The 142818-nt window shown below is 43.5% G+C and overlaps 9 protein-coding genes and 5 long non-coding RNA genes across 24 annotated transcripts; 5 read left to right on the top strand and 9 right to left on the bottom strand.

The window, feature by feature from the left end:
- Positions 1–57312: 57312 nt before the first annotated feature.
- hoxa1a (homeobox A1a) lies at positions 57313–58842 on the bottom strand. Its single transcript, XM_072509416.1, has 2 exons — positions 58221–58842; positions 57313–57782 (listed from the first exon to the last, which is right to left on the bottom strand). Exons 1-2 carry the CDS (start codon positions 58840–58842, stop codon positions 57436–57438), a joined length of 969 nt encoding a protein of 322 aa, XP_072365517.1. The 3' UTR covers positions 57313–57435.
- A 266-nt stretch (positions 58843–59108) lies between these two features.
- LOC140425289 (uncharacterized) lies at positions 59109–68300 on the top strand. 2 transcript variants are annotated; one of them, XR_011947807.1, is made up of 4 exons: positions 59109–59267; positions 62412–65600; positions 66618–66736; positions 68139–68300. It is a non-coding gene; the product is annotated as an uncharacterized lncRNA (long non-coding RNA). The 2 variants fall into 2 exon arrangements; XR_011947808.1 differs by lacking the exon at positions 66618–66736.
- hoxa2b (homeobox A2b) lies at positions 62769–64799 on the bottom strand. The gene is made up of 2 exons (XM_072509414.1): positions 64431–64799; positions 62769–63918 (listed from the first exon to the last, which is right to left on the bottom strand). The coding sequence occupies exons 1-2, from the start codon at positions 64780–64782 to the stop codon at positions 63179–63181; spliced, it is 1092 nt and encodes a 363-aa protein (XP_072365515.1). The 5' UTR covers positions 64783–64799; the 3' UTR covers positions 62769–63178.
- Positions 67869–112760, bottom strand: LOC140425276 (homeobox protein Hox-A3). Of its 8 annotated transcripts, XM_072509405.1 has the most exons (4): positions 101228–101555; positions 77907–77968; positions 72145–72729; positions 68294–70239 (listed from the first exon to the last, which is right to left on the bottom strand). In XM_072509405.1, the coding sequence occupies exons 3-4, from the start codon at positions 72611–72613 to the stop codon at positions 69467–69469; spliced, it is 1242 nt and encodes a 413-aa protein (XP_072365506.1). In that variant the 5' UTR covers positions 72614–72729; positions 77907–77968; positions 101228–101555; the 3' UTR covers positions 68294–69466. The 8 variants fall into 8 exon arrangements, with proteins under 8 accessions (XP_072365509.1, XP_072365506.1, XP_072365510.1 ...); XM_072509408.1 differs by lacking the exons at positions 77907–77968; positions 101228–101555 and adding an exon at positions 79948–80678 and having other exon boundaries at positions 67869–70239; XM_072509409.1 differs by lacking the exons at positions 77907–77968; positions 101228–101555 and adding an exon at positions 112374–112760.
- Positions 76608–78461, top strand: LOC140425291 (uncharacterized). Of its 2 annotated transcripts, none has more exons than XR_011947810.1 (2): positions 76608–77070; positions 77180–78461. It is a non-coding gene; the product is annotated as an uncharacterized lncRNA (long non-coding RNA). The 2 variants fall into 2 exon arrangements; XR_011947811.1 differs by having other exon boundaries at positions 76638–77070; positions 77187–78461.
- On the bottom strand, positions 89390–91728 carry LOC140425283 (homeobox protein Hox-A4). Its single transcript, XM_072509420.1, has 2 exons — positions 90869–91728; positions 89390–90520 (listed from the first exon to the last, which is right to left on the bottom strand). The coding sequence occupies exons 1-2, from the start codon at positions 91284–91286 to the stop codon at positions 90195–90197; spliced, it is 744 nt and encodes a 247-aa protein (XP_072365521.1). The 5' UTR covers positions 91287–91728; the 3' UTR covers positions 89390–90194.
- LOC140425293 (uncharacterized) lies at positions 91085–96339 on the top strand. The gene is made up of 3 exons (XR_011947814.1): positions 91085–91198; positions 95332–95416; positions 95525–96339. It is a non-coding gene; the product is annotated as an uncharacterized lncRNA (long non-coding RNA).
- Positions 101542–109269, top strand: LOC140425294 (uncharacterized). The gene is made up of 2 exons (XR_011947815.1): positions 101542–101685; positions 109017–109269. It is a non-coding gene; the product is annotated as an uncharacterized lncRNA (long non-coding RNA).
- On the bottom strand, positions 102339–105492 carry LOC140425282 (homeobox protein Hox-A5). The gene is made up of 2 exons (XM_072509419.1): positions 103787–105492; positions 102339–103312 (listed from the first exon to the last, which is right to left on the bottom strand). Exons 1-2 carry the CDS (start codon positions 104358–104360, stop codon positions 103062–103064), a joined length of 825 nt encoding a protein of 274 aa, XP_072365520.1. The 5' UTR covers positions 104361–105492; the 3' UTR covers positions 102339–103061.
- Positions 105700–107546, bottom strand: LOC140425287 (homeobox protein Hox-A6). The gene is made up of 2 exons (XM_072509423.1): positions 106867–107546; positions 105700–106668 (listed from the first exon to the last, which is right to left on the bottom strand). The coding sequence occupies exons 1-2, from the start codon at positions 107294–107296 to the stop codon at positions 106409–106411; spliced, it is 690 nt and encodes a 229-aa protein (XP_072365524.1). The 5' UTR covers positions 107297–107546; the 3' UTR covers positions 105700–106408.
- Positions 112761–113984: 1224 nt separating the features above from the next.
- LOC140425288 (homeobox protein Hox-A7) lies at positions 113985–117267 on the bottom strand. Its single transcript, XM_072509424.1, has 2 exons — positions 116730–117267; positions 113985–115719 (listed from the first exon to the last, which is right to left on the bottom strand). The coding sequence occupies exons 1-2, from the start codon at positions 117121–117123 to the stop codon at positions 115487–115489; spliced, it is 627 nt and encodes a 208-aa protein (XP_072365525.1). The 5' UTR covers positions 117124–117267; the 3' UTR covers positions 113985–115486.
- A 46-nt stretch (positions 117268–117313) lies between these two features.
- Positions 117314–119271, top strand: LOC140425290 (uncharacterized). Its single transcript, XR_011947809.1, has 2 exons — positions 117314–117480; positions 118860–119271. It is a non-coding gene; the product is annotated as an uncharacterized lncRNA (long non-coding RNA).
- A 4131-nt stretch (positions 119272–123402) lies between these two features.
- Positions 123403–132163, bottom strand: LOC140425286 (homeobox protein Hox-A9). 2 transcript variants are annotated; one of them, XM_072509422.1, is made up of 3 exons: positions 126280–131020; positions 125482–126048; positions 123403–124814 (listed from the first exon to the last, which is right to left on the bottom strand). In XM_072509422.1, the coding sequence occupies exons 2-3, from the start codon at positions 126020–126022 to the stop codon at positions 124573–124575; spliced, it is 783 nt and encodes a 260-aa protein (XP_072365523.1). In that variant the 5' UTR covers positions 126023–126048; positions 126280–131020; the 3' UTR covers positions 123403–124572. The 2 variants fall into 2 exon arrangements, with proteins under 2 accessions (XP_072365523.1, XP_072365522.1); XM_072509421.1 differs by having other exon boundaries at positions 125482–132163.
- A 534-nt stretch (positions 132164–132697) lies between these two features.
- Positions 132698–136038, bottom strand: hoxa10b (homeobox A10b). The gene is made up of 2 exons (XM_072509415.1): positions 135279–136038; positions 132698–133712 (listed from the first exon to the last, which is right to left on the bottom strand). Exons 1-2 carry the CDS (start codon positions 136036–136038, stop codon positions 133438–133440), a joined length of 1035 nt encoding a protein of 344 aa, XP_072365516.1. The 3' UTR covers positions 132698–133437.
- Between the last annotated feature and the right edge of the window lie 6780 nt (positions 136039–142818).

The following is a 142818-nucleotide window of genomic DNA, read 5'->3' as shown; positions in this document are numbered from 1 at the left end:
ATTAAATCTTGCAGCTTTCGCTGCAGATACAGGTACCCGCACTTCAGCAGCCACGCTGTGCTCCATGGCGGACTTGGACCGTGGAGCCACACCGAGAAGTGAGATCCCCCGATCGGCTGTGAACCCGAGCATCTAACCCCCGGCCGCCTATAAGGGCCAACCCTCCCCCCCCCCCCCCCCGGTCTCTAATCGCCCCCCCCCCCCCGCCGGACCAGGGCAGCCATGGACTGAGTCCGCAGCAGCCACGCCATCGGGAACTCAGCCGGTCGGGAGCGGAGGATGCTGGGCGGGCATCTGGCAATGGACCCACAGCCACGCGGTGTACTCTGTGGTCACGCCGATTTTGGGGCCCAGGAGAATCGCCGAACCGGCGCTGGGCCCGATTACGGCGTGAAAGTGGTTTGGGCGCCCCCGCGCCGAATGCGAATTCAGCACAGGGCTGCAGAGAATCCAGTCCCAGATGTTTTTATTTTGAACTCACTTTTCAAATTTCTAGGAAATAACCAACTCAATTAATCACCATCAATTAGTTCCCCGAAAAAACAGGTAAGTTAAAGACAGAAAACAGAAAATTCTGGATAAACTCAGTAGGTCTGGCAGCGTCTGTGGAGGGAGAAACAGTTAACGGGAGCTATTCAGCCGACTGAAGTTAAAGCCCGCTGAATCTAGTGTTTGGTGGCATGTTTCTCAGCAACTGTAGTGCCAAGAAACATCCCGCTGTCCAACGGCACTTTGCTGTTTTCATTGGCCATGGGGAGTTTTTCTCCACCAAGACTGCACTTAGAGCTGATCTCACCAGCAGGAAAGGCTGTCTGCAGATCAAGGCGCCATTTTGTCCAGCAGGCTCGATTACCCCCACCACCTCCCTCCCTCCACCCCAGCCTTTCAGGCCACCTCTCTGGCTCTTTGGACCCACCCCTCACCCCCTCCCCTCAACCGTGGGGAGGCCCCCGGGAACCCACCTACTCCCCCAAGCTTTCCATTTGGGAATAGCTCGTGTGAGATTTCACACCCAGCGTGGAGACCGATTTGTGGCTATCGAGTGATTCACCCGTTGAGCTCGGATCCACGCCCGCCGCGACGAGGTTGCTGAATCAAGGCCAATGTTTCGAGTTCGTACGACCTTTCTTCAGACCTGAAGTAGGGTAGACATGACCTTGGCAAGATGTTCATCTTCATCGATGACATGTTGAAGGCTGCAAAGAAGATGTTGCAGTTTCTCCACTCCGGGGAAGAACTGGACCATGAAGGGTATTCTGTCGGTTGTGTCCCGTGTTTGTCTTCTGAGGAGGTCGGTGCGGTTTTTTGCCATGGCGCATTGGAACTGTCAATCGATGAGTCGAGCGCCATATCCCGTTCGTACAAGAGCATCTTTCGACGTCTGTAGAAGTCTATTGCACTCCTCCTCATCTGAGCCTCATTCTTGGACCCACTCGTCTCCATCAAGGACGGTCACCTCAGCACTTCGCTTTACCGCAAGCCCACGGATAACCTCACGATGCTCCACTTCTCCAGCTTCCACCCAAAACACATTAAAGAAGCCATCCCTTATGGACAAGACTTCCGCATTCACAGTATCTGCTCAGATGAGGAGGAGTGTAACTGACATCTACAGACGCTGAAAGATGCGCTTGTACGAATGGGATACAGGACACAATCGACAGAGTACCCTTCGTCGTCCAGTACTTCCCCAGAGTGGAGAAACTACATCTTCTTCGCAGCCTTCAACACGTCATCGATGAAGACGAACATCTTGCCAAGGTCATCCCCACCCCCCTACTACTTGCCTTCAAACAACCGCGCAACCTCAAACTAACCATTGTTTGCAGCAAACTACCCAGCCTTCAGAACAGTGACCATGACACCACACAACCCTGCCATGGCAATCTCTGCAAGACATTCCAGATCATCGACATGGGTACCACCATTACACGTGAGAACACCACCCACCAGGTACGTGGTACATACTCGTGCGACTCTGCCAACGTTATCTACCTCATACGCTGCAGGAAAGATGTCCCGAAGTGTGGTACATTGGCGAGACCAAGCAGACGCTGCGACAATAGATGGACGGACATCGTGCGACAATCGCCAGGCAGGAATGTCCCTTCCAGTTGGGGAACACTTCAGCAGTCAAAGGCATTCAGCCTCTGATCTCCGGGTAAGCGTTCTCCAAGGCAGCCTTCAGGACGCACGACAACGCAGAATCGCCGAGCAGAAACCTATAGCCAAGTTCCGCACACATGAGTACGGCCTCAACTGGGACCCTGGATTCATGTCGCATTACATTCACCCCCCACCATCTGGCCTGGGCTTCCGAAATCCTACCAACTGTCCTGGCTTGAGACAATTCACACCTCTTTAACCTATGATTATCCCTCTCTCCAGTTGCTCCGTTTGGATCTGTAAAGACTTAATTACCTGCAAAGACTTGCATTCAAAGTATCGTCTTGCATCTTTGACTTTGTCCAAATATATGTTTCTGGAACCTACCTCTTCATTCACCTGAGGAATGAGCAGTGCTCCGAAAGCTAGTGATTCGAAACAGACCTGCTGGACTTTAACCTGGTGTTGTAAGACTTCTTACTGTGCCCACCCCAGTCCAATGCCGGCATCTCCACATCATAGATAGAATGTGATAATAGGAGAACAAAGGTCAGTGCTCAGTGAAAGCAAACCTAAAGAACAAGTGTTGGGGAAGTTCACATCTAAAGTTGTTGAACTCAAAGTTGAGTTCATAAGGCTGGAACATGTCTAATCAGAAAGCGAGGTGTTGTTCCTCCAATTTGTACTGGGGTTCACTGGAGCATCGCGGCAAGCCAAGGACGGGCATGTGGGCATGAAAGCAAGATGCTGAGTTGAAATGGCAAGCGATAGGAAGGTTGGGGTCATGCTTGTGCCCGGGGCAAAGGTGTTCCGCAGAGCGGCCACGCAGTCTGGGTAGTCAGTCCGCTGCCAAGCATTGTTGAAATTTAAACCAGGTAGCTTGACTCTAATTGATTAAGACATTGCCCTGAGGAATGAGTCAGCCAATGGCTTTCACTTATTTTGTTTTGTTGAAACAGCCGCAATACTTGTACATGATCTTTCTGCCTGCACAGAACAGGACCTAGTGTAATAAATGTGTAGCTTCCAGCATACACAAATGTGCCACAATGCGAGCCCAACTAACAATCTTAAATTGGTTGTCAGTGCAATTCCGAGCACCCTCTCGATTATTTAGCAAATGTTGTCCAATCACAGAATCTAATGTTGGACACTGTGCTTTGAGATTTGCAAGCACAGGCTGGGTGGGTATGGTCTGTACCTGGCCTGTCGCAAACAGTTGTTATGGGCCAGGGTTCAGAGAACCCCAAAGTGTACCATGGAGTTCACCTGACCCACAACTTTTAATAGATTGTGGTATGGGGAGCACACGGCCCACTCTACAAGTGTGGTACAGTAGAAATGGAAAAGGATTTTTTAAGCAAAACAATGTTTATTCTATGAATTCAAGTTGAACTTTTTAAAACAAACAGTGAACATCTTAGCAACCGTTAATTCAAATACAACCCCCAAAGAATACAACACTGAGTAATCCGTAAACTGTCCTTTTAGAAGACTTTTTAAAAAACTTTAAATAGAAGCTCATCAGGTTAAAGTCACTACTGCGAGCAGTTATTAGTTTTAAATCACCAAAGGATCGATTTACATTCTTTAGATTACAGAGAGGGACTCTAATACACCTTCTGGCTGTGACTGCAGCTATCCAGCTCTGAAAACGAAACTAAAACACACCCTGCAGCAAACAGCCTAAAACGAAAGTAAAAAGCTGACAGACAGCCCAGCTCCACCCACTCTCTGACATCACTGCAGTAATAAACACCCATTTCTTAAAGGTATTCTCACTACAGATATTTATATACACACCCACTTCTTAAAGGTACCCTCACATGACACAGTGGTTGGCACATGTTGTTTGATACGATCCACCAATCTTTGGAACATATGGCCTGTACACTTAGCATCACACAGGCACTGAAATTCATATGCCACATTACTCATTTGTGTGATAGGCAGCACATCCTTTTGACTTGCCAGTAGCATTCCATTAGTGGCAAATAAAGCTCGTGTTGCTACTACTACAGAGTAGCAGCATGAAACAGCCAGCCTTACCACTTTCTCAAATTGTGTAACAGTTAACTGTCAGTCACCATCAACTGGTGCATTGTCCGTGGCAATGCCTCTACCAACCAGAGTCCACTTGCAAACCAATCAACACTTTCTTCTCATCCAATATAAATTGTTGTTTTCCTATTATACTGGTATTCTTGTGAAAAGTCCTGATGAGTGCATGTCAAAAAGCTTTGGCATGATTCTTTTTTGGCAATACTCAAGTTCTGTATTCCAAACAACTATTATGGTGCAGGAGGCAATTTATTTACCAGATTCTGCTGAATTCTGCAGAACAATACAATAAATCTACAGGGCCGGGTTTGAGTCTCTGCAGCTATTGCTCTTGTCACCTACAGCACAAATTGCAATTCAAACACACACATGCAAACACACATATCCCACAGAATAGATTTTTTCTTGACTGCAAGGGACTGAACTTTCCTGTATTGGCAGTTTGAATGGATCTTCCGCAGCTAGCCAAAAACAAAACCTGCATTCATGACTTTCAGACATCTCTGAATGCTCAAAGATTGATTCTGTGCAATTGTTTATCTATTGCTGATGGAACTGCTGAATCTTTTCACCACGTACACATGGCAGATTTTACAGTGGTGGCAGCCAAGGCAAAATAGAATCATAGAATTTGGCAGCACGGTAGCATAGTGGTTAGCACAATTGCTTCACAGCTCCAGGGTCCCAGGTTCGACTCCCGGCTGGGTCACTGTCTGTGCGGAGTCTGCACGTTCTCCCCGTGTCTGCTTGGGTTTCCTCCGGGTGTTCCAGTTTCCTCCCACAGTCCAAAGATGTGCAGGTTAGGTGGATGGCCCATGATAAATTGGCCTTAGGTTAGGCGGGATTACTGGGTTATGGGGATAGGGTGGAGGTGTGGGCTTGAATGGGGTGCTCTTTCCAAGAGTCGGTGCAGACTCGATGGGCCGACTGACCTCCTTCTGCACTGTAAATTCTATACTTACCTGACAAAAAGGCAGAAGAAAATTGCAAATGGTGATGATGACACATATTCCAACCAGAGCTTCTGAAATGCCTCCTTCCACCTCAGCTCAGGATGCCCCGTAACCAAGGTGGCAGAGCATTCAGATTGATCGCCCCCCTCCATTCTACCACGCCCACCCTTCCATTCAACCACTCCCCTCCCCTCCATTCTACTAGCCCACTCCCCTCCATTCTACCCCACTCACCTCCCCTCCATTCTACTACCCCCTCCCCTCCATTCCACTAGCCCCCTCACCTCCCATCCATTCTACCACAACCACCCCTCCCCTCCCCTCCATTCTATTACCCCCGTCCCCTCCATTCTACTACCCCCTCCCCTCCATTCAACCACTCCCCTCCCCTCCCCTCCATTCGACTAGGCCCCTCCTCTCAATTCTACCCTCCTCCCCTCCCCTCCATTCTACTACCTCCTCCCCTCCCCTCCATTCTACTACCCCCTCACCTCCCCTCCATTCTACCACCCTCTCCCCTCTATTTTACTACCCCCTCCCCTCCATTCTAGTATCCCCATCCCCTCCACTCCATTCTACCTCCTCCCCTCCCTCCTTTCTCCTACCCCCTCCCCTCCCCTCCATTCTACTACCCCGTCCCCTCCATTCTACAACCCCCTCCCCTCCATTCTACTACCCCCTCCCCTCCCCTCCATTCTACTACCCCCTCACCTCCCCTCCATTCTACCACCCTCCTCCCCTCCCCTCCCCTCCATTCTACCACACCCTCCCCTCCATTCTACCACCCACCTCCCCTCCATTCTACCACCCACCTCCCCTCCATTCTACCGCCCCCTCCCCTCCATTCTACTGCCCCCTCCCTTCCCTCCATTCTACCACCCCCTCCCCTGCATTCTACCACCCACCTCCCCTCCATTCTACCGCCCCCTCCCCTCCATTCTACTACCCCACTCCCCTCCATTCAACCACTCTCCCCCTCCCCTCCATTCTACTACCCCCTCCCCTCCCCTCCATTCTACTACTCCCGCCCCTCCTCTCGATTCTACTCACCCCGCCCCTCTCCTCCATTCCAGTACCCCCTCCCCTCCCCTCCATTCTACCACCGCCCCTCCTCCACTCCCCGCCATTCTACTAACCCTCTCCCCTCCCATCCATTCTACAACCCCTCCCCTCTCCTCCATTCTACTACCCTCCCCTCCATTCTACTACCCCCCTCCCCATCCTTCTTCTACCCCCTCCTCTCCATTCTACCACACACCCTCCCCCCCCTCCATTCTACTAGTCGCCTCCCCTCCATTCTACCCCCTCCCCTTCCCTCAATTCTACTACCCCCTCCCCTCCACTCTACTATCCCTCTTCCCTCCCCTCCATTGTCCTATCCCTCTTCCCTCCCCTCCATTCTACCACCCCGTTCCCCTCCATTCTACCACCCCTCCCCTCCATTCTGACACCCACCTCCCCTCCAGGCTATTACCCCGTTCCCTCCATTCTACTGCCCCCACCCCTCCATTCTACCACCCCTCTCCCCTCCATTCTACCAACCCCCTCCCCTGCATTCTACCACCCACCTCCCCTCCATTCTACCACCCACCTCCCCTCCATTCTACCAACCCCCTCCCCTCCATTCTACCACCCACATCCCCTCCATTCTATTACCCCTATTCCCTCCATTCTACCCACCTCCCCTCCCCTCCATTCTACCGCACCCCCTCCTCTCCATTCTGCTACCCCTCCCCTCCCCGCCAATCTACTACCCCCCTCTCCTCCATTCTACTACCCCCTCCATTCCATTCTACCAAGCCCTCCCCTCCATTCTACCACCCCTCTTCCCCTCCCCTCCATTCTACCAACCCCCTTCCCTCACCTCCATTCTACTAACCCCCTCCCATCCATTCTACTACACCCTCCCCTCCATTCTACTACCCCCCTCCCGTCCCCTCCATTCTACCACCCACCCTCCCCTCCATTCTACCACCCTACCTCCCCTCCATTCTACCACCCCCTCCCCTCCCCTCCATTCTACTACCCCCCTCCATTCTATTACCCCCCTCCCCTCCATTCTACCACCCCCTCCCCTCCATTCTACTACCCACCCCCTCCCCTCCTCTCCATTCTACTACCCCCCTCCATTCTATTACCCCCCTCCCCTCCATTCTACTACCCCCTCCCCTCCATTCTACTACCCCCCTCCCCTCCTCTCCATTCAACTACCCTCCATTCTACTACCCCTCCCCTCCATTCTACTAACCCCCTCCCCTCCATTCTACTACCCCTCCTCACCTCAATTCTACTACCCACTCCCCTCCATTCTACTACTCCCTCCTCTCCATTCTACTACCCCCTTCCCTACCCCCCATTCTACCATCCCCCCTCCCCCCTACATTCTACTACCCCCTCCCCTCTCCCCCATTCTACCATCCCCGCTCCCCTACCCTCCATTCTACGGCCCCCCTCCCCATCCCTCCATTCTACTACCCCCTTCCCCTCCCCTCCCCTCCATTCTACTACCCCCTTCCCCTCCCCTCCATTCTACTACCCCCCTCCCCTCCCCTCCATTCTACTACCCCCCTCCATTCTATTACCCCCCTCCCCTCCATTCTACCACCCCCTCCCCTCCATTCTACTACCCCCCTCCCCTCCTCTCCATTCTACTACCCCCCTCCATTCTATTACCCCCCTCCCCTCCATTCTACTACCCCCTCCCCTCCATTCTACTACCCCCCCTCCCCTCCTCTCCATTCAACTACCCCCCTACCCTCCATTCTACTACCCCTCCCCTCCATTCTACTAACCCCCTCCCCTCCATTCTACTACCCCTCCTCACCTCAATTCTACTACCCACTCCCCTCCATTCTACTACTCCCTCCTCTCCATTCTACTACCCCCTTCCCTACCCCCCATTCTACCATCCCCCCTCCCCCCTACATTCTACTACCCCCTCCCCTCTCCCCCATTCTACCATCCCCCCTCCCCTACCCTCCATTCTACGGCCCCCCTCCCCATCCCTCCATTCTACTACCCCCTTCCCCTCCCCTCCCCTCCATTCTACTACCCCCTTCCCCTCCCCTCCATTCTACTACCCCCTTCCCCTCCCCTCCATTCTACTACACCCCTCCCCTCCATTCTACTACCCTCTTCCCTCCCCTCCATTCTACTACCCCTCCCTTCTACTACCCCCCTCCCCTCCATTCTACCACCGCCTCCCCTGCATTCTACCACCCTCCTCCCCTCCATTCTACCACCCCGCTCTCCTCCATTCTACCACCCCCACTCCTCCATTCTACTACCCCCCTCCCCTTTCCTCCCCTCCATTCTACTACGCCCCTCCCATCCACTCTCCTACCCTCCCCTACCGCCATTTCAGTAGCCCCTCCCCACCCCTACATTCCACTACGCCCCTACCCTAGAACATAGACATAGAACATACAGTGCAGAAGGAGGCCATTCGGCCCATTGAGTGTGCACTGACACATTTAAGTCCTCACTTCCACCCTATCCCCGTAACCCAATAACCCCTCCCAACCTTTTTGGTCACTAAGGGCAATTTATCTTGGCCAATCCACCTACTACTCCGCTCTGCTCTACTATCCCCCCTCCCCTCCATTCTACTACCTCCCCACTTCCATTCTACTACGCCCCTCCCATCCCCTCCATTCTACTACCCGCCACCCATCCAATCTACTACCCCACTCCCCACCCCTCCATTCTACTATCCCCCTCCCCTCCTTTCCATTCTACTACCTCCTCCCCTCCTCTCCCCTCCATTTTACCACCCCTCCCCTCCATTCTACCACCCCCTCCCCTCCATTCTATCACGCCCTCCCCTCCATTCTAGCACCCCTCCCCTCCATTCTACCACCTCCTCCCCTCCATTCTACCACCCCCTCCCTCCATTCTACCACCCCCCTCCACTCCATTCTATTACACCCCTTACCTCCATTCTACTACCCCCCTCCCCTCTGATCTATTCTACCCCTTCTCCCCTCTCCTCCCCTCCCCTCCATTCTACTACCCCCCTCCCCTCCATTCTGCTATCCCCCTCCCCTCTCCTCTATTCTACCCCTCCTCCCCTCCCCAACATCCTGCTACCCCCTCCCATTCCCTCCATTCTACTACCCCCCTCCCCTCCATTCTGCTATCCCCCTCCCCTCTCCTCTATTCTACCCCTCCTCCCCTCCCCAACATCCTGCTACCCCCTCCCATTCCCTCCATTCTACTACCCCCTCCCCTCCATTCTCCCAACCCCCCTCCCCTCCATTCTTCCACCCCTCTGCTCCCCTCCATTCTGCTACCCCCTCCGTTTCCCTCCCCTCCATTCTACCGCCCCCCCCTCCATTCTACCGCCCCATCCCCTCCATTCTACCGGCCCCCCACTCCATTCTACTGCCCCCTCCCCTCCATTCTACCAGCCCCTCCCCTCCATTCTACCATCCCCTCCCCTCCATTCTATCGCCCCCTCCCCTCCCCTCCATTCTACTCCCCCTCCCCTCCATTCTACTCCCCTCCATTCTACTCCCGTCTACTCCATTCAACTCCCCTCCCCTCCATTCTACTCCACTCCCCTCCATTCTACTCCCCCCTCCACTCCATTCTACTCCCCTCCCCTCCATTCTACGCCCTCCCCTCCATTCTACGCCCCCTCCCCTCCATTCTACGCCCCTCCCCTCCATTCTACTCCCCTCCCCTCCATTCTACTCCTTTCCCCTCCATTCTACTCCTCTCCACTCCCTTCATTTCCCATCCCCTCCCCTTGTTTCCCCTCCCCTCCCCTCGTTTCCCCTCCCCTCCCCTCGTTTCCCCTCCCCTCCTCTCGTTTCCCCTCCCCTCCCCTCGTTTCCCCTCCCCTCCCCTCGTTTCCCCTCCCCTCCCCTCGTTTCCCCTCCCCTCCCCTCGTTTCCCCTCCCCTCCTCTCGTTTCCCCTCCCCTCCCCTCGTTTCCCCTCCCCTCCCTTCGTTTCCCCTCCCCTCCTCTTGTTTCCCCTCCCCTCCCCTCGTTTCCCCTCCCCTCCCCTCGTTTCCCCTCCCCTCGTTTCCCCTCCTCTCCCCTTGTTTCCCCTCCCCTCCCCTCGTTTCCCCTCCCCTCCCCTCGTTTCCCCTCCCCTCCCCTCGTTTCCCCTCCCCTCCCCTCGTCTCCCCTCCCCTCATTTCCCCTCCTCTCCCCTCATTTCCCCTCCCCTCGTTTCCCCTCCTCTCCCCTCGTTTCCCCTCCCCTCCTCTCGTTTCCCCTCCCCTCCCCTCGTTTCCCCTCGCCTCCCCTCGTTTCCCCCCCTCCCCTCGTTTCCCCTCCTCTCCCCTCGTTTCCCCTCCTCTCCCCTCGTTTCCCCTCCCCTCGTTTCCCCTCCTCTCCCCTCGTTTCCCCTCCCCTCCCCTCGTTTCCCCTCCCCTCCCCTCGTTTCCCCTCCCCTCCCCTCGTTTCCCCTCCCCTCCCCTCGTTTCCTCTCCTCTCCCCTCGTTTCCCCTCCCCTCGTTTCCCCTCCTCTCCCCTCGTTTCCCCTCCTCTCCCCTCGTTTCCCCTCCCCTCCCCTCGTTTCCCCTCCCCTTCGCCCGTTTCCCTTGATTCTTTTTCACCCTCTGCTGCTCCTCTGTATTGAAGACATAGTTCAACGGGCTGACAATCAGCCGAGGAAACCTTCCATCATTCTCAACTATTCCCCAAATGGCAAGAAAGTGTACTTGAAGATATGCTGCAAAAAAAAACCCCTGCTCCTTTCACAAACATAATAGGTCCCCGTTGTACTGTTTATCTTTAATTGTTTCCAATTCTGGTGAAGGATTACACGTGGAACATTAACTTGCATATTCTCTCCACAGATACTGGTCCATGTTTTGCTTCCACTTACTTGAAATTGCTCTCTAGAATTTAAGGGCACACTTGCTGCCAAACTGAACCGTTTTTTGTGCTGCAAATCCATCAACACTAATTGAGACAGGGTGAAATCCAGATTATTATCATGTTAATAGGAATTCCTCCCACTAAATAAGCATGTTGCATATTATTATCACAACCACAGTTCCATGTTTTGCACTGCAATGTTACAGGTACATCAACGTCAATAACTACCTGATAATTTCACAGCAGCTGTCATGTGCAGATATGCATGTTATTGTAATCAAATGCTCCAAGAATCAATTAAGCTCTTACAGTTCACACCCTGAAGATTGTTTCTAATTCTAGAGTCATTTTCAAACACTGAGGACGATACAGAGAAGGTGAAAGCAACTGATCTCTGACATAACAAGATTGAGGTATGAGAAAGGATTACAAAGTCTTGGATTGTTCATCCTTCAGATGAAGGGGTTGTAATTGACAATTCAGAGATACAAATTGATCCACTCCAATTGCAGTCTCAATGTTACTGCAAAGCAGTTTCCCATTCTCACCTGCAATAAACTGGCAATACAAGTCCCCTGATTGGGTCCAGCATAATTCTGGAAAGAAACCAGAGGAGACTCCCTGGAAAGGGTATCGATCTTCACATTTAGGCTTGACACTGCATGCAGTGTAAGCCCAATGTTTTGTCAACCCAGTTTCAAGAAGTGCTCAGAATGGTCCATTGGGCCACCTTGATACTTTTGCACTTATGCAAAATTGAGTCTGTGTGATTGCACCACTGCACTCTCAAGTCATTTACCTTTTAACTGCAGGAAGAGGAACTCCTCACATCTGCCTGTCCATGTGCGCAAAGCATATCTTCTGACCATAAGGATCAAAATTTAATAAACAGTTCATGTATGATGTAAATGACACAATTTTCTTTTTTTAATAAACATTTTATTGAGGTATATTTTGGTTAGGTATTATAACAACAACACAATAAACAATGTACATGAAACTATAAACATATTGCAAAAGCTGTCTCCCTCCCTTACAGGTCCCACCTTTATTAACCCACTACTCTAAGCTAAACTAACCCCCACCCCTTCTGCTGACGATTAATTTTCCGCAAAGAAGTCAACGAACGGTTGCCACCTCCGGGCGAATCCTAACATTGACCCTCTCAAGGCAAACTTGATTTTCTCCAAACAGAGAAAGCTAGCCATGTCGGATAGCCAGATCTCCGACTTCGGGGGCTTTGAGTCCCTCCAAGCTAATAGTATCCATCTCCGGGCTACCAGGGAAGCAAAGGCTAGAACGTCTGCCTCTTTCTCCTCCTCGATTCCCGGGTCTACCGACACCTCGAAAATCGTCACCTCTGGACTCAATGCCACCCTTGTTTTTAACACCGTGGACATGACGTCCGCAAACCCCTGCCAAAATTCCCTAAGCTTCGGACATGCCCAGAACATGTGGACATGGTTCACTGGTCCTCCCGCACATTTTGCACACCTGTCTTCCACCCCAAAGAATCTGCTCATCCGGGCCACTGTCATGTGAGCCTGGTGAACAACCTTAAATTGTATCAGGCTGAGCCTGGCACATGTTGCGGACGCGTTGACTCTACTCAACGAGTCTGCCCATAGACCACCCTATATCCCTCCTCCCAGCTCCTCCTCCCACTTGCGCTTCAACTCCTCTGTCTGCGTCTCCTCCGACCCCATAAGCTCCTTATAGATGTCCGAGACACTCCCTGCTCGTACCCACCCTCTGGAAACTACCCTGTCCTGAATCCCCCTTAGCAGTAGGAGCGGGAAGGTTAACACCTGTATACGCAGGAAGTCCCGCACCTGCAGATACCTGAACTTGTTTCCCCTCGCCAACCCAAACTTCTCCCCCAGCGCCCTCGTACTTGCAAAGCTCCCCTCGATAAACATATCACCCATCCTCTCAATCCCTGCTCTCCACCATATCCGGAACCCCCCCCATCCATACTTCTCAGGGCAAACCGGTGATTATTACAGATTGGGGACCAGACTGATGCTCCCTCTGCTCCCACATGTCTCCTCCATTGCCCCCAGACTCTCAGGGCCGCCACCATCACGGGGCTGGTGGAGTACCGTGCCGGCGGGAATGGCAGAGGCGCAGTTACTAATGCCCCCAATCTGGTGCCATTGCATGAAGCCGCCTCCATACGCTCCCAAGCCGACCCCTCCCCCACCACCCATCATGGCTATATTCGCCGCCCAGTAATAGTTACTAAAATTTGGCAGCGCCAGCCCGCCCTCTCCCCGACTCGGGTCAAGCATTACCTTCCTTACCCGTGGGGTCTTGCCCGCCCAAACAAAGCTAGAGATCACTTTGTTGACCCATTTGAAAAAGGACCGCGGAATAAAGATGGGGAGACATTGAAATACGAACAGGGATCTCGGGAGGACCGTCATCTTCACCGTCTGCACCCTCCCAGCTAATGACCATCTCCGAAAATCGTCCTTCATTTGATCTACTAGCCGGGCCAGATTTGAATGCCTAGGTACCTAAAGCTTCCCCTTACTAGTCTAAACGGCAGCTCCCCCAATCGCCTCTCCTGTCCCCTCGCCTGGACTGCAAACATCTCGCTTTTCCCCATATTTAGCTAATAGCCCGAAAACCGGCCAAATTCCCCTCGAATCCTCATGATTTCTCCCATCCCCTCTAATAGGTCCATACAGAAGCAGGTCCTCTACATAGAGCGAGACTCTGTGTTCAAACCCCCTCCCCGGACCAGCCCCTTGAGGCTCTCAATTGCCAACGGCTCTATAGCTGGCGCGAACAACAGTGGGGAGAAGGGGCATCCCTGTCTCGTCCCCCGGTGCAGTCTAAAATAGGCCTATTCGCCATACACTTGCCACAGGAGCCTGATACAGCAACCTGACCCAGTCAATAAAGCCCCGCCCGAATCCGAACCGCCCCAGTATCTCCCACAGATAATCCCATTCTACCCGATCAAAAGCCTTTTCTGCATCTATTGCGATCACTACCTCCACCTCCCTACCTTCCGGGGGCATCATGATCACATTTAACAACCTTCTTATATTGGCCACCAACTGCCTACCCTTAACAAGCCCCGTCTGGTCCTCCCCAATAACGTCCGGAACACAATCCTCAATCCTGGAGGACAAAATTTTGGCCAGCAGTTTGCCATCCACATTCAACAGGGATATCGGCCTGTAGGACCCACACAGCTCTGGGTTTTTGGCTCACTTCAGAATCAGCGCAATCGTGGTCTGTGACATCGTCGGGGGCAGCACCCCTCTTTCCCTTGCCTCATTGAGCATCCTCATCAACAATGGCCCCAATATCCCAGAGAACGTTTTATAAAACTCCTCTGGGTACCCGTCCGGCCCCGGGGCTTTACCCGCCTGCATGGCCTTCAGACCCTCCACTAGCGCTTCCATCCCGGCCCTTCTACCAGCTCCCCGTCCACCTTTGGGAAATTCAGCCACCCCCCAAGAAGTGCCTCATCCCCTCCGGCCCCTTAGGGGGTTCCGACCGATACAGCCTATTGTAGAAATCCCCAAATGCCTTATTCACCCCTGCTGAATCTCCAACCAGGTTCCCACCTCTGTAATTTACTTTCCCTGTCTCCCTGGCTGCCTCACTCTTTCTAAGCTGCTGTGCAAGCATTCTGCTGGCCTTCCCTCCATACTCATAGATCGCCCCCCCCCTCACCTTTCTCAGCTGCTCCACTGCCCTCCCTGTGGTTAACAAGCCAAACTCCGCCTGTAGCCTCCACCGTTCCCTTAAAAGCCCTGCCTCTGTGGTCTCCGCATACCTCCTATCAATCTGTAGTATCTCCTTTACCAGTCTCTGCCCTGTCCACCTTCTCCCTATGGGCCCGTATCAAGATCAGCTCCGCTCTGACCACCGCCTTCAATGCTTCCCAGACCAACACTGCTGAAATTTCCCCTGTGTCGTTAACCTGCAGGTAGTTCTGAGTATATTTCCTCAGCCGCTCGCATGCCCCTTTGTCAGCCAAAAGTCCCACATCTAACCTCCAGTGCGGGCGCTGGTTACTGTCTTTACTATCCTGCAGGTCAACCGAGTGCGGAGCATGGTCTGAGATTGTGCTCGCCAAGCAACCCGTGTCCACCACCCCTGTCAGTAAGGCCCTGCTCAAATTAAGAAATCGATCCGGGAGTACACTTTATGCACGTGTGAGTAGAAGGAGAACTCCTTCACCCTCAGCTGCCCAAATCTCCATGGATCCACCTCCCCCATCTACTCCATGAACCCTTTTAGTTCCTTTGCCATTGCTGACACCCTGCCCATTTTCAAGCTTGACCGGTCCAAGCCAGGGTCAATAATTGTGTTGAAGTCCCCTCGCATGACCAACCTGTGCGAGTCCAGGTCCGGTATCTTCCCCAGCATCCTCTTCATAAACTCCACATCATTCCAATTTGGTGCATACACATTTACTAATACCACCTGCACCCCCTCCAGTTTCCCACTGACCATAATGTATCGACCTCCCACATCCGAAACTATTCTACCCGCCTCAAACACCACCCGCTTATTGATCAGGATCGCGACCCCTCTAGTCTTTGAATCAAGTCCCGAGTGAAAGACCTGACTGACCCAGCCTTTCCTCAATCTAATCTGGTCAGTTACTCTAAGGTGCGTCTCCTGCAACATTACCACATCCGCCGTGAGTCCCCTAAGATGCGCGAACACACGTGCCCTCTTGACCAACCCATTTAACCCTCGAACATTCCAGGTGATCAGCCTAGTTGGGGGACTCATTGCCCCCCCCTTCGCTGATCACCCATCCCTTTCTTGGGCCTGCCTCCAGACCATGCTCCGCGCCTCCACCGGCCCGCCCCCAGGCAGCCTCCGCCCACAACCTCCTCTCTGTCCCTTGGCCCAAGTCCCTCCCTCATCCGCAGAACATTTCCCCCCCTCCCCCCCCAGTAACAACACTCTGTAACCCAACCCCTTTGATAAACTGAACATATGCACCCCCCCCCCCCCACTGCACTTCTGTGAACTAGCCCGCCCAGCTAGTTTGGTGGCCCCCATCCCTGGCGCCAGATAGTCTCCCACCTATTGTCCCCCACCCCCAGCTCATACAAACAAGCTCCAACATCAAACAGTCCCCACACAATTGCCTGACAGTAAAACACCAAAATCTAAACAAGCACACCTCCATCCCCCAACAGTGCAAATGAAAACCTTAACTCACTCAACTCTGTCACTGGTCCCAAGTCAATACAAAAGGCATTAAAAACAGCTTCCACAAAACAAAAAACGAGAAACTTTTTTTTTCAGGAACAGAGAAACAAAAATTTTTTTAAAACTTGAACGTTGCAGCAAAGTTCAAAAGTTCTCAGTCCACCACCAGTCCGTTCCTTTTCAAGAGGTCCAGCGCGTCCTCAGGCGACTCAAAATAAAAGTGCTGTTCCTCACACGTGACCCAGAGACGGGCCGGATACACAGTCCGAACTTTACCTTTTTCTTAAAAATGATCGTCCTAATCTGGTTAAAGCCTACTCTTCTCCTGGCCACCTCCACACTCAGGTCTTGGTCGACCCGCAGGATACTATTGTCTCACTTACAACTCCGTGTCTGTTTGGCCCACTGTAGAATGCGCTCCTTATCCAAGTGCCTGTGGAATCTCACCACCTTTGCCCTCGGGGGGTCTCCCATTCGCGACTTCCTCGCGAGTGCTCTGTGAGCCCTGTCCACCTCCAAGGGTCGGGAGAATGCCCCAAGCAGTTTCTCGAACATATCTGCGATGTATGCCCCAGCATCCGCTCCTTAGGACCCCTCCAGGGGCCCAACGATTCTCAAGTTCTGCCGGCGGGACCTATTCTCTAGGTCCTCCACCTTCTCCAGGAGCTTCTTCTGCTGGTCCCTCAGCATCCCCACCTCCAACTCCACCGCAGTTTGATGTTCCTCCTGCTCAGCCAGCGCCTTCTCCACCTTCTGGATCGCCCGATCTTGGGCGTTCAATCTAAGCTCCAGCCGCTTAATCGACTCTTTTATCGGGTCCAAGCAGTCCCGTTTCTGATTAGCGAAGCCTTCCTGAATAACTTGCATCGGTTGCTCCGTTGACCGCTGGGACAAACCAGAGGTCTGGTCCTCCGCCACGCTGTCTCCCGCTGTAGCTTCAGCCCAAGCCGCCTCTGTCTTTCTGTTTCTGCCTTTACGAGCACTTCTAGTCCTTCTCTCCATGCACCGATGTGGGAATTCAGTACACAATTGCTTCTGTCTTCAGCTTTACAGTTCAAGAAAGGTCCAAAATTCCAACCTGAGCGGGAGCCACCAAATGTGCAACTTACTCCTTCATAGCCATCACTGGAAGTCAAAATGACTCAATTTTAATGACCAGTCTGGCAGTAAGCAATAAGTTCAAAACATTACTTTCAATCAAGCTGTGACAATAGGACAAGGACGCACAAGGTGCACAGTAAATTTAGAACTGTTGTCTGAAAGTTCTTTGTCATACAATGTGTGACCAACATCTTGAATGGTAGATTGTTGCTGTATGAATGAGCTAATGTAAGTGGATTGGGCTTCCGCATCGCATGAATATGTCCCCTCAGACTTTGCAGTGTGCACTGAGCACTCTTAGCGTCAAAAAGCAAGAGAACAGACTCTCCCAAAGACAACACAGCACCTTCACCGTCCCAATGTATTTACTAAATGTATATTGTGTGAAATTGTAAACTTGTTACAACATAGGAAATAGATGCAGGAATAGACTATTTGGCACCTTCGACTCTTCTGCCATTCAGTAAGTTCACAATTAGCCTTCGACCTCAATAACACCTTCCCACACTGTCCCCTATCTCTAGACTCACTCAAAATCTGGCAATCTACGACTCGAATATACTGAATACCCACAGTTCTCTATATTTTTGTTCATTCATTCAAGGGGTGTGGGTTTCGCTGGCTAAGCCAGCATTTATTTCCCATCCCTCGTTGCCCTTGAGAAGGTGCTGGTGAACTGCCTTCTTGACCCACTGCAATCCATGTGGTGCAAATACACCCACATTGCTGTTAGGGAAGGAAGTTCAGCATTTTGACCCAGTGACAGTGAAGGACCGGTGGTACCTTTCCAAGTCAGGATGATGCGTGCCTTGGGGGGGAATTCTAGGTGGTACTATTCCCAAGTGCCTTGTGCCCTTGTCCTTCTAGGTGGCAGTGATTGGGGGTTTGGTGGCTATGGAGCCTTGGTCAGTTCCTGCTGTGCATCTTGTAGATGGTACACACTGCTGCTCTGTGTGTCGGTGGTGGAGGAAGTGAATGTTTGTGAATGGGGTACAAATGAAGCGTGTTGCTTTGTCCTGGATGGCGTCAAGCTTCTTGAATGTTGTCAGAGCTGCATTGATCCAGGCAAGATTTGTGCCTTTTAGATGGTGGACAGACCTTGGGTGTCAGGAGATGAGTTACCCGCCGCAGGACTCCTTGCCTCTGACCTGCTCTAGTCCAGTTCAGTTTCTGATCAATGGTAACCCCCAGGATGTTGGTGGTGGGGGATTCAGTGATGGTAATGCCATTGAATGTCAAGGGGTGATGGTTAGATTCTCTCTTGTTGGAGGAAGTGGCCATTGCCTGGAATGGTGCTGAACATTGTGCAGGCATCAACGAACATTCCCACTTCTGACCTTGTGATGGAATGTCATTGATGAAGCAGCTGAATGTGGTTGGACCTAGAACACTACCCTGAGGAACTCCTGAAGTGATATGCTGGATCTAGAAAAATTGACCTCCGACAACCACAACCGTTTTCCTTTGTGCTCGGTGTGACTCCGACCAGCAGAGAGCTTTCCCCTGATTCCAATTGACACCAGTTTTGCTCGGGCTCCTTGATTCCAGACTCAATCAAATGCTGCCTTGATGTCAAGGGCAGTCATTCTCACCTCACCTCTGGAATTTGGCTCTTTTTTCCATGTTTGAACCAAGGCTGTGATGGGGTCAGGAGTTGAGTGACCCTGGTGGAACCCAAACTGGGCGTCACTTTGCTGAGGATTGAGAATAGACTGATGGCATAGTAATTGGCTGGGTTGGGTTCATCCTGCTTTTGTGTACAGGACATGCCTGGGCAATTTCCAAATTGTCAGGTCTATGCCAGTGTTGTAGCTATATTGGAACATCTAGGTTAGGGGCGTGGCAAGTTCTGGAGCACAAACCTTCAGCACTATTACCAGAATATTATCAGGGCCCATAGTTTTTGCAGTATCCAGTGCCCTCAGCCGTTTCTTGATATCACATCGGGTGAATCAAATTGGCTGAAGAATTGGGTAGACAATTCTACGGATTCACAACGCTTGAGTGAAGAAATTTCTTATCTCAGTCCTAAGTGGCCAGCCTATTATTCTGAGACAATGACCCATACTTCTAGATTCGCCAACCAGGGAAAGCATCCCCCAGCACCTAACCTGTCAAACGTCTGAAGAATTGTATTTGTCTCAATGAGTTCACCTGTCATTCTTCTAAAATCTAGGGAATGTAAATCTAGTCTACAGAATCTCTTCTCATAGAACAGTTCCTTCATGCCAGAAATCAGTCTGGTCAGATTATTGTCCACTCATGCTCAGGTGAGTGCATACGCCTTACAACAAGGGGACCAAAATGCTCTCAGTGCTCCAGCTGTGGACTCATCAAGGCCCTTTCTTTAATTTAATAATCCAATCCCTCTATAATAAAGATTAACATACCAGTTACTTTTCTAATTGTTTGCTGTTCCATCGTGTTAACTTTCTGTGATTTATGTACAAGGACATCGAGGTCACTCGAATATATTAATATATTTCCCAGTCTTTCACCATTTAAAACTGTTCTACTTTTCTATTTTCCCTATGAAGTGAGTATTTTCACATTTCTGCACATTACATCCCATCTGCCAAATTTTCCCCCATTGACTTAACCTGCCTAATTTATTTTGCAATGAAAATAGAAAATACTGGAAATGTACAGCATGTCGGGCAGCATCTACAGAGAGAGAAGCAGAGTTCACATTTCTGTGACCTTTCATTAGAACTGGGAAAAACTAGAAATGTCATAGCTGCTGGGGAGTTGGAACTGGGGCGGGGGTGAGGAGGGGTGGGTGGGTGGGGGTGAGGAGGGGTGGGTGGGTGGGGGTCGGGAGGGAGGGCGCTGAGGCAGGGAATAGAACAGAGATAAGAAGAAACCAGGGGCAGGATTCTCTGATAATGGGGCTATGCCCTCCACACCCGTGAGAAAACGGGCACAAAAGTCCAGAGCGATTCTCCGGTTTGAAGGGGGCTTGCAGGGCGCCGAGTAGTCCTCACAGCTCCGGCTGCTGATATGGGGCGCTGCACTTCCAGTCCCGTATCGGCTCATGGGCGGGATTCTCCGAGCCTCCGTGCCGCAATCGCACTCGGCACGAGAGCGGAGAATGGGGCGTCAGACCCGCGATCGGGTCCGATGCCTTCCCGCGATTCTCCAGGGACCGGAGAATCGCCGCCAATCTCTCGCGGTCGACACGGGGGCCAATGAAAGAGGCCCCCGCAGTGATTCTCCGCCGACAACTGGCCGAGTTCCCGCCAGTGGGTTCACTCATGGTTCCACCCAGCGGGCACTCGGAGTGGCAGCTGTGGACTCAGTCCGCGGCCGCACTGGTGGGGGTTGGGGGGATCCGTCACCGGGGGGGGGGGGCCTCCAGGATGGCCAGGCTCACAATCGGGGGCCACCGATCAGCAGGCGTGCACAATCTGGGGGGGCCCATATTGTCGGGGCCGGCCCACTGTGTGGGTCTGCCATGTTGCGCGGGGCCACCGCCGCAGGCGCAGACCCGCAGCTGGAAGTGCAGGTCCCCGTATCGGCAGCCGGAGCTGAGAGGAGCACTCCGGGACCCTGCAGGCCCCCTTCAAAACGGAGAATTACCCTGGACTTTCTCCAGGGAAGTCCAGAGTGATTCGTGCCCATTTTCCCGTGGGCGTGGGGACGTAGCCCCATTATCAGAGAATTCTGCCCCAAATCTATGGGGCAGAAGCACTTGATATCACTGCAATTATTTATTCAGTTTTAATGACTAGGAAGCCAGTGGTAGGAAGCACATAGGATTTATTTAAAGTAACCTAAAGTCTGCCCACAGCAGTAATTATTTATACATCGCAGTCCCGTTGGGGCAACTAAATGCCGGTCCCTATTGGGCCGACAATTATGGTTTCCCCATGTGCGTTGTGGGGGTTATTACTTCAGTGATATACCTAAACTTGAAACTGTGATTATTTTTTTTAAATGGAAGGGCAGGTGACGTGTTGCAACTGTGGTATTTGTACAGTCAGACACCAGTGTGATCCACAGTAACCGCATCTGCAGTAAGTGTCCTGCAGCCTGAGGAACATGAGGGCATAATTGATGAACTGGACTCCAGGCTTTGGACACAGTGATGCATCAGGGAAGGTAAGGTTACCAGGAAACTTTGTTTCAAGAGGTAGTCGTACCTTGTAGGTTAAGTGCTTTAGGTTTGGTTCCAGCCAGGGACAAGTGGATGGGACGATAAGTGAGGCAGATGACGACTTCCGATGGCGGACATGGAGTGAATGGTCGCACATTTGGTGGCTTCCGCTCAAGTGGATTTTGTTCGTCCTTCCCCACTGGATGGGAGGCTTTTTGAGTACAATCTTTATTATTGTCACAAGTAGGTTTACATTAACACTGCAATGAAGTTACTGTGAAATTCCCCTCGCCGCCACATTCCGGCGCCTGTTCGTGTACACAGAGGGAGAATTCAGAATGTCCAATTTATCTAACTGCACGTCTTTCAGGACTGTGGGAGAAAACCGGAGCACCCGGAGGAAGCCCACGCAGACGCGGGGAGAACGTGCAGACCCTGCACAGACAGTGACCTAAGCCGAGAATCGAACCTGGGATCCTGGCGCTGTGAAGCTAACCACTGTGCTACAATGCCGCCCTGTGTGGGTGTGTGAGTGTCCAGGGAAGGGAAGACTTCTCTGGTGAGATCAGTGTATGGCTCAGAGGACAAGGAGTGCCATGAGAAAGAGAGAGCAGCTGGAGCAGGTCCGTCTTCGTGGTGCACCACGGGTTAAAATGGCGGAGACAAGGGGGCAGCGCTGCTCGCCCAGTGGTCGACGGAGTAGCTGGTGGAGTGTTTAAATAATGAGTTCCAGCGGCAAAGGATGGAGGCCTCACAAGACCTAGATTAGGTGGTGGAGCCGCTCAGAGCAGCAATTGAGAAAGTGGGGCAGAGGCTGGAGGCTCAGGGCCTGGTGATTGAGAAGGTTGAGGAGACAGTCGAGGATTTTGATGCACAGATGGCCTCGCTGGCGGCGGAGTTGGGGATGGTGGTGGACAGCCAGAAGAGGCTGAGAGAGAAGTTGGAGGACCTGGGGAATCATTCCGGGCGTCAGAATTTAAGGATCGTCGGGATGCCCGAGGGTATCGGGAGAACGGACGCCGCCAAGTATGTGGCAAGAATTCTGGAGCAGTTGATGGGAGAAGGGAGCCTTTGATTGGCCCCTCAAGATGGATTGGATGTACAGAGTGCTGAGAAGGAGGCCGCGGGTGGGGGAGCCGCCGAGGTCGATGGTGGTGCGGTTGCATCGTTTCTTGGACAAAGAAAAGATTTAGAAATGGACGAGGCAGACCATGAGGTGCACCTGGGAAGGGAGTGAACTGTGGGTTGTAGGGAGTGAGCTGTGAGGCTGCCCTCTTCAAGAAGGGAGTGAAGTTTGGGGTTTTGTACCCTGCCCGCTTGTGGGTGACAAATCAAAAGCAGGAATTTTATTTTGACTCTGCAGGAGGAGATGGACTTTATGAGAGACCGTGGACTGGGAGGAGTATGTGGACACTGAATTTTGGAGAGGAGCTTTGTGTTTATGGTAGAATGTTTGGGGTGGGAAGTTTGGGGTGGGTTTCGACAGGGGAATGGTGATGGTGAGTATGCCTTTTGTTCTTTTTATTGGTGGTTGGGAGGAGGAGGTGGGAGGGGTGGACTGGAGAGGTTAGAGGCCTTGGGCAGGGGCCAGCATGCTAGCTGAGCGGGCTAGTTAACGGAAGTGAAGTGGGGGGTCGTCAGGAAGCGGATGTGTGGGGGATGGGGTTGGTTCTTTGTTTGGGGGAGGAGGGGAAGATTGCTGACATGGGTGCGGTTGGTGGGTCTCAGTTGGAGAGGGAGGAATGGCGGGGACATCCGAGGGAGGGTCTGGAGGGACGCGTGCCACGGGACAGGGGCTGGCCCAAGGAGGGTATGGGTGGTCGGCAGGGGAAGGGGGTGGGGTAATTCCCCCCCCCAGCCAGCCAACCAGACTGGTCATGTGGAATGTGTGAGGGCTGAATGGGCCAGTTAAACAGTTGCGTGTGCTCATGCACCTGAGAAGTCAGAAGGCGGATGTGGTGTTTTTACAGGAGACACACCTGAAGTTGGGGGATCAGACTGATCAGGCTGAGGAAGGGATGGGTGGGGCAGGTGTTCCACTCGGGGCTGGATATGAAGACGAGCGGGGTGGCGGTGTTGATCAATAGGAGGGTGGCTTTTGAGGTGGGGAGAATTGTGGCCAATCCGAGGGGGTGCTTATGTGGTGGTCTGTGGGATGCTGGAGGGGTGCCGGCAGTCATGGTTAATGTTCATGCCCCGGATTGGGAAGATGTGGATTTTATGAAAAGGGTGTACGGGAGGATTCCGGATCTAGATATGCACTGATTGATTATGGGTGGGTGGTGGTGGTGGTGGGGGGATAATGGGTGTGGGGTGGTGGTGGTGCAGGGGAGGGGGGGGGGGTGGTGATTTCAATACAGTTCTGGATCTGAGCCTGGATCGGTCGGGCCCAAAGTCATTGGGGAGATCAGCAGTGGCTAGGGAGCTGTGGGGGTTCATGGGGCGCATTGTGGGGGGGGGGGGGGGGGGGGGGGGGGCGCAGATCAGTGGAGATTTGGGAGGCCGAGGGTGAAGTTTTCATACATCTCCCATTTGCACCGGGTGTATTCCCGGATCGCTGCTGGCGGGAGTGGCCGACTCGGGTATTCAGCAATCATGGTCTTTAACCACTTGCCGCCCCCACAGTGGAGGTTAGATGTGGGGCTGTTGGCGGATGAAGGGGTGTGTGAGCGGGTGCAGGCTGCCACATGGGGCGATGTGGAGGTGAATGATATGGAGATCACAGCTGCCACGTTGCGGGAGGCACTTAAAGCTGTAGTTAGAGGGGAGTTATTTTGATTTGGGCGCATAGGGAGAAGGTGGAGCAGAGGGAGAGGGTGGAGCGGGAGCAGAGGGCAAGGCTGGTCGATGAGAGTTTGGGGGTGGATAAGAGATACTCGGTGGCATCGCAGTAAAGATTGTTGATGGAAAGACAGAGGCTCCAGGTAGAGTTTGGTTTAGTGTCTACAGGGAAGGCAGTGGGCTATTTGCAGAGGGCCAGGTGGCAGTTTACGAGTACGGGGAGAAGGCGAGTAGATTGTTGGCCCATCAGCTGAGGATGCAGGCGGCGGCGAGGGAGATTGGTAGAGTGAGGATGAGAGAGGTAAGATGGTGCTGGGTCTGGAGGGGTGAAGGAACATTTGAGGCCTTTTATAGGAGGCCCTATGAGTCGGAGCCCCTGAGGGGGAAGAGGGGATGAGGCAGTTCCTGGATGGGTTGGAATTTCCGGGTGGAAGAGGGGCGGGTTCAGGGCCTGGAGGCCCCAATTGGGTTGAGAGAAATGATGGATGGCATAGATGCGATGCAGGCGGGGAATACCCCAGGCCCGGATGGGTTCCCAGTCAGGTTTTCGAAAACGTTTAGGGCAGAGCTGGGACCACTGCTAGTGAGGGTGAATAATGAGGCGAGCGACAGGGGGAACTTTATTATTTATTTCTTTTACATAAATTTAGAGTACCCAATTATTTTTCTCCAATTAAAGGGCAATTTAGCATGGCCAATTCAACTACCCTGCACATCTTTTTGGGTTGTGGGGGTGAAGCCCACATCGACACGGGGATAATGTGCAAACTCCACACGGACAGTGACCCGGAGCCAGGAGGCAGCAGTGTTAACCACTGCGCCACCATGCTGCCCTGGGAGGGGTGGGGAGGGGGGGGGGGGGGGGGGTGGTGGCGGGGGGTGGGGGGGGGGTGGCGGGGGGAGACTGCCCCCTACTATATCGCAGGACTCCATTTTCCTGATTCTCAAATGGACAAGGACCCGGAGCAGTCTGGGTCGTATCGCCCAATATCATTATTGAATGTTGACGGCGTGAAGCTGGGTAAAGCTGCTTGCATCGTGGATTGAGGACTGTGTGCCAAGATTGATTGGGGAGGATCAGACGGGGTTTTGTGAAAGGAAGGCAGCTGTTACCAAATGTGCGGAGGTTACTTTACGTGATTATGATGTCCTCGGGGGGGCAGGATGTAGAGGTAGTGATGGTGATGGACGCGGAGAAGGCTTTTGATCAGATGGAGTGGGCATATTTTTTCGAGTTGCTGGGGCGGTTCGGGTTCGAACAGGGGTTTGTGGATTGGGTCCAGTTACTGTATAAAGTGCCAGTGGCGAATGTGTGGATGAACTGAGTGAGTTTGGGGTATTTTTGGGCTACACCGTGGGATGAGACAGGGGTGCCCACTCTCCCTGCTGCTTTTCACCTTGGCGATAGAGCCACTGGCAATGGCACTCAGGGCATCGAGAGATTGGAGAGGGATTGAGTGGGGGGGGGGGGTTGGTGTCGAGCCTAGGGTTTTGTTGTATGTGGATGATCTGTTATTATATATTTCTGACCTGTTGGGCTGCATTGGGGGGAGAGTGGGGATTCTAGGGGAATTTGGCCAGTTTATAGGATGTAAATTGCACATGGAAAAGGGTGAGGTGTTCTCGATCAATGCTAGGGGGCAGGAAAGGAGGTTGGGGAGTTGCCGTTCAGGGTTGTGGGAACGAGCTTTAGATACCTCTGTGTCCAGGTGGCATGGAGCTATGCCCAGCTGCATAGGTTGAACTTTGCTCGATTAGTGGAAGGGAGGAAGGTCGAATTTAAAAAATATATATTTTTATTCTCCTCCTTTTTCACATTTTCTCCCAAATTTGCACCAACCAACAATAGACAATAAGGAGTAACGAATATAGATCATAGAATTTACAGTGCAGAAAGAGGCTATTCGGCCCATCGAGTCTGCACCGGCCCTTGGAAAGAGCACCCTACCCAAGCCCACACCTCCACCCTATCCCCACATCTCCACCCTTTCCCTGTAACCCCACCTACTCTTCTGCACACCAGGGGCAATTTAGCATAGCCAATCCACCTAACCTGCACATCTTTGGAAACTGGAGCACTCGGAGGAAACCCACGAAGACACAGGGAATACGTGCAGACTCCGCACAGACAGTGACCCAAGTTGGGAATCGAAACTGGGACCCTGGAGCTGTGAAGCAACTGTGCTAACCACTGTGCTACCGTGCTGCCCATGTCAATGTATAATGTCAATCCCCATATCAATAACAACAATCCCATCCTTCCACCAACCCCCAAACTGTCCGCATGTTAACATAAACAAATAACAAAAAGGAATCACCCATAGTCACCATTAACATAGTCCCCTTTCCCCCAACCCTCCCAACCCCCACCCAGTAATGTTCGATGTTATCCAATTCTTGAACGTGCATAATGAATAATGACCATGTATTGTAGACCCCTTCCATCCTTCCCCTCAGTTCAAAGTTAACCTTCTCACGAGTCAAGAATTCGAACAGGTCCCCACGCCACGCCAGGGCACAGGGTGGAGAGGTTGCTCTCCATCCCAACAGGTTCCGCCTTCGGGCGATCAACGAGGCGAAGGCTACAACATCTGCCGCCGCACCCATTTCCAACCCAGGCTGGTCCGACACCCGAATATGGCCTCCCGAGGGCCCGGGTCCAGTTTCACGTGCACCACTTTAGAGATTACCCTAAACACCTCCTTCCAGTAATCCTCCAGCTTTGGACAGTCCCCCCCCCCCCGCAACGTTCACAGACATCTTCTACCCCCTCAAAGAGCCGGCTCATCCTCACCCTTGTGAGGTGTGCTCTATGCACCACCTTCAGCTGTATCAGCCCCAACCTCGCACACGAGGTGGAGGCGTTCACTCTCCGGAGTACCTCACACCAGAACCCCCCCTCCATACCCTCCTCCAACTCTTCATCCCACTTTGCTTTGATCCCTTCCAATGGTGCATTCTCCTCTTCCAAAATAGCCCCGTATCCCGCCTGCACTACCCCCTTCTTCAGTCCCCCTGTCGTCAGCACCTCCTCCAGCAATGTGGAGGCCGGCTCCACCAGGAAGCTCTGTATCTCCTTCCTGGCAAAATCTCGAACCTGCATGTATCTAACCATTTGCCCCTGCTCCAGCCCATACTTCACTCCCAGCTCCTTCAATCTTGCAAACTCCCCCAAGTTTCAATCCTCAATTCTCCCCCAAGAAACAAATCTTTTAGTGTCTTAATCCCCTTCTCCTCCCATTTCCCCCGAATCGACATTTCCCTTGACCCTGCCCCCAACCCGAAGTGTTGGCGAAACTGCCTCCAAATTCTCAATGAAGCTATTATTAGCTAAATACCCTGAGTATTTCCCTGGGGCCATCGGGAGTGGCGCTGTTGCTAGTGCTTTCAATCCCGACCCCCTACACAAACTCTCCTCCATTCTGACCCACTGGGTATCAACCCCTCTGACCCAGCTCTGCACCCTCTCCACATTCGCCCAGTAATAATACATCAGGTTCGGAAGACCCAAACCCCCTGCCTGCCTTCCCCTCTGTAGCAGCACCTTTCTAACTCTGTCCACCTTCCCTCCACATATGAACGAGGTAATCATTCCTTCAATCTCTCTAGAAAATGCCTTTGGCAGGAAAATCGGCAGGCATTGGAAAATAAACAGAAATCACAGCAACACGTTCATTTTAACTGCCTGTACCTGACCCGCCAGTGACAGAGGGAGACCATCCCACCTTGCCAAATCAGCTTTCACTCTCCCCGCCAAACTAGAAATGTTGTACCTATGGAGCCCCCCCCACTCCCGAGTAACCTGCACCCCCAGGTATCTAAGGTGAGTCCCTGCCCTGCGGAATGATGAAGTTAGATATTAAGAGGTGGGACGTGTTGCCACTGTCATTGGCTGGGTGGATGCAGACAGTAAAGATGACGGTGCCACCTAGGTTTCTGTTCTGTTTCAGAACCTCCCTATCTTTGTCCCCAAGTCGTTTTTCAGGAAAGTAAATGGGTTGATCTCAGAGTTTGTGTGGGTGGGGAAGGCCCTGCGGATGTTCTTTTAACATTTTGTATATTTATATATTTGTTGAAAAGTCTTGAATAAAAATATTTTTGAAAAATGAGTGAGGCAAATATGGAGAAATAAGAGTTTTCCTCCCCACGAGAATCGCGCCGCACTCGTGCCGTGCTCCCGTTGATTCGCTCGCCCTGGGAAAACGTAATCAAACACTGGGGAACTCCTTAAAAACGTTTCCTCAGAACTGCCCAGCACTTCCAGATCCATGAGAGGGAATGGCAGCTTAAAAGCCAGCATCGCATTTCACGGAGGGAGCCCTGGCCAGATTGTTGGATTATTGGCTGCAGAGGGGGAAGTCCTTAACCCGCAATCCGGGAGGAGGCCCAACAGCAGGGTTCCTCCCCGCAACTGGGAAGTAATAGCTGCCTTGGTGAGTGCCAGCTCTCTCCAGAAGTGGGCGGGGCAGCAGTGCAGGAAGAAGATGAATGACCTTCTTCACACAGCCAGGTTAGGTCTGCCATCTCCGGTCTCTCACTGCACCTCCTCACCCACGGATCTCTCAGCCAGCCACCTTGCGGGTTGCCCATACCCTCTTCACCCCCCATGATGCCCCCCAGTCTTAATGCTGATCCTCACATTCCTGCTCTCATTCCACTCCCACGTATGCCACTCCTCAACGACCTGAACTGGCAGGACTCCCGCCTACACTCTCCTCATCTGTGCCTTTGGAGGACAAACTCGAGCACAACAAGCGTGGGAGGGCACAGTCACCCGGTGTCATGCGGAGCCTGACCCCGCATAACGAAAGAGCCCTTGGGGAGGAGCCTGACCATGCCTGTGCTGTTGGCAAAGTGGGGACAGCGAGCAAAAGTGAGAATCCCAAGGATACACAGTCATTCATCAAGCCTCAAGTGAAAAAACATGTTGCATCATTTATCCACTATGATGTACTAATGGCGTCCCACTTCCCTCAAAGGGTCGTCAGACGAGCATCCTCACATCCGCCTGGATTCAGTAGCCCCGAGCCATTCTGAGGGTGACTTCTCAGATATAACTATTGAAGGGCAGCACGGTAGCATAGTGGTTAGCACAATTGCTTCACAGCTCCAGGGTCCCAGGTTCGATTCCCGGCTTGGTTCACTGTCTGTGCGGAGTCTGCACGTTCTCCCCGTGTGTGCATGGGTTTCCTCCGGGTGCTCCGGTTTCCTCCCACAGTCCAAAGATGTGCAGGTTAGGTGGGTTGGTCATGCTAAAATTGCCCTTAGTGTCCAAAATTGCCCTTAGTGTTGGGTCGGGTTACTGGGTTATGGGGATAGGGTGGAAGTGTGGGATTGGGTAGGGTGCTCTTTCAAAGAGCCAATGCAGACTCGATGGGCCGACTGGCCTCCTTCTGCACTGTAAATTCTATGAAGAGGCGTCACATCTGTCACCTGCACACTCTACCAGTGCAGGTACTCACAACTCGGTGGGATTAAGTAGTAGGCAGGCTTCTGGGTCACTCACTAGTGAGCCCCTCACAGTGATGATCCACAGCAGATGGAGACCAGGGCATCCCAGATGAGCACTCAGAGGGAAGCTGGGGCCCTGGACTCTGCTGAGCACCTGGCCGATTACATGTTCCTGGGTCCAGTCATCCCAGAGGTAATGCAAACCCCACCGCCCACCCCACCGGCCCTGTGAGCAACACACCAAGGAAGGCAGCACTGCAACACCCTTGCTGCTCAAAAGTACCCAGACCCTCAAGGTCCAGGCCCCCAAGGGCAACAGGGTGTGGAAGACAACAGACCACCTCAAGCTCAACTATGAACATAAAACATACTGAGCAGAAGGAGGAATTCGGCCCATCAAGTCTGCACCGACCCATTTAAGCCCTCACTTCCACCCTATCCCCGTAACCCAATAACCCCTCCTAACCTCTTTGGTCACTAAGGGCAATTTATCATGGCCAATCCACCTAACCTGCACGTCTTTGGACTGTGGGAGGAAACCGGAGCGCCCGGAGGAAACCCACGCAGACACGGGGAGAACGTGCAGACTCCGCACAGACAGTTACCCAGCGGGGAATCGAACCTGGGACCCTGGCGCTGTGGAGCCACAGTGTTATGGATCCTGGGCATACATCTGGATGTAGAGTGAAGGTGAGAAAGACTAGGAAACTGTAGCCAACTAGTGGGCAGGGGTGAACATAAGCACTAGTTAAGATAGCTCACCACAGTAAATAGGCATTTGTAAATAAACATCACTTTGTTCACAACCGCATTCTCCACCCTGTCATTTCATGGCGTCTTGCTCCACTATCCCCATTCACACTCGGCGCTTCATCACTGTGTAGTGTGAGAGTCGCAGAGCTGTGTCTCTCCCAACTCCCACACAGATGACTCTGTGAAGCCGTGCTGCTGCAGCACCCCCCTTCCCGCCCCAAAGCTGGCATTAATGCTCATTGCAGCCAGTCTTCTCTAGTGATGAGAATGTCATGGGTTGACAAAGTGTAGAGAGGCTGAACCAGCCTGGAGGTGAGTTTGAGGAACACATCAGGGCCCCTGACCTCAAAGGGGGCTGCAGCAAGTGAGAGCTCATCCCGTGTCTCTAAACCCCATGATCAACCCTCTCCTTAGCAGGCCACGTTCAGCTCTCTGTCAGGCAGGAGTCAGACATATTGCTGAGAACAAGAGGGGCATCGCTCTGTCCTCAATGCAAGTCATCATCATTCTCCTGCAGACTCTGGGCAATGGCTTTAGTGCCCTGCCCATGGTATCGGGCACCATCACGGAAACCTACCACTGGCACCACACTAATGCTGAGATAGCAGTCCCCACGATTGGAGATCTCCTCACCCCTAATCCTGCTCGTCCCCAAACCTAAAGGCTATGAGGACATCCCTAGCTTGGCAGCCCAAATGAGCTCTGGCCAAGGCCCGAGGTCCTTCCTCCTCTTCTGCAGGTTGCTTCTCGACACCCTCCTCGGCCTCCTCCTTATCTGAGGACATGTGGCACTCCTCCATCGCCTCCAGATTCAGGTGGTCTCCCTTCTGCAGCGTCAAGTTGTGGAAAGTGCAGCAGGCCACAATAATACACCCACAGGGGCAATATTGGAGAGCTCCCCCTGACCAGACCGGGCACCGGAACCACATCTTAAGCTGTCCGATTGCCTGCTCCACCAGCACGCGGGTTGCTGCATGTTGTACCAACCCTCCTCCTCCGTTTGTAACCATTGCACTGGCGTCATCAGTCACCTCCTTATTGGCTACCTCTTGTCCCCGAGGCGCCATCCCTCCAGATGCTGCTCTCCTTCAAAGACTTCTGGGATCTGCAAGTGCCCCAAGATGTAACTGTTATGGACGCTCCCCGGGAAAGGGACACACACCTGCATGATATGGTCACAGACGATCTGGTGCCATGGTGACAGCAGGGCCATGTGGTTGCAGTCTATCAAACCCTGCACTTGAGGCATGCCTGCTAAACGGATGAAGCCCGTGGTCCTTGAGTTTTGGCTCTCCTGGTCCCGGTCCAAGTTAATATACATGTGGACCGTCGCATAGCAGGCACCTGTCACCTTCCTCATCATTTGCGTGCACCTGGCAGGGAGATGCAACACCGGTCACTGGTGTTGCCCTGAAATGAGCCGCTTGCATAGAGGTTCATAGCAGCATTGAATTTAAGGGCCATGGGAAGAGGGTGCTCTCCTATCCCATGTGATACCAGCTCTTGCAGGACATGGCAACGGTGGCTCACTGCTGCTCAATACAGGCTCAGTCTTCTCCGGCACTGTGGCTCCGACATCACTAAATAATGTCGGAAGACCCTTGGCCGGTAAAGTCTCAAACAGGGCTGTTCCTCCTGTGGTGTTGCTTAATGTTCCTGTGGAAGGAAGGATAAAACTTATAGTTAGAACCATGCTGTACAAAGGTGTTTAAGGTGATTAAGTGGATCTATTCTCTTTATAGAGGGCTGCAACGTTAGAAGTAAATAAAAGCCGAGAGAAGGATAAGTCATTGCTTATCAAAGGGGGCCACTTCCGAGAGTGAAGGTATTTCCTTTGTTCTTAGTTTTAGCTGAATTAATTAGTGCTGGAGATAGGCAGTGAGAGAGAAGGCAGGTCTCACAGCTCTACTAGAAGCAGTTGGTTTTAGAAGGCTAAAGAGGGAACATTTCTCTCAGCCTTGCTGACGTAAATACTATGGAGTAATGTTTTGAAGAAAACAGGGGCTGGATACCTAAAGTCCAGCTAATTAAAGAAACCAGAGAAGTATCCAAGAAGTCTGGAGTTAACAGAACAGAATGAACTGGGAACCAGAACAGATTAGTGTTCAGCAAAGTCACAGAGAGTTGAAAAGGTATTGGATTGCGAGAGGCCAGAAAGGTATTTGCAATAGTGCTAAGGTTTGTGAGAAATTACTACAGTTTGGGAGACATTATTAAAGTAATTGTGGAAAACAGTGGCTGGACCTCGAAGTTTGTGTAAAAGCCTTTAAGACAAAGCAAACCTGAAGGAAGAGGTGTAAAACCTGAAAGTGAAACCTTGGTGGAAGCAGAGGAGGGAAAGCATAATTTAAAAGACGATTTGAAAGTGTGACTTTTGAAAGCAGAATTTGAAATCATTCACGTGGAAACCAGAGTTCAGTGAGCACTGACATTCACTTGGGTTCAGAGAGGAATGTGTCGAACCACAATCATCTTTTGTGCTTATAAGGGACTTTGTGTGTCAATGAGATCATTGTATTTTAAGATGTACTTTGTAATCCATGTTAATCCTAAAACAGGTGTGTAATTGTTCAGGTAAAGTGGGGGGGGGGGTAAATGAGTACTGTACAATAATCCATTTTTTCCATTCTTAATAATGTTTTACTCCTTGGTGTTCAAACGAATTAATGGTCCTGAGACTCTGTTTCTCTACATTTTATAAAAAAAGTAAAAGTTTCAGGGCAGGATTCTCCATTTCTGAGACTAAGCATTGACGCCATCACAGAATTTATGGCCTTTCACGACAGAAAAACTGGTGCCACACCTGGACCGGTTCCGCTACTATTAAGGGCCAACACCAGTGCCACGTGGAACACAATCAATTCCAATGAAAAACAGTGCAGGATTCACCCGGTCCGTGATTGACACTTGGGAGGCTGATAAGCTGTAGCAGCACATACCCTTACACGCACCACACACACTTACCCCAGCCAAAAAGATGGAACTGGTTGTTCTGGAGTGCATCCATACAGCTGATGGGTCAGCTGGGGCCAGAGGGCACTTAGGGGGGTGTCCTGCAGGACACCGATAATACACGTGGCACTAAGTTCAAAGTGGGCTGTTAGCGGTGTGCGGAGTTCCATGACTATCTTGCCAGCTGCGGCAATGGTGTTCCGTGCCCGTCCATCCCGACCTCACAGCCCACCTCCAGGCCACCCCCACTACTCTCCCTGGCCCTGGCAGAAGCCCCACCCCCCCGGCCAACAGCACAACTGTCAGCAAACTATGAAGCACAAGTGAACCGTGCCATTGGGAACTTGGGCCATCGGAGGCGGAGAATCGCAGAGGCCCGGAGAATACCGGATCGGACCCGCTAATTATATGCAAACGGTGTCTACCGTACATGTGTTCTGGAGAACGCATTGACGCCACTGTCGAGGTGCTGGAGCATTGCGATTTGGCATCAAATTGACGCCTGCTGTGATTTTGGTGTCGGAACCGATTATCCGTCCAATTGCCCTTCCCGATTTCGGCATCGGTCTTTTGAGCCACAGTTATATTCTTTTTTTAAAATAAATTTAGAGTGCCCAATTCATTTTTTCCAATTAAGGGGTAATTGAGCGTGACCAATCCACCTGCCCTGCACATCTTTGGGTTGTGGGAGCGAACCCCACTCAAACACAGGGAGAATGTGCAAACTCTACACGGACAGTGACCCAGAGCTGGGATCGAACCTGGGACCTTGGCGCTGTGAGGCAGCAATGCTAACCACTGAGCCACCGTGCTGCCCTAGCCACAGTTATATTCTGCGATCTTCCCATGCACTTGGAACACCAACTGGGATTGTAACACAGGGTAGAAGTTAAGAGGATATTCATCCTCATTCGGCAATCTGAAACGTTGCAAAATAAGGAGTAGCCCAGTTAAGAGAGAAGCTTATTTGCTCAGAGAACCATTAATCTTTGGTATTCTCTACTCCAGACAGCAGTGTCGGCTCAGTCGTTCGGAGCTAGACAGCATTTTGGTCTGCAAGGGAGTCAAGAGTTATGGTGGGGGAAGGGGCAGCACGGTGGCGCAGTGGGTTAGCCCTGCAGCCTCACGGTGCTGAGGTCCCAGGTTCAATCCCGGCTCTGGGTCACTGTCCGTGTAAAGTTTGCACATTCTCCCTGTGTCTGCATGAGTTTCGCCCCCAGAACCCAAAGATTTGCAGGCTAGGTGGATTGGCCATGCTAAATTGCCCCTTAATTGGAAAAAATTAATTGAGTGCACAAAATTTTTTTTTTTAAAGTTATGTTGGTGGGGGAACAGGCAGAAAAGTGGAGCTAGGGCAACAGTTAGATCAACCATGACCTGATTGAACAAAGGTTCAAGAGGCCAAATGGTGTACTCCATTTGTTATTTTTTATTTCTTATGTTCTCATATTATGTGCCAGATTGAAACAGAGGTCTACCAGGGCAGTCCTGTTTGTAGACCTTGGATTAGGTCAAAGCAGAATTTCTCTGGAGACGAAGAGGTCAGTGGCAGTCTGCAAACAATGGCTTGATGTTCAGGGATAGGATCTTGGTCCAGGAGGAAGTAAGCAAAAATGTTAGAGAGTTGGCATTCAGCCTCTGCCAGTTAGAGGTCAATACATCGGACAACAATAGCACCACCTTCGTCAGCAGATTTGATGGCAATGTTATGTTTGGACCTAAGAGAGCTGATTTCTGCAAGCTGAGAGAGATAGTTTACAGTGAGTGAGGACAACAGAGAAACTGAGACAGTTGGTGTCATGTCAGTTGTTCATGAAATGATCAAGAGAGGGCAAGAGGCTAGAAGGAAAGGTCCAGGTAGAGAGAGGATACTCGATTTGGACAGAAGTGACCGCTGTGTGGGGAAAGTCACCTGGCAAAGGAGTGGATGTGGAGGCAATGGAGACAGCACAATAGCTCAATATCATGTCCAGATCAGTGTTCATTCAGGTGGGGGTGAGCAGCTGAGGCATTTGCTAAGGACACACCATTCAGGAGTGGACATGGGGATGGTCAGAGGCTACTATGAATACAAAGGTGAGATTGGAAGAATGATAGAGTCAGAAGGAAATGAAGGGAAAGGGTGAGCCAGCTGGGTTCCGGTACTCATGAGTCGGTAAAGTTTTAGACCTTCACTCTGGAAAAAACCCCAAAATGTTTCATTGCAGCGTTGGATGAGTCGAAGGATGAAATGAACCTGTGGACCAGGACAACCTTGTGATAGAGTGAGACAGTGCTGCTGAAAAAAGAGGTCCCGGCTGCGCATGTGGCGGTGCGTGACATTGAATGCGATCTTTAAATGTGGCGAGAACAGCGGTTTGAGGAATGTCCAGCAGATATCTATAATCATGGGTGGGTCAGAGAAATGAAAGGAGGAATTTCACTTGGAATTCAATGGAATTGTTTTGAGCTGGAGACATTTGCCCAGGAAAGAAATGTGGCACTGAAAGCGGGTATCAGTAATACCTGATCAAACACACAAAGGGAAATAGAAAACAATGAAGGTGAAAAGGTAGATGACACAAAGCTTGAGAGAGAACAGAATGTCTTCACAGTAGGCATTCCTAGAAAAGAAGTGGCAGTGAGTTAAACATGTATACAGAAGCAAAAGACTGCGGATTCTGGAAATCTGCAATATACGTGGGAAATCATGGGAATACTCAGGAGGTCTCACTTTCCTCTGGCACCTTTCTGTACAGGAGCGGGAGATACAACACTTTTCCTTTACCTCCTCCCTCCCCTTGCCATCTAAGGTCCCCAAATACACCTTCCAGTTTAAGCTGCAATTTACTTGTACTTTCAATTTCGTATGCAGTATTTGCTGCTCACGTGATCTTGGTCCCCTCTACAACTGGGATACAATAAGTAGATTGGGTGGCCACTTTGTGGAGTACATCCATTCAGTCCACCAGTGTAACCCCTGAACTGGTTGCCTGACATTTTAATTGTCCACTTTGCTCTCAGTCTGACCATTCTGTCCTTGGCCTCCAAACTGTTCCACTGACATTCAACACAAGCTCGAGGTACAAGCTCCTTGCCTTTCGACTGGGCCAACTAGACCTCCTCTAGATACAGATTTTGTTTCTTGTCCCACTACCATTCCCTTTGACCTTACACCATGAAACCTTTTGACAATTAACCTCTCCTGCCATCCACCCTATCACATACCACGCCTTTTGTTCTCCTTACCACACAAGTGGAGTTACTGGGTTACGGGGATAGGATGGAGGCGTGGGCTTAAGTAGGGTGCTCTTTCCAAGGGCTGGTGCAGACTCAATGGGCTTAATGGCGTCCTTCTGCACTGTAAATTCTATGATTTGACATCCCCTTCAAGGCTTACAGACCTAAAACGTTAGCTCTGTTTTTCTCTCCACAAAGGGTGCCACACCTGCTGAATATTGCCAGCATTTCCTGCTTTTATTATGGATTTCCAGCATTCACAGTATTTAGCTTTTAAATCCTTTTGCATCCTCCTCATGGCTGACATTCCCACCTACCTTTGTATTGTCAGCAAACTTAGATACATTTACACTTATCTAAATAATTGATATAGATTGTAATAGATGAGGGCCTGATCATTGTGCTGCCCCACTGGATACAGCCTGCCAACCTAAAAATAACCTGTTTAGTCCAAATCATTGTTTTCTGTCTATTAACCAAATCTCAATCAATGCCAATACCACAATATAATGGGCCTTCATTTTACATAATGCCCTCTCTTGTGGCACCTTTTTGATTGCTCTTTTGAAAGCCAAATGCACTACAACTATTTTATCTGTCAACTAGTTACAACTTTATCTGTCCGACTAGTTACAACTTCAAAAATTTCTAATTTCTAAGATTTTCCATGTGCTTATTGTCATGGTTCTAATAATAGACTGGGGGCTGGTTCGCCACACTTGGCTCGACAGCTGGTTCATGATGCAGAGCAAGGCCAGCAGCGCTGGTTCAGTTCCCATATGGGCTGAGGTTATTCATGAAGGCCCTGCCTTCTCAACCTGTCCTGAGGTGTGATGATCCTCAGGTTAAATCACCACCAGTTAGCTCTCCTTCTCTAAGGGCACAGCAGCCTGTGGTCATCTGGGACTATGGCAACTTTATCTTTAATAATAGACTCTAGCATTTTCCCACCAGATTGTCAGACTAACTGGTCTATAATTCCCTCTTTTATTTCCCTATCCTTTCTTGAATAGTGGGATTATGTTTTCTACGTTTCAACCCATGAGGACCTTTCTACAACCTAGGGAATCGTGAACGATCCAAACCAATGCATCCTCTATTTCTGTAGCCATTTATTTTAATGTCTTAGGTTGTAGGCCATCAGGTCTGGGGATCAGTAATAAATTTCAGTGTTAATTCTTTACTAATGCTAATATCCTTAGGTTGCTGATTTTTACTCAGCCCTTGGTTCCCCATTACTTCCAGAATATTTTTGCTCGCTTATACTGCGAAGACAAATACAAAGTATTTGTTTGGTGTCACTACTGTTTCCATTTTAAAAAAATATTTTTACTCAAACAAAATGTTTCAAAGTTACAAAAATAACCGCAACCCAATGCAACCCATCCCAACCAAATATAATACCAATACTCCCTCCCCACAACCCCTGCTGGTCCCATTCACCCGCACAAACAAGACCCTAATGAACTAACCAACCTCACTTCCCCCCCCCAATAGCTGACGGTAACCAGCTCCCTAAAAAAGGAAATGAACGGCTGCCACCTTGAGTAAAACCCACAAGACCATAAGACATAGGAGCGGAAGTAAGGCCATTCGGCCCATCGAGTCCACTCCACTATTCAATCACGGCTGATTTCAACTCCATTTGTCCGCTCTCTCTCCATAGCCCTTAATTCCTCGAGAAATCAAGAATTTATCAACTTCTGTCTTAAAGACACTCAACGTTCCGGCCTCCACTGCCCTCTGTGGCAATGAATTCCACAGACCCACCACTCTCTGGCTGAAGAAATTTCTCCTCATCTCTGTTAGAATCATAGAATCATAGAAGTTTACAGCATGGAAACAGGCCCTTCGGCCCAACCAGTCCATGCCGCCCAGTTTTTACCAGTAAGCTAGTCCCAGTTGCCCGCACTTGGCCCATAACCCTCTGTACCCATCTTACCCATGTAACTATCTAAATGCTTTTTAAAAGACACAATTGTACCCGCCTCTACTACTACCTCTGTCAGCCCATTCCAGACACTCACTACCCTCTGAGTGAAGAAATTGCCCCTCTGGGCCCTTCTGAATCTCTCCCCTCTCACCTTAAACCTATGCCCTCTAGTTTTAGACTCCCCTACCTTTGGGAAAAGATGTTGACTATCTACCTTATCTATGCCCCTCATTATTTTATAGACCTCTATAAGATCACCCCTAAGCCTCCTACGCTCCAGGGAAAAAAGTCCCAGTCTATCCAGCCTCTCCTTATAACTCAAACCATCAAGTCCCGGCAACATCCTAGTAAATCTTTTCTGCACTCTTTCTAGTTTAATAATATCCTTTCTATAATAGGGTGACCAGAACTGCACACAGTATTCCAAGTGTGGCCGTACCAATGTCTTGTACAACTTCAACAAGACGTCCCAACTCCTGTATTCAATGTTCTGACTAATGAAACCAAGCATGCCGAATGCCTTCTTCACCACCCTGTCCACCTGCGACTCCACCTTCAAGGAGCTATGAACCTGTACTCCTAGGTCTCTTTGTTCTATAACTCTCCCCAACACCATACCATTAACTGTTCTAAAGTGACTCCCTTTTATTCTAAGGCTGTGCCCCCGGGTCCTAGTCTCCCCTGCTAATAGAAACAACTTCCCTACGTCCACCCTATCTAAGCCATTCATTATCTTGTAAGTATCTATTAGATCTCCCCTCAACCTCATAAATTCCAATGAATATAATCCCAGGATCCTCAGACGTTCATCATATGTTAGGCCTACCATTCCTGGGATCATCCGTGTGAATCTCTGCTGGACCCGCTCCAGTGCCAGTATGTCCTTCCTGAGGTGTGGGGCCCAAAATTGCTCACAGTATTCTAAATGGGGCCTAACTAGTGCTTTATAAAGCTTCAGAAGTACATCCCTGCTTTTATATTCCAAGCCTCTTGAGATAAATGACAACATTGCATTTGCTTTCTTAATTATCCACTCAACCTGCAAGTTTACCTTTAGAGAATCCTGGACTAGGACTCCCAAGTCACTTTGCACTTCAGCATTATGAATTTTGTCACCGTTTAGAAAATAGTCCATGCCTCTATTCTTTTTTCCAAAGTGCAAGACCTTGCACTTGCCCACGTTGAATTTCATCAGCCATTTCTTGGACCACTCTCCTAAGCTGTCTAAATCTTTCTGCAGCCTCCCCACCTCCTCAATACAACCTGCCCCTCCACCTATCTTTGTATCATCGGCAAACTTAGCCAGAATGCCCCCAGTCCCGTCATCTAGATCGTTAATATATAAAGAGAACAGCTGTGGCCCCAACACTGAACCCTGCGAGACACCACTCGTCACCGGTTGCCGTTCCAAAAAAGAACCTTTTATCCCAACTCTCTGCCTTCTGCCTGACAGCCATCTAACGACCCACTCATCGCATACTTGATCTTCTCCAGGTACAGGAATTCCATCAGATCCCCAAACCAGGCGGAGGCCTAAGGTGTCACTGGAGACCTCCACCCAAGTAGGACTCACCTCCAAGTCAGGTGAAGGCCAAGACATCTGCTTCCGCCCCCGTTTGCAGCAATGGCAAATCTGACACTCCGAAAATAGCCACCAAAAGGCATAGCTCCAGCTTCACATCCAGAATTCCTGGTATTGTTTCAAAGAAGGGGACCCAAACATTAACAAGCTTGGGGCAAGACCTGAACATGTGTGTGTGGTTCGCCGGCCCCGTGTAGCACCACCCACACCCCCGGCCCCGTGTAGCACCAACAACACCCCCGGCCCCGTGTAGCACCACCCACACCCCCGGCCCCGTGTAGCACCACTCACACCCCCGGCCCCCTGGGGCACCACTCACACCCCCGGCCCCCTGGAGCACCACTCACACCCCCGGCCCCCTGGGGCACCACTCACACCCCCGGCCCCCTGGAGCTCCACTCACACCCCCGGCCCCCTGGGGTACCACTCACACCCCCGGCCCCTGGGGCACCACTCACACCCCTGGCCCCCTGGAGCACCACCCACACCCCCGGCCCCCTGGGGCACCACTCACACCCCTGGCCCCGTGCAGCACCACCCACACCCCCGGCCCCCTGGAGCACCAGTCACACCCCCAGCCCCCTGGAGCACCACTCACACCCCCAGCCCCCTGGGGCACCACTCTCACCCCTGGCCCCCTGGAGCACCACTCACACCCCCGGCCCCCTGGGGCACCACTCACACCCCCGGCCCCCTGGGGCACCACTCACACCCCCAGCCCCCTGGAGCACCACTCACACCCCCAGCCCCCTGGGGCACCACTCTCACCCCTGGCCCCCTGGAGCACCACTCACACACCCGGCCCCCTGGGGCACCACTCACACCCCCGCCACCCTGGAGCACCACTCACACCCCCGGCCCCCTGGAGCACCACTCACACCCCCGCCACCCTGGAGCACCAGTCTATCGCGAGAAGAACCCGCTCATAAGTGCCCTGGTCAGGTGCACTACATTTAACTATCAGACTTAACCTTGCACTCTAGGAAGTGTAGTTAACGCTATGAAGAGCCTCACTCCACACCACCTCTCACAGACTAAACCCAGCTCGTCCTTTCACTTCCTCTTTTCTTCTTCCAGTGATGCCTGCTACGTCACTGACATCTGTCCATAAATGTCTGAGACCTTCCCTCCCCTAGCTCACCGAAGGACAGAACCCTATTCATAAACCAGGGCGCCGGCACCAGAGGAAACTAAGGTGGTTCCTTACACATCAAATCCCGTATCTGAAAGTATCTGAATACATTCCCTCACAGGAACTGGATCTTCTCCCAAATCTCATCGAGGCCGACAAACCTGCCCTCCAGGAACTAATGCCTAAACCTCTCCATCCCCTCATCCTCCTATGCCCTGAATGTTAAGTCTTGCCCAGGTGGCACAAACCCATGGTTCCTACTAATCGGCGCTAACAACAACATACAGCATAATTTAAAAAGCTGCCAAAATTGATTCCAAATCCTCAAAGAGGCTGTTGCCACTGAGCTCAATGAAAATTTCACGAGAGAGAATGGGAGTGGAGAAGTAACAAGGAAGCTCAAACTTGTTCCAATGCATCAAACCTCCTTCAACCGTTCTCATATAGAATCTGAGTCCTTAAACCATCCCCGCACCTTTTCAATGTTTGCCACCAAGTTATAACACAGCAGATTTGGTAGTGCCAAACCCCCAATTGTCTATCCCTTTGCAGAAATGCCCTGGGAATCCAAGGGGCCTTATCCACACAAACAAGATTATTGACCCTACCAGGACGGCACCTTGGCACAGTGGTTAACACTGCTGCCTCACGGCATCGAGGACCCGGATTCACTGTCTGTGTGGAGTTTGCACATTCTCCTCATGTATGTGTGGGTCTCACCTCCACAACCCAAAGATGTGTAGGGTAGGTGGATTGGCCATGCTACATTGCCCCTTAATTGGGAAAAATAAATGTTTTTAAACGTATTGATCGTGCCGAAGAAAGCCTTAGAAAGAAATGCCAGGAGACACTGGAACAGAAACAGGAACCTAGGGAGAATATTCATCTTCACCATCTGTACTGTTCCCGCCAAAGTCAGAGGAAGGACATCCCACCTCTTCAAATCAGCCTTCACCCATCCACCAGACTGCGCAAGTTCAGTTTATGGAGCGAGGCTCAATCATGGGCCACCGAATTCCCAGATATCAGAATCTAGTCAGGACTAATGGTAGCTTTCCCAGATCCGTCCCCCACCCCGGGGGTTCACCGGAAAAACTTCACTCTTCCCCAGGTTTAGCTTACACCTGAAAAGGAGCCAAACTTCCTGAGCCCCTCCGTTATCACCCCCACATTGGAGAGTGGGTCCGTGATGTATAACACAAATCATCCACATATAGGGAAACCCTTGTTCCCTCCCGCCACTCTCTACTCCCTCCAACTGGTGGACGGCCTCAACATAATGTCTAGCAAATCCATCGCTGAGGCAAACAACAATGGAGATGATGGATACCCTTGTCTTGTACCGCTTTACAGTTGAAAGTACCCCAAGCTCAGGCATTAGTACAGATTATCGTAATGGGGGCCTTGTACGAAAGCCGAATCCAAGATATAAACTTTGTCCCAAAGGCAAAACGCCCCAAAATCTCGAAAAGGTACCTCCAACAGCCCTGTCAAATGCTTTCTCCGTGTCAATCGAAATAATGACCTCTGACTGAGGAAGGGGACAACACCACATTCAACAGCCTTCTAATATTTGCCGACAACTGCCGGCTCTTAACAGATCCTGTCTGCTCCTCCGAAATTATCCCTGGCAGGCACGACTCCATATGAGTTGCCAGCAACATAGCATCAGAAACTTAGCAAACAAATCAGTCAATATGACCCACTCTCTGTGGTGTCTTTATCCTTTTTCAGAATCAAAGAAATTGATGCCTGTGCCAGCATGGCTTGCAACACCGTCCGGAATAGAGAATCATTGAATATATATGGGCCGAATGGCCTCCTTCTCCACTGTAAATTCTATGATATCCCACAGAGGTGGAGCCAATATACCAGTAAACTGTTTCTAAGATTCGATAGGGAATCTGTCCAGACCCAGTGCCTTACCCATTTGCATTAAACAAATACAATTCATGATCTCCTCCTGTACAATCGGCACCTCCAGCTCCTGCCTTCTCTCCTGTTCCACCTCCGGAAAGGTCAACCCATCTAAAAATTGTAGCATTATCGAATCCTCCTCCAGAGGCCCAGATATATATAGCTCACGGTAAAAGGCCTCAAACACCTCATTAACCTTCTGTGGGGCAGAAACCAAACTGCCACCCGAGTCTCTAACCTGAAATGTCTCCTGCGAGGCAGCCTGCCTCCTCAACGCAGCTGTCCACTAAGGGGGCAGTGACGCCACAGAGACCTCCGTATTTTCTCCACTTCAGAGGCTTGAGGGCCTTCTGAACCCAACAACCTAAGCTCATTACCTTGACAACAATCAAAATCCATCTGCAATTTCTTTCTCTCTGCCAAAAGCTCCGGTGTTGGGGCAATCGGGTACTGGTGGTCCACCTCAATGATGGAATCCACCAGTCTCTGCCTCTCCATCTTCCCAGATCTATGCCTATACGCCTTGTACAAAATTATCTCACCGCCTTCAGTGCTTCCCAGAGCGTGGAATGTGAAACCGCCTCGTTCTCGTTACACTACACATACTCCCCAATAGCAGAGGATACCCACTCGCAAAATCCCTTATCAGCGAGCAACGCCGTGTCCAACCTCCACGGGGGTCGGTGAGGGCAGCCCAGCTCCAACAACAGGTCCACATAATGTGGAGCATGATCCAATATCACAATCGCCGTGCACCACCCCTAAACACAGACAAACAACCTACCAAGAACCGCAGTCCCACTTCCCTCTTCCCCTGCCCCAAATGAAAACAAAAACAAAAACCTAAGCTCATTACCTTGAAGAACAAAAGAACCCCCCCCCCCCCTCCTAGGTAACCAGCTGCAACCATCTCCCCCTCTCCACTCCCATTAGCTGGCTATACTGCTAGCAGGGTGACTCCCACTCAGGGTAAACATCCAAGTCCTTCACACATTGAATCACAATCAACTCCCCTACCCGTAACCAACTTTAAAACAACACATTATTGGAAGAACAGAAAAAAAGAACGACACTCAAATCCCCTCCCCAACCATTTCCAAAAATACTATAAACAATCCCCAACTTGGCTCAGATGCAACCCCCACCAACAAGCCCCATAACAACACAGTGTCCACCCCCACTTCACAAACATCCCACATAAAAAAATACAAATGCTGAAGAACTTAACAATAAACAACAAAGCTCATAGTCCTCAGACACTTCAGTCCGTCCCCCCCAGATAACAAAGTAATTTGCCTCCTCCGACGTATCAAAATAATAGTCTATATCCCTGTAGGTGACCCGAAGACATGCCGGGTACACCATCACAAATTGCACATTGTTCTTATAGTGCGCAGCTTTGGTCTTATTAAATGCCACATGCCTTCTTGCCAGCTCTGCTCCAATGTCCTGGCATATTATGGTGGCATGGCCCTCCCGACTACCATCTCGATGGCCCTTCTCCAATCTCAGGACCAACTCTTTGTCCAGGTACCTTTAGAACCTGACAATGAATGCCCGTGGTGGCTCACCTGATCTGGGCTTCTGCATCAATGATCAGAAGGCAATGATCAACTCAGGAGGCGATGGAAAGATTCCCTCCCCCACCAACCTTCTAAACCTCATGGAGATGTAATCCATGGTGTTTGTACCTTCCAGGCCCTCCGGCAGTCCAACAATTCTTAAATCCTGCCATCTGAAGCGATTCTCCAAATCATCAACCTTGGCCTTTAATGCCTTCCGCTCCTCTGCCAACTACGCCATCTCTGCCTCCAAAGAGACAATCCGATCGCTATGATCATTAAGCACCAACTCCCCCTTCTTGATCGTTGCCCACTGTACCTCTATCCATTGCTTCAACCTGCCCAAGGATGCCTGACCAGATGCAACAGCTCCTCAAACACCTTGGCCATATCCTCAGTTACCAACTGTCGCTACTTCCTAAATTCACCAGTTAAAAAGTCCACCAACTTCTCAGTGTCCACTGAGGGAGCAGTGACGCCACAGAGACCTCCATATTTTCTCCACTTCAGAGGCTTGAGGGTCTTCTGAACCCCACAAGGAATCCTTAACCCAAGAGAAAATGCTGGAAAACCTCAGCAGGTCTGGCAGCAACTGTAGGGAGAGAAAAGAGCTAGCGTTTTGAGACCAGATGACCCTTTGTCAAAGCAAGGAATCCTTGCCTGACTTCTGCCTTGTGTTGTACCCTCCAGGCATCATTCGCAAGACGGGAACTTATTCTAACATACTGCATCAATTTCTTCCCAAAAATCACCCATTAACCGGCAGAAAGGGCCAAAAAAACAAATAGCAGGCCGGATCCACCATGTGTGTGACTGTTCACCTCATAGCCGCCACTAGAGGTTGTCAGTGCTGTATCCTTAATACCCCTTATAATTACACCTATTTTTGCTTCTGAGGGACCCATGCTTACTTTTGCTAATCTCTTCTTTTTTGCATACGTATAGAAGTCTGATTTTATTTTCCAATTCAGGGGCAATTTAGCATGGCCAATCCATCTAGCCTGCACATCTTTGGATTGTGGGGGTGAGACCCATGCAGACACGGGGAGAATGTGCAAACTCCACACACACAGTGACCCGGGGCCAGGATTGAAACTGGGTGAGGCAGCAGTGCTAACCACTGTGGCACTGTGTTTGTGATGGGAACCAAAGATTTTAGTTTCAGTCGATCCATTGTCAGCCTTCTTGACCTATCTGTAGTCTTTGGCATGTCTGACTGCATCATCCTCTTCAAAAACCTTTGCACCGTCATCCAGCTGGGTGGAGCTGCACACATCTGGTTCCATTCTTATTTATATAATTGTAGCCAGACAATGAGTTGGACTGCCATCTCTTCCCATTCTTGTATCTTCACCTCTGTTATCACTCTTCAACCATATCTGGATAATGGTTTTAAAATCAACCCCATTCATTTCTGGCTGAGTTATTGATTCAAGTATATTGCGATACATGCTTTCTGCATTCAACCATAGTGTGTTCAGCTTTAATCTTTTTCAGTTTTTCTTTTAAGGCACCCTCGTCACTAAGATCCCACTACCACTGGCTAGCTCTCTATCTCTTCCTGACATACTCGGTTGATTTTTACACAAGTAGCTACTTCACTCATCTTTTATACATCCTCAACAAATCTGAAAAAGTCTTATGGGCTTTAAACAGTTAACACTGTTTCTCTTTTGGCAGATGCTGCTGAGCAGAGCAACATTTTTCTCTTTGTTTCAGATATTCAGCATCTGCAGTATTTTGCTTTTACTCAACAATTCTCTCATTGCTTTTGAATTACCCTTTCCTGGATCCTCCAACACCCCCCCCCCCCCCCCCCCCCCCCCCCACTGAAAGTAAAATATACATCAGAATGAATAATCTGTCCACCATAATAACTTCATTTATTTTCAAAGGGCATGTGTAGATCGGATGATAAATTTTATGAACTCACTCAGATCTCATTTATAACGCTTGCTTTTATTCCTACCCACTTATCATCAGTGGACGTTTGCATAAATCTTACATATTTGCACAATATGATTTTAAAATCAACTATGTACACGGTAAATACTAACATGTATATACAAAATATGATATGTTATATGCAAATTGCTTTAAATTACTTCAAAGTAGTTCTGGGTGGTTAGCAATGATGTTTGTGGAAACTTAGATCTAGGACAAACAGAGTTATTATCTCTGGGTTGTTACCCGTGCCAAGTGATAGCGAGATGAGGAATAGGGAGAGAGAGGAGTTGAACACGTGGCTACAGGGATGGTGCAGGAGGGAGGGTTTCAGATTTCTGGATAATTGGGGCTCATTCTGGGGTAGGTGGGCCCTCTACAAACGGGATGGTCTACACCTGGACCAGAGGGGAACCAATATCCTGGGGGGGGGGGAATTTGCTAATGGTCTTCGGGAGGGTTTAAACTAGTTCAGCAGGGGCTTGGGAACCTAAATTGTAGCTCCAGTATACAGGAGGTTGAGAGTAGTGAGGTCATGAGTAAGGTTTCAAAGTTGCAGGAGTGTACCGGCAGGCAGGAAGGTGGTTTAAAGTGTGTCTTCTTCAATGCCAGGAGCATCCGGAATAAGGTGGGTGAACTTGCGGTGTGGGTTGGTACCTGGGACTTCGATGTTGTGGCCATATCGGACACATGGATAGAGCAGGGACAGGAATGGTTGTTGCAGGTGCGGGGTTTAGATATTTCAGTAAGCTCAGGGAAGGTGGTAAAAGAGGGGGAGGGGTGGCATTGTTAGTCAAGGACAGTATTACGGTGGCAGAAAGGACGTTTGATGAGGACTCGTCTACTGAGGTGGTATGGGCTGAGGTTAGAAACAGGAAAAGAGAGGTCACCCTGTTAGGGGTTTTCTATAGGCGTCCGAAAAGTTCCAGAGATGTAGAGGAAAGATGATTCTGGATAGTAGCGAAAGCAACAGGGTAGTTGTTTTGGGGGACTTTAACTTTCCAAATATTGACTGGAAATGCTATACTTCGAGTACTTTAGATGGGTCCATTTTTGTCCAATGTGTGCAGGAGGGTTTCCTGACACAGTATGTAGATAGGCCAACAAGAGGCGAGGTCATATTGGATTTGGTACTGGGTAATGAACCAGGACAGGTGTTAGATTTGGAGGTAGGTGAGCACTTTGGTGACAGTGACCACAATTAGATTACGTTTACTTTAGTGATGGAAAGGGATAGCTATGTACCGCAGGGCAAGAGTTATATCTGGGGGAAAGGCAATTATGATGCGATGAGGCATGACTTAGGATGCATCGGATGGAGAGGAAAACTGCAGGGGATGGGCACAATGGAAAGGTGGAGCTTGTTCAAGGAACAGCTACTGCGTGTCCTTGATAAGTATGTACCTGTCAGGCAGGAAGGAAATGGTCGAGCAAGGGAACCGTGGTTTACTAAAGCAGTCGAAACACTTGTCAAGAGGAAGAAGGAGGCTTATGTAAAGATGAGACATGAAGGTTCAGTTAGGGCGCTCGAGAGTTACAAGTTAGCTAGGAAGGACCTAAAGAGAGAGTTAAGAAGAGCCAGGAGGGGACATGAGAAGTCTTTGGCAGGTAGGATCAAGGATAACCCTAAAGCTTTCTATAGATATGTCAGGAATAAAGGAATGACTAGGGTCAGAGTAGGGCCAGTCAAGGACAGTAGTGGGAAGTTGTGCTTGGAGTCCGAGGAGATAGGAGAGGTGCTAAATGAATATTTTTCATCAGTATTCACACAGGAAAAAGACAATGTTGTCGAGGAGAATACTGAGATTCAGGCCACTAGACTAGAAGGGCTTGAGGTTCATAAGGAGGAGGTGTTAGCAATTCTGGAAAGTGTGAAAACAGATAAGTCCCCTGGGCCGGATGGGATTTATCCAAGGATTCTCTAGGAAGCTAGGGTGGAGATTGCTGAGCCTTTGGCTTTGATCTTTAAGTCATCTTTGTCTACAGGAATAGTGCCAGAAGACTGGAGGATAGCAAATGTTGTCCCCTTGTTCAAGAAGGGGAGTAGAGACAACCCCGGTAACTATAGACCAGTGAGCCTTATTTCTGTTGTGGGCAAAATCTTGGAAAGGTTTATAAGAGATAGGATGTATAATCATCTGGAAAGGAATAAATTGATTAGGGATAGTCAACACGGTTTTGTGAAGGGTAGGTCGTACCTCCACAAACCTTATTGAGTTCTTTGAGAAGGTGACTAAACAGGTGGATGAGGGTAAAGCAGTTGATGTGGTGTATATGGATTTCAGTAAAGCGCTTGATGAGGTTCCCCATGGTAGGCTACTGCAGAAAATACAGAGGCATGCGATTCAGGATAATTTAGCAGTTTGGATCAGAAATTGGCTAGCTGTAAGAAGACAGAGGGTGGTGGTTGATGGGAAATGTTCTGACTGGAGTCCAGTTACTAGTGGTGTACCACAAGGATTTGTTTTGGGGCTACTGCTGTATGTAATTTTTATAAATGACCTGGAGGAGGGCGTAGAAGGATGGATGAGTAAATTTGCAGGTGACACTAAAGTCGGTGGAGTTGTGAACAGTGCAGAAGGATGTTACAAGTTACAGAGGGACATAGATAACAGCACGGTAGCATTGTGGATAGCACAAATGCTTCACAGCTCCAGGGTCTCATGTTCAATTCCGGCTTGGGTCACTGTCTGTGCGGAGTCTGCACATCCTCCCCGTGTGTGCGTGGGTTTCCTCCGGGTGCTCCGGTTTCCTCCCACAGTCCAAAGATGTGCGGGTTAGGTGGATTGGCCATGCTAAATTGCCCATAGTGTCCAAAATTGCCCTTAGTGTTGGGTGGGATTACTGGGTTATGGGGATAGGGTGGAGGTGCAGACCTTGGGTAGGGTGCTCTTTCCAAGAGCCGGTGCAGACTCGATGGGCCGAATGGCCTCCTTCTGCACTGTAAATTCTATGATTCTATGATTCTATGAGATAAGCTGCAGAGCTGGGCTGAGAGGTGGCAAATGGTGTTTAATGCAGAAAAATGTGAGGTGATTCATTTTGGAAAGAATAACAGGAAGACAGAGTACTGGGCTAATGGTAAGATTCTTGGCAGTGTGAATGAGCAGAGAGATCTCAGTGTCCATGTACATAGATACCTGAAAGTTGCCACCCAGGTTGAGAGGGTTGTTAAGAAGGTGTATGGTGTGTTAGCTTTAAATGGTAGAGGGATTGAGTTTCGGAGCCATGAGGTCATGTTGCATCTGTACAAAATTCTGGTGTGGCCGCATTTGGAGTATTGCATGCAATTCTGGTCGCCACATTATAGGAAGGAAGCATTGGAAAGGGTGCAGAGGAGATTTGCCAGTATGTTGCCTGGTATGGAGGGAAGATCTTATGAGGAAAGGCTGAGGGACTTGAGGCTGTTTTCATTAAAGAGAAGAAGGTTAAGAGGTGATTTAATTGAGGCATGCAAGATGATCAGAGGATTGGATAGGGTGGACAGTGAGAGCCTTTTTCCTCGGATGGTGATGTCTAGCACGAGGGGACATAGCTTTAAATTGAGGGGAGATAGATATAAGACAGATGTCAGAGGTAGGTTCTTTACTCAGAGAGTAGTAAGGGCGTGGAATGCCCTGCCTGCAACAGTAGTGGACTCGCCAACACTAAGGGCATTCAAATGGTCATTGGATAGACATATGGATGATAAGGGAATAGTGTAGATGGGCTTTAGAGTGGTTTCACAGGTCGGCGCAACATCGAGGGCTGAAGGGCCTGTACTGCGCTGCAATGTTCTATCTATGTTCTATGTTTTCTTCAATGTGCAAAACTAACTTTGAAGTTGAAGGTCTGGGTGGAAGATTATTATAAACGTTTGGATTTTACCCCCAAAAGAATAGGTCTGAAACGTTTATAGGTAAATAATTTGCAGACAAACTGCAAATAAATTCAACATACCATTTCAGTTGATCACCAGTTAATATCTCTAAACGGTGTATATTAAACCGAATACTCCATCTATATAAATGCCATCGATTTCCCTAAGAGCTCAATGCAGCATCAGTACCTGTTGTTTAATATTTCTCTCCTGGTCTTGTCGATGACCACAATTTTGAAACAGTCGAAATAGGAGGAAAATATATATTTTTAAAAGCTATTTGCTGTTGCAAAAGCGGTACAACAAGATGTTTTTGATGTGTTGTGTTCTAAACGAGTCAGAGTCCCAGTGAGAGCAATCCAGGCGCTGCGCTCAAGCGAGAACAGCAGTTAGATTTTGGAAAACCCCAGATTAAAGAGTAGCATCTTCTCTATTCCTCCTGCGATCTACCGCAACTCAAAGCGAAACTTTTATGTCTTCTTTATAACTGACAAGACAGGGAGCCGAACACGGCGGCCAAATCCAGCACTCGCAGGATAACTATATAAGAGTGACCAGACTATTAGTCGCTTCTCATAAATTTCAACCGGAGACATTTGACATTAAACCTGCATTCATTGCATGGTGTTTGGGTGCTGATCGGGGGCTCTCGTTGACCATATGGTTTCCCGAATCACAGTGCTGGGACGGGCTGAACGCGGGCCTGAGAACAGTCATTCACATTTAGTGCATTTGAAACAATGGCTATTATAAAAGACTTGCACTTGCTGTGTATTTGTGAGCGGTTAATTGGGGGATTATGCAAGTTTCAAGAACGAAGTCAAGGGAAAGCTTGATTTTCGGAAGTGATTGGAATCCTCATCTTTTGAAATAAATATTTAATTTGCCCGAAGGATTGATTTGCTTATTCAATTATTACATTTTTGTTTACACTTTTAGCTGAAGGGGCAGCACATATAGCAATGGACAGAAGTTGCAACCGACAGGCAGATTGTAGCCTTTGGAAATTGGTGTGCGCCCAATATGGGAAATGTACAGCACAAGGGCCGAATGGCATTCGATGATAACGTGTTCTGAATGGCAGAGGTTGTTACCAAAGCTTAATCCCGCCACCACATGACAAGGCATCTCCAGCCTGTATTTCTAGCAAATCGGGTCATCCGCTTTTATTATTTAATCTTGTGCATTGATTTAGCGCCAGCTAGGAATACGATTCTTGCTAAATGGGTGCTAAGAATGAGCTTCTGCAATGGATATATGTATAATACCCGTAGTAAACATTCACTTAGTTCTTAATTCTGCTGTATCTGTCTCAATATTTGTAAACTTACCGTCAAAAGCTTTAAATGTAGTTTTACGTTGGTAGAAAAGTTTTGCTCATGACATGTTGCTCCTGTATAGCTTCCATCATGACGCTGGTATGATAAATACAGATCTCGGGCTAATTGATAACGGGACTATCGAAACTGATCGCAGATGCACAGCAATGCCGCAAGAAGTGTTTTCTCCATTCATTTCACAATGGGCGAAGACTTGCTTCTTTCTTCGAACATCAACGGAACGAAAAAATAATTTAATTAGTATTCTGTTTTACTTCGAAGCAATTTCTCTTCATTTTGCAGCGAATGTTTTTGAAGATGTGATTTTATGTCAGTAAATGGCAGGGCGTGCGTGTGAACTGTGTGGTTGTGTGAAATATCGCTGAATACTGTGCATATGATTTGCCATTCTGGCTGATATTGATTTCCCTTCCCCTTACTTCCTGGTATTAACTGCGAAAATTATGTTTAAACTAACGGTCAATAATATTGGATTTGGAAATTTTACATTAATGTTACAGGACAAGAGAAAGTTCGAGCCGGTGGCCGTATGTAAGTATCTATAAAACCATGCTCACCGACATTAAAGAAATCATAGAATAAATTGCACATCTTCAATGAGTAAATGGGAAAAGTTCAGCCGCACTGCAAACATGTCATCTTCGTCAATGTGAATATTTGGCAAGGTGTTGGATACAAGTGATCGTAGAGTTTGTTTGAATATTTCTACTTTTGATAAGTAATGTGTGCCGACAAGAGAGACTGAATATGAATGGGTGATAATTTGTAATGTGCTTCGGCTTCTCAAAATTTCTGTATCTGGATACTCATGATTATTTTCAATGCACATGTTAAACTCGACTGGTGTTTCCCAATGCAAAATATTAGATATCACGCTAGAGAGAGCAACTCTGACATTGCTATCTTCATGGCCTCTTAAAATGATGAATTGGCCCTTACAAACCTGAAGTACGTTTGTTTAACCTTATGGGCAAAACTATCAAAAGGTCAAAACTGGGATTGTCCTGTGAATAGACTCAGTTAATTATTTCGAAACAAATTGCTGTCTTTTGGTGTAGAATAATACTGTACTTACTGCATAGTTCATGCGTGTCATTACAGTGAACGTGTAAAAGCAAGGCGCGCTCATTGTTTTTACAACAGGTTCTGGGCAAAGGCAGCGACTGCCTAAGTGAATCAAACAATGTCAACCTGAAGTTGATAATGATTGAAACCGTTTGAAACGAGGCCCACCACAAAAATTTCCGTATTCCTTTTGCCTTATTCCAGACAATCCGCGGAGACAGTTGGGAGTCTCTTCCTGAGAAGTGTATCAGAACTTTGTTAATGTCCTGGTCCCAAGAACATGTGAGAGCTCACTTTTGAAACTGTTTAAATATAAACTTAAATTAGTTTGTGAACTTTGTGTTATTGGAAAAAAGAAAAACAACTGTTTTCTGTAAACAATGTAACAGTGCTTTAATAACCCAAATCTTGATTGGTCTGTGCCCCGTGTTCAGTTTCAATCTATATTGACTGTTTCCAGATGAGGCTCTTTTGACATATATATTTTGTCCACAACCATATGTATTATTAGTAAGTGAAATGTATCCCCCCCCCATTCAATTTCATAAATGCCTCCTCCGTTGTATTTTGTATGCAATTCACTTTAAACTTTTCTTCATCCCGTCAAAATGCCTCAGCTAGTGTAATTGCAGCGGCGATTGATGATTTGATTATTTTAGATAGAGGTCGTTCACTGGCCTTTGCAGCATGATTGTATCGCCTTCAGGAAACATTGACTAGTTCACTGTAGTTTACTTTTACTTGAGATCGATTCAATATGAGCTGATATTCAGATTGCAAAGCTCATCAGGTCTTGCCTTCATAGCGGCTTTGAATATTGTTCACCCCATTACAGAAACGAATACAGTAATATGTATACCTCATGCTGAGTCTCATCGCTGCTCCGCGCGTTGCAAGTACGGAAAATTCTGGCAAATATTTCAGAATTTTAGTAACCGCGAAAAATGGACCGACACTAAACATTCGGAAACCTATAGGCTGGGGAAATTGGTCCCAGTAAGATATGTAAACGTTTCTGACAATTTTACTTTTAGCAATCTATTAGGGTTTCATTGTAGGTTGTTGCGGGAAGCTTTATGAATACTAAATAGCCCTGGATTGCAACGCGATTTGCCATCTTTCAACGAAGTAAATCGTTATATTAAAACAATATCAACGGACACAAGTCTCGTTTAGTGCTGCAATAGTGGCTGACCATTTCTGACTCCGTTCTGTCATAAAACTAAACCCAGTATCGATTAGGACGTCAATGTTTATAGAGAAGATTACTCGGAACGTGACCTGTCATTACAATGGGACAATAAAGTATAATTAAATATTCATTTATTCAGTGATAGAATGAACTTTGACCTCAAACAAGGATAACAATTTGCTTAATACCCTGCATTTTGGTGTAGATTTTGAGAGGGTTTTTTTGTAATTATGCGTCCTTTGCTTACACGATGTGGCTGGTGTAAGGAAATTGTCTGGAGTTTGCAATTGGGCTCACCTCGAGCGAAAGCGGGAGGACTCATTTGGAAATGACCCCAACACTGAATTAATTTCGGCTTGAACTTTGGGTGAACTGGAAATTAAAGAAGGCTGGGCAGGCAGAGTGGGACTGTTTCTTAGCTGTGGAGTTTCCAGTCAGCCTTTCACGCTGAGTAAATATTGATCAGCTTTAGTCTGATTGCCCTGGAGGAAAATGCAGAGTTTCCACATTGGAAGAGGTAAATCCAAGAGGGTGATCGCTCGAATGGAATGAACGTTGCGAGCGATCTCTCACTTTATGGTGAGCAATTCCTGCTAAATCGCTGGGTTTTTAAAAAATCAGCTCCGAAAAAGACAACCGTGCTCATGATAGATCAAATAAAGAACATGTTTCCCAGAGGTAATGGATTGTCAACTGGCTCGTACAGGGGGTGGGCGGTGGGGTCAGAAGAAGCCCAAACAAAATCAAACACATCAAATTCAGTGTTAAGTATTAGATAATTGAACCAGTTTTACACAGGATATTACGGCGAGTTTCGATTGTCACTACGATTCTTCCTGAGAATAAATTCCATCTCAATTTGAAAGTGTAGTTAAGATCTGGTCTTGTGTTGCCAGTAAATCATAATTGAGCTTATGGCCACATTTCTCCTTTGATACATTTTAAAAAAACCTTTCACCTTCCAAGATATGATGTTGTTTTGTTGTATAAAACGCGAGGGCGATCATTTATAACGCGTTGTATCTGCAATTAAATTCAATAAATGTGAACTGAGCGGTACATGAATTGATGAAATCCGAAAAGGGGAGCGAGAAACTGTTTTCCTTTTTCTACAGAGTGGCGTTGAATGTTTATAGTAGCGAGGACTGTGATGTGCAGAGTGAGAAAGCAAATGGATTCCAGGGCGATTGGAGTTTACACCGAAACGCCAGCAACAAATGGTGAGGCATTATATCCTATGTAATAGCGGAGACCTCGAGATTCAATAATATCTGACACAAACGCTCTGTAACAGTTTGTTTCGAGGCCCCTGACAACTCCAATTGAACTTCTAGGAATTAACTCCTGCAGAAAATCTAAAATGTTCTACTTCGAGATTTCTATTTCCAGAGATTTAGATCCATTTCAGTTTCTAAGTTACACCTAAAAAATACTTCAGTGGGGCCTCCGTGGTGAAAGGCACGGTATAAATGCTAATGTTTCTTGTTGCCTTTTATCTGAAGTTGTCTTACCATTTCTTTTCATATTTTAAACTCTAGGTGTCCTTAATGTATTGCAATTAAGAGAGTGGATGGCGAACTGAACATCCACTCCAATAGTTAGGAAAGAATCAGACGCGTGTGTAGAAAATATATTGCTCAGCTGTTTCCGAGTTTTGACTTTGCCCAGTTTCCTTTGGTAAACAGAAAGTGATACTGGAAACGCTGAGTATCAAATAAGACAGAAGTTAGAGGTTTCTTTGAAGTTCTTTTGCATCGACTACCATCTTCCAAAGGCAGACAGCTCTATAGCAGACGTCTCCCTTGATATGGCCGCCGTGCCCTAAAACACCATCGACTTTTGCTATTGACACCAAACTGCATCTAATCATGTTGATTCTGAAGTAAATGCCAGTGACATTCTGGTCACGCGGCGTCAGCGGTTTGCTAACTCAATGCGATATGAGGAGATTAGCTTAGTTCAGAATGTTGATTTGATAATCCTGCACATTTTTTTCGTTATTTTATATTCCGCTTAACCCGACTATATTTATGTAGAATCAGTAAATGATTTGTTGCTAAATCTGAAGCAACGCTCGTTGATGACAATGACTCTCGTTGGGAGAGCCGCTTTGTTTACGTATATGCAAATAAGCCATTCAAGGTGAAAAGGTCAGTGTTTAGATCTACTATGTGCAGCATTTAACATTTCTTTAAAGACTTCTTTAAAGACCCGCGGGCCTTTGCTATGAGCAGGAAACTTGCCCCATTTGCCTTTTTATTCAACTTGCTTGAAGCAGCCAGCATTAACCTCACTGAAGCCGGGTGATCTTCGCTCTATCTTCCTGCCTTATCGATAAAACTCTGAAATTAGTTTTAGTGTGTATGATGTAAAAGGTTCTGAAGGGAAAACAAGTGTAAAACACTGTGAGTCTGCAAGATAATAGCGAGGGAAGAGAGAGGGCCACACACTTGATGATCATAGAGAAGCGCAGCATTTTAATAGAATTTATTATTTAGACCCGTAAATTCTGTTCTGGATTTCCGCCACAGAAAATCTCAGAACTGATTCAAATCACGTGCTGATTGTACATTACATCTAGTCACACAGTAGAACTGATAAAACTCAGTAATGGGTAGGTACACACTGACAGCATTGCACCATGCAACATTTCAGACAAAAACCACAAGGAAAACAATCGTTTGGCTATAAATTACATTAACAGGTAGCTCATGACATCAAGTCCAACAGATATCGGAGTAAACGTGATCATTTTGAGGTATTTTAACAAGGTACTACTGCTGGTCTTAAGACAAACCACGTACTTTTGGGAGGGGGGATACACATTTCATATCGTTCGAATTTGACATAGCCCAGTGCAAAGAGGTATCCGATAATTCCTGTACATACAACCTTCCACAGTTTAAGGAGAGCTCCCCTGTCTGCTCAGCTTACCTTTCTGCAAGTACAAGAGACTCTCACTTACACTTCCATTCATTGATCATATTTTGCTTATAAAAATTCTACATCTATATCATATAATGGTCGCTTGACCCTGACTTTCAGTATTATTATTTATTAGAAAATACTCGTTAAAAAGATAAAACTCTTGACCAAATATATACAACCAGCGCAGCTTACAATATATATGCAACACATTAAATTAATATAGGACAATAATATTCTACAATAGTTGGTTCTTAGTGTAAACACTTCTATAATAGTGCATCTCTGCTTCGCTTAGAGATTGCCAGATCTTTTTTCTCCGACTACCCCTACCCCACCCCACCCCACCGCCCCCCCCCCCCAAACAAAATACGTTTCTTTTGGTTTGTTTCCCGGGTTTTTTAAATCGCATTACACTTTTCCCTTCTAACTTCAAACGACTCGCAAATGAAATCCTTCCCACTCTGGGATTGTTTTGGAAATGTCTCATCCTGAACTGTGTGTAGTTTCTGAGGTAGGTGACGATGGGGAGGGAGTCGATGAGGTAGATTTATCTGAGGTGTCTTCCATGGCCGCTTCACTCCCAGGTGTGGCCGGGGAAATTGAAGTAAGACCCTCCTTTTCCCGCTTCTTCTGCTTCATCCGCCGGTTCTGGAACCAGATTTTTACCTGCGTTTCGTTGAGCTGAAGAGCAGCAGAAATCTCCACTCGCCTGGCCCGGGTCAAGTACTTGTTGAAGTGGAACTCCTTCTCCAGCTCCGTCAGTTGTTTGGTGGTGAAGTTGGTTCTCACCGTATTTGGCTGGCCGGCAAAACCAAACTCCCCAGCCTTTCCTAAATCGGGGGGAAACAAAAAACGCAGGTAAGTGGAAGAGGATCTAAAGGATAGAATGCGACAACTGCTTGTGACTGCTGGGCTAGTTTCACTGCATTGATAATCAATCATTACCGTTTCAGTAGTTTAGAAATGGCGTGTCAGAAAAGCCTAAAAGGATTACTCTACAACTGTTACATGCCACCAGCGAGCTGATGTTTAAATTATGCTTCACATCGTGCTGATAAGACTGGAAGGAAAGGATAGATCAAAGGACAATATAGACGAAAGGTGAGGCCATCAAATCATCTTGAACAACAGGCAACAGATTAAGATTTATTTTACCTGGACTCTGCCATGCTTTATAACCACTTTTCCCAACGCACTTGCTACTACCGGTTTTAGACCTTACAGTTAGTTACCTGTAGAAAGGAATTTACCTGGAAAACAGAATTTACCTGTCTTTGGAGGATTCCTCTTCACTTTCATCCAGTCAAAGGTCTGTGCTGGGGAAGGGGTCTCAGCAGACGGGGAGCAGCAGGCTTCCTGGTGACTGCCATGGACGGGTGACAGAGGGTGACAACCCGCAGCGAGGGCTAAACTCTGCTGATCTTGCCCGTAAGGGTGGTGGGCATAATGGCCTGGTCCCACCATTCCGCCATAGCTGTGGTTATGAGGGCTGATAGCTGAGGCAATGTTTCCAGGGTAGACGGCAGGAGCACACTGTGGGTAGCCTCCGCTGCCATCCGTCTCTTGATTCAATGAGTAATGACTGTAGCCTGTGTTAAAGCTCTGGGCTGGGTATCCTGCCCCACAATTGGGGTGGGCACTGTAGGAGATGCCCAGGTTGTTGTGATGTGTATAGCTAGCATGGTGATGAGGAGGAGGAGGAGGAGCGCCTATTTGGACACTTCTGCTCACGATATAGCGGTCATCAGCGCTGCAGTTATTATTATTAACGGCACAAGACTGATAAGTTGTAATTCCTGGATCTACATGGTAACTTCTGGAAGAGCAGGTCCCACTTTCTCCGTTAATGATGGAATAGTCTAGAAAGGAGTTCATCCTTGCATTGTCCATCTGTCACTGGGGTAACCAGCATATAAAGTGACAGTCCACCAACCTGGATGGACCGTGCCAACTTGCCCACTTCCTCAATGGGGCTGAAAGAAAATGATATCAATATACAGTGAAGTGTCGCCACGTGACCAGACCCGTCCAATCGCGGGCTTGCCTGCGAAGTTTGCATGCTTTTGCTGGTGATCGATGACTGTTTTAGTGGCATTTAAATTACAAACGCTCTTCCATCAAGGTTACGCGCATTATTCGCCCACAAGTGCATTATACTTCAAAGCATGCCCGGCAGAATGCCGCAGGAATGTGTCCTAGATGCACGCACTGCTCCTCTTTCGGATCTGCAAAGGCGCGAGAGTAACCGCGGCTCGCGCGGCCACAATTGGGAGAATATCCCGTCTGCTTCCGCACAGCAGCAGCTTCTCGCTCAGGTAAGAGCAGCCGCTGCATGAAATGCCTAACAGCCGGAACCTTGAAAAGAGTTCTAGGAATGGCCTTACTCCACCGTGAAAAGGGAATCCATGTTCCTCTGTAGTGTCTCTGCTGTAGCACTGTGTGCGTGTGTATGTGTCGTCTCTCTCTCTCTCTCTACCCCCCCCCCCCCCCTCCCACCCCCTCCCATGCTTAGATGATACTTAGGCCGGGAGAAGCTATGCGAATTTGTTGTGTATGAGGCCACTGTGCACTTTACTGAAAGACAATGCAGGTAACTGGTGCACAGTAGATTTTGTTCAGGACGGAGATAGCTTGTGCGTGTTATAAACTGATTATACTCCAATCAGTGCAACCTCGCTCGAAAGACGACCCTCAAAACAAAAGGGCGAGATGATTGATTGAACTAAGGGGTTTCTGATGCGAAGATTTGTATTTAAGCAGAATGTGATGTGGTGCGCGCTTATAAAAGGAGGCGCCATGCCTTCACTGTGCAAGACTGTCACAAGGAAGCACGCAACAGCCTATCAAGGCCTGGCCTTTGCCTGTCCTCAGGTTTCTCGCTATTGGCATGGAAATGAGCCGCCTCTTCAATCGAACACAGGCTGGCGGGAGCATCCCCTCACTATAGGGCTACAGGCAGCCAAAGAGTCTTCTATATTATATTGGCTGTCTGCCTATTTATTCTGCTTGCAGCGGGAATCAGAGGTTTTTTTTCCACACAGATATGAATAATAACTCCCCTTGGCTGGGACATAATGTAACCAAACGTGGTCGATTGGAAGGCGCTGCCGCCCATCTGTCAGCTTCCTGTAGAGCCCTCTTAGAGCAGTCCAGGGCTGCTGGTGATTTGAGATCAATCTTTTGCACATTAGAGAGTGACGTGGATCAGGGTTGGATACAGTAATTTACTCGGATTAGTTAATTATGACAAACGGTGGATTCTAGCCCTCCTGTAAGAAAGCATTGTGGACTGGCCGTCTCGCGTGGAACATGGAGTTTATTTCGGCGTAGATTTAGTCTTTTGTGAGATTTGACAATTTCTAATGAAAGCAAATGTCCGATTAAGATCTGTGAAATATTCCTGAGCGATTCCTCACCAATCACCACACTGTAGTAATGAAATTAGCAACAAAACATTGCCTCATAGAAAATGTCTCAGGAAGAATTTTCCAGTGTATATTTCAGACCGATGGGAATTCTATCGGTGTGAAAAATATGAAGATTCTACTGAGCAATGCACTGAAGTTCAGTAAAGCTACAGTTTTAATTCCAAGTGAGCAATGATCGACTTATCTATTGTCCTTAAGAAGGCAAAATGAAGACAGAATTGAACTGCATGATCTAAGGAAAAAAACAGGAAACATTTTTGCGGATTATAATTTTAAAAATCCTCCTTTCTGTTCACAATGGTAATTTTAGCGATATAACCATGAAAATTGATTCTTCGACATATATAAGGCTGCAAATAGAAATCATACTTTGCTGTTTTCTCTGCTGTTTGCTGGTGAGTTGGAACAAATGGGCAGCTTTACTGTAACAATCAGTTCGGCCATCTTTATTTACTCCCTCTGAACATTCACTCGAGGTGGAACTGCCTACTGAAGAATTCAATCGTTTCAAACACAAAACATAATCACGTCTTCTATCGTTTTCAGTTTGCAGCCTGTAAAAAAAATACCCCCCCCCCCCCCACCCTTTCCCTGAGCAGGAAGGTTTTTTTTATTGAGGCAGCTGTCCCAAATATTTGGTCCGTCCCCACCCCCACTCCCCGCACCCTGAATGGCTATTAGTGTTTTAGGGTGATCGCCCTCGCCATCGACTGGGGCCTGCAAGCTTGTGGCTCTGAGGAGCAGCTTCTCTCATTATGCTTTGGGGCTAAGGACACCTTTTTCTCGTAAGCTGCCTATTATGTCGTGTAAAGACTTGTTTAATAGCGACAAGTTATCGACAATGTGTCACTATCTGCCCGTGCGGTTTGTTTTTAATAAGGAAATATCGCCTTCCCCATACACAGAATACAGTAGCAGGCTGATAAACAAAGTGATAAAAACGCCATCACACAAAGCCAGTAACACAGTGTGCAGTAAAAGTCTTTTCCATTATTTCCCTGCTTAATGATGAAACAATTGGAACTCCAGGCCAGCAGTAACATCGTTGTAAATCCTTATATAGTGGGTGTAAATTCGGAGTGAGTGCCAGCAGCAGGCAGTAGAAAGAGCCGTGCCCTTCCATAAGAAACAGTGAAAATGAATTACGACTCAACGCCTACATGTTAGAAACTGACAGGGGTTCCCCGGTCCAGGCAAATACGTAAGATGTTTTTTTTTGTTATGTACTGCTGCGATTGATCCATTTGATGACATTCTCATTCATAAAAGAGCTTTGATTTATGAGTTTGGGAAGAATTACCTCCAGAGCCGTTCCTGTCACTGCTTACGCAAAAGGGCAACGTGCTTTCGAATGGCAACACAAACACACACAGTGCACCGCGGCTAATACTGAAAGTTTCTGTCGAATGGAAACACAACAAGTTCTTCAGGGAGGGGACAGGGAGGATGTTACAGGAGGATTAAAACAAAAAAAGATCCTGGTGCACAATAAAAATGCATTCCTACAGCTGCTCTTTCATTTACCCAAAATGCAAATGCTAAAATAAACAGAACATGCCTTGCCTTTTATAAAACGTGCACAGAGATTTAAGATCATGTTTTTTTAAGACTTTTTCAAAGAAGAAGATTGTAAAAGATGAAACAGTTGTTCTGAATGGATGTTTTCTTTAAAGCGCCGCGTCAGGCGCTCTCTCAGAACTTCTTTTTTAAAAAGTTGCTGACTTGACTTGAATCAAATCGGTTTTCGATATTAAATCTCTAATGTACGATTTATGAGTAAAATAATAAACTTCTTGGCAATGCCGGAGGTCTTTACAACCAGTTGATTTTTTTAAGGCCGGTTTTAATCGTGCTTGATGCAGTAAAACACATGGCAATCTAAATTGCAGATGATGGCTGGCAACAAAACAGATAAGCAGTGGAGGAATCCGCGTTATATATTAGAAACTGGCATCAATAGATAGACAGGTTTATTTAATAACAAATACACATGGACGTGAATACCCCTAAACGTGTCCCCTTCTTTCCTAGATTCTCTGAGAGGTGGCAGATGTATCCGTGGGGTGTGAACTTAAGAAGATTTTTCGACGAAATATTATTAGTGCCTACATATAACAATTCTTATTTGCCTTCGTTCGGTTTGTTATACGAAAATGTTAATATTAAAACGTAGCGCCACATATTTTGTGCAATTTAATTTAATAAAGGCAATATTAATACATTTCCCTACTGCCTGGCTCTCTGCCATCAACAGTTTTGGTCAAAGTTTGAAGCCCCAGTTTTATTGTTGTTTCTCTGGAGTCAGACAATAAAGATCCCAGATTGTTTAATTCTTCTTCGTCGTCTTCAATAAATACTGTTATGAAAAAAGTAAAGAATGACACTGACCAGATTGCTCAATTTTATTAATGCATTTATGTCAGAAAATGAAAGGTATTTATTCAGTGAAAATAGTCCTGAGAGAGAAAATGCTTCAGGATGGCGACCTGTAGCGTATAATATTTTGCTCTATCAAATTAGTTCTGACAATGTACCTTAAAATAATACAAAAGTAAAAGTAGAGATCGGACGATTCCTATAGTTTTAATGGGGGGAGCCCACATACTGCTGGATGGCGGGGTCGTGAAACACGGGGCATTAGTCCAAAAACAATAACTGACTTTTGCAATGAGAGATGGCCCTCGAACACATTCAAGTGAATCAAAAGAGAAACAAAAATACTGACCATTTTGAAATGAACTGAAGGGAAAGAAAACGAATTTAAATGAAGGCATATTCAGCTCACACCGACTTTTCAGTTAGTAGTTCAAATGCTGCAAATCGATTGTGGTTAAAGTATCCGTAAAAAAGTCAAAACTGTCAGCAGAAAGATCCACAGGGCTGTCGAGGGACCCTGGCAAACTGGGCGATACTCCATCTGAAAGCTGCAAGCAGGATTCTGTGGAAAATACGTTAAAATCCTGTAAAGAAGGGACATCAAGGGCCTCTGGACTGTTATTGTTCAAGCCAGCTGCACAGTTCTGGGCCATTGTTGACAGGCAGTTTTGAACAGTGGGTGACTGCTGATGAAAATGTTTTAGATTTTTCTCATTGCTGGGCAAAGGCGAAACTGGGAAACTTTGGGATTCTCCATTGTGTAAATTCTGCGCCTGCTGTTGAGTCAGTGCGTTGGTTTGATAACTATAGCCTTCCCTGTCCAACAGAGCGCTTGTAACATTATTGATGCCTTGCTCAAAGAGTGACTTCTCTTCATCATCCTCAGGCTGCCCACTATCCTCCAAATTCTTAAGTTTGCCATCGCCGTTTTGGTTTTCTTTGCACTGAGTCTGTCTTTTGTGTTTCATTCGTCTGTTTTGAAACCATACTTTCACTTGTCTTTCAGTCAAATCAAGCAAAGCTGCAATCTCCACCCGCCTGGGTCGACACAGATACTTGTTGAAGTGAAATTCTTTCTCCAGCTCCAAAAGCTGTGTGTTTGTATAAGCTGTCCTTAACCTCCGCGATCCCCCACCTGTATTATCCGGAATTTCGTGAGTTTCTACAAATAAATAGGAGTGGAAAGCAACAATAAAAGAGTTTGCAGTCACTTGAACCAATATATAAAAATATAGACTACCCACTGCAACAAAATGGCCGCCTGAATGCAGTAAACCTATTGTTTCAATGTCTGCGGCTGTGGCGTCTACTCTTGGTAAAATATTAAAGATATTGTGGCATACACGTGCACCAAAGCCCGGTCTTGCAGTAAAGTTTACAACAGCCTTTCCACATTTGGTGATCTCTGCATCAGCTGCTTTACCATGAACGTGCACTCATCTATCACTCTTCATTACTGTCAAATATCAAAACTCTAGGATGGGGAGAGCACAGAAGGTCATTTACTGACTAGCTCGGCAAATAAATCATCCTCCATGAAATAAGTTGGCCAAAAGTGCTGCGTTCTCTTAATTATTAACTAGCAAACCAAAATAAAGCTGATTAAACAATTCATGCAAATAAGCGAGACTTAAGTTAAGACAATCATTAGAAGCGAAACGTCTTTGAGCTGACCTTTCTGGGACAGGCAGGATGCTGCGGGTCCAGAAGAAGCAGGCAGGTGATTCTTCTTGGAGTTTTTTTTCTCTTTCATCCAGGGGTATTCCGGAGGTAGAGTCGCGGCTGGTAAAGGGCTTGAGCCATTTGGGCTCTGTTTTGGCCGGCTTTGGCGAGGGTGACTGCTGGGATTCAGGCTGGGGATGGTATGCTCAAAAGGAGGAGGAATCACTGTCGAGTGTGAAAGCGTCGAGTTCTTGATTGATGAACTTTGAAATGTATCACCGACAGGGGGAAAAGATGTCAGGCACTCAGCAAGCGACGGCTGACTATTGATAAAACCAATTTCTCGTTCAAATTCGTAATTCATTGCCGTCTCCACAGAACGTAGGGGAGAAAGTTTAGATGTTAGTTATTTTTTTGGCCCGTAAAAAAAAAATATCGCTGCTGGTTTTTTTTTTCTAATTCACTGATTACAGCCGTATGGGGACCGTGCTACTATTAAACTATTGAATTCATGGAGACAAGGTTGAAATTGGACCGAATTCGCTGTCACATGATTGCGTCTGCCCAATGACAATTTGGGGTTTAATCAAAAGAAGGCACTGTCTATGTGATTGATCCAAAAAGTCGGAGAGAAACGCCTCATTCAAGGCCAGCAGTGTTTTGATTTCCACTTTTTGATCCACCTTCCCATAATAAATGTGAAAAAGATTTGTTTTATTTTGAAGCTAGTGGGATTCAGTTCATTCAGCCTTGCCTCTTTCTTTCTTTCTCCTTCTCTTGTCTCCTGCACACTTGCTGGCTCCTCTTTCTCTGTGTGTTACCGACTGTCACCAAGACGACTTTCACCTCACAAATCATCTTGCACCTAAATCTGACGCCTAGAGTCATTAACAAAGTAATCCATTAATCTTCAAAGTTTTGACACTGGACCCCAGCACCCAGCCACATAAGAAGTTACACAGACGAAGCTACAGCCATTTCCTTCATGTATTCGTTGGGAGTTCGGTTCCCCCCTATTATTATATTTGTACAGTACCGGACATTCTTTGATTATGGTGCTGTATGAAGGCAATAATTCAAGCAGGAGGTCGAATATGGCGGTGATTTTGGATGCTACATTTTATTATTTTTATAGTCGTTTGTTTATTATCAACGAAAAACGTAAAAGGCGTGTGACTGAAGGTATTGTATTCTCTTGTGTTTTGTGAAATTTGCAACATCTGAAGACTGCGGGTGATAATAGATTACTGCGTTTAAAACACATGTACGCACACGCACAAACACACGCAAACATGTAAATATATACACATTTACATATGCAGTGAGCATAAAACGAAACAGTTTTAACAAAACGAGGATTTACGTGGCATGGTTGAAGATGTGCGTTTGCTTTCACAAACGTTAATTTCAAATTCATTACAAATAAATAATAGTACTTCTATCTAAATGGTGAATTGGCAGGGTTGGGGGGGGGGGAGAGTTGGTTACATCAAACCTAAGATGCACTTACATTCGTTATGACCCCGCAGTATTTACTAAATATATTCGTACTTAGGAAGGGATTCTTCATCATCAAGGGATTGTAAAGTGCTGGGATTGTGTTGAACTGGGTAAGATGGAAATAGTAGTGGTTTTGTAGGCCTCCGTTTTGCTTATACCGCAAACAAAGCTGTAAGGAAGTATGTGTCCTATCAATCTTGTTCGGCAAAAGGTCTGACAGCTTCTGGCCCCCAAGAACACATTTAAAGCTTCTCTCTGCAATGTCGAATACCATCAGCAAGAGTTTGAGAATTCTGCTTGGTACTTTAAATAGTTACCGAAAATATTTTAGTTTTTCGCCATAGCATATTCTACTGAGCTAGAACGCCGCATGGGGTGAGTGCATAGACGATATTAGACCAACATTTAATCATTTAGACTATCTGTCTCCCAGTTAAGTTTGAATTGTAGGTTTCCACATTAAGCTACAAATGGGGCGACCTTTTGCAATCAAATGGAGCTTTTGTATGTGAAATGTGTGTAGGTGTTCGCTTGCGGAGGCTTTCACAGCCTTTCTGCTGCATGGGCATGTGGGCGAAAACATGTCACACTGGGTTCAGTCTGTTAGCAACACAAAACGGGATGAAACAGAAAAGAATGTATTTTAAGCTATAAACGATGTGGACTTTTATTAATACCTTTGCTGCTTGGAATATTTAGGAAAAAGAGTCACCCATCTGGCTGTGAACATTTCAATTCTGCAACCTATACGGCTCGGAGACAACATGTTCTGGGGTGTATTTGTGCATCAGAAACCGTAGTTAGATTGTTATCATTTTGTGAGTAAATCCTTCTTGTGTTCTGAGCGGAATTCCGTGGATTTATGTTGCTTTTGAGGGCAAAGATTTTAAGCTGATTCGAAATTAGAAACGGCATTTCGATATCTCAGTTAAGGATAGTCATAAATATTGAGTAAATATCACACTTTTGTGAGATCTTTCGTTGCAAGTTAATCTTTGAAAATATGGTAAACTTGGAATATATCAGTGTGTAACATTTCGGATCACGGCTAAACCAGACTTCTTAAAGCGTTCTCTCGTTAAAGGGGCTTTATTTGCGTGCACTGTACAGAAAGAAAGTTGACCGGACTATATCACCTTACAAAATAATTTCGTTCAATCTGCCATGTGTAAAAACCTTTATGGTATTTGATTAGTGTGATGTAGTCTATGTTCTGCTTAGGTAGCATCCTTCAGTTCGTCAATATGCACTTTAATTGTATCACTTTTAAAACATTGCTAGCTGCATAAAGAAAGTCTCTTATGTATTTTGGATAGGAAGATAAATTAGACAGCATGTCCTCAGGGAAACACTGACAGCGAGTATGCCGACAACATGGCGTCTCCTTCCTCGGCGCGCAGGCTCTGCCACATGGAAATTAATTTAATTTTTAAAATTGAGCACTAAGTGTAAGTTTTCTTCTTCCTGTTGGTTCACAATTTCAGAAGACTATAGATCCCACTTGCAATGCAGAAATGGATTATCCAAAACTGTAGATATATATATTTGATTTTTAAAGGATGCATTAATTACCGCCTATGCCATCTTGTCTCAAAATATTATTTTTGAAATCAATAATCAAGATAAGGGGAATTTTTGAGCAACGATTTTACGAATTAAATGATACACCATCACACTCAGTTCACTTCTGGGTTTTATTCGTTGATGCGGGAAATAGGCACCGGAACTTCAGATTGAAAGGGATCTGCTCATTTGAACCAAAAAGGATTATTTATAAATGCTAAATTGGTGAATATGTTACACATCGTATTTTATACTTCAAACAGGACTGTTAATTTGTGAAAGCAAATGTGGCGGCGTTCACTTTATATGAATAGACTGGGACATTTTAGAATAAATAAAGGACATACTGACAACAATTTTAAAAATAAGGTTCTTTCGTGCTTTATTTTAAATAGTTAAACGTTAAGCGGTAAGTATTAAATAAAACACCGGCATCGAAACAAGCTTGCTCAATGATTGATGTTGCATTTTAGAAAATTCAGCCGAAATTGCCTTTATTTTTTTTAAGAGTCGTGGTATATCTAGACACTGTATCTTCAACAGTTAGAATATTAAATTGTCCAATCTTATTTCTTAATCAGATATTAACTTGAAATGAGTAACATCAAACATTTCTAAATCCTGACGCATTTTCCTCTTCCCTCTCTGCCTGTACAGGATTTTGTTTGGAAAACGGATGGAGAAATGGCGGCAAACAGTAATATTTCCTGACTGGAGAAATCTTGTTTATCCATTGCAATGTCTGTATCTTTTATGTGTACATTATATGCATCTTGATCAAACAAAACATTATTAATGATTAAAAATTGAAGCTAGTAACGTCTTCTTGTAAATCCTTTCATTTCTTGCGTGGGGGAGAATCTGAGCCCTTTTCTTCTCGGCCTCAGCAAATGCAGCATTGGAGACAGATGCAAGCCACATGATAATGGATGATGTTACAGTGTGGGGGTTGAAACACTTGGTTGTAGTCACACAACACAAAGGAAATCTGACTACTGAGCTGAATGTTTTACTGTGCATTACTGAACGAGTTCACATTTTCGCAAATATTTTAGAAGCAAAACAATCTATATGATTCATCGAAAGTAACATTACAAGCAACACAGTATTGCTGACAAAAAAATTTATTGGTCTGAACTCGCTGTCCAGCGCATATCTCATTTGCAGCATGGAATGCATATCTAAAACAAAACGGTGGCAATTTTGTGTTCCATTTTAAGAATACTACAGTTACAGACTAAGTCCCTTTTCTTGGCGTTATTCCCACAATTGACCAAATTGCGTTTTTCATGAATACATTACTAACAGAAAACTACTTTTCTGTGTATTTTACAGGAATTTAAAAAAAACATATATTTACCATGACTTAAAACACAAGGCTGAACAGAACCAAGTAAATAGTCAATGTACAGTTCTCTTTATAAATATGCGACAATGGGGATAAATAATATTTAAAACACTTAGAATATTCTCCTTTGCAAGAGCAAATAAATAAATTTGAATGTTCACCAGCATACACACATACTGAAAGATGGACAAGAACCCTTATTTGCCCAGGGAGGCCCTGTACAAGCACTTTGATCTTGTTTAACCATTCAATGTAAAGAAGTGCAATATAAACCATTTTACTGTTCCTCGCAAGGAAAGTTAAAGCACAAACAAATTCACGTTTAAGTATATTTTTTTAGAAAATTTGTTCATATACCCTGTTCCATAGAGTAGAAGATTATATATGCAAAGTTCTGTAAGCCTTAGTACTTCACTTCTACTATTGAATGTTAAGGCTGGAGTCCATGAAAAGAACAATCACTAATCAGAGACAGAGCAATGCAAGCAATGATTGGTTGTCAATAGGTACATTACATGTAAACTATAAGGGTTGATAATAAACAAAAAAAAGGCAAGGGGGAAAGAGGGAGTGTAATCATAGATAGCATGACTTGAAGCATGAGAAAGTGATAGTCCATCAAGAGCTAACTGGCCCATTACAGATGGGTCAGCTTGGGTGCTTCCTGAATTCTTCCCTGAGACGGATGGTGCGAAGAAAGGTCTGTATACGTGGGATGTGGGTCACAAGGTCCATGGTGATGGTTGCTTGTCATTGGCCCTGCGCTGTTGTAGTCAATGTTTCCAGAGGGAGGATGACCGAGGTGGGTTAGACTGAAAAGGGAAGGCCCAGAGCTCGGCATGGAGTCCACAAAGTTTCCTCCAACATAGACTGGGCTACCCTGTAAATGAGGAGTCCCATAGCCGCCATTGCCTTGAAGCGGGTGTGTGTCATACTCAGGCGTCACAGCTGCCGTCCCAGCATACCTCTTCGGTGGAGGTGGGCAACTGTTGAGGGGACCGGGGTAAGACGTAGGAATAGCATAGGCGTTTTGATGAGGTTTGCTGAAGGACGTGGGCGAGTGGGGGTCGTATGGAGCACTGGTTGTCAAGGGATGCATCGAGTTTACATATCCTCCTGCAGCTGATGGTGGAATGGGGCTTCTGCAGGGCGACTGTCCACCAGAGGAAGTTAGCATGCCTTTTGCTTTCTGATCCTTTTTGTATTTCATTCTACGATTTTGGAACCAGATTTTAATCTGTCTTTCAGTGAGGTTTAAGAGGTTGGCCATTTCGACCCTCCGGGGCCTGCAAAGGTAGCGGTTAAAGTGAAATTCCTTCTCCAATTCCACCAGCTGAGCACTGGTGTATGCTGTGCGTGCCCTCTTGGAGGCTGGGCCCGGAGGACTTTTCTCACCAGCAGAACTTTCTACTGTAAAGAAGAACAAAATCAATGATCACATCGAGTAATCCATACATGTTGGAAATACGGCATATGTGATATATTTACATATCATAAACTTTATGACACCTTCTAATATATTTTCAATTAATTACATCAACGTATAATCCCATTATTAAAATTTTAATGGCTCAGTCTCCACATTCAAAACCCGCAAGATCTTTACTTATTTTCCAAATTATCACCCTTAGTGTTAATGATATAATCATGCATCAGCCATCACCAATTCCAATCAAGGTGTTAGGTTTTGAATTGGTAATGCAAAAGCAACGCATTAATTTGACCCATGCTTAAAACAAAAGACAATGCACAGCAACGGCATTGAATTACCAATTTCTAGACATATCTAATCATAATCTTTGGTAGTACTTCGAAATAAATACCGACTTCAGGTTATCTGACTCACTTCACGTACAAATATCAACAACTAGATAGAATCCTTCCGCCACTCCCCCTTCCCCATTCATTTATTTATGCCACAATAGCATCAAACACAATAAGAACGATCATTTTAAAGCAAAGGGATGACAGCTAAGAAAGCATTGACTAGAGACACTTTAATCCATGTTAAATACCAGTAAGGATTAATTAGGACCCCTCATCATAAGTCTGGAATAAAGACTGAAAAATGATGGAAACGCTCAGCAAGCATCTGGAGAGAAAAATACAATTAACACCATCCTCCATCAGAACTGGAAAAAGTTAGGGATGTAAATGGTTTTAAGCAAGTGGAGGGGAGGGGGGGGGGGGGGGGGGGGGGGAACTTCCTTAAAACCTAGCCATCTCCAATTTTTCCTCCTTCCGATGAAAGGGCACCGATCTGAAACATTGGGCTGTAGTTCTCTCTCCATAGATGCTGTCAGGCCTGCTGAATATTTCGAGCACTTTCGGTTTCATTTCAAATTTTCACCACTGCAACATTTTGCTTTTGTTTCATGATTTGAAATCACGTTACCATTTCCCATTTGATCTCCATAAAATGTATTATTTATATAAAATTGATGGAAACTCCTTACATATATGTCTGTCTCAATACACGTATGCTTGTGTACTTACAGTTGTAGCCCATAGATTCAAATCTGATATCTAAATATCATTAAATCATTAGGACTAGCACAAACAGTTCATTTGTCTGTAAATTTGGTAACCACTTGTTGTAATTTGTTTATATCAGTTGCAGTTGAGTGTGTGCATGTGATTACATATTTGCAGATGAGCAATGGATATTGCAAGTCCAATCATGTATGCAAAGATTATTCAAACTTAAAATGTGGTACAGCATATTAGTTTGGTCGAAAAGCTGGGCCTTTTATATTTAATTGTCCATACGTAGAATATAGGCACATTGCTGAATATTTTTTTAAATCGTGTTATGTTAAAATCATCTCTTAATTTAAGTGTAATTATACACGTATACAATAACATCATTAATATATAACTGGTATAATTAACGCAGATGCGAATTTTCGACTAGAGGATGTGTGCGTTTGTGTGCAAGAGTGATGGCAGAGGGAGAGAGAGAGAAGAGGAGAGTTCGAGGCAGAGAGAGGGGGAGGGGAGAAATGGGGGAGAGAGGGGGAGAGGAATAGAAAGGCTGACGTGCACTTTCTCAAACTGTTTCCCGGTAATGTGCTTCAAATTGCCTAAATTAAATTTAGTTAATATTAGTTAATAAACTAATTGCCTCATTACGGTCTAATAATGACCCATGTATTATTTTTTGGTCCAGGTTCCAGAACTATTGAAATTGTTGTTGCTTAGATATTATGGGGATGAGGGCGCTGCCTATAGAGTTCCAGTAGCTCCATTAGAAATACTACCCGCTGTATAAACATGTCGACTGATAATCAAAAGGTAAAACAGGGCACTTTATACCTGAACTGGAACTGCTGGTTTTTTGCTTGGCGTTTTGGCGCGACTCTTTCATCCAGGGGAATATGTGTTTACTAATGGTGGTTTGTGAGGTAAGTGTAGGATTTTTGTTTGTGCTGGACTGGGTCGAGTTGCTGCTGGTATTTTGGGGTGGTGAGACAGATGGTGGTGGTGGAGGTGGTGGTGGAGGAGGTGGTGGCTGCTTCTGTTGCGGTTGCTCTGCAATAACTGGGTGGTGGCTCGGTTGGCTGGCACTGGTTCGCATGCAACTTTCATTGATTTCGTTGGGTTTGTGATGGGAAACAGTGCTGGCCGGTGACTGCAGAGAGCAGGCGGGCCGATGATAGTCGTTTTCCACGTGGGACGAAGGCGGGTATTGCTGCTGACTGGCATTGTAGTTAAAACCATTTGCTCCTTGGTATGTGTAACCACCGAAAATTGCAGAGCTGTCGTAGTATGTCGCCTTTTGCATCTCGTTGTTTCCCAATATTTATTTCGCAAACTGACAGGGTCTTGACACCCTTATAGAATAACATTGGCACCCTGTGTCACGTGACTCTCTTCCTCCAATGGCCTCCTCGGGTAGACCTGGGGTTACAAGAAACAAAACCATAATGGCGAAATGGTACAAATCCATCTTACTCTCAATAGCAACTGACATGAAAAGCCATAAAAAGTGTGCAGCAATATTTGGTCACACAGCTTAGCCCTGGGCAACCTGCATATAACAACGGTTTAAAACTGATTCTCAGCGGTAAATGCTCAGTGTGGTTGCACCGCGAACGATCGGTAGCTGCAGTTTGCAGCATTTTTAAATTTAACTCTGTCTCATCGGGGAAATACAGTGCTACATGTGGGTTCACGTTGAAAGAAGGATTTCGGTAGGTTAAACTAGGAGCAGCCTTCTTCTTCGGTAGTTGAAAAGAAGAAGCACTTTCCGTGTAGATAGACATTTTTTCAAGCCTCTGGAAACGGCTTTGCGTTATGTACATCTGTGTAAACTGGATTCAGTGATAAATAAATGATTCGTTACATCTCAATTAGATCGAATGAGATGAAATTTAAGTGTTGTAATTATTGTCATGAGTTCATGTTTTTTTTTAAAGTGAGACCGAAAGAAATTAACTTGAGCAGTTCTAACTTCCTGCAAAGGAACACAAATATATATGTCAACTCCAAATTATGTAGGGGCTAATTTTAATTTTGATAGCTGGCAGGTTAATTGCGGCGCTGTGTTACTTAAAAATATATATTTGAAGTTTTTGCCCGCTGCCTGAATCGTGGTGTTAGTTTGCATTTGTACATTCCTTTCTTGTAAATAGACACCACTGGTATTGCAGCAAAGCTGTCTCTGCAGAAAAGGAACTCGGTTTAAAATACATTTCTCGTCGCTCTCCAACCCGGGACGTGGAACAAGCACTACATTAAATGCACTGTGGCTAATATCATTGCACTAAAAGTAGTATTTGTTTTGACTACTCAGATTTAGCCACACTAGCCGGCAGATCAGTCTTCGTTTTTTTTTCCTGTTGATTCCACTTTTAACAGGTCACCATTTGCTGTGGTGGAAATTTCCAAGGGTTCATTTTACTGTTTGAATTCTACCTGCTAAAAGCATGATGGATCGGAAAGGACCAGGAACCTGAAAAACTGGCGTTCTTCTGCATGACCACGGTGTGAACTTTTCTTCCAACCAAACGATAATAGGCTCTGTCTCTGAAACTGCTCTTAATTTGATGTATGGGGGTCACTGGGCCGGGGGAAGAGTTGGGAGCCCAGCCCACAGAAAGCGTCTGCATCACGAGAAACAGGCAGGGAACGGAGCTCTATTCTATCCATTCAAGTGGTTCAGCCTATTATCATCGTTTTTTTTTAATGTGCAATCCTTAAATCTCGTTTTAAGAGTAGTTTTAATGTGCTTCTTCCGTGGGATAAAAATCGACGAAAAGGACAAAATAAAATTATTTTCAGCATCGCATGTATACAAAGCTCACCTTGGGCCTACAGATCTTTGTTTAATGTACCAAAATAAAATCCGGGTATTTTGTCACGGGTGTGAACTTTCAATAGGCTAAGGTATCTATAGGTCGGTTGTCATGACGAGATTTTTCTTTATTTTGAGAAAGAAATATGGCCTAAGCGAGCAAGCCATTGTTTGCTGGGCCTCTCTTTGCTACAGCTACACTGATACAAAGGAAAATACACCAGTAAAGCAAGCCCATCCATTTTGTTATGCTGCCAGTGACACAGTTCCAACTCCTGGTAAACAGGGCTCCCTTGCACATTTTAAACCTGCTCGTTTAAAACGCTTTCCTCATGTTTTTGTACACTTTTGTTGACCAACCAAATTTCCTATTCTAATCTTGTTCATTCCTATACTTCTGTAAACATTTTTCGCAACATCCCATTGACTATGACCTGAACTTGGAGCTATCTCTACTATAGTTTTTTAGAGCTCTCGGCAAAGGCGAAGCGTTTGAGATCAGTGGGGGGGGGGGGGGGGGGGGGGGGGAGAGGCATAGCTGTGCTAAGTATAGATTTTGAATAGCATTTGTGTCTCTTTTTGAAACTGAACGCTTGGAGCAATAAAATGCATTTGAAAAATGATTGTAACGTCCTGTGTTAAGAATGAATCATCTGCTGTGTTGTTATTCGCAGCACTTCATGTTCCCGAAGCATTTTGTAAAGTTGAAACAATTAAATAATGAATGGTGGGTCACTGACTGTCCAGTGCCTGAAACCACAGGCCCCTGGGTAGGTTTAACGAGTCGGTTACCACCATAGGGGACAATAGCTTACATGTTATTGAATTATTGGGTTTTACTGTTAAGGAGTTGTCAATAATTCGCTTTGTTTCGAGATATTCTGACTATATTATCAGAACTCGTTCTCAAGCATGTAGGTATAAACAATTGGTAAAAAGCTGTGGTTTATTCCCTCTATTGTGAAAAGCAATTGGATATCCTTAATAATAGGAGCTGACACTTCAGCATTTCCCCTTGGTTTCTCAGACTTGCGTGCTGTCCGCCATTTTCCTTCCAACAGTAACCACAAGCGAACTCACCTGTGTAAGCGCTATACATCTGATTCTACGCGATTGCACCTCAATGTGTTGTAAATCGATTTCCTCATTGTCCTAACATTTTTGTAAAACAAGACCACCCTGGAGTACTATTCCTTCTCATTCTCCTTATATGTTTCAATACAGAAATGGTATGTGACTGCACACTGACACCTTCAATTGAACACACATAAACTGTTTCACTCTTACAGAAATACATTTCCCGCTGCCTATCAGACATGAAGTTCCCTAATAGAGTGAAAGACGGGAGTCATAAACAAACAAACTTTCCACAATATTAGATATTTCTTAAAGTAATCTAAACCCTTTTCCAAATCTTTGTGCAGCTAAGCCCAAACGGAAATGTGTGTTTATGAACAAAGTTGCTCCCCAAACAGATTTCCGCATTCTCTGCAACATCGGCAAGGATAAGCAAGGCAAAAGAAAAGGTTGAAAATGAATCAATGGAACACAGAATCTACCAAGAGCAATAATACATGTTTCTGACATCATGTGTCTAGATGTGCCCCAGGCGGAAGTGTAGGCAGAAATAAACTCGCAAAACTTGGAAAATATAGAGGAAAATATCAACGGTGCGGGAGAAACAGAAAATAGAAATAAAATACTTGAATTCGAAGCCTACGGGTATCAGTCACGATGTGAAAGGAAGCTGTAGCATGTGAACTCTTCTTGAACCGAGATTTAAGTCATATGGTCATAAATCACTGGGACATAAACTCCGCCATTCACGAGTGATAGCCTATTTGTGCCAGCTTACCTTAGCCTCTGACGATAGACGCAGACCACGGCACAATATTTTCAGATTCACCGGGGAAATCGATAAGCAGGAGTTTCAAAACTTCCAAATTAAGTAGAATGAAGGCCAAACAGTTGCTCTTACACGCTGAAAGTCACTCGTTGGCGACAGCGGCAAATGGGGAAAGGAAAATGGTAGAGCGGCAAAGAAGTGGCGAGAAGGCTCTAGCTTTTGGATGGACAGCCCTGTGATTATGGCAGCGCACCCTGGTCAGGGAGATAAGACTACTATCAGCTTTCCTGGCTGCTCTTATCTAATACCAAAGAAATGGGGTATGTTTCTTATGAATATTGAATGGTAAAAGCGCGGATTTTAAGATTGCTGTGTGAGAGTATTGAACGGAGAGGCTGGGTAAACTCCCCCGAAACATAGCGTCACAAATGAACATTATGCAAATTAACCAACGCAGAGGACACAAGCTCCCTGGTTTGGCAATCATGAAATCTTTCCAATCATATCTTGAATCCAACTCGCCCCATTTCAACTAACTCACGTGCTAATAATTATATTGGGAATGAATAACTATAATCAAATGTGCCTTTGAACTTACGCATTGAAAAGTGCTGCATTAACTTTTCTTAACACCTTGTTGCAAAGAAAGGTCTTTGTTTGAAGTACAGCATGAGAATAGTGCAGAGGAAATATGACACAAGGGTGAAAATACAGCCGGTTTCAAACAGGTTCAATTGGTTCTAAAGCAGGGCCAAAGTGTTTTTACCCCGTATTGAGAGAACTATAGGCGTTAACGATGCTGAAGTAAAAGTGTTTCAGACACAGGAGCGAAAAGTTACACTTCAGAAGCAAAACCGAGACAGAGGAGGCGAGAACTGAAGGAGTAGACGAGCTATAGTCACCACTAATGCATACCAATGCTTCTGTCGTTTATGGCTACGTAAGATTTATGACTTCATGCACTAAGGCTGTAAACAGCGCACTAAAGTGAAAACACTTGCTCCTATCGCTTTATTGCGATGCAACTGCTTGAAAGGGGAAGCCAACCAGCGTAGGAGGGAAGATAGGGACAAAAATTCACTCGTTTGCAACTTTTCAAGTAAGCCGCTCAATGTTCTATCTGTAGTGAAGTACTTTATTGTCAATGATCAGTCCTTCCACTTTCCTTAAAAGTGCTGACTCCAACTTTTTTTTCTCTTTCTCTTGAGATTGTAGGAAGATGGCAAAAAAAAGTAACAACACGGATGCTGGATTTAAAAAAAAACTTTCTATAACTTAGTTTGACTCAAGTGTGCTTCAGTTAAAAGGCAACTGGATAGAAATTGGAAGCGTCTGCTTTATGTGAACGTGTCTTCTGAAACCATCACGCGAGCTTGGTGGGTGCAGTGAACTAAAATACTGGCTAAGAAATGTTTTACGCATTTATGATTGACGACTCTCCATGCAGCTAGTTGCTAAGTTCCGCAAAGAGAAACGAAGAGAGGAGTAAACGTTTGGCTTGATCTAAACGATAGATGACATTCCTTTTTTTTAACAAGGTGCCTATAAATATTACAGCAATTGTAACTTCCATTTCTAAAATACCTTGCTCGAAATTCGAAGACCATACCCGATAGCTTACATTTCTGCCAGCCATTTTTAAATAATTACAAATGCAGTCTGCTATGAATTAGAATCCATTTTATGGCCTAGAATTTATGCTTGATGTAATTTCTTCTGCAGTTGATACATTTATTGTTTATTTATTCGACTAACCAAAAAAAAAACATGTGTAATTTCACATTGTTATCGCATACTGTGGTCCTTTTAGCAGATATTCAGCATTAGCGGCCGCCGGCACTGGGGCTAATAAATATGACATCTTGCAATGTTTGCATTTGGGGCTTTTAACGACCATATGTATTTTGTTAAATCAGAATAGTGCACAAAACTCACCGAAAGTTTGCTCAGCCTCACTGAAAAGTCTCTGATTGTAGAATTGTTATTTAGTATAAAGTCTGGAACGGAAACGAGAAACCATTAATTTTCACGGAATTAAAGAAAAGGCGCCGGAGAGCTGCCCCCCCCCCCCCCCCCCATTGGTTTAAGTAAATCGACTAATTCTGCGTGGATTGTTAACGGGCAGAAGGACAAACAATGCAGCCCCTTGAATAAATTGTATACATATGATAATATTGGAAAATAATCTCTGAACTATGTTAAGGTTTCTGTGCAATATTAAACGAAATATTTCAAGCCCAGGATGTATGTTACAAAACTCTTGTAGATTCTCTGTCCGTCGCCCCTAATAAGGCACTTTATGTATGTATCGTTTTCAAATATGTCTGTACGAATCCAGCTCTCATTTGCTCTCAAACACTGTAAACAAAAAACTATTATTTGTGTGTCGTTTAGCCTTGTCAAATTTGCACCAATACTGGATAATAAATCAGGAAGAAACAGTGACGTGTAACCCCAACTGCAATTAAAATTTCAATGTGTTATGAAAAACATATTTGCCCAGTGTTTGCATTTAACTTTACGTCGGCAAATGAAGTGAAGGGAAAGAAAGGCCCCAGATATATTGCAAGAATTAAATAGAGAAGCCAAATCGAGAGTTCAAAGTCCAATGGAAAAGTATCAACCACACCAATGCTTATTGCGTGGGCATGTCACCATTGAGCCATAATTGTTCGCAAAGTAATGATATCTTCCAATAAAAACATTGCATTCACACCATGCCGTGTAGAACCGAAAATATGGCAGAAAATAACTTTGCTTATTCACAATGATTTTATTTATCTCACCATCCCCCCCTCCCACCCCAGCCGATTTGTTTTTGGTTTTACGCGATTGGTAGAATTACGGCAGGGTACTGATCTGGCTATCAATAATTGCCAATGTGATTTGTCATATATAAAAAGAAGTAAAGCATTCGTTAAAGCAGATTGCATTGGCACGGCTGTCCCAGTACACCGAAAACATAAATCAAATCGCAACACCCTGACCTTTCATGAGCAGGACTCACTGGTGGGTGCAATTTTATAGAACATTTACACCCCCAGCATATCATAACGAGTGTTTTTCCAGCCTTTTATTCATCGCGCATCCATTCTTTATTTTAAAACACGGCTGTATTGGTTTGGGCTGTATCGTCTTTTTATTTATTTCGTTAAATCCTCCAGACAATCAGTATTCCAACGCAATGACGGCCTGCTAGTAAAATCCCCCCCCCCCCCCCCCCACAACCACCACCATCACCACCCAATTCAGCCTGCTTTATGCCTTACATTAATCAAACACCACCACTGTGAAGATGAACAAATAGGGACAATTTTTAAGCAACAGTGATTTAAAATTTCAACCTTTGACGAGCAGTCTCACCCCCGCCCCCCCCCCCCCCCCACACACACACATACAAAATCGCTACACGTCACATATAGAAGCACAAAATGTAATGCTCCTCCATTAAGCGATGTGATTCATTGAGATTTCAACAACACACGCTTAAGTAACGCAAAACATAAATAACCTCATCCTGGAGTACTACAATTCACAAACTAACTGGGTGGATTTCTAAAATGGACGAAGAACCATTCATTGGCGCACATTACATAATGAATCAAATGCCAGGATCAGTACATGCATACAGCCAGATACAATACACATTCCTATTAACAGCTACAAGAGCCAGAAATATTGGCGTTAAATCTTATGTGATAAAAATACGCTGTTTTGTTTGTACATATTCGGACAGAGAGCGGCCATTGACAGGATTCCAATATTCAATTGTTCGTGTTTAATGAGAACGCACGCATGTGATCCGGACAGTATTCAAAAAAAAACTTCTTTTGCATTTACCATATGGAGAGAAAATATTATTGGAAATGGATTATGTGCCGAAGTAAACAGAAAAGGGGAATCTAAGCGTGTTCTGGCACAGTCTGACACCCGTAAGCCTTTCCACTGACCTTTGCCTCGAACAGCAATAACTCACCATATTAATGAACAATCAACGGAAGCATTTGGAATACCTCAAAATAAAATCCATTCCGCTAAATGCAGCATCTCGCCCTGCTCGCATATATTCCTTCATGTGAAATCCAGTGCCCAGAGTGCAATCTCTTTAGAAGAAAATAGCTGGCTCTTAACAGAAAGTGGAAAAGCGTAATCACAGCCGAAGCCAGCATAGGTCTCCGTTCCAAATGCCACAATAATGCGCTGTATTATGTGCTCACGTGGTCATACGTCAACTTAAATCCTTTTATTTGAATTTGGGAGATAATTAAAGGAGCCCCCTTTTTCAGGCAAAACCTAACTTTTCACCTAACAAAACCTAAGAAGTTTCTTAAGCAGAGTTTTGTTGGTGTTGCAGAAGGTTGCTCCGCGATAATTCTTTGCAGGAAATCCACGATATGGTAAGTTGTGCCGTCTGTATCTGATAGTGCATAAGACTCCTATCCGGAGCCTGCAGACTCAACTACTTGGAACCGAAGAATAGCTGTTGGCAGCGCATTAAAACCCGGAAACGTGAGTTTAAATGGACCTATGAAGAAGGGAGCTCTTCACATTTTCGAGCAAAACAGCCAAATAAGCAGGGAAGTCCCACAATGGTTAAGCTTCCACGCAGAAGCTCCCTTTTCAGAGCGTGCTATTGTACTGGACTTGCTTAACACCCACACGTAACACCATGCTAGTTATTGAAACTAGAAAAGGTTTATAATTACCTGACAAAGACAAAGCAGTGTCCCAGAAAGCCTAGGTGATTTTAGTGAATGCAGCACGGGGTGAGGAGTGAACTTGACAGCGATGTAATGATTCTGCTTTCTTTTCCAGTAGAATCGTGAGTCGTGTCTGTAGGGACCTTCATGCAAAATGTGTGCTTACACGTTTTCTGCCAGTTGAGTGATGCATTGAATTACTTGCGGAAGAAAGTACAAAATAGACTCAAATGTAATATATGTTAATAGTGATGCGGAACCATTGATGGAAATATGGCCATTGTGTACCTTTATGGAATAGAACTGAATCTTTGGGTACTTTTATCAGATTTATCTTACTTTAGAGCAACACGTATTGAAAGTTTGGGGGCAGGCACAAAGAATTAAGGAGAAAATATCAAGACCCCTGCAATATCAATTTGACTGAAGTTGTTAAAAAGTACAGTTCACGTAAGAGATTCATAATTAATATGCCTCTATTCTAAGCACGTATGTTCTGCCATTTAAATTTAATTAGAAAACGCGCCTGCCTCACATAAGTTCTGTCTTCAGCAGTGTCCATTCATTGTGTTGCTTTTACTTTATTTTGCCCCGATTCCACTTCCATCTTTGCTTCCTTCTGTTTCTTTCCATTTTGAACATCTCTGAAAGTTATTCCATGAATTTCATTGCAAGCTGTTTTACACAACATGGGCAAGTTTCCTTCCAGCACTATTCTTCATTGTAAACATTGTTTAGTGTCACAAATGATGGAAAGTTGCTTTAAACGTCCAATTCTACAGCCTTAGGAAAGCCTGTATATGCTAAAAGTTTGAGCGGGACAGTCAAGCAAAGCTCAAAATGAACTGAGTTAAATTATAATCAGTACAGTAAATCCAAGTGTCAGGCTACAAAAGGAAGGCGAGGTTATTGGTCTCCCAAACTCAGCAAGTTTGAGAAAGGTTAGACATTCTTCATTTTCGCTCTGAACAAAATCCGTTCACTGGTCTTACAAAGGCCGAGTTAAACTTTTAACAGCCAAAGTAAAACATTAATGAATAATTGATGAACATCACCAAGTGAAGTTCGGCATTTTAACGCTGAAACTATTTAATGTACGCATATATATGCGTAAATTTATGCACATGTGTCTAAGTATGTACATATCTATACATAGATTAATAGATAGACAAATACATAGATAGATAGAGAGATAGATAGATAGATAGATAGACAGACAACACTTACACCAGGTGTATATGAAATGCGCAAGAAACCTTCTGATATTGAGATCGACGAGATCGACTGTACAGAGGTGCAGTTAGAAGATATCTTTAGGACACTTGTGATGGGAAAGTAGAACCCATCAGAGCAAGAAAACAGCTCTCACAGCTCATAGTTATATCATGAGGCTAAAATTTCCAAAGTTAAACATTCTTTCTGTCCTTGCAACTAATGGCCATTTTTGATTTAGAGATGCTTTCACAATCCCAGCACAAACTTTCAAAAGTGCAAAGCTGAACTTTAACATGATGCAGGGCATAACCATAACTAATGTGTGCATTATACAGATAGGAGAATTGGGGGGGGGGGGGGGGGGGAGGTGAGGGAGAGAAGATAACCGGTCTTGGCGATAAGCAATAACTTCTCTTCGGTCAAGTTCTGTGCCATTAATTACGAACTGGGCCGTGATTTATCCTGTATGCCAAAAGATAGAGCCGCAAAAAAGTCTTGGAGCTTACCTGAGAATACAGCCAAATCCAAACCAGCCTCAAAGGGCAGATAAAGCCTGCTGCGAAATTGGTAATGTGCTTTACAGAGGGAAAGTTCCAACGCACGCCGAAGATTTTACATTTTCCAGGTTACCCGGCTGTTTTAAATATAATGCTCACTGCTGACTGGGGAGAGGTTCTCTTTCTGCAAAATCTTTTCAAACCGGAAAGGCACAAGAAGGAAAATGCAACCCTTAATACTGATCCGGCGCCCCGCAAATACTGAACTGTTCGCCTTATAGGTTTCTGCAGACGTCTGGGGCACTGGTTTTCTGTGAGATCTGTGCATTAAACAGAGAGAGAGGCAGGGAAGCAGCTCGGCAAACAAGCAGGGCCAAATCGAGGGGGGAAAAAACCTTATGGAATCCGCTCACGTGACTGAAAAAATAATTGTTAGCAGAATCTGGATCAAATCTGGTTATTCGGCACATACAATAAAGTTTCTGTGGTTCATTGTTGGGCGAGTTTGCTTGGAAACTCGCATTGCATTTAAACGGCCTTGATTTAGGAAACAGCTGCTCCAGTCTTGAGGAGGGCTAAATCCCATTGCATTGCGAAAGTATAGGGTAAAGCCGTGGAGCATGGCAGACAAAATGGGTTCGCAGATTAAGCACTGACCACTGCTACACTTTTAATTTTACTCTTCATTTCTTTTCGAACGTCCATTGAGACATTAGTTGGTAACACACGTATAACTATAATTAAGCGAATAATATTGATGCGGGGAAGGGGGCGGGGGTTCTCGCCTTTTAAGCACAGTTGCATATTTGTCTTTGTTCCCCAGACCCAATGCACTCAATGGAAATGTTAGACTTTCAGGCTGGGGGATAAAGTTAGAAAACAGGATCGGTGCAAGATTTAGGCTGATCTGAATAAAATTAGACGGAATACTCGGAACATGAGAAAACGTTCCCAAACAAACGAATGGCCGCAATGAAACTTTACACACAAACTATCTGACAAATAAACCAGCCAAGTATCAGTAAAACTCTGATTGTTTTTATTTTAAGAGTGGCCCTGTAAGAAACTCATTTTCATATGCGGGTGCAATTGACAAACCCATCACAACAAAGCATTAAGTCTGAGTAATTTATTGCACTCCCCATTCCATGCAATAAAACTGCTCTACTTACCAAACGGCACTTTCAACTAACCAGAAAATTTGAGCATTCCTACCAAACCGGAACTTCACATAATCTAACAACGCTATTTACTTGTATTGTCTGCGGGCAAAGTGTTACCTTTAAACAACATATTGCTCAACATACGGTTTATGGGGTGGTGGGGAGATTAAAGATTTGTATGCCGTTTAACACTGCATGCTTATCTTTAGTTTACTCTTACTTGTGGGTTTCATTTTTCTTTATTGAAAGGTTATTTTTTGGAAAGAATATTTTGCTGTGATTTCCATTTTTACGTCAGTTTTTACGTAGTTAGCCATATCGCACCCAGAACTTGTATATGGGCTGGACCTCTAATTTCGAGTAGGTTGAAAATAAGTATTTATTTTTAAGCATTGCTTTTTTGCCTTTTAATAAATTGCAAATCCTATCGGAAAGACCGTCAATTTAGATATTTACACTAAGCATAAGAATGGGGGAATGGAACTGGCGAGAAGTTCTTAGATATCGTTGTTCGTCTGGTAATAATAAAACAAATACATCGGATCTATTTTATGTTCACTTGCAATCAAGAGGTTTCAAACTTCTTCAATGTATGTTATTGATTGCAGCTGTAGATACGGATGTTAGCTTCATATGTAAACGGAAATGGAATAGAAATGATGTGCTACCGTCATAAATACAAACATTGAGAAAGAGTGCATTGAGGTGACATTTGGGTTCTATGAAAATAAAACATTTTACCCTTCAAATATGGTTATCAGCCCTTTTATTCTGGCAATATATATGGCAACAAAATAACATGCCCTACACAGTTACAGTAAATATTTTTATGATCCTTTCCCCTGCCAATTTTGCTCAAATTCATACATTGTTGAAAATTAATATATATTTGATGATATCACAAGAAAAGTTGTCTTTCCTTTTAAAAAGATAATTGTGATTTCCCCTCTTAAATAAATCAAGCCTTATGTTTCTAGCTCCAGTGAATTCTTTGAGGTTGCTGTGAACCCGAAACAAAGGAATTACCCTAGGCTTTTGTTCCCTTAAATAGCCGCCGACCTAACACTCTCAAATAGCTCCACGACTATCCTTTGCAACCGGCTAATACATTTCAACGTGGAAGGAAACAGCTCTGCGGAGTGCACACAACCTCTCATCTTAAAACAGAGTTGGAGAAATAAATTACGTTTTCATTTAGTGTTCACTGATTCCGATTAACTGCAAGCACCAAACCACCTGTTGCACTAAAATAAAATCAGTCCACCTGAAATCAGACCGTCCCATTTCATCAGCAAAGCAAAATATTTTACCTTTCAATTTCGGGCTCTTAGACTATCTGAATGCCCAATTAGTCTATCCTGGAACGACTCTTGATTCTGGATAGAAACACCCTAGTCCTAAACATTTACTGTCGTTAAAAAAGGCATCGTGAATCAGTTGCCAAAGAGTAACTCATTATGTATTTGAGTTGTTCTTATTTCAGGAGGTGCATCCAATTACAGATGTGCTTTATTGGAATGCCGGCCCGGAAGCTGAAGACATTGTATCAGCCGGTTTACTATTGCAATTATCTTGTTTTGATTGATCATAGCCAATAGTGAGAATAATAAAATGTAGTTGACTGGAGTGATGAGACATTTAATTAAGTGCTATGTACTTTTACTAATGATCTTTTATTGTAAATATTAGGAGTGCGACTTAATTATGAGTGTAAACAATGCAAGTTTCTGGATCTACTTTCATCAGGTACCAACATCAAATGCATGTATTAAAGAGGTACAATACTTTTGCAAAGAACGAATACGTTATTTAATGAGTGCAAACTGCGTCCGAATGAGTTCAGAGTTTATATCAGCAAAACTATGGAAATAACTGACTGCAATATTTTGAAACTAAACGAGTCATTAATTTGTACTAAAACACATCAATAAAGACAGGTGTTTCTGTACATTCTTTGGTCTTATATCTTTTGTCCGGCTTATAGTTGCACATTATTTCCATGCTTAAGCCAAACAGTAGACAGCCAGAATAAGTGCTTCACTTTGCTCAGAATTACATATGTTAGTGTATTTGCTGGAGCACCATAACTCTGCCACTTATTGTAAATCGCTCAAATTAATGGATCATAGAGGAATTTAGCTTATGCCTCTTCATTTCCAAACGCTGCTGCCTACAGTTGCCTCTCAGCCCTGTGCATGTAAGAGATGGTGATTTATTAACGACAGGAAAATTGAACAAAGCAGCACAGCTACACCGTGGTATCCAGGCATACATACTGTGAACTAGAACATCATCATATGTGTTTGTATTTGTTGCAATTAATCATGAAAAAAATCTAAAATATTACTGACACGCGAGAGACTGACTAAACACCATCACAGACATGCCGTGATTTAAATCTGAATACTAAAGGGCGCTATTCATCACATTTATGACAGTATTAAGAAATAAAAAAATATAAAACATAAACAGAATAAAACACGGATCATAAAGACACTACTCACCACAATTCGTGCCTGAGTTGTGCCTCTTCCTTTCCTGAGACAGGTCTTCCAATTATAGACTTATTTTTAAGGAAAGTTCATTTTCACATCAGACTGAAACAGATCTAGTGCGAATACTGACGACTACATATCTATTCCGGACTGGCTGCATTAATTATTTAATGAGTCACGTGACTGGGGAGATTAAAATTTCAATACATACACAGAGGAGACGCGTGACCCTTTATCTTGGAGTGTGGAGTTTTTTTCCCTCTTTGCGCCCCTTCTTAGTTGAATCTTTATTGTTCTGGCTTTCTTTTAGTCTTTCGATGCTTACTGGTAAGTGATAATGCAAAGATGACTGGCCTGTGCTCATCCCAGATTTGACAGGTCTGCCATTTGTGTCACCAATAGTTCGAACTGCCTCAGTCCAATATTCTCGGGCATTTCTTCAAGCTGTCTTTATTGTTCGCCTGACAGTTTGATATTGAAGCTCACTGTTACAGTACCCCGCATATATAACAGTCAGATGTAAGACTAACTCTTTCATATATGACTTTACATCCCCCCAAGGCTGCTAAATTTGACACCAAATCGACCCTCACTAGCCACAGTCGATATTTTATTATACCAGTCAAATGTGTATTAGTTTTTTGTATTGTGCCTGGTATACGGAAGCCCACAGTTACGGTAGCGCATAGACTAGTCCTTTCAATGGTATAACAAACATTGCATTGTATAATTGTGCACATTAAAATGCATATGATGAATTTTATGATTTGTGGCAATCTCCTACTATTTTTGATGTGCTTTAAACTCAAACGGTCGTCTTTTGAGTTGAACAAAATCGTACATTTTAACATGCGTGAACAAAAGAGACGTTGCATAATTTTATTAAATCAATTACCTATAAATTTCCAAATAGCTGAATCCAAAGAGCTATCAGCGCAGCTATAGGTTTTGGAAGGTAAACTTACATTTGATAGAAAACATAGTAGTTACTCCTCTATTCAATAATCAGAACAATAGAGGCCATTTAATAGGATAATTATCTCACTGTAACAAGGATAGGATTGGGTCTATTATTTTAAATCGTGACATCCATTAACTACAAAAATGTTATTAACTAAACCATTCAAAATAGGCATTGTTTCTCACAACGCACTAGAGTTGCGTTTTCCAATTTGGTATAAATTATCGCCAAGTATTCTTTACATAAGCACGTCCCCCACAGTCAAAGGCACTGTATATGCAGACACATAATATATATGAACATGTATATATTATACATGCACATACATAAACACACGCACAAATACGTAAACTTTTCTCTTTGTGTCGCCGCATATATAGATGTGCGTTTCTTTAAAAAAAATGTTATTCGAATTTTTTTTAAGTCCTTTTTTTTTTACAACAAGGTACGATTTTAGCCCCTATATGCAGGCATAGGAAATAGTGGAAAGAGCACTGTCCATCTTTTTAAAGGTCAAGGGTTTGAGGGGTCAGACTGCACCGCTAAAAGCGGCTAATCGGTCAGAAAATCTGTCCTCTTGGTGAACTCGCTCTGGTTGCCCAGCCGTTGGCAAACAATGCAACTTTTTATTACAAAAGACCGTTCGATTTACAATAAACCAAAAACATCAAAGAGAATGAAAATAAAGATGCAAACGGGGGCTCATTTGCTAAAGGCGCCTAAAGTTTGGTCAAATGAAGGAAAAGTTTTAATAAACTTGTCCTTTCCAACACTGACTTGGAATAAAATTAATTACCTTTTGCCTTTGACTATATGGGCTTATAAATTTCTGTGTTAATAAAAATGGTCCAGCAAGCAACTCCAGGACTGTTCCAAGCGGAAAAAAACATGGTGCTCGTCGAGATGGTCACATTTTATTCAAGAGAATCCATGTGTCCACACACTTTTCCAAAAGAACGCCCTTCAGACTTGCTGTTGAAGTGTACAAAGAAGTATTTATTGAATGAGGTGATTAATGATTCCGAGGAAAATCTTGTATTTTCAATGTGTTTAAAATTCCTTTTACAGATAAGCAAGCACGACTGACTAATGGAGCGAATTTTCTCATCGTGCGATTCTTTGTCTTTCTGTATACTTTTGCAGTCGTCTTAAACCATTATCCAAAACATATTTAAGAATGCCTATGTCTGGTAATGCAGTTGTTGTTTGCTATTTGTAAGAAAAAAACACGAAATATTTCTATAGCTGCGGGCAAGGTTTTTTTTTCTCTCTCAAGGAGGTAAATGTGAAAATTCAGCCTATTTTCGTATGATCCCGATCGAAAGTTCTGACTATTATTTGTGAGTAATTTTACATAATTGAACATTTCAGTTTTAAACCAGTCTGAGGAGGAATCGCACCCACCAGCATAAGTGTATTCTCCCCACCGCTAACGTGACTTCCGTGCAATGGTGTTGTTTGTATCTAGTTTCTGTACAATTTGAAGAAAGGGGAAAGAAAAGCAATGAACGAATTTCTATGCCCTTAGCTTTAAATGGTTGCTCGAACATACGGATGTATCAACATCAATAAGATGTTTATAAATAAGTGCATTGTTTGTTGTACAATGAAGCCTCCAATACCCACTATTTTTTCAGGAAGCCTGATGTTTGTGCTGTCTCCAAGCAATCAATAACATTGAGCATATTAGAATTATCATCGTTCACAATGTTGGAAGTCACTAGCTACAATTTGATGTTCAGTGAAGTCTCTCTTTCTTAATTGTTTAGCGCCCGTTCCCCATGATTGACAAAATGAAGTCACAGTGTTTCTTCGAATATTTAGTCCTGCAATTTATATTTTATTAGCCACATATTACAAATAATAAAATAAACAATGCTTATATTTTTTATATTTGGTATGTTTTTACCACATTAAATAATGTAAAGTGTGAGACAGAACACAGGATGCAAAGTTAAATTAAAAAGGTTCCCACATGTTTACACTTTATTGCAGGATCAGAAAATTAGCGTCTGGGGCCAAAGAAGGCCGTATTCGCCACCTTATAGATGACTTATTATTTGATCGCCTCACATTTTACTGCATTATTTACGACTCGGTGACGTAGAAATGTGGAAAGGCTGCAGAAAGATGAATTGTAGATCCGTGCAGTAATTTAACCTCTTTCGCTCAGTTATTCTTCAGAACCACCATATATTTTGTAGTGTGGGGTCGGGATGGGGGTGAGGTGAGGAGGGGGAGGTGACATTGTTTTAGTTTGACAACAACAATGTGAATATATTCACAACAAATTAGTTAACTGCATAGCCACGTTTTGGAGTTGAAAAGTCATTCTCTGTGTGTTCGCTAAATCCTGACTGGAAGTAAATCGTACACATAAGAACTGAGATGGTCCACGAATTAACATTTTATTTAAAGCCAGGGGCTTCCATTTTTACACTGTAATTTATGTCTTTCGTTTTAGCAACATTTGGCACTGCACATAGCACACTGAAATATCCACAGAAAAATACACCAATCTTACCATGATTTGTACGGTTTCGTCACAGTTTGGACTGTACCAAATTGTTAAATATTCAACCACTCGTTTGAAATCTCTGGATAAGATCCTTGCACATTCGTTATACTGATATCAGTAACACGACTATATAGAGGATACAGGTTTAAAATAAAAACACCTTAAATAACGCTGGCGACATAATTTATTTCCTATATATGTAGCATTTGGACATTTTGTTTGCTCTAAAACCATTTCCACATCCACACATATTGCTGCCTTTCTCATTTTCTAAAACAGATTTATTCTTAAATTCTCACAAATATTTCAACAGACTAGACTAGTTGTGATTATGACAACTGCTTACAGTTCCTCACAATATCTATTATTCAGTGTCCTTTTTTATCTTTTTTCTTTGAATATCATGGAAGAAGCCACTTTGACAGAACCTAGCATCAGTTCATGTGGAGGTAATGAAGGATACAGAATGTACCCAATCACACAGAAAACAATTCGAAGGTCTGCAGAGAATGGGTTAACACAACATAAATGCTTGTTCCTTTTGGGGTTAACAGCATCTACCCTGGCAAAAAAAATCTCACTGCAAGAAATCCCTCCACTTTCAAGTCAGTTATGTAGCAGACACATTTTGGTCCAAACTATGTTGTGGGAGAGGGGTTGGAGAGTCGAAGCAGCTATAGGCTTGATGAATTTGGTGCTGAACCATCTGGCTGTGGGCCCTGGGAGGATACTTGTGTTTGCTGGCTTGTAGAAGATGATGAGCTAGCAGAACGCATCTTAGTGTTAGGCAGTTTATGATCTTTCTTCCATTTCATCCTTCTGTTCTGAAACCAGATCTTCACCTGGCGTTCAGACAGGCAAAGAGTATGTGCAATCTCAATGCGTCGACGCCTGGTTAGGTAACGGTTAAAATGGAACTCCTTCTCCAGCTCTAAGACTTGTTGTCTCGTATAAGCAGTTCGAGACCGTTTGGGCTCTCCTCCAGTGTAATTTGGGTTCACTGAACAAAACAAAAGTAACCAAACATAAATACAGATACAGCCACGAATCTGACAATGGGATTAGATGCACGTGAATGAAGGTTCTAAAAGACAAGACTTTTCTCAAAGTGTTCTGACAACGGCGAACAATCTACTGCAATAAAATGGCTCTGGGTATTTAGGTTAGAAAAGCATCAAAGACACATGGCCAGGAGCAAGATCCAGGGCAATGAAATTTATGGGCGCTGTAATTACCGACCTAACAGTTAGGTGATCGTAAATCTCATGAAAGGGCTAGTTACAGAAAGGGTTCCGCACATCCGATTTCAATTGAATTTTAATTGTTTCAGTTAGCTTTAGTTACTTACCGGTAGTAACGTGAATTTTCTTCATCCACGGGTAAACTATGGGCTCTTTGCTGAGAGTACCTTTCTGGGCAGTGGGGGTTTTCGCATTCTGGCTACACAAAGCTGGTGTGGCTACTGGGACCACTTCACAAAGCTGATTCTGTCTCGGTATGTGATTTTGGAGGCTAGCCTGCGACTGCACATGACCCCTTTGCGACATGTCTTGGTTGCCAGTGCCTTGGACATTGTTGAAGCTGTAGGTCGGCTCTGGGTAGTTTGATTGTGGGTATAGTGCCTCATGATGGAATCCAGAGTCCCGCGGCCGCTCGTAGTATTCAGGAGATTGGCTTGGTATGTAGTTATTTTGAGAATATTCCTCACAAGGTGGAAATTTTGGCTCAACGTAGTTGGAGTTTATCAAAAACGAACTCATGGTCATTAATTTCTGAAGTGCAAAATACTAATTTTTCTCGCGTTGTCGTTTTTCTGTTCCATAAAACCCTCCTACTTGCTGTCAAGTGTATAAAGTTAGCTGTTCATGTGATGCAAGCAGCCAATGGGGTGAGTGGCTGTAGGCCCCGGATAAGGAAATACACCAATGATGAATGCATGGACTCCAGTCAAAAATTCCATATTATCATTCAAAATCTCGTTTCCCCTGAAATTATGTTGTGGCAGAGGAAGAGAAAATTGAAACAACCAGGAAAACACTAATTTTGAAATAATTTTAAATGGGTAATGATATTATGATGTTTTATCGAATGCAAATATTTGCAAATGTATGTTGACGGAGAAAACATCAGAAGATAGTATTAAATAGAGATCTGCTAACGCCTGAAATAGTTTACTCTTTTCTAGGAATGCTTCTGTACAGCACAACATGGTTCAATGCTTTGTCGGGTTGGGGGGGGGGGGGGGGGGGATTAAGACAATTGGGAAAATAATGACGAGAGTTCAACGCACTCGTTTGTCCTCTCGAGTGCAGAGATGGTGCCAAAGGCATTCTAAGATCCATCGCTTACAAGAAGAATTCCCAGAAAATTGCGAAAATACCTAGTTTGTTTTGCAAAACACGAGTATTTTCAAGTCCTCGGTCAGACCAAATAGAACTTAATACACATTCAAAGTATATGTCGAAGTATTAAATAAGTCAGGCAAGAGTGGAATATTTTGTCTACATACTACACATGCATATAAGTGTTATGTAATCAATTGAGATTCTTGGCCTAATAAATCTTGTTTAAAAATGCTATCATTTAATTGTTCGATTGTAATGTGCCTTAGCTAATGAAATACTCTCCTATTAGATTTTTCCCCCAGATCTACTTTAATTGATCTTCATAAAGTAAAATGATAGAAACGAACATTTTATGAGTCGAGATACCAATAAAAAATAGATACTAATTATATAATCTTTTTAAAATGCACAAATCACAACTATTCAGTAAAACGCTTCATTTGCATGGAACTTCATTCTAAAGCATTTAGCAAACGTTTTTTTATTGGATATTTGAATTTTTGACCAAACCGCTCCTTAAAATCACCCTGAATAACTGAACGTTAACTGCATCAATTCTATTTCAGGTGTCTCTACTACATGCACACGATTACGTCTGCATATGGTAAGATTTGTTATTTCAAGAATTGTAATCCGTTTCAGAAACGCAGAAAACACCAGCAATAATTGATAAACACTTCTAATGTTGACTTCCATTTAGATGAAGTAAAAAACAACCTGCCGTAAAACAAATGCAAGCTAATTAGCTTGTGATATAACTTAATGTGATTAAAATTGTAAAACGTTTTATGTTTGAATTAATATCTACCCCAAACGGTACACAATCTGAAATTAACCAAAAGGACAAGTGACAATTTAGGTGCACTGCACGTTATTTTTTTTCAAAGCAGCCATATGCAATATGCCTTCTTCCCTGAAATCTAGTCGATTCACAACATGAGCTCTTGTCAATCAAGGAAGCATCATAATGTTTTAATGTTTGGACGATATACTGTGTTCGGGCAGACAAGCTAACATTTCATTAGAATGAACCTTCGTCAATCATCACAATACATCGTTTCTGGGGTACATTCACCAACCCACCCTGCTTTACTGCGTAGAATAATCGTCCATTAGAATGCTTTCAAATAAGTATCGAGCAGCAAAATTAATTGACTTTCAGTGTAATTAACAGATGTTTGTTTCCACTACTCACTATACAAAGGGAAGATCTGTATGGAAACAGTCTTAATATTTTGTACGATTTTAAAGCATTCACCAAGGACACCTTGTGCAAATGTTTATATTTAGATCATTCATAATATAGTTTTGAAAACTGCGAAACAGCCTCATAGCGTAAACGGATCCAAATGATTTTGCTATAAACTTGCCTTTTGCAAAAAAAAAATTTAACTCCCAAAATGTGCTGGGTTTTTGTCTCCTTGACAGGCATGGTGTGCATCTTTTTCCTCAGACCACGTAACTTCCCCCGAAATAGCGCAGTCGAGTAATTAGCTGGGCCAATATGTGTATTTAAGCGCTTTGTCGAAAAATGCAAAATAAAGGTTCTTATCACATGAACATAAGGCATTACTTGGGACCAGCAAACGGAGGTCATTCGCCTCTTCAGTTTTTTTTCATAATAAACAGCGATGGAGCCAGGACCCCCAAGTGTCACCTCGCCTGCGTGTACATTTGACATTTTTACTGCAAGGGTAGATTTACAGCCATTTTAAAGCGAAAGGCAAAGTTAACGCGTTTGGCGACATTTCCAAAACGTGGCTGTTTTCAGAGCTTATGTCAAACCTATACTTTAGAAAGTGTCGAGATGAGGAAAGTGGTTTTACATAAAAAGATTAGTCAAGTTATGAGCAAGGAGGGAAGAGTTCTTTCGCGGTTTAATAAATTAGAAATTACACGTTACCAGTTTTAAATTCTGCTTCGAACAGCAAATCAGTGGTTTAGATGATAAGGAGTGTCATCATTTCTTCATTTACCGACTGAATCCAACAGCACGGCTCAGGATTTATCAGTTAGATTGTACCGTGATGAAACTGTGATTGTTTCCAATTCTATCTGGGGGCATATGGTTAAAGCAGCCGGTGTCCAACTCACAAACAAAATAAAACAAATAAAATGGCACATTTCGAAGATACATCTTCGAGCAGACTTGCAACCACATCCCACAGAGCTACACAACTGTGCGTTTATTGGACTTCAACACGGGAAACAAAACAAAAGATTTTATTCAATGAAACGAGATTTCGTAAGGGATACGCTAAGCTAAGTTTGGAAGTGACCGAAAAGTGACACCGTGTGCATTTTATTTCTTATTAATCTTATACATTGACAGTCTTTGTTAAGTAACAAGGCGTGCCATTCGTGAGGCGACATTTTCATATTTGTTAGACGCGGTGACCTGAATTTCACCTCGGCCTTGGACTTAGCCATTTCTAAAAGGCCTATAGTGCTCTTTCAAATACCAGGGTGTTTTGCCCAGGTCATTACCTTTGTGGAGGGGGGAATTCAGCAAAATGCGTGGGTGCTATGCAGTTCTGGGTGTTTCAATAGCCCACTCGGTAACCGCCTTTAAATGTTTGTAAATAAGAAGCTCACGGTTTCACGTAAAAATCAATAGATTTGCAATGTTTGTTTCATACGCCGCATAACGCAATTGGAGTTGGGATATGTTGAACAAAATTTAACGGCTTCCGTGATTAGACAATTTGCTTTTGGAATTTAAATTTAATTTCACTTGCAAAAAAGTTACACAAAGGACTGCCTTGTTTTACCAATACATCTGCACTTCATTTCAAATTCTTCTCATTGGTGACTCCATCCGTATGCTCTGGGTTCACAAACATACACGGGCTGCTGTTCTTTTTTTAAAAAGTCGAACCCTTAAAAATTATTTCAATGGGGAACATGTTTTGTCTGCAATTTTCTGTGTTTTAAAACTGTGACAAGCTTATTTTAAAAATTCAATCAATCCAGCAACCCTAATCAATTATTTTCCCGCTTAGGAATACGTTTTAATGTTTAAAAACTATTCTAGTAACAAGTGTCAAATTAATAAAACGAAATTATTCGTTTGGAATTGGTTTCCCGTCTTTCTCAGGAGAAGAAAGAAGTCAGATCATTCGCAATGGAGAAGTGTTCCTCTATGTTTTATCTCCGCCACAACAAATTCCCCTTTCATTAAAATCCACGACCTTTCCAGCCGCCCATCCATATCCCTATCTCTCTTCTTATCTAGCAATAGATACACAGATGCTGAAGTCTGCATTTTAAAGCATATTGCATATTTCAAGCTGAATGTGACTTTTTGGGTAATGTTATATGCCAGAATAAAGACGGCTTCTTCGTCCATTAAAGAATGCATTCAATGTAGCCTTAGATATTAAATGATTTGTCTTTTCTTAACTTTTCATATATGATGTATATTTTAAAGAGCTCGTAATAAACATGTTTTTGTTTATCTTTGCAGATATTCACCTGTGTGATAATTATTGTTTTGGAAGGCACATATTCTCTAATTCTGCAGGATGGAAGAACAATACGATTGCCCCACGGTATAGATATATCAGACATTTGCATTTTGTTACTCGCAATGTGTCTATTATAGAGAATGAAGTGATATAACATTCAAACTCTTTATATGGTTTATCACTTTCTTGCAGCATCTTTAAGGGGATTCAACTTTTATCTCGATTGCAACTAAACGGAAAAGGTGCAGCAAAATGATTACGTTTGGTGGAACTGTTACATCCGGGTTGCGATAATCTCTGAAGAATTTAATGCCACCATCAAGACTGGTCCTTGCCTCCCAAAATCTCATAACCCATTGTGCATGGGCTTTGCACATCAAGATATACGGCGGATATTACATTGCAACATTGCATTCGCATTAGAAACTAATACTATTGTTATAATAATAATAATCGCTTATTGTCACGAGTAGGTTTCAATGACGTTACTGTGAAAAAACCCTAGTTGAAGTGTATTTTAACAGTCAGAAAAAAAAGAGGGAATGGCGTAATCGGATAGCTATTAACCCGAATAAGTGGAAAATCTCAGTAAATGTTATGTCTGCATTTTATACGAGGCACTTTCTTCTCAAATGCTCGCCTCTCTATCGTTGTGAGCCTCAGAGTATACTTGTGGTATTTATACGAAACTGGGAAAAATACAAAGTCGTCTCAACATACCATGTTTCAAATTAGATTATTCAAACTATATCCCAATTCCACCATAAGTGCTTTTGAAATGTTCCTTCATTCTAAATTAGTACCAGTGGTTCTATATTGTTATAGGCGGTTCAGAATGTGGGGGGACGTCTGTGAATTTAAGCCTAAATGATGTCGATCTTTTCTTTGAGGCTGTGTACACTGCTGGACTGTGTACTTCGACAGGCGGACTCTGCTGTATTCTGATCTCTTTTTTTTAAGCGACATTCGACGCGAAAAAGCCAACTGGAATAAAACAATTCGATCTGTTTTTGTGGGAAAAGTCTCTTAATATTTTTTGTACAGTTGTTGAAAGTTTACCTGCTGCATGGACACAGCAGATAGAAAAATCGCCGTGGTCGATTTTTCAAGATGAAATACAACGTGTCTCGATCATGAAAAGAATATTTTTTTCTTTCCTTTCGTCAGTAATTGAGGTCGTTCAGTCGCTCGGGTTCACCTGGAGTCCATACTATGATACACGAGTAACTCAAAGCTATTTTATCTTTTGTGCTGATAGTCAAGATCGCGCTATAACATTGACATCAAACTCTGTCTGAGCAGATGATTACAAGTCGTGCAAAACGTAAACTTTTGACCCTCAACTTTTTGACCTACAGTTGTACCGCCCCAGCAGCCACGATACAGGGAGCCCTTTTTTCAAAGCATTACTGAGGACTGAAATAATATCCCCTTTCGATCACTATTTTCATGATGTACTGCTAATTTCAGGTCTGGAAATGCTGGAGGCCCTGTCCCTATCCCCCTCTTCGTCTACCCCCCCCCCCCCCCCCCACCTCCCCCATTCCCCCCCCCCCCCCCCCATAAGTGAAACCTTTCTTTAATCTCAAAAATGGCATGAACCTCAACTGTCTGCAAGCTGTTTATTCAAGTGCTCTTTTATTTAGTTGGATGTGCCAAACTGGGTAAGTTTTTACTGCATCGGCCAGTCGATGTAATTATAGATAGTACAGTCAGAAAAAGAAAACAAACACATTAAGCTTTTGAGTCTATTTTAGTCTTTCCGTCCTTTTCTGTTGCACTTATAGAACAATGGATGCGTGAGCTCCCAGTCCATGCTTATACAAAATGACTGTGAACTTGGTCTAAAGCGAGCTCTGCTGGTGAGTCGCAGAGTGTGCAGATGCATTTTTCTTGTAATTCTCTCCCCATTTCTGCCTCTCTTTCCTGAACGCATTCCCTCTTAGATTTAAACAAATAAAAGCCTTATTGAAACAATGAAATAACCCACCATTCCAGTTTTGTATTTTGGCAAAAATGAGGAGGGCGCATGCATGTTTTGTTTTGTTTTTGTGCCAAAGGCAGGTCATTTTAATGACACGCCTCTTAGGGGAAATGTGCAGAATTAATAAGCTTATGCCATGACTGAGAGTAGTAGATGAAGTAATAACAAAAAAATGACAGAATTTTAAAAAAATAATCACTTCAGTGCATTGGACCAATGTGCACATTCCTTAGAGATTAACTCCAACTTGTCCATCCCTTCTTCAAGAGAACGACAATGTTAATTCATGCAAATACATATATAGATATTTACGCAAATCATATTGCCATTCTCATTGTTGTGCAATGTTTATTAGAAAAGTGCGCTGGTGATAATTACTTTTGCTTTGTTTTTTAGGAAGTGATTTGTCTCTGGTAATACATTTTTTTAAGCAATCGGTTTATTTAGTGGGTTCATGCGTTTTCCCCTGCCATGCCAACCATAGTATGATGCATAGATATCAAGACAATTCTTCAACTGCGCATTGCAATATCTTGCATTCAAGTAAATACAGAGGTTATTAATGAATCCATTCCCGGAAGACTTAGAGAGTCCTCAATTTCTGCAAGGTCATGCTGCAACTTAAGCTTCAGTGCTGAGAAACACACAGCAGACTATCTATTAACAATGTCCATCCTTAGGTTTAAGGTTCTCCTGCTCACGACCAGCTAATTTCGCAAATGATGAGTACCAACTGACAATATGAAATGATATTATGCAAAACAAATGCAAGAAATAAAATGTGAATATGATACAACCCCTGGAACCTATATACGTATATTCATTTCTATCATACCACCTTCTATTAAAAACCTTCATAGCAATGCTGGAAATACAGAGGATTCCATACGAAGCTCCATTAAAGCTAACCAGATCGCTAAAAGTCAGATCCAGTAAACATAATTGAAATAGAAAACCAGTCTATAAAAGCCATATCCAGCTTGATTATTGGGTAATATGAAAATTATATATTAGATTACCACGGGCACGACGGTTTTGCTATGCATGCATTTCTATTTATTCCCCTTAAAGTGAATGTACTGTAACATGTCGTGTTCCTATAGAAATGAGGAAGCATTAGTGCTTCCTCTTTCAAATTATTTTACTGCGCTATTGAACGCCAAAACAATTATCTGTTACTTTGCTCATAAACAGAAAAACACGATTGCTGCGGAACCCCCTAAATTCGCTGAAAGGGGGCCCAAGAAGATTCATCACGTTCTCACAGAACATGCAGCTGCACAGGTTTACAAATAGGAAACTGCGTTAAACTAACAGTACGCCCTGCTCTGAATTTCTTGAAGAAGCTCATTTGCAAAGATTAGGGAAAATTCTATTGTGCCCAAAAGACAAACTAGCATAGATTGCTATTGAAAAATGTGCTGTCCTTTCGGTGCCCTTGCACAGACGAAACGTAAGGACGTCACATTCCAGATTTGATGGCGACCACCTCTTGATTTTACTCCTCGCAACTTTTTGACTTGTTTTACACATATAGTTTTTCTGCGTTGCGCTTCAGAGAATTGGTTAAATTGTACAGTAGTTGGGTTTAAAAAAATATTTTAAATACTGATTAATGAGATGGAGTGTTAAAGGGTAGGTACAGATGTTATCTCTGATAGCTCTCGATTAAGTGTCTCAACCAAGATTTTGGCAATAGCGTCATTTCAGAAGGAGCACAGACTTTAGATTTACATTTAAACTGCCAGTCAGATTTATATGTGATAAAAGAGATTTTTAAGGGGAAACTGAGTCACTGCAATTTCAGATCAAACCTTCTGTTGTGACAGAACAAATGGGTTTAACGCTGCACATCGTGTTTTTCTTCAGTGTAGGGGTTACATAAGGAAGCATATTTAAAATGCACCCCATTACCACCCCCTTCCCAAGCTGCCTCAGTTTACAAACACGTAAGGCGGCAGCCCCAGAAGCATAGACAAACTATCTTCTAAAAGGCAGTTCCACGCAGTTCTCTACAGAAATAATTGATTCCCTCGGACACACACGTGCACATATCCTACTTACTAAATGTTTTTAAATATACAGAAAAGGATATTCTCTACGTTTATGCGAATACAATTTGCATCGTCGATGCAAGGTAGAGCGGAAATTCAATACTTTTGGAAAATACCCCATAACGACTCTATCTTTTCATCGGTTCCCACAGAATATCTACACTGTGTAACGTATATGATCACGCAGTTTAGATATTTACATGTTTAACCCCTTGAATATACATTGTGTACCGCCACTGTCACCAAATTCACCTACCCTAAGTCCACCCCAACCCCCCATCCCACTTTGGATTCTCGTCTCTTAGACAGGAAAGTTTTAGTGCTTTCTGCGAGTGAATAAATACTTCAAAAGCACAGGCCCTTGTGCAATGTGAAACGAAATAACGTTATCATTAATGTTTAGGAAAACAATTACAAGTACATCAATTGTAAATTTAACAACTGACATGTAATGTTAGAATGGATGCCACTGTAGCACTGGGTGATACTAAAAATTGTTTTGTCTTGTCGTAAAAAGGATTTAAGTGATTTGGACAGATGATATATTAAACTGTCATATTTAAATGTAAACTAATACAGAGGAAATTACAACAGATTGACGCGATTGACATGGCCGATCCGGCACTTCAATACTGATATTGTGGCTGATTTCCTCTATTTACCGCAGAATCTTTACAGCACATCGTAAAATTGGCCTAATTGCAGTGGAATGTTTTGAGTAGAAATTCTACAGGGTTAATTACTTTCTACCATATTATCGTTTTTAAACATGTGGCCGCCTGCCATCTCCACTCCCTCTGCGATAAGTTGGATTTGTACATACAGAGAGAACGCTCAAGTCTTCCAAAAATGTTGCATTTTTCTTTAAAAACACTTTATCTTCAAGCAGTAAATTACACATGTGGGTCTCCATATACACACTAGACGAGCGGAAGCTTCAAAGAATGAAAAGCCGGTCATAAAGTTTATGGTTCGGCAGTCACAACTGTGGGATACCTGCAATTCACCAAAAACTATGTTGGTGTTACAGCAGTCAGATTTAAAGTTGCAGTAACTCTTCCGCTGGCTATGTTTCAAAGGTTTTTTACTCTCAAGAGTGTTTATATGGCACATATACCCCATTCCAGGCTATTTGGCTTCGGATTTTTATGTTCTTCCGCATTCACATATTTATTTAAACATGTGCACTTGCAGTCCTCAAGAGACTTTCTTTTGGTCATCATAAAAGTTAAATTTAAAATAAGGAGGGGATTGGTTGGATGCTTTCTAATATATTGCATGGTACCTTAATCAGCTAGTGTGTGACGACAGAGGTTATGCTGTAATACTGGGTCAGAGTAAGTTGCTAATGCTTGCACAATATGCATTAAACTATCAGTGTCCTGCAGCTCCCCAAAATACATGACAATGAAAGCGACTGAATCTACATTTTGCAACACATACCAGGAGGATAACACTTCCCTCAAGAATACACAAATAAACAAATGACACAACAGAGCCTGCGGGGAAAGAACCCATGAAAACCCCACACACTAAGATACTGAACAATGCCAGTAACATTTAATGAAAATTAATTGAATATCTACGAAAAGGTTTTAACACATAAGATATTCCAAAATGGGAGACCACTAGTCTCTCCAAAAGTTATTCTTTTCCTAATCTTGCCCATTCATGTTTTTTCTTGAAGATCTGGTTTGTTAAGTAAAAGCTCAATGCGAATACAGAAAGGAACTAATCAAGTAGTTTGCGCAGACATGTTTCTGCCTCAGTGCACTCTGGGTGTTGCTTAAGGCCCATTTTACTGGGTCGAAACTCCTCGTGAAAAGTCATCAGCGTTAATATTTCAACAAAATTTACCTTGTCTTGCAAGAAAACACAACTTTCCTGTACACTGGAGTTGTGGAGCTGGGGATAGTCCTCTGAACATGAAAATTAGCCATTTGAGTGGCCTGCCTGCACACGCAATCTGCAAAGGAACCAAATGAAGTCCAGCGTCAGTGAGATTATATGTTATGTAGAATATAGTGTTGGTTGTCAACTCCCCAAAACCATAAAACTTACTTTAATGACACCACGTGATGTTTTATAGCCAGTGAGGCTATCAGTCTGTGCTATGGATGATTTTACGATCTAATTCATAGACAAAACCCTATTCATTTGGCACCCAAATGTCATATAGCCGGAACTGAGGTGTATAAAAGTTTATTGATTATAACTTTAGAGGACAAGCACTCACTAAGCAGAAAGGGTAAAAGTGCTGATCCCCCCTTGCTATCAGGAACTAAGAGGCGGATTTTCTGTCCTGTCTTCACGCGGTAAGTAAAGTTAACTCTCTAAAGTGAAAATAAATACCTGTTGGGAAACGTTTACTCTGCACTTTGGTCGAGGAGTTGAGAGAACGTGACTAACGCCTACCTGCGGGACAAAGTGGTTGAAGTGCTTCAGGGTTCACTTTTTCCTCAGGCCAAGACTACCGATTTCTCAGTAATCATGTCTATAAAGGGGGGTTGAGTAAATGCAGGAAGAGCAACAGCAACAACAAAGAGATTGGGCATTAGCGGAAAATGTGTAGTTGAGCAAACGGTGTTGAAGTGCGCAACAGACAGGACGCATGGAATACTGCTACAAGAGGCGAACACATTTAATACTAATTGCGTAAATATACCAAATTCCAATATAGCATTCAGATTTAAATTCTATATTTGTTACTTCTTACAAAATTCCAACATTTGCAATAATCAAGAATTGAGAAAATCTGGTGGGTGAACCTCCGACTTGATACATTTGCACCACTTGATTGCCTGTCGTAAACCCAAATTGCAAGGTTCCCATCTGGAGGAGTGGTGCAAAGTTGTCCAGATGAGGACAAACTTAATGCTTTTAGTGTGAGTTTTGGACTCAAAACACGAAGCAGTTTAATTCACAGGACAGCAGACACAACATAAATACTTGATCTGGGAGGCCAAGGTCCAGGAAAGTTACTATAGAAACTTTATTTTAACTTCCAGTCAGTTTTAAAAACAAATACAAAAGCTCATCACGAATTTCTTAAACCTCCAGTCTTTTAGGCTTTATATTTATCCTTTGTCACAAAAAAACATACATTGACGCTGCGCTAAGAGCCACTTATTGGAGTTCGTGCAAAGTCATACAAAGGCACAGCATAGACATACAGTTCAAAGTCGCAATATCCTTCACATATTTCACTGCTCACTAATAACACAGAATAGGTAGCATCTCAGTGATTTAACACTACGATATCAATTACAGAGAACGATGGCCTGAAATTAAATACGTATTGCAAGCTTGGAGCTATTTTGACATTTAGCAACACGAACACTTACATACACCTTTTTTCAGAGTGCAACACATAATTACATTTTTACTGGACGATTTTATACAGTTACTTCAAGTAACACCGCTTGTATTAATATAAATAAGTTAAACAGCTATAATTCACAAAGCTATCCTACTGCTACAACATTGTTGTTACTCCTAGACAATATACTGTAAGCAGATTACTCGTACAGGCAACAGTACGGCCAGAAAACAGACTAACGATTCAAAGGTTGGAATACGGCAACATGGAAATGATTTTCTTCATAGAAGTAACACGGGAAAAGAGTTTTGGAAGTCAGTACTGTATTGACATTATGCTAATTGGTCAGCTACTGCCCAGTACTTCTATTGATCATGGACGATATCCGCCTCCTGCAGCGGCCATGCTCATGCTTTTTAACTTGTTATCTTTTTTCCATTTCATCCTCCTGTTTTGAAACCAGATCTTAATCTGTCTCTCTGTGAGGCAAAGAGCATGTGCAATTTCTATCCGCCGTCTCCGGGTCAGGTATCTATTGAAGTGGAATTCTTTTTCCAGCTCCAAGGTCTGGTATCGGGTGTAAGCCGTCCTGGCTCTTTTACCTTCTGGTCCTCCCATACTGTCTGTAACCCACAAAAAAAAGAATCCTTTGTTTAGTGCTATCAGTACATTGTCGAATATGGAACACATTTATAAAATGCAAAAAGACCAAATCAAAGCAGAAAACCCGAAATCTAGCCCATGCATGTCTACGCTAGCTACTGCGCTCTTTCCTACACCTTAATAACAAAATGACTTCAGAAACTTAGCTGGAGCTAAATGTTAAAGTGCCCACTTCGACAAAGCTGTCCCATAATAAACCACACCTTTTTTCTATTGCCCAATTCCTATTTCTTCTTACATTGCTGACACGTAACTAGATATCTTATTCATAAATATCTCATCACCCATTTATTTTCCAAATATAACAGCAACTTTAAAAAAAAATGACCCTAACAAAGCTACTGAGAACCATTAACGTGTACATTTTAGCGTTTTGGTTTGCCAGAGTAATTTAGGACTCCACTAATGCAAAGATAAGAGAGGAGGTATTTTACCGTGACTTATGTGCAGTTTTCGCATCCAGGGATAAATCTGAGGCTGTTGTTGTGCTGTGCTTTGCCCGTTCTGTGAACTTGGAGGGTCGCTGCTTGCCGGGGTGTCATCCTCAGTACCAGGCGACGTGCCAACCCCATCTCTACTGATGTGACTGCTGCTGCTGCTGGAATTTGAGGAGGTAGTTGGGCTTGCTATGGAGTTTTTGATTCCGTGGTGGTTGTCGCTGGCAGGCGGACTGACCACGGCGGAACAGGGCAGAGGGTCAGGTGAAGGAGACTGAGTGGATGTGGCAGGTTGGTTGTACCTGGTGTCTGCTTCTGGTCCTGCTGCTGCTGCTGCTGTTGCTGCTGCAGGGTAGCTTCGAGATCTTTCACTGGCATTAAAGTGGTTAGATGCAGGGCGACTAATGCTGAGATCCATCCCATTGTAGCCGTAGCCGTACCTGCTGGAATGCATCGTTGCAGGATCCCTGTATTGCTCGCTCACCGAGCTATGATCTCCATAATTATGTAACTGGTAGTCCGGGCCATTTGGATAGCGACCGCAGAATGAGTTTACAAAGTAAGAGCTCATTTGATTTTTTTATTTATTTATTTTTTACTTGATTTGTGGCTCTTGGTCGCTTGTGCGTCTAGCACCCTGCACAATTTATGATGAATTATGGAAATGACTGGGACATGTACTTCGTTCCCTCCTACGTAGGCGCCCAAATATGGGGCACGACTTAGAATCACGTGCTTTTGTTGTCCAGTCGTAAATTCTCGCTGATGACCTCTAGAGGTAAATCCGTGCACTGTGGCTACAAACGGGAAGGTTGCGTGGAAGGAAGAGCGTGGGCCGCGCGCACGGGGGCGCGCCGCCGGATCCCAGCAGCAGCTTTGGGTTGTCCTTGCGCGCCACCCTCTGGAGACTGAGGCTAGGAATCCTGTGGTTCTGATGAACGGGGTAATAGGTCTCGGGTCGAATTAAGGCTACCACACATTTCAAACGTAGTCGTTACATTTCGTAGTATAAATCACATAAAACAATGTAGAGGGCATCTTTCAAACAAAAAAAAAGATCAACGCCAGACAACAGTACATTTGTTCAATCCCCAGCCGCTGATTTTTTTAAGTGCTCCCGCTGCTAGTGTTATAAAATGGAACTTGCTGTTTTCTTCCAAATGATTTGGTTTGCTTTTTTAAAAATCAGATTTAATTTTAATAATCATGTGTTCTGTGTTTTCATACGTCTTGGCTATCATCGCTGACTTGTTCGGGGAAAATCTGTATCGTACAACAGCAAAATGCCAATTCTTTCAAATGCTACTCTGGTTTAAAATCTGTTTTGTCCGTATAGCTCATGGTACTGAGGATTTATTCACGTATTGGTGGACATTTCGAAGCCATCGCAACCCTAAACTATTAAACCAACCTTCACGTTCTTAAAAATCATGTCACGTATATTGAAAATGAGTTCAAATCTTCCATTTACTTTCGTACAGGGTCCCTGTAAAAACAGATTCCCCTTTTCATTGGTGAATAAACATTGCCTTGTGCCTAAATTTACATGGAAACAATTTCTTCACACACAGTATTGTGTTGGTTCGATTGGGGTGAAAGACTATACAGTAGTTAACAAAGGAAAGTCCACTTTACAAATAGTCATTCGCCTCATCAAAACAAGGGCGTTTATCTCCGATACTGTTTCTCGATTTGCTGGGATAAACATCATGAAGAATGTTTCACAATTTAACCGGGGGGGGGGGGGGGGGTGCGTCTTTAGTTGTGCGTTTAGTGAAAATTGCCGCATTTAATGGACCCAGAAACTAAATAGTCATTCCTACCACGTATACTGTTTTTTTCCTCTCTCTCCCTCTCTCTGAAACAAGGACATCTACCGATTCAATTTCACAGTGCTAAGTTCCATTTCACAGCTTATTTCATACAAAAAAGTTTTCGGCAGCTTTAGCTGAATGCTAAATTCTTAGAAATCGGATAGCTTATTTATATATATATTACTTTATATATTTTATATATATTTAAGAAAATCGTATTCGCGAAATTTCAATTTAAGAGCGGTAGCGTTGCTAGGTTGATTTTATTTATCCTACAGCTGTCAAGTCAAAAGCAAATATAAATGTTTCTCTCGGTGGGGAAAACATGGCACAAGCTGACTGAACTCTGCGGCCCCTGAATTAGACAAAAAACCCTAACAAAAAGAAATATTGCGGTAAAAATATTGACACATACAATACAATATTTATCAATAGCAAATGGTCATATCGACTACGCTCATTATTTGAAGACTCAAATAATACCTAAGACTAACCATTGAAACAATTAGGATACTATTTGTGGAGTAAATAATCACATAGTAACGACTATTGAAGCAGAAACATTCACACTTCGCAATTGGAAAACAATTAATCCTAAATACCGTATAGTTATAGTGTCCTGTGGAATGCAGAGCTATTTGAACACTTCCTCTACCACTTATACATTGACATAAACTCAAAGGGAGGGCAACGAAAACAAACAGAAATACGAATATTGTTGTCTGCACTGTTTGGCGGAATGAGCACATTAAGAACTCACTCCCAAACAGAAAGGCCCAGACTAACTGCTTTCAAATTCGCGCTCTTACTCCCCTGCTTTATCCTCTGCATCTTCACTGTTGGATTCTGTTGTGTTTAGAAGTTTGTTTTCCTTTTTCCATTTCATTCTCCTGTTCTGAAACCAGATCTTGATCTGACGTTCTGTGAGGCAGAGGGCGTTCGCAATCTCTATCCGGCGGCGTCTAGTTAAATATCTGTTAAAGTGAAATTCTTTCTCCAACTCAAGAGTTTGAAATCGTGTATAGGTCTGTCGCCCTCGACGCCCATGTGGCCCAAATACAGAACCTGCATTGGTGGAAGCAGAACACGTAAAATAAATTGAAAAAAACATTTAATATTGTCAAATTAAGGATAGTGTTCAATTTCCCGACTCCAGTAAGTGTGCTGCCTTTAACGTAACAATTGACATATGCATGCACTCTTTACGTAAAGTTGGAACTATGGGTCAAGTTTAATTTATTATTTTCGACTGTAAATACTCACTAGAACTCGAATTCATTCGTTGCATCCAAGGGTAAATTGGAGTACTGTACTTCCGGTCGTTTCCTTCTTCACTTAAAATTTTGTTTTGCGCACAATCTGTTTTGTAATGTTGGTCTGAGGAAAAGAAGTCATCCTGGGCTCTATGCTTCCCACTGCCGGATGGCGAGACACTAGCTAGATCCTTTTCAGGATAGAAACACGAAGCTCCATACTCATACGATGCTCGATTGCAAGCTATTACTGAGTTGGATTGTTGATAATAACAAGGTGACGAGTAACTCTTGTCCTGGAGCGTCGCTGCCCCATAGGAAGCAGGAAAGTGCCTTAGAGCATCATACCCCGTTGTATAGAGTGGGATCTGTCCGAGGAAGGAGTCCTGGCCACTGGGCAGTGAAACAGGGAAAGTAGGGTTCACGAAATACGAACTCATTTGCTCCACACTCTGTAGTAATATGATTTGTTATGTATTAGTACACAATGTGGTTTAGCTATTAGTAGTCATCGAGGTGGTTTTGTTTCAGGATGGCCGAGCGCCAAAGCGACAGCAGCAAATATAACCAGCTGATCAGTCTCTGACCAATAGAAACAGACATTGGTTCAAAAAACTCCCTGGAGATCCGGCGACTGTGCTAGCAAAGTTACAAACAACCAAATCAGTTCTGAAGTATAACAGAGGTGGTTTTAATGGAATATTAGTGCCCCAATGAGAACACTATTAGGTTACAGAATATAGATATACATACTTATTCCATATAACCTCACATAGGCAAGTGTGATTCTGCATTACGCATTCAACAATAGCTGGATCAACAATGATTAGAAGATAAATGATAGAATATAGAGGGCACTTAGAAATAAATCAACAAATCTCTAGTTCTGTAGATGTGCGTTCTAGGTAGACTCACAGAGTGGTTTAGATAGGGAAATAAGCTTTGCAAGAATTGAGTATTTCTATAAATTCCTTTCTATTGGTATTTGTCGTTTTACGAGCACAACATTTCCTTTGCTAGCTTATGGAGAACACTTGAGAAACATCAGACATCAGCCCCTCCATAATATGCATCTCTGTCCATTTTCAACTCGGTAAAGAACATAACGTCTACAACTAGCGAGACCCACGACATCATGGGTCCCTGAATGTTGTGTTGAGCAAATTTATACTGGCAAAATAAATAGAAATAATCTGATGGCAAGGGTGTATATACAGGGAAATGATTTATAGATTTAATTTTGATATTCTTCTAAAGAAAATCCCAACAGTAGAGCTCAAAGCGGTTATCTCAGCTTTGAAAGATCTCACAGTAATTGTGTGTAGGAGTAATTGTTATTGCACTAGCGCTCTTCATTAAAGCCTGCATGCAATACATGTGCATTTCGTACACAAACGCCACAGTACTTCTGGAAAAAAAGTATTTAACCAACGTTCACCGGGTTTGTTTAAACTGCCAAGCGACCTGCAAACACACAGAGGCTCGATTTTATACTTGAGAAGCCTGTATGTGGCTCCCTTCCATCAGAATGTTGTTTTAATTGCATCCGATTGAAATTCTCTCATATTCCCCAAATCCCAACTTCGATTTTCTATAATTGCGCACTGTTAAGGTTTTATCGACCATAAAATGGTGGTATGTTTCTTTTGGAATAATTAGACATTTTTGAACATCTCAATGGAGACATTTGTGCTTTGGAATAACAGAGCAGTTACTGCGCCCTGAGCACCGCAGCAGATCGGAGTGAAAGGACGGAAGCTAAGGGCTCCTTGCTAAAGATCTCATTATCTCGTTAGGTTTCCTTTTCTGTCAACAATGGTTACATCACATACTGAAATACCAAGGGTACTGCAAACAATACGTACGTATATGAGGAGCATGCGTCTATATTTTTGTGGGGAATATATTTAAGCATTCTAGTAAATATTGTTGCAACCCCCATCAGCGAGCTTGAAACGAGCCAATGATAGGCAATGATTAGAAATTAGGGTGAAATGATGAACGCGGTTGTTTAGTAGTCGGACAATTTTACATTTTCCAACGTTAGAAATGTCTGTTTGGGATAGATGCTACCTCATTGATTACAAGTTGTTAAATGACCACGAGTGGGTTCATTTTCAACCCTGAAAGCTTATACCTGTCTCTCTTTCCTAATTATAGACTGGCTAAAAAACAAACCGAAAGCAGGCCGAAATCAAAAGCTTTTTCTGTTCGAATTGTGAGTATAAGTGCAGCACAATTATGGAGGATAACGTGCAAGGACACGCCAGCTTCCTACCCTGTTATTAAGGCCGCCGCTTTGCCGCTTTCCCCAGTTTCTGCACACTAGCCTCTAACCATGTATTGCAATGTATGTTTTATTCCCCTCCCAATTGTACCTTGCATTTTAATAAATTCGACCTTTTCTCATCAATGTTGATTCTTTGTTGTTTATGCTTTTCATTCCGTATTTTTTTTGTTGCTTTCATTTATTCGCCACGTTCAGGACTCAAAAGTGAAGGTTTGATGCTGAAGCCTCCACAATTGCTCCACAAGTATAATGGAGAATCTTCACACAAGTTGGTGTGGTGAAAGTGACCGAATTACAGATGAGTAAAAAGGTGATATTAAAAGATGGCAAAGGGGCAATGTGCAAAGCACAGCCATTATTTTCCAATTAGGTAAACCACTAATAAACACCTCCGGACTGCTGCTGCATCGGGTCTCAGCAAAACTGGAGAAAACAAGGCAATATAACTTGAGTATGAACACACAGAGAGCCAAATGGCTACGAAAGAGCGAATAAAAGGTATCCAACAATAACTCGATCTGTATTTATCGTTGAGACGGAAAATAACGCAGAGTATTTGGAACCATTGTATCTTTAACGTACACTTTGATAATAGATGTTGGAATTCTATTTTTGGAAAGTAACATTGCTGTTGGAAATTAGAATGCCAATTAATTCTCCTTCCGTACAAGATTACAATTAATTAGGAAATGGACTGCGTAAGGTTACAATACAATCGTTGCGATGTATTCTTTCCGTTGACGTATTTCTATTTCCTTGCAGACAGCAAAAACTTCCGAATGATAATGCCAACGCAAACATTGACAACAGATAGAATCTGAAATGTTATGCATTGAATTTTAGCACATTTGGAATGGCAGCATGCCAATCGTTTTAGAGAGGGAAAAAAGGCAACGTTGCAATATTGTAAAATCCACAAGTATATAAATTAGATTTTATAATGTCGTTAATAAGGGGGAATCTCCTGGCCTGAAGCTTATTTGTTCCTGTGGTTATGAGGATTGGTACAGCCTAATTAGTAACAGCAGATGTAACTTCTCTTGGCATAGAAATTAAAACTGGGGCCTAGTTTTGCAGTTATTCGTGTATTTGACTGGGGATGAAAGATTTTACAAATGAGCATCATTTAAACGCGCACCTAATCCACTTACCTCATACTTCTGCCATGAAACAGCACTTCCTCTTTCAAATTGTGGATTGCGCGGCCTTGTTTCAAGTTGGCAACCCACCCGCCTCTTTATATTACTTATTGCTGTGCTCATATCTCGTTAACAAACTGCCGCTTTTGAAACTGCAACCATTGCAAGGAAACAACACAAATCTTCCCATTGCTTTGCAGTCGCTATAATACCTTCCCGAACCGCAACGCTTGAAGTGTTTAAATTATCAATATTATTTGCAATCTCGTGATTATCCTAGTAGTATTTTCAGAGATAAAGTAAGTCTGCAATATTTTAACACCACTAAACGGGCCTATCCATTAAACCCTCGATTAGTTGACGGCATCTGTGTTGCTATATATTTTAAACTTCAGGGTTAATTCAAACTCTTTGTTAAATTTGAACTCACGTTTATTTCGCTCTTACATAATAATAACCTTTATTATTGTCACAAGTAGTCTTACATTAACACCCTAATGAAGTTACTGTGAAAAGCCCCTAGTCACCTCAGAAAACAACATCTATGAAAACTCTGTTTGCCATCATGAATATAGGTCATTATTACAGCATGACATCAAGGACACTTCGTAGATTCACAGCGAACGGATTTAGAATTTATCTGCCAGTGTCGCCAACCATAAACTGACTATTTCTAATCACAAACACGCATATCTCAGCTTTAACTTTTTTTCCATGAATATTAACTATTAAATAACGATTGACGAGGACCAAGTAACTATTCTCTGGCATGTATTGCAGCCATACTAAAATTCTACTCAAGTGGCCTTAGTGATACACCAAGCGTACGGGGGGGTGGGGGGGGGGGGGGGGGGGGGGGATAATCATTCGTTCCTAAGCGCAAAGCTCAGAGTTACAGACATTTTACATCTGAACAATGACTTTCATGTAAAAGCGATGCAAATGCCACTGTAATCGAATTCAGTGCATCCTCGTATTATGTTAGCAAATTGTTGACTATTGGGCAAGTCCACAGAGCAACGCATAGAACGGTTAATTTAAGAATGCAAGTCAACCATTTCATCAGCAACACATGACCAGGAGAGACGCTCTGCAGCAGCAACCCAAGTTTGCCCACACTCCAAACACACGGTGGCAGCAACGAGTTCAGAAAGGAGAGCAAACATCAATATCCACGCGAACACACACATTCGCAGGCAGACTGGGCTAAGTGTCTCAGTGTCAGAGAGCCAAGCTACCCGTTAAGTAAAAACAACAACAGACACATTTACATGCTCACACCCGAGATACGGCGTCTTTGATCATTTCTCATTACTTGAGCAACATCAGTACAGAAATAAACCACAAATAATTAGGGAGGAGGGAACGACACCTAGATAAACGCCAGCAGATTAGCTTCAATGCACGACGTGCATGGGTTTGCTATCAGATTAATTTTCGAAGAAAATAATTAAAATGTTGTTAAAATACATCGCGTCCGATACGAAATTTTCGCCACGCAAGAAGGGCGATGCAAGAGAAATTAGCCACTTTTTCAGTGAAAGACGGGTCGTCGCCCTCGCTGGAATCGGCAGGTTATTTATTCGCAACTGAAATAAGTGTGTATGTGTGTGTGGGGGGCGGTCTTGAATCTGCAAAAACCTGTATTAATACGAGTCGCAGGCTCAGGATTCCCTGACATGTATGACATTTAAAAAGACAATCAAGGGTTGTCTTTCACTTCGTGTGATTGTGTTCCTTCTGCAAAATACTTGGAACGAATAACGCGGCTGCCGGTGCAATCAAACAGAACGCACGACGTCAAAAGCATTATTCACCCTCTTTTGAAAGCAAGTCTATTTCAAAAACACCAATACATTAAAAACTGCCCGAAAACGGTCAGAATACTTTCAATAAATGCTCAGCTAATGCTGTATTTGATGCAGCACATTCCGAAGGTGATCGACACTTTTTGCATCATATCCTTCAACTTTGACAAATTAAAGATCTTTAAAAGAGCGACATTTCCAATAACTTTTTTTAAAGGCATTTAAAAAAATATATTTTTTTTGCAGATCTGGACTGCTGAGAATAACGAGTGGGCCTTACCTTGTTGCCGAGTCTATCCTTCGGCCTGACAGTCCCGGGCTCTGCACAGACCGGGCATGGTATTTGCTGAGCGCCCCTGTCAGTGTTTGCAGAGCCCGTGCTAGTTTGACAGCTGTCCGTTCAGCTACACCCCCGGCCAATGGCTCTCGCATTCCGCCAGCGGCGTTTGGTGACGACTTGCAGGAAACAACCCAGCGGATCCGAGCCGGCTCTTTTTAATCCAATGCTCCACCTTACGTGGAGGAATTCGTAGCTACCGGCCATGAGACCTGTGCTGAAAGCTTGGATGCATTGAAGCTCCATGGGTAATAATCACTACGCTGGGAGGAGGTGAAAAAGAACAAAATATGCGATGGAGAAAGCCCGCAAGCTCTCACATCCGAACCAACACGCGCTTAGCAAAAGAATGCAGCTCTATAGTCGCAAGGGAAATTATAAAAAGTTCATGTTCACGGTTACACTCCACATGACTTTCAGTGGCCAATGGAAAAACCGAACAACTCGTAAAGTTCTATTGCAAAGTTGTAAATTTTCATAAAACAACAAGGGATTTATGACATTTCCCCATGACTATTAGGAGGCAGGCCTTAGACGCCATTTTTAACAAAGAGACAAGTTAAAATTGTGAAATTATTAAAGATTTTTTCCACGGTTTAAAAAATAATTTCCCCCTTCCTGAAGTCACGTTATCATGATAATAACACCCGGTTATAATGTGATTTTTTTTAAAAAACAGAAATAAGTCCTGTTTCTGCACCCAGGCTTTTATTGCAACGGATTAATTCTGTTTTAAGTATAACCGTAATAGTTCTATCGATATTTGTTCGAGTTTAACTCGTTTTTTTTCGATATGCCACAGTTACAAAAATGGCCATGGATTCGTCCATCTTGTGTGATCTAACTGCAAATTCTAGCGCCGCACTGCTCCCAGGGTGTGGGAGATGTGCGCTTACTCGAAAATTCGTTCAAAGCTCTGCGAGGCAGAGCGACCCGGTTCGTTTCTCTCTCATTTCAAATCGATGCTTTTTATTAGAGCAAATACCGCACTAGACTGTGCTCCCAGTGTGCTCATCTTCCCCATTTTTCTCAGACTGGCATCAAATGGAATTGAGACGGATCAGGCGTCCGAACCAGATTGTTTACTGGGAAGTTTTGCCCGTCTCCGTACCAATTCCAATGTATTGCTTTTGAATATTGTCTTATTTTTATTAAAATATTCTGCCTAATGATAATAAAATGTGTGCAGTTTCGGCATCGGCGTTCCCACATTCGGTTTTAATCAGTATGGAAATTGTCCATTTCGTATAGAAAAAAGATGGATCAATTTGTTTATTGAAATCAGATTAGGAGGCGCTGGATAGAATGCGGTGCTAAATGATTGCGTGTTATTGTTGAAATAGTATATATCTTAATTGCTTTTATTAATTATGTTACTTCTGTATTCATAACAAAACCTACAGCCACTCATTTGGTGGTACCCGTTGAAGCAAGCAAGCGAGATTCTTGTTTTCCAAGCACCGTTTAATGTTTCTTATTTGTGTTTGTTTACAGAGACTCCATTCAAAGTATACATGGCTGGAACGAATATATGTATTTTAAATAGATTGCACCTTGAACCTTTAACAACGGTTTTTATTTACCACACATACACAGATTACAATGCAAAACTTTCGCTTGACAGATACCACACCGAATATGGAACTGCAATATATCAAGTCGACGATGCAGTTCGGATTTTCTATTATTACGTTTGGTTATTGGATATTCTTTATTTTATAATTTAAACAGTACACATGAAGAAGACAATTGATACAACATACTTAAAAAAACACAATTACATCATTCAATAATACATGGTTTCTTTGAAATCTTTAGCAAGTATATATTTAAATTCCATTGATCGAAGGGAAATAATGCAATTTCCCCCTTCCATTACGATTTTTGTGTGTTTTTTTTACAATATAGTATTTAAGCACAGTATGGAACGAGTCCATTCGCGTCAAATGTAAACCGGTATCTAGGTAGTTATCATTATTTTCTGTTATAAAGTGGCTATACACGCACCTCATTAAAAAAAAACATACACCAGAATATATTTCACATTTTTACTCTCATATTATGGGTACTGTTTGAAGAAGTGCGAAAAGTCAAGACTCCCATAACAACACAATGTGTCTAGAAACGAATGTTAAATTAAAACATTTAGGTAGTTTTCATAGACGTGCAAGGTGTCCACAATTGTGGTTTAGGTAGTTACATTCCATTGCTATATGAAACGAGAAATCTTCTTCATTCTGTTACTGGTCATTAAGAAAGAATGTAGGAAATGCTAAAACCAAGAATTGAACAGAAATAAACTATTTTACTGGACAAGTGAGTCTCCCGTCAGTTCTTGCTACATCGGTTAGAATGGCTCAAATACATTGGACTTGAATGGAGGACCTGGTATCACATTTTTACTTGCGAATAGTGAGCAGGAATAGTGTGAAACGTATGAAGGAGACATTATAGCAGGAGGTAAAATAAGTTTGAGAAATTACTCAGTGCATCAGATATATTTGAGAACATGGTGGAATTTTACGTTACATAGATTAGCAGGATAGTTACAATCTGGTTTATCGGCTAACATTGTTCCGCTGGATGTTACCACTGGAGAATCCAGATTCCGAATCTAATCCCCTTAATTTTAATGACAGAGGACAAAGGTTTCGAATGCCCCCTTTCATCTTATTATTGTGCAGTGAGATTGTCAATTAAACTTGAGAAAACAGGCATCTCAGATTTTATTGTGTTTCCTATTACATCTGCGGGACCAATGCTGTAAGTGTTTCCGCCTCGCCTTTATTAAGCACGGATTCTGAACTCAAGCCCCACATTTCTACCCATTACCAATAAACATCCTGAATTCTATGTATTGTGATTGAAACGCAAACCAGCGAACTTTACATTCTGAAGACATGATTTCGAAAGAGGTTATTAAAACATATAGGTAGTATTATGAGTGCTAATGCACAGCATTTCCAGAGTCCACTATTGTGGTTTGCTAGTCGAATGTCATGATTATCGGCGAAAGAGCAACTTTATTCGCACAGTTCAGCATTCATTTGGGAGGCTCATTCCTGCTTTTCCTCCGTTGTGGTGCTCGAGCTCCCAGCTTTGGTTTCCTTTTTCCATTTCATCCGTCGGTTCTGGAACCAGATTTTGATCTGCCTCTCGGTCAGGCAGAGGGCGTGAGCTATTTCGATCCGTCGCCTGCGTGTCAGATAGCGGTTAAAGTGAAATTCTTTCTCCAGTTCCAATGTTTGGTAACGGGTGTAGGTCTGGCGCCCTCTCTTTCTATCTGGACCTGAGAAAGAGAGAGAGAAAAAAACAATCATTAAACCGGTTGTTTTTAACATAAGACTGAATAAGACAAAATCAAGCAATCCTGTCACTTAATGACCTTTCTAACTCTCCGTCGATCTCTACTCTTTCATAACTCAAGAAAAGATCTGTGGTTGAACAAAATATTCAGACGCAAATTGTCCGGTTTAAGGAGCCCAATGCACAATGTGGGATCTTCTGGCAAAGCATTGAAAAATTAAGGATGTATCCCAAGTTTCAGTGGAAGTCACTATGTGCCCTAAACTCTTTACTTCCAGCCAAGCGGGCACCCCAATTGTTATTTCACCCAAGATAGAGAACACCAGTGTTAACATTTCAGACACAGAAATGACAGGTAACTAAAACCTTAATCCTGCATGCAACCCCCCCCCCCCTTCCTCACGCCCCCCCCCCCCCCCCCCCCAAAAAAAAAAATGTGTCAGATTCTAACGCCAACAATCGAACCGGACAGGTTCACTCTGATGGTCAGAACTCGTATATCATCGCACTAAAGTGGTGCGTTTTAAATACGAACTTACATCTACGGGGAGGGGAGAGGGGGAGCTTTACAAGGACCTAAAGATCTTTCATGAGGGGCAAAATCCATCTCTAATTCCACGGGACTTGCCTAATCTGTAAACCTACTTTCAAAGTGGAACATATCATTTTGCATTTACTCAAGATTTTACCGTTTTCTCGCGTCCCAGTTAAAACATAGTTCTTATTTGATGTTGATAAAAGTGAGTAAACAAGCAATATGTGAGTTGCTGTTAACTATAAAGGAGCGGAAGTCGAGTGCTTTTACGAGGATTGTACTGATTAATTGTGCAATAAAAGTTTTATGATTGCTATCTGCATACAATAGCACATGCATTCGAGGAACTGTTCCTCAGATATCATTAAAACTCTTAACTACCTTCAGGATGTAGTGGCGCTCATTTTAACTGGTCATTCGCACGTTTCTCGTAGCTATGTTACATTTATGTCCCATACCTGCATTCCTCATCCAGGGGTAAATCCGGAAATTGCTCTCTGCTTGAGGGTGCACGTTTGTCTGATCCAATTTTTCGCAGCCCTGTTTGCTGAGATCGCTGCAAAGAACTGGAATGTTCTGGTCTAAGGCAGAGCAGCGCAGGTTGTAGGAATCTGAATTTAGATTGTAACCTGTGTTGTACATGGAAGGACCGTGATAGATTGCACTATTAACATTGTAGAGCCCGGCCATCGGGGCTGGGAAGGCGCTGCCACCCGCTCCATAGCTGGATCTTTGTGAGTTGGTTGCAAAAGCGCAAGAAGTTGCTTCAGTAAAGCCACTCGCATTCTGGAAAACGGATGTCCCCGCCGTATATTTGGGAAAAAGAGCATTCACATAATACGACGAACTCATAATTTTGTCTGGTGATTTGTTGGCCAAGGCTCTTCAGTGTCGGTTTTATGAGATAGCGTGATATATGGCAGCATTACACCCCCGATTTACACCAAACACCCATTTTCCTTCGGTCCGACTTATTCCTATTCACGTGACCTGACCATGTGATCCAGCCGCCCAATAGCATTCCGCATCACAGGTGGTAAATAGCATGTTATCCGACTATTTTCAAAAATATATTGTGCAAAAGTCATGCATAATCTTTTGCAGTGTTATGAATGTGGATATATTGTGTAACCTTAAAAGTCAAGAATCTCCTCAGCGTTACTTTACAAGACATTGCCCCACATGCACGTGAAGGTTGTAGGAACGCAGGTATGTGTCCAGCATTTTTGAAAATAAGATGTTTGGTGAATTTGGAAGTGTAATGAAATGTTTACATGGACATAATAAAGGAGACATGTTTCCTTCATACTCAATTATGCATATTTCATGAATTGCTACATTGGACTAATATTAAGGACCATTCTACATTTTCGCTGAAAAGAAACGCTTAGGCCGTTTCATTTAAAAGAAATGAGCACTCCCATTGTTCCTCCCCCTGCCTGTACAGTTGTTGCTGTACAACACAAGAGAAATTGGAGCCCTGTTTAATTAATGGTCAATACACATCTAACCTCTCGACTATAGAATAACCTGTGCGGTTTCAGTGAGGATTGTAGATACAAAATACATGTCTGCAGCACCGCTCAGGGTCGCTGTGAAGCTTCTGTTATCAAATCCTGTTGTTTTTAAACATGCAAGCGAGTTTCTATATTGATTTCTTGTAATGCACGATTTCACTTTGGAGCCAACCACGTTTCCTCAGACGGGTTTCAGTGCAACAACTATTCTGTGAAGACCTTTTGGAGTTGCTAGGAAATCTGATTAGAGCCCCGCAGGGGATTTACCCCGGTATCATTTCCTCCTTCTGTTTTACAACTTTTTTTTTCAGTTTCCCTCCCAGTCCTCTCGTTAGATCACAGAACTTATCTCCGAAGCTGTTGTCCACAATTTGCCTGCATATTGTCCTGTTGCTCCACTTAGGGTTTCGGTTCATTTCCAGCGGAACGGTTGCTTTTAAGTGCAACATTCACAGGCATATTTGCGGTTATAACCGGGGAATGCAATCCCACTGTTTACAACAGGCACACTGCCTTTCAAACAATGCACCCGGTACTTCGAAAATGAAGGGTTGTTGCATCAGAACATGTTTCTGCATTTCCGCCTGAGATCCTTCCGGCAACATTTTCTGTATTATTAGGAAATGTTATTTTCTTTTGATCTCTGGAGTCTCCTCTGGTGCGTCACAGTCCTTGTGCAGACTTTACACCGACAGGGGTGGTTATCAAGCCGTTATTCCACTATCTTCATCCTCACTCGTTAAGAAGCATGCTTTGTTTGATATAACACTACTAAACTGTCTGTAATATCCATGTTTTCCGCACATTCCTAAAAACGAAATCATACGCGAATGTGGATGCTCCTGGAAGCGCTTGAGCTGTATTCTGAACTTTTCCAACTTCAAGATGCATCCGAAAAACCGAGGTGTCAGAGATATTGCCAGACCGAGCCGGCTTTATAATGTTGAGAGTTTAAATAAAGTTGAAATCATGGTAATCAACAGCGTGTGGCTGTGTCCAGCAGAGGTAACCAGTGCATACATATCTAACAAATAGATGTGAACTTTCTTTTTTCAAAAACATGTTTTCCAGGTCTCAAGCTGTCTCGCTGCAAATGGGTACCCGCTATGGACTGCTTTTCGAGCGCAAGAAATAGAAGATCCATCCAAAACCGAAGGATGTGAAGATTAGATGAAAATACAATATCATTGAACGGATTGCCAGTAACGTCAGCGTTTCATTCCTATCTTTCTATTTCAATAATAACAAAGGGTAGCTGCTACCTTAAGTCAAATGTTTGATAAGAACGCAGATATACGGCTGGACGTGTAAAATTTAATTCCCCAATAATTTGACATTTGACTGGGGAAATTGTTTTTTTCCCCACTTTTATTTTGCTCTTCATTTCGCCATTTCTCATGGCCTGAAACCCGCAGTTAGCAGGGAGCAATGCGACTGTTACACATGTTTATAAATAAAATACATATCCTGACCATTCAGTGAACATTTCAATTCCTCGTGTCTTCATTGTCACATTAAGTAAGTCTTTGCCAACAGAGCACCTACACAAACGCACGAGGTTTATTTAGCAGCAATCCCAAATGCTCATTTACTTTTAGCACCAGGGATCCAGGAATGTGTGGCCGAATCATTGCATTACCAGCTCGAGATGGCGAACGTACAGAAACAAAGTAACCGGACACATATTTTCTCATGAAATAGTAAATTGTTATGGTTGGACCTTCAAATATCAATGTACACCTTTGAAACAAAATATAACTGAATCAGATGGCTGGACAGTAAATATGATGTATTTATAAATCGAGCAGTTTCAAATTATGTCTGCTCGTCCACGGCTGCATAGCAGATCATGCACAGCACGAATATTAATTTGGTCAATGTGCAATTACAAAAAACCCTCAAATGATATATACAGACAGTAGATATATACATATATAGATAGATAGACAGATAGATAGATAGATAGATAGATAGAATGATTGATTGACTGATTACAGCCAAACAGATAGAAAGCCAAGCACGTTACATAGCCTCATATTATGCTTCCAGAAATTTAGATTTTCATGGCTGTTTGCTTAAGTTATGAAATTTCAGCCCCTCCTGTATTGCCGGTTGCGGCTGTATATCTAATATTGTTTTTTTTCTCGATGTATCTCCAGCAGATTGTTATTTGTTATTTTAAATTGCTTACAAACACATGTGAACCATTAAAATTATGCTGCGTACGAATAGATAATCCTGATTTGTAACCAGGCCTCCTACATTTCAAACGACAAAATAGCACAGTGCTCACCGAGCATATATTTGAATTGTCATTACTTAATAATCTACATCATTGATGTCAGCATATTTTCAAATACATATATCTCGATTTCGTTACACGTCATTTGCTATGCTTTGGAATCTATTATCTGGCTGTGAAGGTTCCCCCATTGCTTCCTTGCAGTTTATCAAAGGAAATAGAAGCTTGTTCCGGCTCTAGCTAAATTCTGGTTTGGTTCTGTACTGTGGCAAGACATATACAGATTTCTTATATGCAGAGCTACATTTGAAATAAAATTGTGCACATTGCACCGAAGTTTGGTTAAGAAGACTGATGAGTCCGAGCATCATTGTTTTGTACCATATATCACCAAATGTATCGGTATCATTCACATGAAGGCAAGTGCGTGAATGATCAAAGAGTTTTTGACCAAATACGCCACGTTTTAGTAACGTGAAGACCCGACCTATTTTCGTTTCAAAAGGTATACATTATTATACAATTAAAAACAGACGGCTGCGAGCGATTTTAACTTTCCGCTGCACGAGAAAGCTTAGGTGACTTATTTAAACATAGCAGGCGGCATTGAAACAAGCACAACATTCTTTGGATTCGACCGACTCTTTCATTCCGGCCAACCCCAATATTGGGCCGATTTTATAGGATGTTCCCACTGAAAAGATGTGTACAGTGTGCCGTAGATTGACTCAATGTGAAAAGATAATGTAGGCATGGTTAACAGTAAATAAATAAGTATCCTCCTAACTGACTTTCTTCGGTCCCATTATAACATTTGACTAAGTTATTAACGATTGCCTGAAATTTCTACAAGCTATTGTTCAGTACTTTCATCAAACGGGGATTTGGTTACATGCCATTAATAACGCTATTTACTCAGTCAATAGATTTGATTTTATAAACTACATCAGTATGGAGTCCAGTCAAAAATGTACAGAAAAATTAACAGTTTTAACGTACTTCTTCTACGTCAAGGGTATGCCACATTTAGCATTTGATTCATACTAATCTCCAACGGGAATTTCGGGAAAACTTAGGGTGCGTGCATGTAGATTTAGGTATGTGATTGGGCACATGAATGCCTGCATATATGTATGTATGAATGGATGTGTGTTCATGAATTGTGGGTACATAGTTGTATGTGTTACACGCTGTTATATGTACGGATTTACATAAAGTAGCTCACGTCGCTTCTCCTTCACATATTGAATGTTTAATCCCTGTCCCCTGTTGCACGCAACTGTAGACTGGGAAACGAAGATGGAGATAATCAATTTAAATCCTGTTATTGTACATTAAAAAAGAAAACACTGAAGTATAAATGGATTTCTAAACCCCGTGTCAAGCAGAATTAATTTGTCCACAAATGAGTTGATGGATTCAAAATGAATATACTCCATCGACCTCAGTCCATTTTTACAAGTGTCATTTATGGTAGATGTTTTCATCCTATTTACAGCCCACTGTATAAATAAATCCCAGTTTATAGCAGTTATTGCACACTTTGGCAGCTTGGCGGCACTCTTTTTAAATTCTTCTGTGGATTAACACTGCCATCTCCTGACCATAAAAGAAAACTGCAACCAAGAAATTGCTGAGAGAACGCACAGAATGCCTTTTTTTAACTGTCAAGAAACTAATATCTATTTTGACAATTATTTTTTATAATAACTATCCAGCGTAATTGCACATCGCGTGAAACCACATTTCAAAATGACCAAAGATCCGTTTTCTTTCCACTAGACGCAATAAATTAGTAAAGAGATATTTGAGGGGCCCACGTTGAGGACGAGACTAATAAAGGTCGTTATTTCCGCAGACCCCTTTGTCTGGGCAGCCAGACAAAACAAATGGATCGCCTTCTCTGGAAAAATACTGATTGTAGCTGGACAGTTGTAAACTAATTAAAACCCGAATTCCAGACGACTTGCCAGACCCTTCATTTTATTGCAAGTCTCCCTGTTTAGCCTTTGAAGTTCCATCTGCAACAACAGAGGGCGTCACAACATTATAACCCTTCAGACTGAACACTAAAAAATTAAAAATAGAAGTTCGATTCAGCAACTGTTTCATAACATAATCATAAAAAAAGAATGATTGTAATCCTATGCGAGTGTTTGCAGCCAGATACTGAAGAATGCTCTAAATAAAGATCGTCAGTGTCGTATTTATGCACTTCGCCCCTTAACCTCCAGCGTTTTACACCCCATAAACGCTTCCAGCAGTCATTTTCTTTTATTGCGGTACACCACTCTGGATTTTACTAACGACAGCCACTGCCAAGACTTCTAACTACGCGGGCCTCCCTGTCCAGTTTTCAAATCATTTGAATCCCACTAAATCTATCCAAACTGTCCTCGGGGACCTTAAAAAAGTTACTAGGGAGTTTACAGTTGGAAAGGAAGTTGCACAAACAGTCAAACCGTACACAACTTTTTTTTAAAGCGGGAACACGCCTTATACTCATATACCTTACTTCCTAAGGACCAGATCCCTTTGTGTTGTTGACTAGTTAAAGAAATGGCGGGAGGGAGCTGTGCCCTGGCGAATGTTTCGAATTATTTACCTCTTTATAATTCGATGAAATCCCAGCAATTTTGGAGCTTTCACACGGACAAGAACTCAATATTATTCATTTCCACTTTCAGCAGAAGTGCTGCATCACTTGGATAAGTAGCACACAGCAAATCATATAAATAACCAGCGGCCTTGGCGCATGGCCAGGCGACAGATAAAAGTTGTTAATTCACAGTTTTCCTTTGCACGCTCTCGGGTTAATTGGTGATAACTGGGCGTTAAGCTCAAACGTATTCAGGATCTTTGTCATCAGATCCGCTTCCAAGCCAAAGTTGTCAGAACGCACTTTCTATTTTCTTCCCTTTATCCGAAACCCCAATCTCATTCTAATTTTAGTTCCCCCTGTTAAGTAATGTCTTGTCAGCTGTGGTGATAACATTCGTTGCCGTGTTTATTAAGGAAAACCCAAACTTTGAGTTACATCTTCAATGTCAGAACTTGGGGTAAAATCAAAAAGTGGATGTTGAGCAGATCGTTAAAATGTTGCAAATTAGTCAGGGTTGATATTGGCGACATTCTGCTTAATGTGTGTAAAGACATATGATTAGTAACATGAATGTGACAATCTTCATTTCATTGACTCACTGTTGTTCGCCTGAAAGTTAATTCGAGAACATTATTTAAAATGCTAACTATCTATAAAGGGAGATGTTTGTATATTGAATATATTTCCGCTCGACATGAGTTGTTTAGAAAATCCTGCGGGGGTGGTAATGGTGGAGATCCACCCAGTGAGATTCAGAGACAGAGAGCATATTTTATATGTAGTCAAACATATATTTTATTAGACAACAAATAAAATGACATTTCATTACAAACAGTATGGTTTGGTCAATATGACACGAGGTAATCATTTCAAACGTGTACACAAGTGTAAATGTGTTAGCTCTACAGGTCTAAAGGTAACCCCCATTTAAAACACATTAGTGGCATATGTTCTTGCTATTGCACCCAGGTTTTTCCTTGTACACATTACATTTATTGACAATATTGTTTGTTTATTTATTCCATCGCATAAATGCGTCAAAACAATTTTAAGGGTGACATTTACACACAAAACATAGGTAGTTACTAGTTATACATATAGGTAGTTTTAAACCAAATTTTACACTTTTCTCTGCACCACAACACCGATAAATACAAAGTGTCTGAGAACTTTATTCGTGCTTTTTTCACAACAGACAAGAGTATCGTGTAGCATTATGCTCAGCGCTGCTCTTTGAAATACAACTTATATTAGCATTCTATGCAAATCAGTTTCATATAATTTCTGAAGAACAACACAATCGTCATGCACTCCGGGCAAGGCCGTTACTCAGTCTCACAAAGGACAGCATAAAGCCTGGAGTTTCTACAGGTTCATTCACAGTGAAAATAATACAATATATGTTCCAAGTTCACCACGAAAATAACATTTCATATGCACTACACAGCCTGTTATCTTTATATTAAACATCCTGAGTTAAATTGAGATTTTTCTTTTGTTTGTTTACACGATCTTTACTGGGACACCGCCCAAGCACAAAGGCCCATTCACAGAGATATTCACCACAATAGACACAAGGATTCAAGTATATAAGCAGCCTCGTTTGCTGCGTGTAAAACAAGTAAATATTAAACTAGTACAGTATTACTGAATTACTGTCCACACTGAATTGCGGTAGATTAAGAAAAGGTAGTTTCCATGTGAAGTAAGGTAGATTCCGTAGCCACATACTTAACCTTGCCGTAAATGTCTCCCTCTTTGGTTCCCAACTAACAAGTGTATCAGTCGTTTTACCCACCATATGTAGTCCAGAACTGGCAAAGGAATAATTTGTGCTAATGGCATGACAAAATGTACATATAGTCTTTCGGAAGTAGGACCTATTTCGATTGTAATTGTGAATTAGTCTTTTTTTTCTCTCTTTCACATTCTGATTCCTGTCACCGGTCATCTTTAGGTCGTTCCTTGTTGATTTTTTTCATCTTCATCCTTCTGTTCTGAAACCAGATTTTAACTTGCCGTTCGGTGAGGTTGAGGACCCTGGCAACCTCATATCTGCGGTCTCTTGTGAGGTACATGTTAAACAGGAATTCCTTCTCCAGCTCCAGGGTCTGGTGTTTGGTGTAAGGGCAGCGTTTTTTTCTCGTCGATCTTGCATGCAGCCAATTGGCGGAAGGGTTATCTGGAAATGTGAAAGAAACACATTTAATATCTTTTCTCCCTTCCAGGATGGATAAAATGTGGTAACATTCTGAGAATCCAAACACCGTTACAGATAACAGAGGACGAGGCAGCACTGGGTTAATGAGGCTGGTTGCTACACTTTTATGTGTGTTTCCACTCTTACATCAATCGTCTTGCCCAATGAACAGACTCTATCAGTAGAGCAGTAGAAATAAGTTAGAAAAAAAATATTGTGACGATCTGTAAATCGGACATAAATAATCCAATGCAATATGTGGTCTGTCTGTATTGCATATTGTGTGCACTATTTGTTTATCCACTAGACTTATCGCCATCACATTTATTGGCAACAGATACAGTTGGATTGCAGGGTCAGTAGTCACACGATTTCTCCTCTTTCTCTTCTATAATGAATGGAAATTAGTTCAGCATATACCCAATTGGAATTCGTAACAAGGTCCAAAATGTACAGCACAAAACCATAACCACATATCTCAAAAACTATGCTTTGGCTATGTAATTTTTATTAAAATGCAAAACTGGAAACCGATCTCGGCATTTGTATGTCGCTATGTAATGCAGACAATGGTAGGAATATAAAATAGTTTGAATTTATCGTCCTTCTATCGAAAAGTAATACAAAAACGCGGGGTTTCCACACTTACTTGGATCCATGTGTAGCTTATCTGCGTTTGATTCAACCTCTCCATTATTTTCAGAAAAGGACACCTCACTCACACGTTTGTCTCCAGGAGAAGTTCCACAAGTATATTCTGAGAGGGCTAGCGTGTGTGTTTCAAACGTGGTGCAGTCACTCCTGCGGGCAGCCACAGGCTCGGGTTTGATGCCGTAGTGTCTACTGGAAGGTAACCCGGTGAAAGACAAGGTTCCCGGCATGGGATCTAGCCAGGAGCGCATGTATCTACCATCGGGTGCGGCGGCAATGGGAGCCTGGTGCATGTATGGGTGATAAACAGTGGGCATATTGGCAGAGGTCTGAGCATGAACCGGGCTCCAGGAGGTGCTGAACACTGTGGCTTTGGACTGGAAGTTGCATGGGGTGAAGTCTGGGTGCTCAGCAAGGGCTGCCTGCCTGGAAGACTGAGTCAGTGGACCCGAGGCATATCTGGACGACAGCAGGTCATCGTTCTCGTGCATTATGAGGGAGTCGACATAATAATTGCTGATAGTTCCTGATGTCGACATTCTCGCCAATGACACAGCAAGCGCCTCTGAAAATATGAAAGAGCAGATTTCAATGTAACAACTTACCGCCGCGACAAGTACAGTCTGCTAATATGGGGCAGGCGCACTTCCACGCCATTGGACAAGTTACTCACGTGATTCACAAAACAACAATAAAATATAAATCAATCCGCAGCTTGTAAAGGGGTCAATCTTTTATAGAGATAATTTTATATAGCAACTCCGTATGTTTTTTTTATGCAAAGGGATATAATCACCTCTATATATGGAAGTTGATTTCTTTGTTGCCAGCTGAGATGTGAAAAAAGTATTCCGTTGCAGTTCTTTTTTTTAGGGGACTATTTTATATCATAATCAATCTTCCCATCAGATGCTCGTTTTTTTTTTAACGAACACCTTATGATCGTTAACCTTCACATAAAAGATTATGGAAAGAGTGAAACTATAAACTGCAGGGGGAAAAAACAACGGAGAAAAAGATTGGACAGGTATTTATTATTCATGATTAGTTAGATTAAAACGCATTCTTAACAAATAAAAATCGTTAACGAACTTTGAAAGTGTACCTCTGAAAGTGGCCCGGTGTACCTGCAGCTGCTAAAGATCTTTCATTTTAAGAAACGAGGCGCCCATAAAACACACGGTGGCAATCTCCGGTTTATAACAGTTTCAGCAATAAAACGACACGTTAGCAAACTCGAGTCATTCTAAAAAGGCCAATAAACCATAACAAACTACAACTTCCGCATTCAACGCCGCGCTACTGAAGCTGATGGATATGGGGACAAAATACATTTCTTGGGAAATCGGACCATTCTACTGTCCTTCTCTTCGGATTCGTGGACATTTTTTCTTATTTCGGCCACTCGCCGGCGCATTCTGTGGAGAGTTCATGGAAAAGCTTTGCAGCGTCGGTATTCGGAAACCCAATCTGTTAGATGGCTAAGATACATTCCTTTCAATAGCAAATAAAAGCAAACAGTTAGATTTATAAACAGATGTAAAACATAAGAGTCATATTTCAATGGAGTTAGAAGGCATCCTTATTACAGTGTTATCGGCCTATTAAACATTATATGTGCAACCAATTACTGTGCCTTAAAACTTAGTAGGCCTCTTTCACACACGCACACTGGGTATAAATATGTGGAGCGATGGGTGATTTAACTTAGTTATGATAAAATTAACAGATAGGATGCAGGTTAGAAGGCCAACATCATGGTTTATCACGATACAGTTTTGAAGTAAATGCATTTCCAAAATCTTTTTATATAATTTTTTTTTTTAAATGCTGAAACAATCCATAAAATACTCAATGATTTATTTTTATGCCATTTTTCGGTTAGCATAATTTATCAATGCAATTTTAGTCAGAAATGTTTCATTTGGTGTAAGATCTAGGCGTCAGTGCGGTTGTTTATGCAATGCCAGTCCAGAGATTTCTCGGAGCTCCATGAGAGTGTTATACATTGGGTGGCGTTTCAATGGGCTCCTCTTTCTGAAGTATATTTGATGCAAGCAGCAATTCAGAATCTGAAGGGGGATTGACAATCGTCGTTCTAATCAAATGCAACATGCCCAGTTTTCTAAACGATTACAAAGCAGTCATTTGCGACATGGGGAACGCAGGATTTCAAATGAGGCTTGTTGTTTGATGGCCTATTTTATATTTCTTTGTTGCTATTTTACAACCTACATGTGCAAGTACCTTGTTTATTCCTGCTTCAACCGAGCTTAATTTAAAAAAAAAACCTTCGGCGCATCACGATGCTAGCAACAGGGTTAAATAAAAGGGCCTATCTCCAAAATGATCGTCAACTACCTGAGCTGTTGCGCGGATCAGATAACATAGAAATATCCATTAAACAAAGACAATTATCAGATCCCACATTAAACCAAAGTGCAGTCGTCGCCGTGAATCGCTTGCGTCCACCCCCACCCATCGTCCGCTGGCTGTATAAGCCCCCAGTTGAAAACCTGCACAGCTAACTGAAATACAAACTACCCTTTCCTGAGGTTTGGGTTTCTCTTTACCCCAATCTCTCTTTAGATTTCTGTGCATTCCTGATGGGGAAGGGAAGATTCAGTCTATCGCCTCTGAGCCAGCATTGAGTATCTGGTCAGCGGAGTATTACAGCGACACAGGCGGAGTGCTGAGGTCTAGAACAAATTCGAGAAGCATTCAAGTCCAGTGTTGAGCCTCAGAAAGAAAACGTTTTTGTGTTTCCTGTGCAGATGGCCTGGAATTGAGCGGTTCCTGTAATTGAAAATTAGCTTCATTTATGCTCAGAAAAAATATAAAAACAACCCACCATTTAAGCGCCTGAAAGAATTCACCCACAACCCTGTAATGTGTCGCGACTTGCTGGATACCTAAAGATTTATAGTTTTGTACGAAATGTATGATTTCATATGATATAGTCGAATTGGTTACAATTGGCACCGTGAATTCTCACCCTCAATTGGATCACTGTTTTCAGCAAAGATATATCTGCGAGTTAGTGAGTTGTCCGGTTTAGATTTTCAGTTTTGACTTTTGTTTGGGCATTCAGCACATGAAGCTCGCATGCTACTTGCAAATTGCAGCTTTCGGACTAAGGTATTTCAGAACTAAACAGAGGAAAACAATATATTTTCCGTGCGTGGATACAATTCACCAAAGGTCTCAAATTAAATTAGTATCATCACACAAAGTCGGCACAGGTTATTCGGCAATAGACAGAAATGCAATAATTCATCTATTCTATTTTGGGGTAGCGGAATTTATCCTATTTTCACTCTACCAGTGGAATATAGCGATACTATTTTTGTGTGTGTGTGTTGTTTTGAGTCGGTCATTTTACCTTGGGAATGAAGTTTGTAACGTCCAAATATCAAATGTTTTCTTAACTCCTGTAACTGACCCAGCAGTTAAAAACGCCTTCAAAATATGGTACTCACATTCACTGCCAAAGTTTGTTTTAGACTTTCCGGAATTATCTAGCCATGTGGGATATTCATTGAATGCACCTTGTAGTCAGAAAGACCGGGTAAAATATGCCACAAATAAAAGTTTTAAAATATTAATAAACCGGACCATTAAAAGGTTCAAGGTAGAAACGACATTCATTAAGTGATTTTTTTTTTGCAATTCACATTGTATTGTTTGGAATATAGGCTGACGCCTTTATTTCCGTTCAGATAACATCTGTGTGAAGTTGCAAAGCGAATTTGTGGGCATGCAGTCTGTAGTGACGACAACGTGTTCAAAGTGTTTTCATCATTTTCGAATGTAGTTGCCGTGCACCGTCTAATTCGGCAAAGGATTCCAAAATATATACAAAACATAAACTAAGACTAACCAAAATCCTGGAGACATCTGCACGAGAAACTTTCAAAACTGGCCGAGCCGGTCGTGTGGCTATACTCAAAGGCAGTTTCAGGAAAGTCATTGCTGAAGGCAAATCTCAGATACCAAACATTATGCTGGGTGCTGCATGTTTCCGGAAGATTGAAGCACTTCTAATGTCCTCTGCATCAGGTCGAAATTAAATCGTCCATTTAAAACTGTGCAAATGGACCGCACGCAGCGGCATTTAAAAGCCAAACTGTAATTTCACGTTAGGGAAGAAACGTGCAATTTTTCTGCCGCTTTTGTTTTATTTTAAATCTATAAATCATATAGACCTCGGCAAGAAGTTTGCGAACAACGAGGAAACAAAGGAAAAGATTGGGGGTGTAAGCAGAATGATTTTGAAGTATTTTTTAAAAATCGATCATTAGATTTGTGAAAACGAAATGCACCCCACATATTGGACGTATATTTGAATTGAAAAAGATTATTCTTTAAATTTTGGTGCACAAATAAAATGCAATTCGCAATTGCTCAAACATGTAATAATTAAAGAAATATTTCCGATTTCTTGCCAAAATGTATCGTATAATCTATACCCTGCGAATGAGAGCAATGTTATGTATCTAAAAGGCTGAGGGCCTGGCTGTTACCGAGAAGTGATGCTTTGAATAGCACAAACTTGACTGTGCTTTAGCTTTGAGAATCTTTAAACCAGGCCGGGGAGAAGTTTCAGGTGGTACTATCACATCGGGGTAGTATCACGTCTCGGGTGCACAAGAGCGCATATTTTTCAGAGGATATTATTTTGCATTGCACTGAAGAAAAACATGAAGTTAAATCTTTTTAAATTCTCGCATCCTCTTCTACAACACGACGCAAGTTGAAAGACCCAATGTAGGGAATGATGTGACTTGATATTGTGAATGAAATTTCAGACGTTTCATTCGAATCAGTTGTTTGTTGGTCACTTCATTAAAAATAAGCGGTTACATGACGCTATGGAAAATTGCATTGGAATGTATTTCTTATTTTTTTTATTCTGTCAGTTAATCCGTTGCGTTAAATCCGCCATGGTATAACATCTATATGTGATGCGAAATTAATTTAATGCTGCATTCGAAAGCTGGCACAACATGTATCCTGTTGCAATGCATATGTTGTACAATCACTTGGATTCTGAGATTTAAAATGGTGTAATTCCAATCGGCCGCGCAACACGAATAACTCGAGCAACAGTATAAAGTGCGATGTGTTTGTTTACTTGCTTCGCTTAGATTAAAGCTTCTGTTTGTCTCCTCTAAACAACCAATATAATGGGAGAAGTCTGCTTTCTGTGTTTAGTCTAGTTTCCTGCAGAGGCCGGAGCCGCCGACCGAGCAGCGCTTCCACTACATTCCGCCGAGGTCGCTGTTCCGAAGAACAACACAAATCTACGCGCCCAGGCGCCATGTAATGATCATAACCGAGGCCTTGTGCTTTCAAGTAATTTCTTTGTCTTGCACATGGGAGAATGCATAGGTTTAAAACGCGTACCCTAACTCACTTGACGCCTTCCCTTTTTATTTTCGATTTTTCATCGGGAATTATAATATCGGTTTTGGACTAAATGCACCAAGATACATGTTCCATGTAGATGATGTTAGCATAATGCTGAAATATTTATCACTAACAAAGACATTCGGCAAAGCATGGATTGCGCCGCCGTGCAGATGAAATTGCAGTTATTTTCAGTAGAATTGTGCCGATCTACATCAATGTTTTCCAATAATAATTCAGCATCACATATATACTGCAAGGAAATTTAAAATTGATCATATTTAATTTAAACGTGAACTTGATCGTTCTTCGAGAAAAAAAGAGCAAATCTAATGAGAAACATTACATTTTTTAAAAAACCAATTGACAACAACGTTAACGAAGCATGGCCCAGAGTTTGCTTGCAAAATATAGAAGGCACGCTGCTCTTCAAAATATAATTTACACAGTTGTATTAATTGGAAAAAAAAGACTTGTCCAAAAAACAATGGTTATTTCTTTTTATAAAACATTGCTATCCCTGTCACAAAACATGACACTTTCTGTTGGCAATGCGAAACCAAAACATTTTACTTATTGGTGGTTATTGAGTAACTGCGGCTTCTTTCCAAACCAGCGACAGAACTCACTGGCGAAGACGATAACTGCAGTAATTCAGGCAGTTTCGTGTTGTAGAGATAGACTTGAGCCCCAACAACATGAAACTACCTAAATCACACATCAGTTCTATCTCTGCTCTTTAGTTTCCTATCACTGTACACACATAGGGATGACCTAAATGCACATTCAACAAGCTTACTCAAATAGAAAAAAGTCACGTTACGATTATTCTCGCCACAACTTCGCATGCAATTTACCAAATATCATAGGCAATCCTTCATCGTGCAATATTGTGGGTCCTTCTAATAATCCCCCAAGTAATTCCATCTTTTTCGCGATCCTGGCCGGAATTGTATTCAAATGAATAGATTTAGTTGCAAATTCAGCACGAGAATAATTGTTAGCTCCCCACTAAATATGGTGAGTTCTTTATTATCTCTGTGCAGGATTTCACGCGATCTGAATGCATGTCATTCACTCCAGTGATGATACGCCATAGCAACTTGTCTGCACTGCAATAATCACGAGTTCAAGGTTTGCCTGAAGAAAAGAGCTAGTCAGATGACATAGACTACAGAGATAGATTTTCGTCTTCTCTTCTCCCCCGCACGAGCAAAAGACGAAATAGCAACTTCAACTGTTATTTGCGAGAAGCAGTATTGGCATTTCAAAATATACCAAATGCGAGATTGTTAAAAAGAGTCCCTTACCTATCAGTTTCAAATGTAAAAGAATAGGCCTAAACGTTCGTTCCTCTTACAGACCTTACCTCCATCGTAAATGTCTCCAAAGGTCTTATCTGCTGCTTTTTTCGATTCCTCACACTCATCTGATTTTAACCGATTAAAGGATCTGAAGTGTATTGTGTTCAAAGAAAATCAATTTCCTACATCCGAGCCGTGCTCTGCTTCCTCTGTCTTCGTGGCTGTTCGCTCAACTGAAACCACTCGTCCAAGACAGCAACAACCCAGATATACTAGCAAGTCATAAAACTCAACAAAAGCCGACAAACGTTACAGCACCATTGCTATATAGCCCAGACAAATTACGACCGTCTAGGTAATATTTAAATAGATTGCAACGGTAATTGCCAATCTTTAAGCCCAGCATTCCCCCTGAAAGCGTCCTCAACAGATAAGGTAAGAAAAAAGAAATCGAACACAAAATGAAGTCAAAACAATATACATATACCTATCTCAAAGGACTCCGACCAAATACGTTTTATTCATCTTTGAAGAAAACACAAATGTTGTATAGGTACACAGTGCAGCAGCAATAGGATTGAGTAGAATTTGAGTCCTCATTCAGAGTATTTCATCTTTGCAAACCCAAATGAATCAATTCTATTTGGTTTTTTAAAAACCTTTTCCTTCTAAAAGTGAATGGACGGCAGTGAATAAAAGGTGGTACATTCTACTCTTCCGCCTTTACAACAATATTTCACATTTACATGTGTTCTGATGCCTCTGATCATGGTATATGATATATTTATGCAACAACACATTTTACAGCATATTCACATTTAACTTCTATTAACATGTCAGTATACGATAGTTACTTATTTGGGAATTATTTTAACAGCGTGGGTCATCTGTATTTAGACATTACAAAGTTTGATTTACTTAGCTGATAATTGGTAATTAGCACAATTAAAAGATTGTTGTCAAGTCCCCCCTCCCCCCCCCCCCACAGTTTTTTTTGGAAAAATCATCATACAAGGCGATAACTTCTGTGCACGCCTTGCTTATCAATGGCAACACTTATTATTATAGTTACAGAAACAGACTCCCGCCACAAATATAAACAAAACACATAAATCGTAAATATCTACAACCAGCACACGGCTGAGAAGTCAGAGGTAAGTTGAAAAGTTTTTAGTCTTTTAGTAACAATAGCACAGCTTGCCGATGTCCCGTTAAAATCCGTAAAACAGTTTTTGTGGTCATCATGAAAAGCTGAAGTTAGCTGTAAGCTCCCGAATCCTATTCTCACGATTCATTTTCTTGAGTTTCATCCTGCGATTTTGAAACCAGATTTTGACCTGTCTGTCAGTCAGGTGGACACCGCGGCTAATCTCTAGGCGACGCTCTCGAGTCAGGTACATGTTGAAGAGAAACTCTTTCTCCAGCTCCAGGGTCTGATGTTTGGTGTAAGGGCAACGTTTTTTTCTGCCACTCTTTGCAGTCAGCCAGTTCGCCCCGTTCTCAGCTTTCACCTCTCCTAGTGAGTAAAGGGGGGAGAATGAGAGGGGAAGAGAATGAGAAAGCAAATAGAAGGATAAATAGAGACAGACGAGATAGAAGATGGAGAGAGAGAGAGAAGAATGTTTATCATGTTTGGTAATATAATTTTAAATAAAAAACTACACGTGATGGCTATATTGTACCCTTCACTGAATCGAAATATATTCGGATGTGTTATGAAATATTTAAAATGCTACATCTTCCAATCGGGGATGTTATGTCTGGATTTCATGCCACTGCATTGTAGTTAATATTATACATCTTCTCTATTTGTCAGCACGTTATGTACACATCCACATGGAACTCAAAACATGACATTTTTAATTTCTTTAGGGCTCAAACATGTTTGCAAATGCAGTGCTCCGTGGTGTGAAAGTGAGTTTCAGCTGAATTGAAACGGAAGACAAATTAGTTTGGAAACGATATTTTGATGCTGTTAATTTTTTTTTAATGATTGCTGAGCCTGTTATATACTTGGAGTTGACATTGTCTGGTTTCATTTTTACTCTGCAGGAATCTCTTTCATTCTCCTTTTATAACCTAGCTGGATGCTGGCTTAATAATTAGTTATGCATTGCTGGATTTGTTTTACTGCAATTATCGGTCAAATTCAATATTTTGATTCCCACGAGTAGGCGTGTCTTCCCCTGTAGTATCATTCCGAACTCATGTTTTCAGCCCGCTTTCTCGTCCTGCTGAAACCTGTCTCTATCTGTTGCTTTAGCCTGAGAAATTGAAGCAAAGTTTTTCGTTGACGTGCACAATTCAAACAAAACAGACTGGAGTGTTTTCTTCATCGCCAGAATGGGCTCAGACCTTTTTAAGAGCCTTTTGGTTCACGTTATTTGAAACAACTTTAGAAAATGGTTTCTTCGGAAGTTCGTTAAAGTCAAAACTAAAATTGTCCACAGAATCCCAGTCTTTCTGGGGCGATATGCCTCCATCTAGCTTCCCACCTGATTTCAGACAATGTAGAAACTAACTAACGACTACCACATATTTGTATGTTCACATGTGATTTTTAAAAAAAATCTAAGCGGATACTAACTCTGCACTGGGGAGGCTGTAACACATCGTACAGTGAAAGATGTTAGTGTCAGTCTTCCATACTATGAAAACTTTTCTCCATTTTTCATGTTTTCCTCGAAAAGAGCGGTAGAACATAAAACATCACTGGGTTCCTTTGAGTATTATTTATTGGCTGTGCTGTGTTTACTTTGGACCCTGTGTGCAAATATGTCCCTTCTATGCGGTCCACTTAAATAACTGCAGAAAGGTTCCGTGGTTTGTAACTTATCTGACAAGTTTAGAATGTGGCTACAATTGACTCCGGAGCGTGGGCCCGTGCTATAAACTATAGTAGGCATTAATTTTTACAGCATAGCTCACGCCCAAAAATAAAAAGTTCACAAGGTCAGAATAAAAACCCCTTTGTTACGCTTGTTGGCTGTACCTGCCACGTCTACCCGTGTTTGAATGCTGGCTGCATGAATCCCCCCCCCCCCCCCCAACCACCACCACCCCCCGCCTCTTATTTACCTACCTTTTGTTTCTTTCTCAGGAGAGTTTTTACTGATTTCTGATGGGACTGGAGATGACTCTTCGTTCGCTGAAGAAGCCGGAGCTTCTGTCTCTTCTCTTTCCGAACCGCAGGTTAAATGACCGGGGGAAGTCCCCTCACTTCCTTTCCTCCCCAACTCAGTCGGGGTCGAAGCTGAAGAAGGGGGTGTTCCAAAACGGATCTGGGACTGGGGTACGAATGGAGAGGCCCCAACCTGCCCCGTGTTGTTATAAAGTGTCTGTTTGGATGTCGGATAGGCTTGGGACAGACGGAAATAGCCAGGGACAGGAACCCCGCCGCTAGTAGTCGTGTCACTATTGGAGCACGAATCTGATGTTAGCCTTGGGAAGGTGGAGAGATCTGTTGCTGTTGCGCTTTTGGGACATTTCTCAGAATCATATAAACAATATGCATTCTCTTCTTTGATATTCTGGGGGAAGGAACAGGCTGCTACTTGCTGGGCTGCAGGTTGCTCCATGCGGCAGGACCTTGGGGGATCTGACCAGACCTCCATCCCGCTCATATAAGGATGAGAAGTCAAAACCATACTCTGAGAGTTGTTCTCGCTGCGTTTGCTCAGAGATGGGAAAAGTCCACAGTTCTGGGTGCCGTAAGGGAGCTCAGAGGCTGGCGGCAGGTACACGCTGCTGTTGGGGTAATAGGTTCCTTCCCCGCCACGGCCCACGCTGATGAGAGAATCTACTAAAAAGGAGTTTGCAGACGGGCTGTCTGAGCATGACATTGTTGTGGGGTAATTTGGCGAAGGCAGAAGATATCCAGTTCAGGCTGACATTTCTTGTGCAAACACGCTGAATATGATTAGAGATACCTCCGCAGCACGACAGGCGGGATGGGCCAATCGAATGGCACAGTTGGACATAAGCCCCTCCTCCACGGAGGGCTGCGTCACCAGAACTGCAATAAGGTCACCATATGTATTCGGTAAACTGCAAAAGCGTCTAAATGCATCTTTATTTACTCGGTTCTACTTTATTGGAATCACGTCCTTCAAATATAATAAAAGCGGGGCTCCAGTTTGTAACGGGCTATCACCAGAACTTTCAGCAAAGACATAACCGCGGCGTCACTGAGTCATAGGAGCAATCCGTTTATTATTTCAAATTACTCACAGATGAAGTTGACAAAAATAAAAGGAAAGTTTCAGCCCAACTGTTATTATGCAGTTGTAATCACGCGCTAAGATTCCCTGGCGGCTGCAGGCGAGAACACATGAGTAATCTTGACTTTCACGGGTCTGCCTATGATTAGCCCGCCGGTTGCTGCTACATTTTCACGGTGATCACTACAATTCTGATCCACACTGGGACTTTGCTGATCGAGTACTATTCTGTAACGCGTGGTCTGAACATGCAGCCGCTACATTGCATTTCTGGCTTGATGTCTGTAGCCTAAAGTTTAGTAGGTTAATGCAACGTGCTGAAGCTCTGTAGGTTAAGTGTAGAAGGTCAGTGACAACAAACTAATAAAGTAACATAACCCATTTATTATCTTTCCTCTTCTATTTCACCAGCATTGCATATTAGAAGCTAATTGAACCTTGACCATTTCTGATATTTCATACTTGCCATTTCGAGAAATCGAAACATTTCTTTCAAAATGTTTTAACCATGTGGTCTTCGGCTGTCTGGGCTACAGTAAACAGCATTTACCACATCTATAAAATCGATCTCATCATTCCGTCTTAAAAAGAGAAAACAAGAGTGTTAAACAAGATTTTACAAGGCGCCCAACTACAAACCGGTCAAGTTTAAAATAAAGCGCAGAAACAGAAGCTTCATGCAGAGTTTCTGCCGCCACCCTATCTGAAATGTAACTTCTGAAAATAAAGTCAGACGGCAACAAAAAAACTGTAACTGCGCTGCCCCCATTTCAGGAGGGAAGCGGGAGCTTCGCTTTGTGAACTTTTTTTTCCGGAATGAGGTAGCGTTCAAGGACAAATATAGTCCAAGTGCCATGCTTATCCTTATTGTTGGTGCCGGTAGAATTTAAGCGACAAAGGAATTAAGAAGTAAGTCACCCCACCTCCAACAAAAACATCTTGGGGTCGAAGGAAACGTGCCTGTTGACTAATGTGTGCGCACAGTTTCTTTTTGAATTGGCGATTTTGTGACATTTCTGTACAATGTGACATATATCAACGCGGCTCCAAATAGGAGACATGTTAGTTGTATTTTATTCGGCCACCTCTGTAATCCAGTGCAGCCAACAATGACGCTCGCAAGTGTAGTCTCCAGGTTGGGACCGGGAGTAGAGAGTGTGATTTCATAGTGACAATCTTCAGCCTCTGGCATTGCTGCCTTTTCCTGCACAGTCCATTCTAAACCGCCTGCGAAATTACCCCCATCGTCAGCAAACCCCATCTCCACACTGTCATTCCAATTGTTATTTTAGCTCCTGGCGCTGCGCTAAAGCTCAGAAAATGTTGCTAATCCAAAGCAGGTTATTCAAAATATCGTTTGTGATCAAATCAGCGGGATGTGAAGGCCGGCTTTGCACGCATCGTGTTTGCTAAGGGGCCGTTCTCAGAGGATTTCTTGTCCTTGCTTGGTTCCTTAGTACAAACAACTGCTTAGAATTATCAGGGCCGTCTAGAAAGCCTATAAAAAAACTTAAATGTACTTTATCCCCCAAAAAATGAAAATGTTCATTTTGCAGTCCCACTGTGCATATGACACGTATGATCAGGGGAGCATACAAAGATTTAATGGGAGGGAAATAACAATTGTCATCTATACAGGAGTCTCATATATAAAGATTCAAGTTACTGTACACCAGTGCTAGCTAGCAGCGCGTTTATGTGTTGAAGGCAGAATATTTATCTGGGTTCTGCTGGTAAATATATCATTGCTTAATACATGGATTCCATATTTGGATAATTTTATTCGTGTATTTTTTGGATAGGATGTGGTCTTAAACCTTTATAATCCAATTTCCCAGTAAAATTGTAATGTGGTCAGTAGATTGGTTGCTTCAGTTTCTCAGGGAACTGGTGTCCTTTCTGAACATTATTGGTAGGAATGGGGCGAGGGCCGTGTGATTCTTGTCTGCATTAAAAAACGCACGGGGAAGCAATTGACACAGGAAGGACTTGCGGGGTGGGGAGGGGGGAGTTTCGTTCCTAGTTTCTAAGGCGCCGTTAAGTCCCAATTACGACATTGCCAACAGTCAAAAAATATGATTAACTCCGCCGAGAAAAAAAATGTGAAATGGCTTGAACGTGTAACATGACCAAAAATAAATAGAAACAGCTTCAGAATCCGCCTAAATCCGCATGTTGTACATTTCTCGTGGCTTTTAACACATTCCCCTTGACATAAGAGAGACTAACGAAGACAATTTTCTCATCGCCAAGCTCTATCGATCGCAAGATTTCTCAATTTTTCCTTGGACGCTCCAGCAATAAACTAACGTCTTGAAACATTGCATCGAATGGGGTAAACTATACATTGTCCAGCCAGCGAAAGAGCGAAGGGAGAAAGCAATGAAAGGAGCGCTGGGGCCCTAGTAAAAGAGAGTCTGAACTCAGCAGACTGACCGCACTGAGCTCCGGCTTGTTCTTAGCCTCGATCGTGAACTTAAAACTGAAAGTCAGACAGAATGAGTCTTTCACTGTGTTTGCCGAAATAAAGGCCCGAAGAGAAGTCTCACGCATCCCTCCCTTGCCGCCCTGACTGAGATTACTTGTCATTTGTTACCTCTGATTTCCTGAACAAAATGTATGGCACACTTTGTGAAGTCTTTTTTTTTAAAATCGTCTCACTCTTCAAGTGTACGCGCCATTGTATGTGCGCGGTGTGTTCCTTTCAGTCTACTACTGGAACAAGTACTTGCTATCCGCGGATTCTATTTTAATATATATCCTCTTCTTCTTTAAAAAGAAATATTTAATTCTCCATGATTCGCCGGCGAGGGCGAAGCAAGAAAAGATTTGCACCTCAAAAAATAAATCTGAAATCAGTGGCGCCTGCAAACTTGCTATGTATTAAACGGTTTAACAGTTTGGCATCTGAGGCCACTCCACAGCTTGTCCATCAGAATGCTTTTGTAAAGAGGTTATTTTTTAAAGTAAACTTTATGAAAGTGAGTACGTTTTATGGACAAAAAGGCACTGGAGATTGACAACCCCACTATATCAGTGTTTCGCTTTTTCTTTTACCGTTTAAAACATGAAGTACATTAAAATAGAAAAATAAAACCCTGGATTTCTTTTAAAGTTTCCCAATGGGAACTTTATAGAGTTTTCTGCTGAAAAACAGACGAAAGGACACGGACCGCAGTCAAGAACGTTAAAATAATGAAGACGAGAACTTGTCCCTGTTGAAATCAAGCTTATTTTAACTTAATCTATAATTCTAAATGGTTTGTTAAAATTGCCGCCACCGCAATTCACTGCAGGGAAAGCGGTGAGTAGTTTTGGAGACACTTATTGCTCAGAGCAAACACAGCATTGTGTTAAAACAGAGAGAAGCAAATAATGCTGTTTAAACAATCATTTAACAAATGCATTCCAACAGACAGGAATGGGGAGTGGAATCAAAAAACAGGGGTGGAAACCTCCTTTACCATTGTACAGCAGGTCCGATTAAATATAAAATCAGACAGAAATAACGCATGAATGGTGAACGCGGGTTGGTATGCTAACATTAATCCCAGTAAATAATAAAACATATTTGCTTTAATCGATCAGCGAAGATGCTTCGAGTCAAAATATGAGCACAATTCATTTGTTTTACTTTGACCGATTTCAGTTCAGCAATTTAACTTTTTCTGTCTGAATGTGAACAATGCACAACATTTCACAAGGTGAACGTTCTAAATGTGAAACTGAAGGCTGGCGCTCCTGGTGAAAATTACAATCATTTACACATCATTTCATATATCAGCAACAATTTCTGTCAATCCAGCCTGCTCAATTAAAAACTTTTCTAGCAATTCAAAGTAAACTTTCCGATGGAAATAGTGTGGGGGGCCGTGTTGTCAGAGTTGAAACTCTATTATCTAGGCTGAATAGAGCGAATTGTTTCCTCTGCAGTATTGTGAATGGCACGTTGATACGTCTAGATTTTTTTTAAAAAAAAGAGAAGTCTTAACAACGACTCGGACCAAAGAACACAGGTGAAAAATGTTCAAATTTGCAGAAAGCACGCAAACAAAACACAAGAACATAAGCAGAGAAAGCGCCGACACGCTCACATATACCCTTCCATGTCGCTTTATAATTAAAGAGATTTTGATGGGATTTTGTTGAAATACCGAGCGGCTTTCATTTATTTGCAAACGTAACTTGATGTTAATTTGTATAATTTACAGTCCGATCCACGGATTCTCATTTTATTTGGCATCATTCTATGTAAATTAGTGCACCGCTTGTTTTTTTGAAATCCGCTGACAGAATTGCTCACAGGCTTTATTCCCCCCCCCCCCCCCCCCAAAAAAAAAGCGGCGATTCAGTCGCTTAGGCCACGGTGAAGGTGACGCAGCGGGGGTCAGGTCGCAAACCAAAAGAATGCCCATGTTATGTACCACGTAGAAAATAAAGTCCGGGCGTACAATATGCAATTACAACAAATTTCTCAGATTAGTCTCCTGTGTCGAGCTGCAATGATCGGAACGCGATCATTCAATAGTTTGCTGTCCCAGAACAAAGAAGGATTTGTGGTATCAATACTCAATCTAAAGTCACTCAATAATCTAACGGAATGACAAATGTCTTCGAGCAAGATGCCGCGTAACTTCTTCAAATATGAAGTGCAGGCATGCTACTTCTGTTTAATATATAGGTTCAATGATCCAGAATAAAGTCAACGTTAACTTCTCGCTATTACACTTCCCTCTTCCAAACAAAGAACCTACTGTAACCAGTGCTCTCATTTCTGTTTGCAATTCACTGCTTTAGAAACAAGGCTGTCCTTTAGCAAAATTCTTTTTAACGTGCATTGTTATTTTGCTTGCAGAGTTCAGTTGTTACACTGCGGAAGTCTGTCTGCAAAGAAACGCGTGTGGGGCTCGAACTCGAAAATGTATTTGAATATGAATGATTACAAAACGTAGCGAGCTACACAAAATGAAAAACGGTGGCAATGCGTTTTCACTGAAAAAGCGAAAGAAGAAATTAGCTAATCTAAAAAAAATCGATGAAAGTGCAATTAACTTGGGGATGTCTAGACGCTTCTATTTTCCGAACAGTTAAATTAAAGCTCACAGCGGCAGGTCGGGGGCTAATGTTTGTTCTTTAGTTCCTCTTACTGTTTCTTATTCATTCCTCACTGCTGCAAAGTGTTTGCAATCTCACGTGCAAGATCTTTACTGTTTCTCCGGCGTATTTGGGGATTTATCCAGTTATACGATGATGCACCCCTAAACCATTTAACGAGCCGTTTAATGCTTGCATACATTTTAAATGTTGTTATTTTGGCAATTGTGAAATGTGAAACGCTTTTTGGAACACCAAGTCCCATATTCCGAGCAAAAGTAAAGGGAGATTGCTGTTGGCGTCTCTTTTTAAATATACAGCCTTTTACAAATAGGCTACCACTGACAATGTGTGTTTGTCGTGGGAGCAAACACGAAGATGATAATTGCCCGCAGGAACAGAGCCCTATTATTAGTTTTTTTTAATTAACTTCTGATCATCAAAATCGTTTAGTTCCACAATACCAGATTAGACTTTTAACAGCAAGGATACCCAGAATGAAACACTGGTGTGCTCTGTGCAAGTGCTGATCCTAAACCCAGAGGGCGCTGTGACCTGAAATTGCCTCAGCTTCTAACTCGGATGCATTAAATATTGAAGTTGTGCTGATTCTTGATGGGAATATGCTTCATGACATGCACCGACCACTAGCTAACATTTTATTAAAATAACAAGCGCGTAAGAATTGGAAGATGTCGTTTTTGTCACAACGTCTAAAACAAAGGGATAAACTGAGAGGGAGAACATATATTGCAAATATACACTCTAAACATTATCCAGAATTAGAAACAAAGTCAGTTGCAATTTAACGAAAGCAAAAAAAATTGGTGTAAACCCAGACGAAAATTCAAATATAGCTTTTTTTAAAAAACAAACTTTTTACTAGATAAGCACGGCCACGTAAACGTTCACAAGTTTACACGCAAGCACACAGCGAATAAAAATACATTATGTACACCTTTACTTCCAATGCATACACAACAACTCAACGTAATAATAGTTGTCGCATGTAGTTTGTGTAATTTTAGCTTGGCCATTTATTAGAGGGACGCGTTATCGAAAGAAAGGTTCTACAGGACAAATTGGGTCTGTTTTCCTGCACATATAATTTAAGACCAACAAATATAATGTTCAGAACAAATTTGTTTCAGAATGCCACTTAAATCGTGTTTACGTTAATGAATAAATCCAGAACTAAAATTAAGTTCTGTTAAATGTTTTGCTTTATTGAAGACTATTGTGTTTCGATTTTAATGTCTTTGTTAATTAGCTGCCCATATAAAAAAAAAACCATAGGACACTTGAATG

This window comes from Scyliorhinus torazame, chromosome 6 (assembly GCF_047496885.1).
Source record: "Scyliorhinus torazame isolate Kashiwa2021f chromosome 6, sScyTor2.1, whole genome shotgun sequence".
Lineage (NCBI taxonomy): Eukaryota > Metazoa > Chordata > Chondrichthyes > Carcharhiniformes > Scyliorhinidae > Scyliorhinus > Scyliorhinus torazame.
The sequence above is the reverse complement of the archived record's forward strand: the minus strand, read 5'-3'. Positions and strand labels throughout refer to the sequence as shown.

Excerpts from the sequence above, each read along its gene's own strand:
- hoxa1a (XM_072509416.1), bottom strand. The coding sequence starts at position 58,842 with ATGGACAATGCAAGGATGAACTCCTTTCTAGACTATTCCATCATTAAC. Across the intron at positions 57,783-58,220 it reads GAGGAATCCTCCAAAGACAG|GAAAGGCTGGGGAGTTTGGT; the intron begins GTAAATTCTGTT and ends CCCCCGATTTAG.
- hoxa2b (XM_072509414.1), bottom strand. The coding sequence starts at position 64,782 with ATGAATTACGAATTTGAACGAGAAATTGGTTTTATCAATAGTCAGCCG. Across the intron at positions 63,919-64,430 it reads ATCCTGCCTGTCCCAGAAAG|AAACTCACGAAATTCCGGAT; the intron begins GTCAGCTCAAAG and ends ATTTATTTGTAG.
- LOC140425276 (XM_072509409.1), bottom strand. The coding sequence starts at position 72,613 with ATGCAAAAGGCGACATACTACGACAGCTCTGCAATTTTCGGTGGTTAC. Across the intron at positions 70,240-72,144 it reads AACCAGCAGTTCCAGTTCAG|TAGAAAGTTCTGCTGGTGAG; the intron begins GTATAAAGTGCC and ends TCTTCTTTACAG.
- LOC140425283 (XM_072509420.1), bottom strand. The coding sequence starts at position 91,286 with ATGACCATGAGTTCGTTTTTGATAAACTCCAACTACGTTGAGCCAAAA. Across the intron at positions 90,521-90,868 it reads GAAAATTCACGTTACTACCG|TGAACCCAAATTACACTGGA; the intron begins GTAAGTAACTAA and ends TGTTTTGTTCAG.
- LOC140425282 (XM_072509419.1), bottom strand. The coding sequence starts at position 104,360 with ATGAGCTCTTACTTTGTAAACTCATTCTGCGGTCGCTATCCAAATGGC. Across the intron at positions 103,313-103,786 it reads AAAACTGCACATAAGTCACG|ACAGTATGGGAGGACCAGAA; the intron begins GTAAAATACCTC and ends TGTGGGTTACAG.
- LOC140425287 (XM_072509423.1), bottom strand. The coding sequence starts at position 107,296 with ATGAGTTCGTATTTCGTGAACCCTACTTTCCCTGTTTCACTGCCCAGT. Across the intron at positions 106,669-106,866 it reads ACGAATGAATTCGAGTTCTA|GTTCTGTATTTGGGCCACAT; the intron begins GTGAGTATTTAC and ends CCACCAATGCAG.
- LOC140425288 (XM_072509424.1), bottom strand. The coding sequence starts at position 117,123 with ATGAGTTCGTCGTATTATGTGAATGCTCTTTTTCCCAAATATACGGCG. Across the intron at positions 115,720-116,729 it reads CCCCTGGATGAGGAATGCAG|GTCCAGATAGAAAGAGAGGG; the intron begins GTATGGGACATA and ends TCTCTTTCTCAG.
- LOC140425286 (XM_072509421.1), bottom strand. The coding sequence starts at position 126,022 with ATGTCGACATCAGGAACTATCAGCAATTATTATGTCGACTCCCTCATA. Across the intron at positions 124,815-125,481 it reads TAAGCTACACATGGATCCAA|ATAACCCTTCCGCCAATTGG; the intron begins GTAAGTGTGGAA and ends TCACATTTCCAG.
- hoxa10b (XM_072509415.1), bottom strand. The coding sequence starts at position 136,038 with ATGTCATGCTCAGACAGCCCGTCTGCAAACTCCTTTTTAGTAGATTCT. Across the intron at positions 133,713-135,278 it reads TCCTGAGAAAGAAACAAAAG|GAGAGGTGAAAGCTGAGAAC; the intron begins GTAGGTAAATAA and ends TTTACTCACTAG.